Source organism: Bombyx mandarina, chromosome 22 (genome assembly GCF_030267445.1).
Source record: "Bombyx mandarina strain Sakado chromosome 22, ASM3026744v2".
NCBI classification, from domain to species: Eukaryota; Metazoa; Arthropoda; class Insecta; order Lepidoptera; family Bombycidae; genus Bombyx; species Bombyx mandarina.
The window spans coordinates 17,631,362-17,775,540 of record NC_143228.1 but is presented as its reverse complement, the minus strand read 5'-3'; the positions used below and the strand labels follow the sequence as shown (position 1 = coordinate 17,775,540).

General features: G+C 37.1%; 2 long non-coding RNA genes across 3 annotated transcripts; one reads left to right on the top strand and one right to left on the bottom strand.

The window, feature by feature from the left end:
• Positions 1 to 41,617: 41,617 nt before the first annotated feature.
• LOC149500410 (uncharacterized) lies at positions 41,618 to 99,575 on the bottom strand. 2 transcript variants are annotated; one of them, XR_016324996.1, is made up of 4 exons: positions 99,249 to 99,575; positions 73,217 to 73,351; positions 43,238 to 43,400; positions 41,618 to 41,684 (listed from the first exon to the last, which is right to left on the bottom strand). It is a non-coding gene; the product is annotated as an uncharacterized LOC149500410 (long non-coding RNA). The 2 variants fall into 2 exon arrangements; XR_016324997.1 differs by lacking the exon at positions 43,238 to 43,400 and having other exon boundaries at positions 99,249 to 99,572.
• Positions 47,201 to 101,982, top strand: LOC149500409 (uncharacterized). Its single transcript, XR_016324998.1, has 2 exons — positions 47,201 to 47,465; positions 101,476 to 101,982. It is a non-coding gene; the product is annotated as an uncharacterized LOC149500409 (long non-coding RNA).
• The last annotated feature ends 42,197 nt before the right edge of the window (positions 101,983 to 144,179 follow it).

Sequence of the window (144,179 nt, the reverse complement as noted above, 5' to 3'; positions counted from 1 at the left end):
CCATAGACATCTACAACGTAAATGCTGCCACCCACCTTGAGATATGAGTTCTAAGGTCTCAGTATAGTTACAAAGGCTGCCCCACCCTTCAAACCGAAACTCATTACTGCTTCACGGCAGAAATAGGCAGGGTGGGGTACCTACCCGTGTGGACTCACAAGACGTCCTACCACCAGTAATTACGCAAATGAAATTATTCGGGTTTGATTTTTATTACATGATGCATATTGACTAAATAGCAATGAAAAATTTGTTTTAAATGGTTTTATTTTTGAATTGTTCAGCCACGTATACTTTTTCCATTGATTATTTGTTCCCTTTCTTTGACCCCATTTATACAATTGAGAGTGAGATCTATACTGAACTATTCTTAAAAACGTTCATATTACATTCCTACCGATTGATAGGATTCCCACCAATGGAATTCCTACAAATGGGTAGGAATAGATGCGATTTTTTTTATTGCCTTTGTAGGCAGACGAGCGAACATACGGCCGACCTGATGGTAAGTGGTCACCGTCGCTCATGGACGTCAGCAATGCCAGGCGCAGAGCCAAGCCGCTGCCTAGTACTCTCCACAAGCCTCGTTTGAAGAAGGACATGTCATAGCGCTCGGGAAACACCGTGGAGGGGAGTTCATTCCAAAGCCGGATCATACGTGGCAAAAAAGATCTTTGGAAACGCACTGTCGATGAACGCAGCGGTTCCAGATAATATGGATGAACTTTGCTCCGATGGCGGGAGGTGCGAAGATAAAAAGGAGATGAGGGGATCATCTCGAATAATCTCAAACATTGATCACATCAAGAATAATATTCCCAAGGCTAAAAAGGAAAATTATAGTAGAGTATCACTTTTGTTTACCTAAATTACCTGCATTAGCTTGAGAATTCAGGTTTGCAAGTCTGATTAGATGTTAATCTGTTGACAGAATATCAAAAGTAAACTGTATAGCCAAATAGCAAATTAAGTTACAAACATAAATGCTGTACCCGTAATTTGTAACATTTTGTCATATGACTACAATAAGATAAAGAATAAAAAAGATAAAAACAAAGTAATATTAACAACATTTTTAGCAAACAAATAAATAATACTAAAATGTATTAATTAGCCGGAGAGTTTTCATTTGAATTCATCATTATTTTTTTAGAATATTCGTCATTGATAACGCACGACGAGGATGATTAAGCTGCTGTTTGTCCGTAAGAATTCAAATAATTTTCTTTCGGAAAAATCCAAAACCTCAAAGGAATTAAATTCTAATGCACATTCTCCTATAAATACGAAATGTTCATACTAAAATACTATTAAACACGAGAAGAAAATTTCGCAATATAATTCACCACTCTCGAAACTTTTATGGCGTGAGAAAAAAACTGAGGTGAGCTTTCGAGTGCGATATTAAAATGTTTCATGTAAATTGAGATCTTTCTTTGAACCATATCCGACGAAGTTGAAGATTTATTCATGACAGCTTTTAGTTTTAATATCTGGCTAGCTTAAAAAAAAACTTTTTATAGAAAGAGTTCTAAATTTAAAAATAAAGGCTAAATTTAAGCCGGCTATGAAAATCTGCATAAAATAAGTAGTTATTGCGGATCTTAGATTATGGCACATTGAATTGTTAACAACAATAGCAAATAGCAATCGCAGAGAGCGAGACTTTTAAGCGGTTTCAACGTGGTATTTTTTGAGTATCCAACTCTACATGTGATTCAAAAAATCTAATAGCACTTTAATAAGCTTTTTGAACATCAGAATTAAATGATCAATCAATAATGATTCATTCATCATCAAACAATGATTATAAATGAATCAGGATTTAATAAGATGACTTCTTTGTTAATTTGAACTGTACAAAATCAATGGCTCCAAGCTAAAAAGAATTGTATTCTGTGTAATGGAAAAAGTAATCATACAAGACAAGAACTAGTGAGCTAGCTCAGAACCTAAATATTTTTGGTCATGAGCAAAGTTGGCTTTGGCTAGGAATTTAAGACTTGCCTTCTGATATAGTGGTCAGCCTAGTTTGAAGTCGTCGTGGCCTAAGGGATAAGAAAGACATCCAGTGCATTCGTGTTGAGCGATGCACCGGTTTTCGAATTTCAGGCGGGTACCAATTTTTCTAATGAAATACGTACTCAACAAATGTTCACAATTGAATTCCACGGTGAAGAAAAAACATCGTGTAATAAAAATCAAACCCGCAAAATTATAATTTGCGTAATTACTGGTGGTAGGACCTCTTGTGAGTCCGCACGGGCAGGTACCACCACCCTGCCTATTTCTGCCGTGAAGCAGTACTGCGTTTCGGTTTGAAGGGTGGGGCAGCCGTTGTAACTGTACTTGAGACCTTAGAACGTATATCTCAAGGTGGGTGGCGCATTTACGTTGTAGATGTCTATGGACTCCAGTAACCACTTAACACCAGGTGGTCTGTGAACTCGTCCACCCATTTAAGCAATAAAAAAAAGCCTCACTGGCCAATAATACTCGTATGATGTAACAATTATTGTAACTAAATTACTAGTCTCATAGTTTATCTACTAAATGATTAATTTATTTATTAAAAGAGAAATAACAGGATTAAAATAAATGTCTGAGATATTCCCGGTGTTGAAATATCTCAATTTTAGTTGGTATTTTCGGGTAAGTTAACAGCTGTCCAAGGGAACGGGTTCAGTATGAAAATGAGAGCCGGGGATTAATAGGTAAGGTTTTTAATAAAACTCAACCGCTCATGAAACACTCAAGGGTCGATTGCAGGGCTGTAATCAAGTGCTTTAAATAAAAGACCACAAAATAAAGTAAATTACGATTTTGACACACTTTAGGACTTCGGTTTAATTAAAAGAGCTGCGATAGATTTAGGCTATATATTTATCGGTCGTTGTGATAGTGAACACGAGGAATATATATGGCGCAGCCCATTCTCAGTAATGCTTGTTTTGTGGCTAATAAGTCAGATATAATTTCAAGTAAAATAAAATTTACAGATTGATTATAATGTAATTCTGAAAATTTGTTAGGTGATCTGAGATTTTTTTATTTACACTACTGAAAAATTAGTAATTTGTGAGGGTCAAGAAATGTCCTGTGGAATTGTTCACAATTATTCTGACATGTTTTTTCCTTAATGGATACAGTTCTTAACTAACTCATATTTTTAATAAAGTCCTTCTTTAGGTATGCAGTACAGTAAATACTTATTACTCCTGTTGTATCCTAGTACTATTATTTTGTTCGCGGACACCATGATGAGTTAATATGCCCCACGTGACCCTACCGTCATGAATAATATGAAAACTCTTATTATTATCTTGGTATCAAAAGTTTAAGCTGTTAGGCGTGCTGTGGAAATATACGTACATAAATATAAGCATTAAGAGAAGGACATATTATGACTACAGTTATGAAAAGGAAACTGAATTTACGGGTTGACTAAATTCGGCCCACTGTACATAAGCCGTCTCGTCGGCTGTTTGTTTTGATTGTATTAATTAAAAGAGATTCCCTCAAACTTTAACTAAGATTAACACCTCTTCTTTTCTTTCATTAACGGGACGTTCCATATTCATGTCTCCGGCCTCACCCCAACAGGTATTTACATATTTTTGATTTAGTCTTCTGTCTAAGCTGTGATCTTGTTCTTTTCTAACAACTTTTATTAAGTTCAGTAATTTTAAGAGCTTCCTAAACCGTCAAATAATTTTATAAATTCTGCACGAAATATGGTAATTAAGAGAAGAACATAATATTCTACTGTTATTTGATCTAAAAAACATTAACTTAGTGCGCGAATTCTCGGTAGGTATGTAGTTTCCTAGGAGCAATGACGTTTAGTAATCGCCAAGGTTCTTTAAGCCGAATTCAAATAAAAGCATTTTTGTGATACTCCATCAGTGAGGTGATATTATGAACATAGAGTATTAGAGAATATAGAGGTGAATATAAGGTCCACAACTAAGTGCTAGTTCTTTTTTATGAAAATGCAGCTTTATAGTGAAAAAATACTTCCAAATGCCAAAGTATTGCCCATTACTAGCTAAAGCTCCGTCCTATCTTTCTAGAAGAGGTCCGATACCTTGACGGTAGAAGATTACGATTTTTGAGGCTATCCACGAGTTAGGCCATGCTCTGATGTCAGTGTGTGAGCGGAACTGCTGATCGGTCAGACCTTGAGTCATAGAACTGAACAAATAATAATCGGACCGCGGAAAATATGGGCGGTAAAGTAAAACGTCCCAATTGAGCGTCTCCAAGTAGGTTTTAACGGGTTTGACAACATGAGGCCGAGCGCAGTCCTGCAGGAGATTCACTAGACCGTACCTCTGATTGTATTATGAGTGATTTTCGCACAGTGCTCGGCTTAATCGTATTAAGTTCGATACCGTTCCCCAGTGATGGTTTTCGTTCTGTTCCAAGAGCTCATAACAAATAAGGCCAATCTGGTCCCACAAAATACACAGTCTAAGCCTCGCAGTGTGAATATCCGGCCGAACTGACGGGATTATATTTAACTTTCGGGATTTCAGATTTTTTAAATCTAGGACCACTCAGCGTTTCCAGATATCTTTTTTATCACGTACCGTCCGGCTCTGAAGGATTCCCTCCACAGTATTTCCTGAGCGCTATGTCTTTCTTCAAACGAGGTTTGTGGAGGGTACTCAACGGTAGTCAGCGGCTTGACTGTATTCCTGGTGTTGCTGACGTCCATGAGTGAGCCACCATCCGGCGAGCCGTACGCTCGTCTGTCTATAAGAGCAAAAGAAAATCATAAAAAAGTCTCCAAGATTGTTTTCTTGAGGTTGCTCTATTGAATAAAAAATTTTTATCACCTGTCATGATGCGATGAAGAGAGCTTATCACTTCGTACCACTGGAGTAGTTGATCACTGGCAAAAATCGACGAAAAAAGAATCACTAACTAATAGTCCTTTATATTACAACAAAAGAGCGTAAAATAACGAAGCGAATAAAATGAATTCAGTAAAGTTTTTCACAGCGAATAAGGAAGACATAAAAAATAATATTATTTTCATTTGAGCCAGACTTGCGGGTTGATACATAAGATATTCCGCTCGGTTTCGCCCCCGACATGATCAAGTCATAAACGCGTTTCGACCCACAATAAAACCTTATTATACGTCTTTTGTATGCAATTAAATTGAATACGCACCGAGAACGCACGTGGAACTCAGCATATACTAGGTTAACTATGATTTGTGTGCAATTGGGACAATCTCAAATTGTTTCTTGGCTCAGTTTTCACGTTTCGCCACACTTCGGGAGGGATTCTTGTCTTTGCTTTTTTCAAGGCCACATCATGATGTTCTACCTACTATATTTGAAGAGAAGTATGTGTTTATGTGTAAGCTTCCTGGAATCATTTATAGCTGAAGGTGAAGGTCATCACTCACTTCACTGCCAGATTGGTGCCTGACGGATAAATGAGTGGATATAATAATATATCTGATGTTGAGTGGTAGCTGTCAAGGACGTTAGCAATGCCAGAAGCACATCAAGTCTCAGCCTACCGCAAACCTTAAGATAAAGTTTCAATTGGCATAGTAAAATTATGGAAAGTTTGATGTTTAGTAGGGGGGACACGAGTACGTTATGCTGCCACCAATTCTGACTTGACTTCGTCAGTAAAACGTATGTCCATTTTTTTAAAATTATCACGGTCGACCTACCACCCACACAGTTCACACTCGTGTGTTTGTTAGAGGTCTTCAACTGAAGATATCCTCAGTTGTTTGTACGTGCGCAGACCTGGGAATCTTAGGTCCGTTTATACTACACCGTCTATTGAATTATTTATGAAATACACTTGACTACTATCCCTCGGTTATTGTTCATATTTTGAAAACTAATCGATTTTAAGAGGTACTCGATTATATTGAAATAACGCTTCATTTCTAAAACAAAAAAAACTGTTTTATCTCAAAATTCATAACAACTAACCAGTCATCTTTGACTACGAAACTATTTCTTGGAAATTGTAAATGAAATGTTACTGGTGGTAGGACTTCTTGTGAGTCCGCGCGGGTAGGTACCACCAGCCTGCCTATTTCTGCCGTGCAGCAGTAATGCGTTTCGGTTTGAAGGGTAGGGCAGCCGTTGTAACTATACTTGAGACCTTAGAACTTATATCTCAAGGTGGGTGGCGCATTTACGCTGTAGATGTCTATGGGCTCCAGTAACCACTTAACACCAGGTGGGCTGTGAGCTCGTCCAACCAACTAAGTAATAAAAAAAAATAAAAAAATTTAAAGTATTAATCAACTTTACGACTCGCGAATACCTAAGAGATAAATTATAAGAATGCTAAAATAAATTGTTAGTTTCTTTTTAACTTTGAAATTATTTTATTTTATATGAAATTATTTAAGCGACAGTTATGTTTCTAACGAATCTCTGTCATGGGATCATCACGATTAATAGTGAAATTAATAATAATTTTACGGCTTAACCTCGTTCGGTTGTTACAGACCACTGACACAGACGATGTCATTCGTCAACATTTTCGAATATTGTGCTAAATTATTGTAGTTAAATAAATTAGTAATAGTAGCTAAATTATTATTTAAGTCGTCGTGGCCTAAAGGATAAGACGTTCGGTGTATTCTTATACACATAGCGATGCAACGGTGTTCGAATCCCGCAGGCGGCGGGATACCAATTTTTCTAATGAAATACGTACTTAACAATTGTTCACGATTGACTTCTCCTGTCCTGGTGAAACTGGAAAGGCCTCCGGGCCACCAGTAATCCCTCAATCATAAAAAAAAGATTAACTTCCACGGTGAAGGAATAACATCGTGTAATAAAAATCAAACCCGCAAAATTATAATTTGCGTAATTACTGATGGTAATACCTCTTGTGAGTCCGCACGGGTGGGTACCACCGCCCCGCCTATTTCTGCCGTGAAGCAGTAATGCGTTTCGGTTTGAATGGTGGGGCAGCCGTTGTAACTATACTGAGACCTTATAACTTATATCTCAAGGTGTGTGGCAAATTTACGTTGTAGATGTCTATGGGTTCCAGTAACCACTTAACACCAGGTGGCCTGTGAGCTCGTCCACACATCTCGGCAAAAAAAAAAGTTGGAGATCTAAAATGCAAAATAACTTAAATATAAATATGTCAGGGAATCGAAGCTGGATCTCGTAGTGCAATAGTCATAGCCACTAACCACTATATCTAGCAAAGGTCTATCTACAGAATCTGAAACTAACATAAGTTAAGTAAATAATGAAAATATACTTGGGAATAAATTAATTGAAAGCCTATCGAAATCAATCTGCCGCAAGAAACGAAAATAAAAATTACAATCCAACACGGGGTAAAATTAATTCCATCTCAAAACGATCGAAAACAAAGCGAAGACTTTCTGAAATCAAATAAAAAAAAAAGAAAGAAAAAATAAGCGAGTCTGGGAAGCTCTCTCTCGATTCCCGTTTTATCCTACTTGACTCCTAATGTGTTGAATTCATACATGAACAATCGTCTCCGACATGGGGAGGGTCGGTAAATGGGAGGGGCGTGGATCTTAAGGTTTGTGTCAGCATTCTTCGTAAAGATTTCAGGATTTTTCTAAAAGCTAGGAATAGTTTGGATTTTTTTTATTGAACAACGTTGCTACTTAGGGTTTTTTTTTTAAATATTTAAAGTGATATTCAAACAATAATGATCTGGAACTCTATGGTAGGGTCACCGTGTTGTGTCTCCACTTGTGATGTCTGTGTAGCTGATAAGACCAGTAGAACCTAATATCAGCCTGATATAATTAAAGCGTTTCGATTATAATTTATGAAACCTGATCATGACCAAATTTTTCATTGATACACTTTACGGTACGATCTTAATTTTTAATTCTAACTAGCTGACCCGGCAGACTTCGTAGTGCCTTAATCGATAAATAAAAGACCTAAACTTTTGTATAAAATAAACTTAAAACAAACAAAAGGAAACCGTCCGACGGGGGGGGACATCATAGGGAAAACATAATTGTTATTTTTATTTAATTCCTTTATTTTTTATTTTATTTAATATCTTTATATACCTATATATACCTTTTAAGCCTTCTCTCGACTTCCAAAAATAATTCAAGATCAAAATTAGCCAAATCGGTCCAGCCGTTCTCGAGTTTTAGCGAGACTAACGAACAGCAATTCATTTTTATATATATTGATAGATAGCTACAGTGCAGGCAATGGATCACAATATGATCTTGTAATATTTTTTTTACGTATCCTGATAAAAAATGCCACGTACTAATAATAAGAATAATTGAAGTCGTCGTGGCCTAAAGGATAAGACGTCCGGTGCATTCGTATGTAGCGATGCACCGGTGTTCGAATCCCGCAGGCGGGTACCAATTTTTCTAATGAAATACGTACTCAACAAATGTTCACAATTGACTTCCACGGCGAAGGAATAACATCGTGTAATAAAAACCAAACCCGCAAAATTATAATTTGCGTAATCACTGGTGGTAGGACTTCTTGTGAGTCCGCGCGGGTAGGTACCACCACCCCGCCTATTTCCGCCGTGAAGCAGTAATGCGTTTCGGTTCGAAGGGTGGGGTAGCCGTTGTAACTATACTGAGACCTTAGAACTTATATCTCGAGGTGGGTGGCGCATTTACGTTGTAGATGTCTATGGGCTCCAGTAAGCACTTAACACCAGGTGGGCTGTGAGCTCGTCCATCCATCTAAGCAATAAAAAAAATAAAAAAAAAATAAAAAAAATAACTTAAATATTTATGTAATTCGTTGCAGATCTTTTATCATTGAAATAAACACGTATTTTATATTTTGGCATGTTGCGTCAACAGATTCCTCAGCATATGTACTTGTCTTATTTTATGTTTACCTATTATGTATCAAACATGGATGAGAACAATACTCGGGTCCTCAATCGCCTTTGAGACAGCTGGCTGCATACGCTCCTAAGTATATACTATCACATTTTACTTTTGTCTTGCTTGTATGTATATATTGTTACATTTCTTTTCATGCCATATCAGAAGAATTATGAATTCAAAATATTGGCGGAGCTTAGTATATGAATATGTTTAATGCACCTGGAACAGAAAATCCTTCGGTTTGTTTCGATTGCATTTTTATGTACTTTATTAAATTGAAAGTAGCTCTGACTTCATTATCGCATTTTATTTTTTACTAACGATCCGCCCTCGCTTCGCTTCGGATACTGTAATTTATTATTGATTTCTCGTTATTATACATATAAACCTTCCTATACAATCACACTATTTATTAAAAAAAACCGCATCAAAATCCGTTGAAAAGTTTTAAAGATTTAAGCATACATAGGGACATAGGGACAGAGAAAGCGACTTTGTTTTATACTATGTAGTGATGTGTCGGAGTTTTATTTTCAGTTTGCAGCTACGAATAAATAATAAGTCTTTATTCGTAGGTTTGCAGGTAGTTCTTAAAACAGTACATAAAGTACAATGAATAGCTCTCTATGAATATTCATGGATGCGGTCTCTTCTAGCGGCAACAACATGATTCGAGGATACAACTCCGGAAAATATATAGAACTTTGGCTAGGAAACTGTGTGTAGCAATACAGCTCACCTACTTCGACCTGGAAGCAACTATTCGCAGACGTAGACTAACAGTGATACTAAGCAATAGAAAGCGTCGAACTTTTGCCTCAAGATGAGCATCGACATTAATGTTTTTGTTGTAGCTCTCAGAACCACTTAACATCAGTAAGGCTGAAAGGTACCTCTGTTATTTAATAAAAATATAAATGGTGATCTACTTCTGCAGCTACAGATTTTGACAAAGTAACTATAAATTACACATTAAAACACAACTATTAGCAACATATTGACACGCCTTATGAATAGTGTTGAAAACAATTATTATTTGTTTTATGATTGAAATATCTAAATAATTGAGCAATAGTGATAGGATCATCAACTTTATTGTACACTCCTTATCTTTAATTACTTTTGTAGACCGTTTGAATGATAGCGACCGCTAGAACATTGTTGATCTGTTGTCATAATTGAAAAAGAAAATCAAACAAACTGCTGAATGTCTCATACACTCTCCCGATTCACAGAGGCTGAGACTCATTGAGATACGGTGACCTCACGAAAATCAGTCTCCACCCCATTATCATTTCACTTTTATGCCGTACTCAACGTTTAATGTAATTGCCCGACAAGTGGGCATGTGGGGAATCCGCACCCGCCACAGCTAATTAATTTGATGGTCGCGGTCCCGCTGCTTTTATGGGAATTAAAGATTTTATGTGGTATGTTGAATTAACGTAACTATTCCTGCAAGTATATACGTGCTTGCTTTTAGATTTTAAATAAAGCAGCACATACTGAAATATAAAATAGTACTTTATTTGATTGGAATATCTTTGAAGGTTTATCCGATAGTCATAAATAATAAATACGCAACTTATGAAGTATCTTGAGGATTGACTATCAGTACGGTTTCCAAGACGGTCGCTCAGCTAATGATCTTTTTGTATACTGTTACTCATGGGTAGGCTGAAGCCTAGGAGAGCAAGGGCGAGGTTCTCGCCGTGAACCCTCACCCTCATGGCGAAGACTTTCGAGAGGATCTGGCACAGGGTACTTCTGTCGAAGTTACCATCTTACAGAATACCCGTAGAACACTGCAAGTGAATCCTTAGCTTATTGGATTAGCGGAGAATCACAGCCGTGATACTGTTGCTCCGATTTCATTATTATTTCATATATCAAGTTATCAAATCCCATATAAGACAGTACCTAAAATTTTGTTGAAATAATATAATTATTGATACAAGATTATTGATAGAAGAGTGATTTTACCCTATTTTTGGTGTATAAAATAGCAACACACGACTTTTGCTAAATAGTAAAATCAACAGCATCGAACCTTAACAATAGTAGTCGCTTCTATCCAGGCCAGAAGTGAAAAAGTTATCTGAAATAGACACACGTAAATCAGTCAAAAGTTTTAGTTAAAACTAAAACTAAGTCAAACTACAAACTAGTGTGTATTCTATTGGCAACATCGGTGATATTCAAATCGAGCGGAATGAGGGATGAGAGTGGCAAAAACCCTGTGCCCTCACCTCATTACCATAGTCTGTGTCAACTTTGCTTCAGCACATTATGCAATGAAATTTTTGGATGTGGCATCCTTAATACATTGTAAATAGTTCTAATTATTGATTTTACATTTTCTCACTACTGCCTTAGGAGCCGGTTTATACTAAAGCAGATAGCTATGGGTATTGAAGTTTCGCGTAGTCGTCGTTCCAAAATGTTTGTGACTTGGCCGGTGGCAGTTCGGTTTTTTTTTTATTTTCTTAAACGTAGAAAAACTTCAGCTGATCGGCCTTGATTATCATGTAGCTTTTAAAGATCCCCCGAAATAACTTTTTTTTTGTGGCAGTATTATGTACTTGGCTGCGAAAATGGCACATCAACATCTTTCATACGTTCTGCAACAAAAGCTCGCGTAACTTAGGTGCGTAGTAAAAAGCATCTTCTCAGCATCGTGCGGCGGACAGGCCACTCGTCATAAGTGACTCGGTGATAAACGACCTCCCCGGCACTCCCTATGTACGGGGGATCTTCGCAACATTCTGACGCGAATAAATAACACAAGAAAATGGTCGTTACAAATAATTTGTGGTTTTTTTTTATATCTTTGTTTTCGGAAAATAATAACAACGTTATTTCGTTTATATTATTGATTGATGATAGTGGTTAGTGACTGCGTGTAGTGAATTCGCTGGTTTTACGATTGGGCACCAACTATACTTTTAGGCAAAACTAGACAGACGAGCTCATAAAACAGCCGATATGAAGCTGTTAGTGGAGACCTTAAATGTAAATACCACCGGACAACTTGAGGCGAAATTCGTACACTGATGTATTTGTAATTGTAGAGGAAACTAAAATATTTCAACATAATGACCAAAAAATTTATTGATTTTTTGATGTTCAAATAATCAATATAAGATTTTTTTGTTCGTTTTTATTTTTATTTTTGTTGTTTAGGTGGGTGGACGAAGCTCACGACCCACCTGGTGTTAAGTGGTTACTGGAGCCCATAGACATCTACAGCGTAAATGCGCCACCCACCTTGAGATATAAGTTCTAAGGTCTCAGTATAGTTACAACGGCTGCCCCACCCTTCAAACCGAAACGCATTACTGCTTCATGGCTGAAATAGGCAAGGAGGTGGTACCTACCCGTGCGCACTCACAAGAGTCCTACCACCAGTAAAAAGTGGTAGCCGGAGCTCATAGACATCTACAAAGTAAATGCCGCCACCTACCTTGAGATATGAGTTCTAAGGTCTCAGTTTCAAAAGTACAACGGCTGCCCCACCCTTCAAACCGAAACGCATTACACCTATCCGTGCGAACTCAGAAGTCCTGCCACCTGTAATTACGCAAATTATAATTTTACGGATTTTATTTTTATTACACGATTTTATTCCTTCACCGTGGAAGTCAATCGTGAACATTTGTTGAGTACGTATTTCATTAGAAAAAGTGGTACCCGCCTGCGGGATTCGAACACCGCATTGCATGCGCATTGCTAAATACGAATGCACCGGACGCCTTATCCTTTAGGCCACGACGACTTACATAGTGATGAACCGATGACGCTCCGCCTTAACTATTGCTTATTGGATTATAAGGATTGATTTCCTGTGATTACTCACGAGCCACCTATCACTCGGTAATATAACGGTAATACATATATCGGTAATATCACAGAAGCCAACTTGGGAGCGCCAATAACCGTAGTACCATCACAATCGGATGGACAGGTTAGGGATGCATTCAACTTTATTTTAACAAAGAGCTGATTATAAGTCATGAATTGCTGTCACACAGAAATGTGCTGATTGGGCGTGATCAAGAAAGAATTAACCAAACAAAAGACCTAACTACGAAATAACATTTGAATAGGCGTCAAGTGAAATACGAATACAAAGCTCCTTCAAACTTGCTTTCACCGTGACGTCGTAGATTCGCGGAAAGCTTAGAGAATACATTATCACAATAATATTTCTGGTAAACAAAGATAAAAACATATTAATTACAACACAGTAAATCAAATACAGGAGAGCAATCGTTCACAGCGGTCGGCGATCTATCTTCCCACTTCGCCGTAATTTCGTTCGTAACCCCGATACTAGATGGCGCGCAACTAATTTATTATGCATACTGATGACCCCCCTTAATGAGCGAAGGTTTATTTCCTCCGTGGTTTTCTTAAGATTTTTGGCAACAGTTTCCGAGATTGCACAAAATGGGTTGATAACGGAGCCAGCTGGCTATGGTTTCTTCGTTTTAATTTGTGATGGGGAGCAGGAAATTTACCGGGCGGGAAATATAACCATACCATTTTGTATGTATGTGTTGAAACAATAAGTATTTTTACGGTTTATTAGTATTTGGCAGAATATTGAAATATCGAGCTTAGTTCTCGGTGAGGTCAGATGACCCACGTGGACACCTATTTCATGGATAGAACAATGTTTTATTTTAACCGATTTTAACCGTAAGCAAAAAATCACGGTTGTGTCGTATCAGTATTGGTGCGGAGTTAGCAGAAGAGCATCTGTGAGTGCCTTGAGCATAATTCGTACGTTAACGCCTGAGAGAAACAAATTATTTTCAGAGCAATAAAAATGTAAAATAAAACATAGTTGTTCGATGAAGCGTTAACATTCCCTTTGAGGATATTTCTTATTGAGGGGTATCAAACGGCGATCCGAGGGTATACGGGGGCACCTGTTTACTCGGTGCTGAGGGGTATATTTGCTCGGATGAATGGTCAAAGAGAGCTTGTATTTTAGATAACCTTCTGTTTTTATTTTACCTTTGAAGATAAATAGAAATATCGTTGTGATTATACAAGTTGTAGGTGGAAATTTGTGACTAATCTTACGGAGGCACAGGATAAATATTTATGGGATCATTCAGGATCAATACCTTTTTTTTTTTTTTTAAATGAATAGAATATTTTAACAAAAAACTTTAGGCTCATGATAAAGTAAGATCTATTTTAAATGGTCAATCTTATTTTTGTTGACGTACAAAAGTTAACCAGGTCGGTATCTTACAGCCTTCATCAAGAGTATGGTTGTCTGTTGTGGAGTTCTCGGGGTGGCATTAGCTTGAAAACCATTCAGACGATACAATAAAAATCGGTAAAAAAACTTTTAAGTTAAACGGTTTTATTTTATGTGCACTGAAAACTACAAAATAAATAAATAGTTACTTACCTATCAACCTACGTAGGTGATCTCGGTCATTAATATCTTTGATGGTAGTGGTTGTCATAACATGAACCATGTCAGCGGCCGAAAGGCAGTTCATGAAAGAACGCTAACACCAGGGTTTGCTTGGTAGGTAAACTAAGCAGCCCACACTATAACAAGTAGGTATTTTGACCTTTTAGTTCAGAAATATTTTAGTACTAGGCAGAATAGCTTTTAGGCATATTAGACTAAAATAAAAACGTGGGGCCCATTATTATTTCTGTATTACTTTCTACTATACTAAGTGTGGATTGTATCGACTTATTATAATCGTCATCATCATCATCCTAGCGGTTTATCCCGGTCGCATCCGAAACCTCATAGCTCCGGAGTCCAGGGTCCGCTGAATCGACTTACTATAATCGTAACTGGAGGTTTTGACCATCAATAACCAGCCATGGCGGCTTCACCAGCGAACGCCGAGCTCATGATCTACCAAAGTATAAGATATGCTCTGCCATAGATATGATTTCAGAGGGGCCCCACGTTTTTATTTTAGTCTAATATGCCTAAAAGCTATTCTGCCTAGTACTAAAATATTTCTGAACTAAAAGGTCAAAATACCTACTTGTTATAGTGTGGGCTGCTTAGTTTACCTACCAAGCAAACCCTGGTGTTAGCGTTCTTTCATGAACTGCCTTTCGGCCGCTGACATGGTTCATGTTATGACAACCACTACCATCAAAGATATTAATGACCGAGATCACCTACGTAGGTTGATAGGTAAGTAACTATTTATTTATTTTGTAGTTTTCAGTGCACATAAAATAAAACCGTTTAACTTAAAAGTTTTTTTACCGATTTTTATTTTCTTGTTTTTAGTATTTAGTGAAATTGTCTACCGAATATTCCTCATTCTATTTAATTCATTCAGTGCATCATTATTACATGGTTTCTTACCTGATAATTTAGTACAATCTAATTCCTCAATACATAGATAGCCCTTCCAGAGACTTGACTCGACTTAGAGCCACGTATGCTTGTCCTTCCTCAAACAATTTTGAGCCCAAATATACTACTGCATGGTCGACGGTGCTGCCCTGCATTTTATGGACGGTGGATGCCCATGACAAAACTAAGGGCAACATCCTTCTTTCAGCCGTACCATAATTGAATTTTGCTGGAAACTGTATGGCTTTAGGGTAAATAACGTGCATGCCATTACATTGCACGCCGGCAAATCCCGAAGTGAAAACGCTGTGGTCACCTTGATGCCATGGAGCCCGAATAATTCTAGCAACGTCATTAATACTAATGAATACATTTGGAATTTCAATTCTTTCAGGTTCACCGTTTTCAGGTATATCTGGCACACTAAGTCGTATTAAGTCTTGTTCACTAATCTGGACATTTTCGTCAATGCGTACATCTCTATAAAGTGGGTTATTTCTAGTTAACCATCTTAAAGCGCTGTAGAATTTTTCGCGAGATATTGTGAACTCTCTTGTGATGTTCAAATTCTCCAAACGTTCTGTAACTACAACGATACCCACCTGGCTGGAAGATCTTGGAAGCATATTAGGTAATCTTTCACTGACCTCAAAGATATCTTGGGCAAACAACACTGCTTGTCCGCGGAAACCGTACTGCCCTTATAGCCCAGTAAATTTTACGATTTTAACAAGCGGGATGATTCTACACAGCAATCGCTGCTCTGCTTGCGTCAGCGCTTGAATCTCATCTGGTATTGAACCTGGATCCAAATTATTCCAGTACGCCTTTGATGGTGCTATTGTTTTATTACTGGTCACATGTGTTTGGCAGCGCGAACATAAAAGTAATGTTGTTTTTGAAGACAGTTCTGCAGGTAGATATCCTAATACAGCTGTGTTGTAACGTACAGTATGAATTTGGTTAGGATATCAATGCTTCGTGCAAATGTCACAAACGTGTATACACGATGTGTTAATGGCATTTTCAAATGCTTGTACATGATTTTCAGCTCTGCGTTGCTGTGCACGCTCACGTTGGTTATTTAACCTGTCGTGGCGTTGCTCAGGTGTTTCTGAAGCTTCTAACTCCTTTCGTCTCTCACGCCGTCCTGTTAACCTGGCCTCATGTTGCTCAGGTGTTTCTGACGCTAATAGCTCTATTTGTCTGTTACGTTGTAATCTTAGCCTGGACTCATGACGCTCAAGTGTTTCTGACGCTATTAGCTCTCTTCGTCTGTCACGTTGTGGTGCTAGCCTAGACTCATGACGCTCAGATGCTTCTGATGCTAACAACTCTCTTTGTCTGTCACGTTGTGATGCTAGCCTGGACTCATGACGCTCGGGTGTTTCTGACGCTATTAGCTCTCTTCGTCTGTCACGTTGTGATGCTAGCCTGCACTCATGACGCTCAGGTGTTTCTGACTCTACCAGCTGCCTTTGTCTCTCACGTTGTGCTATTAACCTGGTATAATGTTGCTCAGGTGTTTCTGTTGCTAACCGTTCTCTTCGTTTCTGTAGTCAACTGTGGGTTTCATTTTCACTTTCCTTTGCACGTTTCGTTCTATACTTTTCTTTTGCCTTTTCGAGCCTTCTTTTTCGTTGTGTAGCAGTTTCGTTTTTATTTTTGTTTGCTTTTTTTTTTATTGTTACCATGTTGTTCCCACGATTAAGGGGCATTTTGACGGTCGACCCCGCCAGAAGTCCAGCAAAGGGGTAAGGCTTAATATACAACAAGATGCGCCCAATCTTGAGGGGGAAGCGCTGACGACATTACATTTTTACCCACCCTAATGCCATACAGTCCTCGGCACGTTTTAACCTATTACCTTAACTTGGGTGGTATAGCTACCGCTTACTAACGAGGTATCTAATTACCTATTTTTTTTATCTGCCCCTCTAACGTCACACAATCTTGGACGCAACTGTTCTCGACACGACTAATCATGCCCCCACCTAATACGCCATTTTGTAACTTGTAACACCTAATACGAAATTTTGACACAATGACAGTATTCTGCTAGTGTAGTCCTATTATTTGATACCCATATTGAGGGGTTTAAGGAAAAATATGTAATCCGCCATTTTGTATCGGCGGCCATCTTAGATTTATAATGTCATTGATTTTATTATATTGTATTGTCATCTAAATTAAATGTGTGTACCAAATTTCAGATCAATCTGACAACGGGAAGGTGCTTAAATTTCAATTTCTAATTTTGACCCAAATAAATAAAAAACAAATTCCGTACAGGTCGAGCTAAATAAAACCGTTTAAAAAATGATAGGTTTTCATAAGTCAAGTCAAGTCATGCAAGAAAACAGTTGCAGCTTGATCACACTGCAGTGGGTTCAATTGGTATTCCACGAACATTTAGTTAAATATGTCTGCTTCCATCAAATAGGCATCATATGTAAGAATGGCGAAAACTGTGGCTCCTGTAATGCAGTTTGATAACTGTCTCTATGCATAGGATGATGGCTCTCTCTGGGATACTACACCTTTTTAGGTAGGTAATGGTGATTTGGACATCATTCCTTTAGGTCAATGACTTGTGTTTATACGCCTACCATTAGATGTTTACAAGCTCGTCCAAGCATGCCTTCATACTATTAAAAAAGCATCGTTACCTTGCGATAGTCAAATTTCATGCAAACATTCCACACATCCTTTCTTATAGCCAACACATGGTACCGAACGGAAAGCAAACAAAGTCAATAGCTGATTTATTGCCTCTGCAGATCTGATCAATCTTGTTGCCATATTAGAAATACACTTACATATTCACCCCAACGGACCGTGGCCAGTTCGAATAATGAAATGAGAATTTATTGAAAGCGTAACAAGAAAAGCATCGTTATGTTTTATTGTTATTACGATATACGAGTGCGTTTTTATATTTTTATAAATTGCGTCAGTTTCTCTATTGATTATATTATTTACAGTCTTTTATTTTTATTTGTATAATTTCTTTATTGATAAAAAGGATTTTTGGAGTTCATTAGTATTGTTATTAGTTGACAAATTTTTTTTTTAATATAATATTAAAATAATCGTATAAAAATAATGTTCAATATTTCAGAGTCTTCGATACAAACATAAAAGTAACTGTAACCAAACGCCAAGCGCTTGCATTACACGATGAGGTGGAAATTATGGAATTTTCAAATTTAGTTTTCACTGACTCCACACGTATTGACGCCGCTGCCCGCTACTCACAGAGACTAGGCCGAAGACTCCATACGGGCATCCTACTCTTCAGAACAGAACTGACAAAGTTTTGCGGTTACAATCCGGGTCATAAACAATATGGATCAGGGAAATACTTGCTCATACGATAATAGTACATCATGCTATGTACCTATTTCATATAGGTAGTATTTTCCTTTCACTCTCAGTAAAAGTTGTAGGAATTTAGGGTTGAAGACAGCTACAGTTGGAAGTAGTAGGTAATTAAGGAGATGATAGGGCTACCACGAATGAACTAAGGTGTGTAGTAGCAGTAGCAAGAGGTGACCAGGGCTACGTACACTTAACATTCCCGGGCCAGGTTATGGCAAAATTTTTTTAGATCTACTGACCAAGAACTGATGAGTAGCATATAGCGTATGGCGAGGGTAACAGTTGCGTTCCAGTGACGTTCAGCATTAGTTTCCGTGACATCAAGCATAAAAATGTTTCAGTACGAACAGCAAACAGCGTCCGCTTGCCTTCTCTAATTACTCGCTCAATTAACATGCTGCTTCCCCCCTACTAATCCTCCGCGTTATCAGTAAGCGCTAATGTCTTCGTATTTGCATTTCAGTGGGAGGATCGCATAATTTAAATATGTTCAAGTAAAAAAAGTATTGTTATTGTTAGACATATTATTTTAATACTACAAAAGAAGGGCCAGGGTGTATGTTTGGGAGATAACGACAAAGGGAAGATTTTTGACCGAGCGGGTGTAATTGCTCGGTAGACCGACGCTCCGAATGTTGTTATTCGGAACTTTTATAAATGTAAGCTTATGTTGTACTCTATGATAGTAACCGCCACAGATGCAATAGTCACTACTATTATCAAAAGAAGCTCCAATTGGCTTAGTGTATTTGCTCAGTCAAACGTTACAAATAATAAAAGCTGTGAAAATAACATCCTTGAAGCTGAAACGGAAAGCATTGCTAAATTACTACACCAAGCATAGATACTCATTGTTTTAGTTAGTGTAAGCTTAGTGAGCTCTCAATGGATGATAGCTTATAGATGTCCGTGCCAACCCGCAAGACGATAAATTTTGTGTTATGCCAATCTGAGAAATGTAAGTTTTACAGCGCGAATGTCTTCTTAGCACGTTGACTGCGGGACCATATTTGAAGGTCTTTCAACCAATGCATATGAGGTATTTTCGAGACAAGAAGCCTATAAGCAATAAACCACACAAAGGACCCACCCACACCCATAGAACTTTGGACATAGTCGCCTCCCGTACGGAGCGAAAGAACACGGGTATAACTCCCGCTTTAGAGGACAGTCGCGCATGGGGCTTTTTAAACCGTAAAAGTGGGCACCGGGTAGTCAAAATTCGACTATAATTAACTGAAATTATAAGTTTGTTCACTATTATAATTCTATTGTCAAAGGCTTCTATTATATAATAACAAATTTCGCTAAGACTATACTTTAGGCAAACAATATTAATCTATTCTCAATTTTACCACAGACTATAAGCAATAAGAAAAGTTCATAGACTTATATAGTATACTTCAGTGGAAAAGTTTGATAATAAACAAATAGTATGAATGCGTGTAGGTATGTGTCAAATACATGGTAGTGTGTGTAATGTTTTTTTTATTGATGTAATGTATTTTTTATGCATAATAAAAAAAATTATTAACATTCTGCACTCCTTCTCTATATTCTTTATAAGTGTGAGAAATTCCATACTCCTCCGTCCGCGTAATTTTCGTGGAAAGGGGTACAAAGTTTTTTCTTCACGTATTAATAAACCGTATAACGCTGTCAACGTATTAGGTCACACACGGTAAGGTTTCTTAAAACCCTTATCATTCCATCAATTGCGCATTTCTCGTCAAATCCGTATTTACTGGTTCAATTAAACTCTCCTTCGTTTATTCTGTAAATCCGTGTCGTTATCTGTAGGCGTTAATGTCTTTTGATTTACATATTGGAATCAAAAACTCACAGAGCTGAGATTGGCTTCGATCAAGTGTAGATGTGAATTTTGAAAGCATGTTTAAGATAAGAATTAAATAAACACTGCAATTCCATGTACAAGATTTTGGTTAGTTCTGTTACATTTCTTATTTTATTTTAATACTAGCTGACCCGACAGACTTCGTAATGCCTCAATCGATAAATAAAAGACCTAAACTTTTGTTTAGAATAAACTTAAAACAAATAAAAGGAATCCGTCCGACGTGGGACATATCAAAGGAAAAACAAAATTGTTATTTTTATTTAATTCTGAGCATTTTCATACTTATTTACCTTTTAAACCTTCTCTGGACTTTCACAAATAATTCAAGATCAAAATTAGCCAAATCGGTTCAGCCGTTCTCGAGTTTTAGCGAGACTAACGAACAGCAATTCATTTTTATATATAGAGATAATGCAACTTTTTGGTCGGTTTTTTTGTTTTCTTAAATGCTATTGAGGGTCGTTTTCAAATTTGGAGCCAAAAGCGAGTTATTTGATTTAATTCTCATAACCTTAATGTTACCGTAATTATGAATACAGTAAATTTGTTGTCATGACAACAGGCACGCGGTCCTATAACTACATATTCGTAAGCACTGTTAAATTAGGAGTTGTACATTAAAAGCTACCCCAAATCTCATTCGTATCACTGGTTCGAAATTCAAATTCTAACTTGTTTGCTATTTTTCCAGTAATACGAGTTGAAATTCGGCAATTTTATTTAATCAGTATATAATACAATAATAAAGGAAAACTAGCTGGATATTAGAACATTATTAAAAACAAAAGAAGTAGGTATGACTTCTAAGCTTTAAAAAAAAGTTCCTATTCAAATTGTCATTCGTGTTGGCGTTATAAATATAAAGGAATATTATATAATATTATCAAAAAATGTGTTATTGACTTGATTGTGATGAAGCATTTTTTATTCTGAATATGCCTAAATACAAAAAAATTGAAAATTAAAGAAAGTTTAAATTCATGAAATCGGAACTTTTTTGGCCGCAAAATGGAAAACAACCCTTGAAATCAAAGATGATTAGCTCTGTTTATCTCCGTGTGATTTCAAGAATTGTCCTAAATTACATAGTGACAATTAGATAGTAAATATCATAATGTTTTACTGAGTGTTATTATTTTATTTAAATTCATTATTTTATTTTTATTTTTGATAGATAGTAGCTGAGCTGGTAGACTTGGCTCTGTCTCTAGCATTGCTGTAGTCTATGAGCGACGGTATCCACCCATCATCAGTTAGGTCATATGCTCGTCTGTCTAAAAGGACGTTAAAAAAAATCTCCAAGCATAAAGTTAAATCACATCGAATGACATCTTTTTAAAAATGTACTCCAAGCAGCTTAGAAACTATGGATCTCTGAATAAAATGTCTCATTAAACGTAATATATAATTTTGTAGTATATTGCTTAGTAAAAGAATCTTAGTGATTATGTAGGCAGCGGCTTGGCTCTGCCCCTGGCATTGGTGAAGTCCATGGGCGACGGTAACCACTCACCATCAGGTGGGCCGTATGCCCGTCTGCCTACACGGGCAATAAAAAAAAAATGTAATTAGTCTATTCTGTTATAAATTGAACTTCCTAAGCTCACTGTTTTTTTTCTCGCCGGATCTTCTCAGTGGGTCGCGATTCCGATCCGGTAGTAGATTCATTCGCGAAGCAATTGCTCTTGAGTTGTTAGGTCTCCATCGGAGGCGCTCGGGCAGTTGTTAGCAAACCCCACCTCTCCTGACTGAGCCTTTGCTCGCCCACCTGTCCTGGTGAAGCTGTAAAAAAAAAAACTGTTTTTTCAAGTCGGGAGACAAAATTGATAAAGGCCAGCGCTAGTCACCCTAACCGCTTCTATTAGATCCCTGATATCTATACCCCTCTTTAGTTATTGTAGCTTTACGTATTCTCTTATCTAGTTTTCTTTTTCAACAAAATAAATACGACATCAAGTTAGATTCCAGGTGTCACTAAAAAAAAAACAGACGTCTAATTGTTAAATTTTATATTACTATATAGATAAAGTTATTTTGGTAATGCATTTTATACCAACATCACTGTGATCATAACATAATATAAATTTATAACTTCGGAAATCTTAAAAGTGTCTACAATTTATTTCGACAAATCACCGACGGCTTACAAAAATATCAAAAAATAAATAAAGGCTTACTTAGTAGGACTTTTTCATTGAAAACTCGCTTCTCTAGTAGTGAAAGACATGCAATACAAACTAAACAATTTCGTTAATGAGATTTGTTCAAAACCTCAACTAAATAGAAATCTAACAGTTACAGTATTCTATGGAAATTAGAGCCCTCTATTGCCGAGTAGATAAACTACTGCTTACAGACATTAAAGAATTCCACATTATGTCTGAGTAATAGCATTCATGTTATGATGATGTCCAATGATATCCAATGAACAGCAGGAAAGTCGAGAGGTTTTCCACGCGTCTCTACAATAAATATTCAAAATACTTAGTAAGCTTAGTGATTAGTTATGACATATAGTTATTTATATGATGTAATAGAAAAATGGGTATTTAAAAAAAAACCAAATAAGTCTTCAATTGGCAGATTTAAAGACAAAGGAGAGACAATTATATTTTATATTCCATTTTCTTTATAACTGACTGTTTCGTTGTCCCGCCGGACGACGCACTCGTATAGCAACATCAAGTAGGATTGTATTCTTGTTTTTACAAACAAAATTAAAAATATCCACGTGCGATAACTTTTCCATTAAAAATATTTTTTTTAGAAACTTTGTTAATTGACTGTCCGACAGGCGCCGAGTTCCGAGCATATTTTTAATTTTGAATATATTACCGTAATTTTAAAAAGTTACTTTTTCCCCCCATTCCCGGACACAGAGAGAGGAGCCGTTTTAATTTTTTTCCATTTATTAATATCTTCAGTCAGTTTAATGTATGCGGAATGGACTGAACCTTAATTGAAAAGTTTTGCAGTATTTCGACATGCAGGTAGACTTTGATTAACGAGAGTGCCAAAATATCATTGGAGGGTCGGTTTCTGGAATGTATATTAGAATTAATTTGGAATTTTTTTGGGGCTGCCTATGGTTTTGAGCAACGCAGATATTGTTTGAAACGTATCTGTTTTTACTCGACCGCGACAAACCCAAAAGAGGCCTACAATTTAAGCTATGTGCGCTTAAGTAACAAGTATCTATGTTTAGGTGTTGTTGTGTTACTAAATTGACCCGAAATTTACACCAGCGTTCCGAAGCGTAAATTTACGGTGAAGACGCAACCAAAAACAGGTTGATTTGTATTCACAGAGCGAAGGAGGTGACTACCAGTGTCCCCGGCAGTATGTTAGGTGTAGTTAAATGTATCGCAATCGTTTTAGATCGTGAATGTGTCCGAATAACTAAGGCTTTAATATGTTTTTGGGGTTTTCGTGAGTTCTAACTTTTTAACGAAGGCAACAACAACTTAGATTTTAACAAGGAAACTGTACAGAGTCAATTTTTCAATATTACATTTTAAGGCAAGGAGCTGTAGCCACGTTGTGCTTGTAATGTGGCTCCTACCCTCTTGAAGTGGGCTGTGGGATTTCTTTTATTATTGCCTGGATGGTTGGAAGAGCTTATAGCACATCTGGTGTAAAATGGCTGTCGTAGCTCACATCTCAACCTGAATACAACCACCATGAGACAATAGAATTAAGTCTTAATTGTGTTTTACTTTATATCGGATAAGTCAGGCGGTGCATGGTGAGGGAAGCATGTTACATGTCCGTAAGAACTCACATTAAAGCCTATTGTGAGTTCACCGATTAAGGTCAATTGGCAATCCCAGCTACTTGTTAAGTACTCAGAGATACAGTACTCAGGTCGTCATGGCCTAAAAGATAATTAAGACGTCCGGTGTATTTGTATCGAGCGATGCACCGGTGTTCGAATCCCGCAGGGTACCAATTTTTCTAATGAAATATGTATTCAATAAATGTTCACGATTGGCTTTCACGATGAAGGAATAATATCGTGTAGTAAAAATCAAAGCCGCGAAATTATAAGTTACTTAATTACTGATGGTAGGACGTCTTGTGAGTCCAAACGGGTAGGTGCTACCACCCCGTTATTTCTGCCGTGAAGCAGTAATACATTTCGGTTCGAAGGGTCGGGCAACTGTTGTACTTCAAAACCTTTATATTGTAGATGTCTATGGGTTCGGCTAATAATTTAACATCGGGTGGACCATGAGCTCATCCACACATCAGAGCAAATAAAGAGTGCTGCTGCCCATTGACCGTCAATGATTTGTAATTATAAGTTCCCGATTTCGAGCAAAGCTAGAGCTTAATGCGTAATATTAAGTCTGATGCAGTATTTCCAGCTCAGAAACAATAGAAGAAGGAATTTGTAGGTTCTATTGCATCCCATTCATGGCTATGTAGGTACACCGAAATACCAAAATACCAAATGTACCTATTCTAACCGATTTTATGAGCATGGCGCTTAGTCTAGTCGCAACTCACTGGTGACGTAGCCCATTAAATCGACAGTAATCTATTAAAATAAAACAACCTTACACAATTAAGTTCAAAAATGTTCCTAATTTAAACTAGATCCGTATTATACAGGTTTTCTTTTGAAGGAAATACGGTGCAGCTACGCAAAGTTTGCCAAACAATTTTATCTAAGACTAACCAAGAACGTCTCAATAATCATCGACGTTCGAAAACGTAAGTTAAGAAAAATAAACGGTGACTAAAAATCAGTTGTTATTTTATTTATTTATTTTTTATTGCATTGATGCGTGGATGAGCTCACAGCCCACCTGGTTTTAAGTGGTTATCGGAGCCCATAGATATATAAAACGTAAATGTCGCCCCCCACCTTGTGATAAGATCTCAGTATAGTTACAACGGCTGCCCCGTCCTTCAAACCGAAACGCATTACTGCTTCACGGTAGAAATAGGCAGGGTGGTGGTACCTACCCGTGCGGACTGTCAAGAGGTCCTACCACCAGCTAACTCATAAAACGTTGACCGAAAAATAATAGCGTAGCGTTATAAAGAACGTGCCCCTTTCAAACATTTCTGCTCAGTGAATATGAAATTAATGCAAATGTAAATTATATGTAGCCCCACGTGTGGGACTTTTAGGTTGGGCTTTCCGACGCGACTCCACACACAAACCAACGGTTTGTTTATATCAGAACAGCTGGTTTTTCTTAGATAAGCCTATTATTTTTAATTTATACGATATCTTTTTCGAAAGTAGTCAGCTCTGAAAGTAATACTGTAGAAAAAATATTTTCAACTTTTTTGTTTTTGACATGAAGAATATCTAAAATTATAACATTTTCTAAAATTGCTCAAAGAAATAACATATGCTTAAAATTCACAAAACAAATATGAACATAGTACCTACTTGTTATCCTATTCGTAATATTGACAAAGCCTGGAACTATTGGAAGTAGAACATCCAAGCTCATATTTTTATACGTTAGTGCGCCAAGAAAGAGTCTTCCAACTGATAAATAAGAGTAACTACGAGTAACTTTATTAAGTGTGTGACTCTTTATAATTTATGTGTCAAAAATAAGTTTCCAAATATAACAAACAGATGACGCCACACGTACGAACAATAAAATGTAGTTGTAATAATTTAATATAAGTAAAACTAATAAATTTTATAGTATATCATAGTATATAGTCAGTCAGTAGTTTGTATTATTATATTAATTAAAAATATCGACAAGTGTTTATGTGTTATTGCTATTAAAAATGCCCCTCATTAGAGATTAAATTTATCATTTTAGTAATAAAATCACAATAAATAAAGCTTATGATAATCATGAATGAAGTTTTATATAAATAAAAAATCTGGAAAATAAATTTAAGTGCGGCTACTCGACAAGAGATGGCGCTGTAAGTAGTGAACTTTGCATCCTAAGATTTTCGAAGTGAGAGATCAACATTGTGAATTTTTGAAAAGTAAGCACGATTCAGTAATGAAAATTTATGACTTCTAAGTACGTAACATATCTTTAATAGGTGTTGATTTATTATATTTTAATCATTGTGTGGAAATTATTATAATGATAATATTTAATTAGTTTAAATGACTGCAGAAATCTGAGATTGCTGATGTAGGTAGTAAAACAAAAGTGCAAACTAAATATTTCATTATGTCGAAAAATAATCCAAAACGGTTACTTAATAATTCATCAATGAACACGTAATGAACTACAAACGATTAAGCATTAAATGTTACAAGCATTTTAACGCTTCGAGCAAATGGAGGCAAATTTATTCGTCACAGTAATGCCACGAATGAATAATTAATCCTGAGAATTTCTTGTGGGCCACGCGACTTGCATGTCTGTGCGTTTTGTGGCACTGATCTTGGAACTTATTGTTACGGTCAATATTATGGTTAGACGTTCACACGATTTATTTGTTACGTGATTTTTAGGTTGTGTTAATTTTGAGGTTAGAATTTATGTAATTATTGAAGTAATGTGACGTTTATTTCTATTGTATTCTATCGGATGCAACACAGTAATAGTCCCGTACTTTTTAAATTTACAAACACTGCCTTTATGTACTTACTTTGATTTATTATTAACCAAGCCATTGAAAATTGTGGTTTGAGACTTTTCAGTGGATTGCTAGTTTATTTTTTACACCAATTCATGGCGTAACGTATCGAAGGTAAAGCTTAATTTGCTGGTAAATGTATTTTTATTAGAGAGCACCCCTGATAGCAACTAGCCCGCGCTAATTACGGCCTATTTCTACCACGAGAGAAATGATTTCTGATTGAGCGATACATTAACTGATGTATCGATTGCAATTAAGATTTATACATTTTTTCAAGGCAAGTTGGGATAATCGCACTGGTTAGAAGACATTCATCATTGAATAATTTTATTTTTATATTTTCTTACTGTTATTTTATTAGTCAATTAAAAGCCATGAAGATGACGTCGTTGTCTCATTATACTCGGTTTGAACACACTTTCTCAGCCTTGTCTATTGTTTGATGTTTAATGTCAAATTGTTTTTTTGTTTGTTTTGAAGTTCAAGGGTTTGCCATGATCGTAATTGTTGGAAGCGGGCGCACACAATTTAGCTAGGAAGAAAACAGTGCTTTTCAACTTCTCTTGTACATTATTTATTTATAGTAACTCTAAATATTTATATGAAATTTTAATTTTGTTTCGAAATATTCGGTTTTCTACATTTTAATATGACATGACACGACGCCAATGATAAATAAGCCGACATTAAGTCATAAAGTGATTATTTTACTTTTATTTTGGACTTCAGGCTTTTATAATGAACACCACCACCCTGCCTATTTCTGCCGTGAAGCAGTAATGCGTTTCGGTTTGAAGGGTGGGGCAGCCGTTGTAACTATACTGAGAACTTAGAACTTATATCTCAAGGTGGGTGGTGCATTTACGTTATGGATGACTATGGGCTCCAGTAACCACTTAACACCAGGTGGGCTGTGAGATCGTCCACCCATCTAAGGAATAAAAAAAAACTAATTTTGATCACACAACTTCGATTCTTAACTTTGTTTGTCTTTTTCTTCTTCACTACTTGCTCTTTATTGCTTAATTTATGAACTTACTCCCTTAGCGATAAACTCAGAATCAGTGAGGCGTCCACGATGTCATTCCGAGATTGCGTTCCCGAAAGAGCTTTCTCGCATTACCACCGCGCCAATAGACTTAGATCCAGATAACAGCGTCTCTAGTAAACTGCGGTTGGCGAGTCATGCGGTCGACATATGGACATTTCGTTGGTTCATGCATATTTATAACTCTGCCGACCCCTCGAGCGGTGTGTCCGCGTAACGAACGAACAAATGAACTGGCTGGTTTTGTTAGCTGATACCATCGATAGCTTGTGGCATCTGGGATTCTGTTTTATCGGCAAGATTCCTGCGAAGCTCCCGTAATTGTGATGAATATTTCACGTACCTAGACGAATGTGCGCGGTTTTCATTTTGAATTATATTATGGATAGTCGATTTCGTTTGGAGCTTTACTGACCAACTGGGTCTAACAGCCTTGATGATCAGAATTTTAGGCATTATTAGTATATCATCAAAAAATAGTGAACACGGTCAAGATACTTTCATTGTAACCTGCTGTACTTAACAAGATTGGAACAACATATTCATATTTCGATGATATTCACATCATGGGTCGTCACCAGAGTCTCGCCTCCGTACCGCGAAGCGATCATACACTCAAACATTATTTTGTGTTCGTGTTATTAACAGCACCAATCACGGTTTGGTGTGTGTGTCCATACAGTCCAGTAATTGTTTCGTAAGAATATAAAACACCTAGAACTGCTACTTAAAGCCCGTTTGATACTCACTAAGGAACTCTCCTTTGCCGGATAGAACAATATTAACATTGTTTCATCTCCGTATATACAGGTTCGTTATAATACTAAGCTACAGGTTTGTATAATTTGAAATGTTCCTTCCGACCGTGAAGCAGTCGCGAGTTTGGTTTGAAGGAAAAAATTAATAAAATTCGAGACTTCAACTTCAAGTTGGACAGAGACATTTTCTTATCAACCTATCGAATGGAATAAAAAATGATTTTTAATAATAAAAAAAAATATTTCCCTTGTAGGCATACGAGCATACGGCCCACCTGATTTAATTATGTATTACCAATGTTTCCTATAAACCCTCGAAAAAATCAAAGATACATTCCAAATATTGTTACTAGTAAGTAGCTACCTGAAAAAGCGAACTTCACGCGTGTATTGAATTCATATTAGTAATTTTATTACAGTTTACGAAACAATTCCAAAATGTATTTAAAAACACTTTTGTTTAGCCTCTCCGCTGACGGTCATCTGTGAAATATGTTATCTATTTGGCAATATCTGAAATTAAATCATGTTGACCTCCATCTGATAGATGTAAATGCTTTTTGGTGACAAAAACAACTTCTCAATGATGTACATGTCTGTTCTATAAAGGCCAGCACTCCGTTAGAGAATCTATCCCGAAGGCCGCTTGATTAAATAGTGATTTTTACAATTAATTTTCTAAGTAAAATATAAAATACTCCAATTACTTACCGTGACGGTGCTGTGTTAAATATCAAGTAACGCTGTTTTTATTTAACTGCCACTTGCTATATCTTAATGGTTCATAATTACACTCTACGTTTCGGACAAAATGGTCGGTGAAAATTTTTAGTACGTTTGTTTTTAGTGGTGAAATTTTGAATTTGAAAGGATTGATACTTTTTTGTGAGGTTGGAATAATAATTGCCTTTAGTGTAGCTCTCTAAGAATCTAGATCATAATACAAGTGAAGAGAGATATGATTATTTGGATGAATATAGAATCGCAAATTTAATTATGACGTCTTCGTTTGAATCAAACATAATCTTTGGTTCTGGCTATCAATGGAAACCAACAAACCAAATTTGACAGCTGTCAATTATCATTATTTAAAACCCATACGATGCTGTCACCAATATCATCCGTACCAAGTCACGTACAACCACCCTGACTAATCTTTAGTGCAACAGTAATGAGAACCAGTTTGAAGGGTGGGAAAATCGTTGTTAAACACAATGGTGACTTTGAGCTTTCCTTATCAGGTGGGTGGTGGTATATTGAACTTCTGGTGTACAGGAGCTCCCGTAACCATTTTTTTTACCTATTCTAGTAACCTCGACGGGTTATTCTAGATTCACCGAATTAATAGGTGAGCTTACTTGACGACGTTGCTAACATTGACCCTAGCAAGAGCAGTGTTTCGCAGAATCTACCACCGGATCAGAAACGCCACCCACTGAGATTATCCGGCGAGAAACTCAGTGGGAACCATTTAATAACCGTGAAATCTATTTATATAAAAAAAATAAGGTCACAACATATTTTTTTAAGTTTTATTTTTAAAGTTAATTGTGGAATTCTGATTGGATTATTCATTGGATGATCGTCTTGTTGTCTGAGATGTCATTCGCCTACGTCCGCAAATTAAAAACAAATCAAATTGAATAAGACGCATATAATCCTAAATTCTCAGCGAAAATAAGTGTGTAACAAGTCGGTTGTCGGTTAATGACAGGCGTCGCCGTACGTAATTAGCCGCGGAAGGAAGTGCGCCGAGATCCGAACCGATACATGAATTTGCATAACATTTGCCACGGTGCAGTGGGTCCGTGAGCCCGCGGCGCGGGTCCGACGGGGTTATGAGTGAACTGTTTTTTTAAAAACGTTGGTACGTATTTCGGGAATTAAAAAATATTTAAAAGGTTGTCTGGAAAATACATCGAAATACTGCTGTTGCTGTATCTGCTGTTATAAAAGTCTTTATTAACAGACGTGGGTATCTATGTGTCTACGTTATAAGTAAATATACATACAACTTTTAAATAAAATAATTCAGTGCGATATTCCTTCATTCGACTCTACATTCTCACGATGATTTTTTAAGTTTTCAACACGGAACTGAAACGCGGACGCTCAGGAGAGAACCGAAGTCCCTATGTAGATACAGAAGTCTCCAACGATCGATGAGAACAGGATTATTGACAATCCTAAATGCCTTCTTGTATACACCGGCTTATGAGGAGTCAAATGAAAGTACATGTCGTTTGTGAGCTCCTGCCCTATGAGAGCAGCTCTCTGTTCGAAGCCAGACTTGTATTTTGTAAAGCATAAACCAAAAATACTTAGAAATTTTCAGATTGTTCCGCATGATGTTATTCCTAGTTAGTGGAGTATCTTCTTCTTCTTCTTCTTCTTAGTCGCATACTTCATTGCTGAAAGTCGTGTCCCTGAAAGCACTTCGTGGCTCTTTGTACCATCAGCTTCCATTTCCTTCGGTTTTCGGCTTCTCTCAGGGCGGTCGCAACAGAGAGTCCAGTGAGCGCAGGTACCCGATCTGACGAATGGTTTGATGGCCGGCCGGCGGGTCTTTTCCCTTCTATCTTGCCCATCACAGTCAGTTTTTCAAGGTTGTCTGGTGAAAGCAAGCAATGAAACGAGAGTGGAGTAATCAATAATTTCCTATTCTATACTACGGTGTATGTGCAACAAAATTAATTTTACTTCATCGCCCTAAAACTTGTATATTTTCACCCCAAACTTAAATAAAGGTGGTAGATAGCAGTAATTACTGCAACAGGATGTGCGGTCGGGCGCTCCGACCAATCGGACGTCGTGTTGACAACCAGCGTAGGGACTGGTATTGTAAGGAGAATTTTATGTATATACGATATACCTATTGGATCTTGTGAAAATGTTTAAGGCATTTGTGGGTAGCGGCTGTGTGTAGCTGTGTTCCTCTCATTACTGACAGAGTGATGGTAATCTCTCACTATCAGGTGGACTGTATGCAGTCTCTCTAGAAAAACAATAAAAACCTGTTTATATTTATGGTGGTAGGACCTTTTGTAAGTCCGCACGGGTAGGTACCACTACCCTGCCTATTTCTGCCGTGAAGCAGTAATGCGTTTCGGTTTGAAGGGTGGGGCACCCGTTGTAACTATACTGAGAACTATTCCACGCGGACGGAGTCGCAGGCAAAAGCTAGTGTATATATAATCCTAGATACAGGAAATTTGGCAATATGCTACATAACTGCGCCCTGGCAATTATTACTTTTGACTTTGCCTTTTATGGCACTTTTTTCAACTATTATTACCTATTGCTTTTTTTGGGATGTCACATGATCTATTTTCCTGTTTCTGTACAATCCAGGTAAGGTGTGATTTTTTTCTATCACTAAACTGTATCATTATGCCGGAAATTAGTCTATGAATTCCTTTCAAATACGGAAGGAGCAGGAAGCCTAAAGGAGAAATATCCCAGGTAAAAGGTAGCTTAAGTTTCTTTCTGTATCCCTGAAATGCATTCGACAAAATTTCATAATTAGTTAGGGAGTAGTTGCTTAAGCAATTAAGACTTCAAAGCATAGCAAAGAAACTCGTTTTTGCGTTTATAACGTTAGTATGGAAATTTATGTAGCTATTGTTACAGTGGCCAAATGAAATAGTTAATTCATTACTGGCTGCGAACAGAAAATCTATTCCGTATGAAAATAAAGTAAACGAGTTTTGGAAACGTTAATGTCCGGCGCGTCGTGGCCGCGCGGGTCGCTTCATATCTCCCCGTTGTTATTTCACATCGCGCCGCCTGTACAAATACTGCGCTACCCGAAATTATATCTACCGAATGTCTATTACTGAAGAGTATTTGGGAACTAGACGTGACTCGCGCATGTATCCACTAATCGTTGCCTGAATACGCCGTAGTCTAATAACGAAATCGGATATGGTTTAAATTGGGGTGGGAACTAAAGATTTCAGTGAAAAAATCGCTGTCGTATACTTATACAACAACGCATCGGTCTGCGACAGATAATGCTGAAAATTGGATGTATTTATTCAAGCCCGTAACATGTGTTAAAAATTAGGAGGTCACCAATTAGATGAGGTTAGTACTAGGGGAAGCGTTGGCGCGGACGGAGAGGCGAAGTTGCGGGTTATATCTCCTGATACCTAATAAGTTAAGATCTTTTGATGATACTTTGGATCAATATAACACCAATAACGCGGGTGCTAATAACTTGAATGGCTGAGGCTTTAGTTGTTGGCTTTTCTATAAACAAATGACATAAGAATGCCCCGTCTAGATCTATCCGTATTGCTCTGTGGAGTCAGTCGCAGGTTGGCCGGGTATGATTCGGCAGGCTTCATGCGATTACCTCACACCTGTCGCGTTCCCAGGGAATTTATAATTCGTGCGCAAACCCGGATCGTTTTAATTGTATTCACGGTACACCCGGATTTATTGCATATATACTTTGGTAATTTACATAAAACTACGCTTCAGATAATAGCGGTTTGAATGCAGTTTTTGACAATGTTTGAACTTTGAATTATGTAGGGGCTTTTGTATGGGTGTTTTATTGTGAGCTTAAAGAGGAGACGAGATTTAATTAAAATAACAATTAATTGACCATGTAGCCTCTCGCTTTAGAGACGGTCCAAAACTGCAGCTTATTATCTTCGAGTCGCTGTCTCAACAATTTGAAAACGCAAAAAAATTGGACTTCAGTAAATGACTGAACTAACAATCATGTCATATAGGGTCACAAGACGTTTTAGTATCTATTATTATTTACTAAGTATGTAAATTATAACTTCTGGGGGTTTATTCATATTGCGTGATGCTGTTCTCGTGCTTCGGAAGATTCTAATCATCTGGGAGGCCAGTCACGGACAAATGTAAATTACTGTAGCGGTAGCTATCGTAGAGTAGAAGAAACTCTGAAAAACTTGACGCGCGCTAACGACATGTACAGTCTGCCGAGTAATGACACTGACAATCGGTGGAGGATCTTGTCTCTGTCGTTTCCCTCAAAATACATTTTATTTAAATAAAAGTGGTAACCGCCCGCCGTATAGTCATCGCTCGATTTGAATACCCCGGGCGTCTTATTCTTTAGCAATCAGACGCTTTTAAATAGTTTAACAAAACCTTCATTTTTTTGGAAGCCCGCTTACTCAAAGCTGCTGTCTTTTAAAGTTAAAGTCTTTGGACTAAGCGCGCTTATTGTCAATTCTCTACACTACATGTTCAAAGGATATATCGTACTTTATCTGAGTTACATAAGTGTTTCAAAACAATACCATGAATCTGCCGCTGTGGCTCATAGCACATCATTATGTGCGGCTACTTATTCGCCGTAAGACTGGAAGGTGTGTTGCAACGATTTACCGGTGGGCCGGTGCGTGAAATGAAACGTCGCGGACCAACAGTCGCGCGCGTGCCCTGTTATATGAAACGCTAGATTATAAGTTAACAAACAATTCTTTGAGGAGAAGATCATTTAGTATTGAAACTATCTAACTACTAGCCCGATGTTCGAATGTCGACAAATAACGCTTTAGTCCTCCGCGACCAGGGAAACCGTCAAGTACTCAAAACGTCGAAAATTAAAAAAAAATATTAAAATAATCAAAGCGAGAATAAGCCGTAAATTAGTTTTAATTGCAAATTAAATTTTTGGCAAACGAAACTAATATTCTCTGGTCTTATCTTACAGGTGCTAGGACGTATAGTGAGCCCGCATAGATAGCCCGTAAGGCTTTGTACATTTCTTCTGCAAACCGAACGTGTGGTTCGGTTGATATGATGGATACCTAGCGTCGTACCCCACAGGGATAGCCTACTGAGTTTCTCGTCGGATCTTCTCAGTGGGTCGAGTTTCCCATCCGGTGATAGATTCTGCGAAGCACTGCTCTTGCTAGAGCCAGTGTTAGCAACACCTTCGGTTTGAGCCCCGAGAGCCTAACTACTAGTTAAGGTTACGCTGAAATAGCCTCTCAAGGCTATCAGCATGGGTAGGAAAAAAAAGCGTCTTACTGACAGCATTCACGGCTTGACGTAAACTCGTCGTCTACCTATGGAACCATTCGATACATGAAATCTTTTATGAACATTTTAAGAACTTCGCTTTCATATTATTAATGTGAAATGTGTAAATAGCTCACGCGCTAAACCAGTACACACAGACCCCGTACACAGTATGTATTGTACCCCTCTAGCGCGAACAACGACAAGTCACTCACGCATGACCCCAGGTGTCTGTAAGCGGTCATTTCTGTTTATTTCACGGGTCGACGAACGCCGCGACGTGGAATATGTAAATGCACATAACCTATTTATGTTCGTAAGAGAGGCCTCGGAACGTTAAAAGGGGACATTTTGATAGAAATTCAGATCTCCGATACAGGAAGCAATTTTTTTTATTGCTTAGTTGGGTGGACGAGCTCACAGCCCACCTGGTGTTAAGAGTGGTTACTGGAGCCCATAGACATCTACGAAGTAAATGCGCCACCCACCTTGAGAAATAAGTTCTAAGGTCTCAAGTATAGTTACAACGGCTGCCCCACCCTTCAAACCGAAACGCATTACTGCTTCACGGCAGAAATAGGTGGGGTGGTGATACCTACCCGCGCGGACTCACAAGAGGTCCTACCACCAGTAACAGCATTATAAAGAATTTTAAAAAAAGTTCGATAATTTGAACAGATTTCATTGCTCACAGCATTTGGTTTTTTAATGATAATCTCATAATGATCGGAATAATATTTGTGTGAAAATGTATTAATATAATCCGTATATATAATAATAAAGTGTATTGGTCGTATGTACCGGTATCGGGCGGGCGCGCTCTGTGGAAACAAAAAATACCGATTTGAGCGCCTCAACTCGGACTCATGTTTAATTTATAAACTTTTAATGAAGCAAGGTCATCTGAATTCATTTCCTTCGCTAATACGTACGGACTTTAACACACATTGTGTTACGTAAGTTATGCTTAATTAAGTTTGTGTGTGTGTACCTATACATTTTTTAGCCCGTTATTTTGAATTAGCATTTTCAACGACGAAATAAATGTACCGCACTGTTTGTAGTTCTGCTATTCGATAATAGATGGCGCTAAACGTTGTAAAATCTGTTTCCTATTTTTTGTAACGTTATTAATTGATATAATATTTTTTATATTTAATGAAAGTTACACAAAGTGTAGGATGTTGTCTTAATTTTTTTTTCTTTGGTAAAAATAGAATCACAAGATATTAATAAACTCGTACCACGTTAAAAATATTTGGAATTTTGAAGAGAGCATTTTACGAAAAGCAATGAGAGAGGTGTTACCATAATCGCTCTGTCAAGGAAATAGTTTACCCAAGCTATCTTTGGTGTTGAAATCATCATCGCCTACTGACAATGACTAAATTATTGACCCACTTGGAAAATAGTACAAAACTACAAATTCTGTACTCTAATAATTAAACTGGCATTTAACATTCCTATAAGCACAGTGTTTTTTTGCCCCTGTAGGCAGACCGGTATACTTGACGGTGAGTGGTTACTGTCGTTCATAGATTTTGTCCATGCCAGGGGTAGAACCAACCTGCTGCCTTCTTTTAAAATATTATTTCGTTTTTTCACCCCTAACAATCCGACTCACACATAACTGCCTTAGATATGAACAACTGCTATTCTAGCCTAAAGCCGGATCAAATTAAACTCAACGTACTAATATCTCAAAGTGCGTCAAATGTCTCAAAGAAACCTGTGTTAACAACTTCAAAATACTACAAAATGCACACACACATTCACAAGCACACAGCTTGTGTGCGACGCCGTGGAAATTGACTCGTCTTTGTGCGAGTTTTCCCTCGCGTCTGTGTGTGTGCTTGCGCGCCATCCTTCTCGCACGAGTTGCCACGCGACGGCGTCCTTTCAATATAATTACCTATACGATGGAGATTTCATAAATTTAGAACATCAGCTTCAATCACAGGAGTGCAGGTCAACGAACTCCAGCAATGCACTAGCGGTAATTAAGATTAACGCTAAATTTTTAAGTGCATCAACATTTTTGTTTTTGAATAAATTAAGTTGAAAACTTTATCGAGCTGATTAAATATTTTACAGCGCTACCTGTGGCTAGTGAAGCAATTATATGATTCTCGAGAAACCTGATCGCACTCCGTCAAACGCTTCGGCTAATGAGCATAAACGGTGCTAATTAAAACGTCATTTATCAGACAAGTTATAAATTTAAATTAAGGAAGAATATTAGAAGTGAACAACTTAAAAGTCAATATCATCACGAATGTTTTTTTTGGAATTGCAAACTCGCAAAACTAGTTAGTCGGTAGTTACTATTCACATTGACTAAGTTATTGACAAGACTAATTAACTGTCGATTGTAAGTATTCACGGATACGTCTCACGTTACAGTTTTAAAAGAAAAATATCATGATCCTGGTATATGTTCAAAATTCTTCTGTTAATTATTACATTAACTGTTAAATATTTAAAGTAGGACGCCATGATGCACGTTACACGTCATATTTTTCTCGATGCCGCGTAAAATAAGCTGCCATTGAAAATTACAATCCGAATTATGTTCATAAAACAATAGTGTACTTCAAATCGGTACGCATTACTATCATGATAACGTTCGCTCTGTGCAAGTTAGACCAATAGTAGTGAATAACTTTGGTTTGGTACGTGGGGGGTGGTGGGGGGCGTTGGGCGGCGCCGCGCATGCGTCTCGTTGTCAAGACAACCGCACGTAACGGTCCGTGTGTGCGTAATCGTGCTTATAGTCCATACCCTGTAACCTGGTGCGGGTTTTTAGTTGGGGCGGCTTTATTTTCTTAGAAATTGAAACTTTTGCTGAGGTTATGAGTTATAGATATTAGAGAGAGAGAGAGGGAGAAAGTATTCTATATTGTACACCAAAAAAAAAACCAATACGATACATTAAATACAAAAGGTACAATTGGCTGTCTTATCGCTAAGACTAGTAAGTAGACTGGATGCTAAGATATTAGTGAATTTTTTACGGTTTATTATGTAGTCTAATGGCACGTGATGATTTGAAAGGCAAGTTATCCGTCAGCTTACTGCAATTGCTTTTAAATATTTACGAGTTTCACACACAGTTTGATCAATTCTACTGTTAGATTTTGCGTCTATTTATACAATATGTGTTTACGAACGGCTATGAAAAATGTGGTAAAAAGTTCTCTTCACTTGTTATATTTCAAAATTGCATGTAAAATTAAATCACCGAAAAAAATTCAAACCGAAAACAATGGATGACGTCACAGACGCTCAGCCATCCACAGCGTATAGACTATACAGTGTGTGTGTGTATAGAGCTACGCACACAGCAACAGAGACACGTGTTGGTGTCACGTCTCACGCACACACGCCAATCGCTACGCCCAGCCGTAATATGTACGTAGGAAAACTCCTCGGAGACTAGAGTTTTACAATGCGATTTTCTTCAGAAAGCTTCGGCTGTAAAGCGTTCTTAAAGGGCGTCGATAGGCCGTAGAGGCCCTTTGTGCTAAGCTCAAGGGACAGCTTGAAATCGTAAAAAAAGAAATCTATAATGATTGATTTTTATACTATTTTTAATAGTCGATTTTAATATACTTTGCATAGTTTGAATTAAAATTGAATTGTGCTTAGTGGTTTAAGGTCAACTCGGTTTAAGAATTGTATATACTCATGTGCGACGTGTCTACAATGAAAAACGTCTTAATGAAAATTAATTAGTGGAAAAACCAAATAAAAAAGTTCAACATGTTTTAATACTAGTTAAAGTTCCATTTTAAATATTTTTCTTAGTAATACTATAATAAACAGAATTACACTTATTTAATTGCGATCTAACTTAACTTCTTTTATTTATGAGCGAATGTATCAGACTCTATTGGAAGTGCGCTTCAAAATATAAGCTTGACTCTTTTTGTATGAATTTGTTCTGTGGTATTTGCACATTGTTTTAAATTTCCTATTAAACATATGGTTTAAGGTGGTTTAATTTGTTTTAAATAAAACATTTATCTTGTCTTAATCAATAAGATATGAACTGATATCTAATAAAACTCTGACTCTAATGCAGCTCTTGGTCTTCATACACAAAGTCCTTTAACACAAACCGGCGGCCATGTTAGCTCGGAGACTTAAATGAAAATTATCATGCTGCGTCCGGACGCAGTTATTTGGGGCAAAAAGCCCAAAAAAGCCTTAAAAAATCAATGCAGGAGCCAAATAAGCATCGGGAAGGTCACGGCCTCATCGATCCGACGTAGAAAGTGAGAACAGCAGCCACTACTAACACCGTCCCGCTGGCTATGCAGCCTGAATTAATCGCGCATATATTTGAATACATTTGAACGCGCGGTTCGGCACGGTGTCGTCGCCCTTTTAAGATTTAGAGCCTTTTGTTGACTGCGTTTTTCGAGGAAACTTTGTGTGTTATGCTGTATGAAGTAAGACTCATAATAATAGCATATTTTTCAAGTTCAACCTGGCGCAGCATCGAACAGACACGCACTTATCAGTTCCTGTATATGGGGTGAGGACAGATCTCACACAACAATATTTGCCAGACTTCAAATCAGAAGAAACAGGTATTACATCCTTATCTACTCATGTAATATACTCGTTTTACTGGTGGTAGGACCTCTTGTGAGACCGCGCGGGTGGGTACCACCACCCTGCCTATTTCTGCCGTGAAGCAGTAATGCATTTCGGTTCGAAGGGTGGGGTAGCCGTTGTAACTATACTTGAGACCTTAGAACTTGTATCTCGATTTTGGCGCATTGTGGCGCATTTACGTTGTAGATGTCTATGGGCTCCAGTAACCACTTAACACCAGGTGGGCTGTGAGCTCGTCCACCCATCTAAAGAATAAAAAAAATTAAACATTCAGCATCTAAAGCAGTAATTAGTAGTAAATAATCTCAACTACCTATTAAGCGTCCTTCTATTTCCAATCCTGCAAATCAGGAGCGCTGAGATCTTCTTAAGTAAAATAAATTCAACCAAATATCAACTATTAAATCAAGCGAGGATGATGTAACATAACAAGTTTAGATTAATGATTGTAAAACATATTTATTTGAGAATTATACTGAAGTTGAAGTAGGTACTTAGAATTCTTCCTGAATAAATTATCCTTAAATAAACAAATTTCCCTTCATCGTACCACAGAGTGTGGAGCAAAGTTTAGTCTCCAAGACATTTGACCTAGAAGTATATTTAAGAGGGGCCCTCGAGCGCTTACCTTAACAAATCTATGTGTCTCCGAATTTGATGAAAATGAACATGACTTTAATCAATTTTAAATGTTCTATAATTAATAAATATACAGATGATGTCATAGCTCATCTTAGATCATAAACTATAGATCTCGATAGTATTGATACAAAAGCTGTATTAATTAGGAAGAAATTTCGCGGGTGATATGGAGGTAGTAACGACCCGTGCTTGCTTGCACCGCGCTACACAGTCATGCTTCAGATAAGAACTGGTCAGTTTGGAGTTAGGGGGCTAAGTAGGAACATAATAGGGGTACTTAAAACTACATGAACCATAGTTCAAACATATACGCAACTAAATGAAATAAATATTGTTAACATTATCGTTCGTCCTCCTCAAGTCCTTATCTTCACATTCCATCGTGCCTGACGGAAAGCCTGAGATATTGGTATTTTGAGTTCTTCGGCCATTTGGTCTGACTAACTTCTTCTCCGAGGGCTTTTACCTTTTTCGTTCCCAGTAAGCCCTTTTCAAGATCATTTGTATTTCGTCGGGTTATGTGGCCGATGTACCCTAGTGCCCCGTAGAATCATATTATAGAGAAGGGTTGGTGATTTACGATCTTGAGTTGCTTCCAAATGAAGTAGGTAGGTAGTACTAGGAAAGGAATGCAGAGTATTCTTCGCCAGCACCACGTCTCTAAGCCGTCTATTCGTTCCAAGCCGCGTCTAGCCGTTTGTGTGAAGCCCTAGGACACCTTACAATATTATGGGGAAGACTAATGTACGGATATTGTGAATTTTAGGGTTTCTTTGAATGTTGTGGGCATTATATATCTAGGCAAATTTAGTCGTGACGGTCTTGTCCATTTCAATGCGTCGACGAATTTCTTGTTCACAGCCTCTTGTCTTGCCGATCACTAAGCTAAGGTTTTGAAATTCCTGTCCTGTCCTGGACTTCCATTCCTGGACTGTCTGATACTCGTCTAAAAGCCAGTAAGCTGTGTTATGTCAAATCTGGCATCCACCATCAGTTTGGTATTCTTTTATGTACAGTGAGACCAAGGACTTGGCATTAGGCATCAGCTTGGCTATGACCCTAATATAAATGACATGCATGAGCGTCGATGACCAATAATAAAGTGTACTTGTCTAATGGCGACCTTCGAAGGGACAGCTATAAAAAGGAACTTATTAATATCATTACTTGAAAACATTAAATGATGGTATTCTTATTTTTTTAAATATATCCTATCCATCTAATCGATACATATGAATGTGTCGCGATAGAACGGCCGAGATATATAATATGTACTTTATCCGTAATATTACATATTCAGGTTCTAGCGGAGTAAGCTTTTGCAATATATGTATATGTTTATGTACCACTCAACATACGAACTAAGCCTGAATCACGTTTATTCGTCTCTAATATGGGCTCGACGTGACTACTCCAACACCATCACGGATTAAAAGCAATCTAGTTTTATTAAGGATGAAAATGTTCAAAATAAAACACAATATGACACGAAGAATCTCGTATATTTATCATAAAGTGTCCGTACGTCTCCTCCGGTCGGTGTCGACAGCCTGCGAACAAAAAAGCCTCCTTTTAATAAAAACCGAAGACAATTGACGTCGCCTCCGTGTCCAGTGAAGGACCCGAAGCGGGTTAGACTTGTGCTGTAGACATATGAAGCTATGGCTTGCTATATTGTAAAATATTTAGCTATATTACACAGTACACGTATAGTGGTATCACGTGTGCCTCCCATACGAGGTGGCAGGCTTGAGACTGCGCAACCATTTTTCAGTTTTTAAATCATGATTATGTAACGTGTCTTAATTGTTATTTTTTTAGTAAATGGGCAAACGAGATCGTAGGTCTCTTGGTGGTAAGCGACGAAAAAAAGTCAATGATGCAACACCAAAGCACCCGATGCATGCATATCGAGTGATGTCACTAAGGTGTTCCATTTCCTCAGGCAGGTTACCAATTTTTCTAATCAAATACATATTTGACTCGTGTTCAAGAATGACTTCTACGATGAAGGAAGAAGGTCGTGCAATTAAGTCAAATCTGCATAATTCATAATTTTCGTAATTACTATATAATTGAGGCACAAACCTCAGGCTCTGGAACCATTTAACTTTGCGTGAATAGGAGCTCCTTAATCAGGCCCTGCAAAAAAAAATAGACCACAACGCGGATACCATGGGTCATATTGAATATAGGGTCGTGGTCTTCATTGTGTTAAAATAATGAGTATTTATTTCTCTTAATACAGAATGGTCGAGTTGATCAAGTCACGTGGACAGAAAAAAACCAGTTTCGGCGCTACCACCATAATTTCCAAGTATTCAAATATACAAAATATTTTCGCCAAAACTAGTAGGACACAATCCTAGTCCTCATATCGTCTTCGGAATACGTAACGAATGTTGGAAACTATGGAAAGTCGAGCGATTGTCACAACAATCTTATTACTATTCGAGCCGCGTCACACACGCGCAGACTCTCGTACACGGCTGTACACGCATTACTGAAAGTACACTCTCCGGTACTGTCGGTCGAGGTTGCGTACGCAGACTGGACGAATTAACCAGCAAAGAAACGCTTCAAAAACTTTGTGTGAGACGGAAAATATTTAAATGAAATATAATTTTTATTCGAACCGTTATGGACATTCCGGACTTACCCTTAATTAAAAAGGAATTTCACAAAAAAAAGGATGTGTGACTTACCTACTGTCGGTTTAATATTAAATATTTTAGTATACAAAATTTCGAGATTATCCAACAAACGTGTTGTCGCGACGGGGATTAAAAATGGACTGAGCCTACTAGGAACTATAATTACTGGTTGTCCCTGAAAACACTGACTGAGTGGAAAAATAGGGATGCTTCAGCAGTAAAGGATCCAGGGACGTCTTTAATCATAACGGTGCCTAAAGCATCCTATAAGTAGAGAGTAACAAAAGCAGAAGCGTCGGTCTTAGACAACGACAATAACGAGGACTGTTTTGTGGGGTATTTCGAATTGCGTACTAGATAAGTATCTACTATACATCTACTATGCCTTCACAAATGATTTCCGCGATGGACGATTCCTGCAAAATTTTATGAAATTTTTATGAGCCCACCTTAAGAAATCAGGTCTCATCCAAAGAATGACTAATGGAAGATGGTTTCTTCGTATATGCAGCGAATATTGGCCTCCGCTGTGTAAGAAGAGACGAAGTGGAAGAGTAATGGCATCGTGCAAAGTGCGGGAAACTTGTAGCTTAGATTTGCACAAGAATCAACCTGATATAAATATCACCACTTTAGGCACAAAAACTGACCATTACACCTAAAAGTACTACTAAAATATGTCACAAAACTAAAAACTAAAATGTATAACTTAAGTAAGGGACAAATAAAGTTTTTCACAAGTATTGTGATAGTACCGACTAGCTTTCTACCGCAAAGTAGTCATGCGTTCTAGGCTTGAACGATGGAGTGTTCTATGGTACATTACGCTTGAGGTCTGGAATTTATGAACAAAAATTAGTCGTAAAATTTTGTATACCGGGAAAGCTGTAACGATTAATATCGCATGTCAACGATTTTTGTATATTGTTTGTTTTTGTATATTGTTGTTTCATATCTAATCTGTGACAAACAAAATCGACAAAGTATCGGAGTGTGTACGCGCTCCGTCATTACCCGCGCGGCCATTCCGGCCTAGTTGTTGTCTGCCGATGCCATCTCCAGATATTGGAGTTTAGCATCCATCCGATACGGTGGCACTTTAGCACTTTATTCCAGATTAAAGCTATCCCTGGATCTTCAGGGATTACTCAAAGATTATCAGGTTCTAAAAGCTTAAAAGTAATGTCGTTTTGAGATAGCTCGGCCTACATGAGCTTTTTGGTTTGTTAAATATTTTTGAGATAATCAAAAATAGTTTAGCAATAGAAAATTATAACTTTTTTATCACTGACTCGCGACAAGCGTGTTGAATCTAAATTTGATTGATTCTTTTTCGGTCGTTCTGTGAATTTTCGAATACATATTTCGGAAAACCCGATCCTTAACATCCCTATTACGGTTTATTACGAACTACTTTTGCCCGCGACTCCGTCCGCGTGGAATAGTTACTTTGGCATAATGCTAAATTTTACTCCCACTTCATTTACGTAGAAAGTGAAAATATTTTTCCATTATAGAATGTTAAAGAGCTATTTAAACCCCTATTTTGAAACATTCTTTATTGGTGCTCCACTTGTATTGGCTTTACCGTGATGTTATATAGCCCATAGCCTTCCTCAATAAAAGGGTTATCTAACACTGAAATCACTTTTTAAATCGGACCAGTAGCTCCTGAGATTAGCGCGTTCAAACAAACAAACTCTTCAGCTGTATAATATTAGTATAGATAATTGACCAACAAAAAATTGCCAAACGGTTCAGTTGTTCTCAAGTGACCCGTATATCAATAAACAACATTACATATATATATATTTTTAATATTAGATTATTTCCTGTCGCACATACATATATTGTGTAGTCAGCTGAGTTCAGAAGCTACCTAGACTATAGTACGGTAAACTTTATCGGCAGCTTGGAACTCATCAACGTATCGACGTGAATGTCGCTAAGCTAAGCTATCTTACATTATAATTCACAACACTTCCTATAGGTTTTTTGCGATTCCGAAATAGACTCAATATGTACAAATTTCAAAATTGAAACATATTGATATGAATACTCATGTTATTCAATACTAATGAATGTAGAATAAAATCTACTTTTTATTACATTATTATTTGCGGTTATATAGTTTCTGTCATTGAATATTTTGATATCTGAGTAATAGTATTAGTCTGAACTACTAATATTTTGTGTTAGAACAGTGAGAACAGTATTTCAGATTGCTTTAAAACCGACCAGAAAATACTATTCTCTCACTCTCTCCATGATAGTGTGTAACTCTATGATAGACAAAAACATTAGGCAGAATTTGATTTGACTAACACGAATCCTTTGACGGTTGAAGTTAATGCATGAAATATTGAAAACTTTTTAAATATTTAAAAGACATCTACGCTGTTGTGACTGCTGAAGACTACAATGTACCCCCCGCCGCCCCACCTCCCGCCTCCTAGGGCGTTGACCTTGCTATTGCTATGCGAAACACGCGCTATACTTTTCTCGCTAGAATAAGGTCACAGTCACTGCTTTCCGGGAGGTTACGTGGCTTATCTCTGGTTTAAGAAAATAAAATATTTATTTGTGAAATACTAAAGTATTTTCAAAACATTTTAGTATACCGTACCAAATTTTTCCTTAACAAGCTAATAAAAAAAATATATATCAAAAGTTGGTTTCTGGAATAGTTTATCGTGTATCAGCGTAAACTAGGCCTTATGAATAAACATAGAGCAGGAATAACTGTGCCGCGATATGCCTTTTAAATTGACAACTTGATATACACTATGAATACCGCGCTTATTATTTCAGACTTTAAAACCCTATCAAATGCATAAAAGTAGTGCTATAGCAGCTATAGTTCTAGTTAGACCAGATGAATTAATCGACGTCTAAACGTAATCAGGTATATTAAAGAACCATTCAGAAGAGCTGTGATCCGTCCGTGACCCGTACTCGTGCGAGTTAACATAACAGATATTTTCCAAGTTTCACGGCCACAGAAGTCGGTTTTCTCCTCACATCTGTGCGTAGCGAGACAGTCGCGAGACGCGAGTCCACAGAATCCGAGCCTTATGCATTTTACATGAGCCCCCTCAGCCCGTCGGTGAGAGCGAAACAAAACACCCACACAGCCTAATTACTTGTTTGTAAACACGTGCTCGTGTGTGTGTGTTTGCTTATCGAGGATTCCTCTTGTCTTGAAGATTACAGCTCTTTACCCGTGAAAATTAGATAATTTGCGAAGCGGTCTGTATTCAAAAGATTCAGAATACAGACCAAGATACGAACGCGTGGGAGGCCCATCACCATTTCCGTCACAAGGATTACTCGGGACTCTCCTATCGAGTAATGCGACTCTATGCCGACGTTCAAATTCTTTGTACCTACTCATTTCTAAGTACCTAAACAGCATTATTCCAATATTCCATAATGTTTTGATTAAATGTCTCGTCCAAAAAATAATAACATAATAGTGTAATAAAATCATCATGATCATTATTTCCTATGGGGTGTAGGGCTCGAATCAAATCCTTCCATTTACATCGGTCTTGGGCAATCTGTTCCAGCTCCTCCCGCGTCATGCCCAAGACGCCTAGCTCCTGCTCCACCGAGCGACGCCAAGCTGTTGTTGTGAATTGGCGGTAGTTCTTTTGACGTTCAACAAGTATGTACTTTCATTTATGTTGAATAAAAATTTTTTGATTTGATTTGATTTGTGTAATAAAATAAAACGCGCAATTATTTTACTTCATTATCATATAAACTAGACCATATAAACCTATAGATGATCAGCAGTGGACAATTTAAAGTTGAAATCACAACGAAGATGAGTTGTGAGCCTCTAGACGCCTTCTTAATTATTTCAAATGGAGGAGTTTTTAAAGAGTTACGTATCATACAGCTATTTGAATCTTTGTATCGTTACAAATACAGACATACAAAAAGAGATTAATACAGACAGAAAACAAAGTGAACCTAGTCTGGTGTAAAACGGTTCTAAACTTTGCACTCAATAATCATGCAACATAAATAATGTCAATCGAATAATGACTCAAATTTAGAAGCCAGACATTCGTATTATCGAAAAACAAAAGAGTTAGTTATTGGTGGTAGGACCTCTTGTGAGTCCGCACGGGTAGGTGGTACCACCGCCTTACCTATTTTTGCCGCGAAGCAGTAAGGCGTTTCGGTTTGAAGGGTGGGGCAGCCGTTGTAACTATACTGAGACCTTAAAACATATATCTCAAGGTGGGTGGCGCATTTACTTTGTAGATGTCTATGGGCTCCAGTAACCACTTAACACCAGGTGGGCTGTGAGCTCGTCACCCATCTAAGCAATAAATAAAAAAGTTTATTATCGTTTCGTCGCGTCTAAAGAACAAGCAGGATGCTGAGGTCCGACAGTAAGTTCGTAATAAAATTGCATTCGTAACTAGAGTATTTCTGTTGAAAACAAAGTCTCGGTTCGCTCGATGTCAAGGGCCTCTCGTTTTGCATACTACGTTTGGGTGAGAGAGGGTTCATTAGCATTTTGGCGTGGTGCGACGAAAAACAGGCGCCCGAGAGTACGACTCGAGTGTTCAGGGTATAATGACGTTCCTCTGTCCATGTTCTCAACAAGATCTCATTCATTCTTAGAGAAAAAAGGAAGCTTTCGACTGCGGGACTAGTTAGGTGAGTCGTCTGCGATTTATTTGATTTTTTAGCTATTGGTAGAACCGCTATCTGTAATACCTATATTTTAAAAAAAAGTTTTACCGTAACTACCTGGAAACATACAGCAGTTAAATTGCATTAAATTCTTAGTTAATCTACACCAACCATTTTTTTCATTGATGGGTAGATGCTGTAATGGTTTCCTAAACCTTAGGACTTCACAACACAATGCTTCAATCACTGCCCGACTAGATAAATCAACTTAAAATAACGATTTTTCTTAATTTCGGAATACCTGATTGTTTTTAATGCAGGTATAGACGACATAGTTGAATTATCACAATCTTACGTACAAGCGTTAGATCTTATGCAGGAGTGTCAAGTGCACAGCTAAATGTACCGCGTGTGGATGAATTTATACATATATGCATTTATGATTAAGGCTGTCTTTATCAAGTCAATAGACTAATCTATTTTACTAACTATCTTCTTAAATTAGCATAGAAAAAGGCGTCGATTTTCTATAAACTATAAATATACTAAAATCTGGTTGTAAAATGCAGTTATATTTTATCAAATAATGATAACTGGCAATAAAATTATTGTGGATAACGATGTATTAAACAATAAATCTAATAAACTAACGTAAAAATCAAAGTATTAAAAAATTTATGATAAAAAACAAATGATTGATCCATTAAAGCAACTAACGATGCAGCTCGGTGAGAATCACGTATCGATTAAGAAAATCCAATTACAATAAAACCGTAGTCAATAAAATGTCTCCTAAATCCCAACATGGCCTATAACCGTGTCTCACTGTACTGAAAGTATTGCTACTAATTATAGCACGGTACAGTTTTAATGTTCTTTCACAGGCTTAAATAAATTTCGTAGTGGCTGCTTCACATAACTCCTAAACTAAAATTTGTATACTACGTAATAATTTCATTCGCCATACTGTTTTATACTCCGAATATTTTAATTACAGTAATGGTTGTTATTAACTGACGCTTTTAATTGAATAGTCATAGCATTAACACCGATTTGGAATCCAAATTTACATCCATCACAAAATAATACGAATAAACATATTATTATATAATACAATAGATACAAATGTATTAAAATTTGTATTATTTATGTCGAACACTAATTTATGATAATAAAAATCCCTGTTTAGATTTCTAATCATTTGATCACATATAGGTTTCTACATATCTTGGACCTACTAAGAAGCATACTTTTTTGATGCGCAACTTCTGTACCGCTTCACAGTTCAGGGCAAAGAATTCGCGCACGGAATGTAAATTGTGATTAATCAGGTACTATGTGAGTTTGGGTAGCATCAAATAGTTAACACTAATCGTTACGATTAGCTTGTACTGACTCAGGGGTAATTCGTGAATACCTTCGGGAAATCCTGAAGTCGGCTGTAGATGGCCAAGCAGCGCATTTATAGCGATACGTTTTTCTTCCTCAAGGTTCCTGTCGTGCTTATACATATCGCTGGTCCATTCTTCAAACTGAAATTACAGTATGGAAGTTACTGTTACTGTAAACAACTGTTAACACGATTAATATCTTCTAACTAGGAGTGGATGATTTGAAATGCGAAAAGGTACAAATTGCCCTATGGTCAATATTTCTTACTAAACAATAAATCAAAAGCAAAAACAATTTTAAAGGGCTATCATCTTAAAAATGCTCTGTATCTAACCCCATAAAAATGGCGTGAGTAATGGTTTTATCGGTACTCCACTTTGTTCAACTTGAATATTTATTTAGATAGCACCGAATTATTTTTTGCCGGCACGACCACAGCCATCGAAAATCAATAAATCCCAAAAGAGTCTTTCCTTGAATACCAATAATACCATCAGCTTCCATCGAACGGCTCGACCGCACAATGCGCGGCTCCTGACGTATGAATGGCCATATCGGAAATTTGTTTGTCTGCAAGTACTCGTTTTGTCAATACGTCTGATAGTGGTACGTTGGATTCAAATACAAAAGTACCGCCGCTGATGAGTAATTGAGTACGATTGAAACGTTATTTGGTCAGATGTTGATGTCCTTCGAAGTGCTTTTATTATGTAAAGCGTGTTATAGTCGTTTGGCTCGAAGGATCATATTATATAGCAATTAAAAACGTAACATCGTTATATAATAAACATAACGTCATAATTAATAACAAACTTCAAAACGATTGAGACTATCAAAATTCGAAATTGTAAATAAGTGAGTACGTATTAGTCTGTAACTGTCGTTGCTCAGCATGGTGAGTGATCATAGCATTGGCGAATTTTTATAAACGAGATGAAAAAATACTTCAAAAAGATTATAGGGACGCGCAAGTTGTTCTAATCGGTCTCTATGAAAATAAGTGTAAATTCAGCGAAAGATTTTAATTTTCTTTCGGTCTTCTGTCCTTCACAGGCATTCTTATCGAACTGCCACTATCTTCCCCCATTAAACATAATTGATTTATTTGGTTAGAATTTAGGTTGCGAATGATATTCACTTGAAAACACTTTACGTACCGTACTTTATTTGTTTTCTCAACCTAAAGCTTTGGCTATGAAAACCCGAATGAGAAACAAAAGCAATCACCTAATATTATTTTGTGTTATAGCCCAGCCAGTAATCACAACATACACATGAACCGTGAAGGCTGCCCCGTATTCGTAATTACAACACGAACCTCATATCGAAGTCCTAGTAACGTTAAAATCACATTGAACAAAAGCACTTCAGCACCTCAATCAACAAAACGGAGTTCCGCAAAAACATAGACGGCAATTAAACCGAAAATAATATCTGGAACCCGCTGGACAATAACGAATCTAACCATTAAAATAAGAGCGGAATAATAAATGAAGAACGGTTCGAATTCAAAAAAATCAGACTCGAGGGTGCTTTTTTGTAGTTGCACTGAGTTCCGCAGATCCCTAGAAAAATGTTTTTTTTTTAATTACTGGCATGTCACGTAATTGAGAATCAGTTGTTCTTCGGCTGTATGATGTATAGTCTGCTACTTATTAATGGGGACTTAATTCGTACTAAGTTTTCAGTAGGAAATTCTCAACTTTTTTTTCCGGCATTTTCTGTTTCTAGATAGAGGCTGTCATTGGCTCCCTGTCAGATATGCCTGTTTATAGCAGGTCTCTTGTCACAGGCAGCAGGCAGCAAGCACATATGAATAAATATTTTTATGCTTATCTAAAGTCAAATATATAGATGCTCTGAAAAGTATGTTTAAAATTGCTTGGTCGATCCGGAAATGAATAAGTTAAAAATGTTCTTAGAGTTCCAATATCCGTCTATTGAAGTTTTATTGTCTGGCTGCGTTAAAAAAATCAGCAACAGCAAATTTAATTACGGATCTCTAAATTGAAAGAAAAAAAAAACCATCTCGCTGGATGCATAGAAATATGGCGTCTAGGTACCGGCGACCAATCAAAATTCCTCGTCAATTAAGTGAGTGGAGATCGTGGCAAAAGGAAAATTGAAGGAAAAACTTAGGGTGCCTTCGGACGGTAGGGACGTTCCCAAGGATTCGCATATGTCGATGGTTCGGTATAGCGTGCCAGTCTTGTGCTAAAATTAGTCGGAGTAAGTTGTAGGTTTATCTGTTTCTGTTATTATGGAAATACTTTACGTTATAGTTGCTAATAATTAACAGCACGGTTCAGAACGCAGAAATAAAATATTCAAAGACGACTTGTTCTTTCCCCCTACCTTTTTCCTGGTAGCCTAGGGGGCTATTACGGCTACACCTGGACTGGTAGGTGAATAGTGAATACTGACAGCCTGTAACTCATCTAAACGCAGAAACCCTGATGAGTATGAAACTCTATATACCTTGTTTGTTTGTTGTAGTTTGATATTGTAATAATTCTTTTTATTTATTTATTGCTTAGATAGGTGGACGAGCTCACAGCCCACCTGATGTTAAGTGGTTACTGGGACCCATAGACATCTAAAACGTAAATGCGCCACCCACCTTGAGATATAAGTTCTAAGGTCTCAGTATAGTTACAACGGCTGCCCCACCTTTCAAGCCGAAACGCATTACTGCTTCACGGCAGAAATAGGCGGGGTGGTGGTACCTACCCGTGCGGACTCACATGAGGTCCTACCACCAGTAAAAAATCATAAAATTTGTTTAAATAAATTACATTTCCAATCTAATAAAACGTTATTTAAATTGAATGTATTTAAATTAAACGAGATAATGTTCTTTATAATATTACACGATCTCCCCTTTTACGACAGATCTCTAGTATCGATAGATCTCTGATACGTTTATCGACGTTGGTCCCCGCTCTACATTCCCCCGGCTCTCTAGATATGAAAGCTATGGAAATAAAGTTTGTACGTCCCGCATTGTACGGGACTCGTCGTAAATGGATTTTATCACTACGTACATAAATATTCCGTTATTTTTACGTTACGTCGCGCAACGTCACGTAACTGCGGATTCACTCGTTTAAACGAGATTATATGGGGTGGAGATAGTGCTGGGTTCTTGTTAAGAAAAGAACTTTAAAAGTTACATGTCGATGGATTGCAATTCTCCATGCTTTTGACGACAGTATACTATGCTATTAGATATCATTTACATAATACTCGTGCACTAATGGAGGGCTCGACGGATTGGCTGTTGAATTAATTGAGTAAGTCCATAATAAATGCATCTTGTAACTGAAATCAAATCGTCAAATTTTAATATTGTTTAAAAGAAAATCGAAGAAGTTTTCTTTTATTTAAGTTTCGTAAAATCTGTCCTGGATGCATTGCACATCATTTTAAGTAACATCTCCAAAATAGATTTGTATTATAGTTAAATAATGGCAACAATGGAAAAGACGAATAGTAAAATAGAATTTTTTTTTCTTCTGAATGTATACACACAATAAAAATATAATTTTACAAGAAAACTTAATGCTTCTAAGATACTAGTGCTTTTTTGTTGGGTTTGTTATTTTAGTTTCATCTTTTTTGTAGATAACATAAGAGCTACACCTTATTTTAAACAGTTACTGTAGTCCATAGACCGCACTGCGTGAATGCTATTTGTTCAATAAAAAGGGAAAGACATAAGATTGTATTCTTTATTAAAATGTACGACGTCTGTCATCTTTAAGAAAGTAGGTAGAATATTAATGAGATTCATTATCAAGAAATTAGGATTGAAATGAGGTGAGAAAACTTTTTCTATCAACGACCGAGAAGTAAGTTCTAAGGAGCGGTAGGTAGCGGCTTGGCTCTGCCCCTGGCATTGCTGAAGTCCATGGGCGACGGTAACCACTCACCATCAGGTGGGCCATGTGCTGCTCGTCTGCCTACAAGGGCAATAAAAAAAAAAAACAGTATTTCGAGAATACTCATATTAATTTTTTATTCTTTCGAGGCAGACGAGCATATGGTGCATCTGATGGTGAATGATGATGCCCGTCAGCATCAGCATTGCCAGGAACATAATATCCTAGTCGTTGCTTAACGCAAATTTATACTTCCATATTCGTCTACTCCGTATATAATTGCATGATTTATAGTTCGGTAAATACTACACTTAAAAATAAACTACATTTAAAAATATTGGAAGCTAGTTAATGTAATAGAGGAGTTAATAAACCAAGATTAAGCAACTAACCAAGTATAACTTAAAATACTGCAAGATAATGAAACGTTAGGGCCAATATTCCACATATTGTTTAAATAATTGCAACTTGTAAAAACTCAGTTCAATTTCAGAGCTCTCAAAAAAAGAATAAAAAATCGGTTCAGGCGAGAAGGGCACAAAATCAACACAGGAAACATAAAATCAGGATAGCCATCCGTTTAGGCTGACCGCTCCAAGGACCTCCGAGGGACACCTCGTGAAATTACTCGCAAAATACCCCACGGGTCATTTACCGTAAATGGTGCTTACCTCCTTGACCGATGGGGTGAAAATGTTAATATCTAATAAGGTAATTTGGAGGATATCGGTTTTCGTATCGGAAGGGGGCTATTGGAATAAGTTTTCTTCAAGGTCATAAGCTGTTCTTGCTTCACGTTACTGGGGTATTTAGATGTTGCTCTGTAAAATAGAATTATCATTAGGACGTAGGTCAGTGGGTGTTATAGATAATTAGTCTTCAGCCAGTATACCTTGTACATTACCATCTTGCTGTTAATCTGAACAAACAGACTACTCTTTCTAGTGCATGTAGTATTGACCTTAATTAATTTTCTGACTTAATTTTTAACAGTTATCTCCTTTTCACCCCAATTTTTATCTTAAGTAACAGTGATAAGACATGGATTATTTTAGGCTCACATGACCTTCATTATCCTTCCTAATTCTACCGCGAAAAAGAAATCATGCTCTGTACTCGAAACTTCCATTTTATGTTTCGTCCTGGAAAACAGAACACACTTTAGGATTTCCAAGGGCTGAACATTATGCGGCTGAGCTCATCTGAGTGTCTGACTATCTCAGCATATAAAAACATTGAGTAATTGATAATTTATTCCTTATGATAAGTATTCCATATTTTCGATAAAGAACAAAACAATGAAATGAGCTGAATACGAAAATAATAAATTGATAAATGATATTATAGTATTTAGGTGCATTGTTTGTCTTGTATACCTAATTGAAAATAAGGTCGATTCGGGCCAGTCTAAGCTAGCTCAATGCAAAAAAATCATAATATAGTATTAAATCCATACTCGAAGAAACAAAAACATGTCGATGAATAAACTCAGCGGCGTCTTCAGAGCTCAGGTATACCCCTTCAGCATAAACATAAGGCACCTGACACAGCTCCGTGACCTGACGTATTTAGGCTGCATCGCTGCAGCTAACAACCTCATACTAAAGCAGAATATCGATTACTTTCGCTACTATAATGTAATCCCCCGCCCACTTTTCGTTTTTTTATCAGGATGATAGTATAGTGGTCTCTGTCTGGTTCGCGGGAGTACCGTCCGGAGGTCCCTGGAGTGGTGCTCCCTCTCGCTCGCCCGCGCCCCGTATGTAAATTATCGTCTGAGTGCTAGTGTGTGCCACCCCGTCGACGCGGCACCCCTACGCCGACGTTTGAGGTTTACTGGCCGACACGACACCGTCCTATTTTAAATACGCATCCCGAATTTGATAGGACGTGACGACCGTGACGTTTTTCGTGTTGCTTTTCAAAATTGTAAACAGTAGTTTCGATGCGGACATGCGAGCCGATTGTAAAGATACACATTCTTTTTTTTATTTTGTTCTTTAGTTCGTTGATACTAAAGCTGTTTGTTCGTTGTCGTCGTCAACGCGATGACGTCACTATGACAATTTTATGAGCGATAATTTACATTACTCGGGTGTAGGTTCGCGTGCCCGATTGATTTTATGTCGGTCTCATCTCGAATTTACGTTGAGTTAAATCGAATCATTCGGTACACGAATCGCTTATTTTGTAATGGTTGTATCGCGTGACAGATTTATAGTTTGAAGTTTTTTTTCATATTCGTATCTGTAGCTAAGTTTATCGACTAGACAGATCTCAGAACAAATACGTAAAGAAAATGAAGTGCAAATTATTAGTTGAATGACCTGCTGATTTTATACACAGCTTCAAAATTATTTTAGTTTGATTTAAACTTTTAGGTTTTATTCCCTCAATATAGCAATCTTGAAATATAAAATAGCTATTGCCTGTAAGTCGTTAGTAAAATAAAACAAGATGACAAGTATGGACTCCCGGGCGACACCCAATTAAGATGTTCATTAGTCGCCTTCTCAGAAAAATGCGAAATTTATTGAGGTTTATTTTGAGAACGCTTAAAAGTAACCAATTCTAACAAGTTGACTGTCAGTTGAAAATGCATCGACATTGTTATCAATCGGGATAACGCTAGCTGCTTATTTGTATATTTTGTATTGAATTGTGATGGTTCCTGGATTTTTGGGTATTTTGGCAAAAGGATCTGGTCGCTTGGCACTGGACCTCCTACTTCGATAGTCTAGACGGGTGATAGTGTATCTTATGTGAATACAGTATATATGCGGTAGACAACGATTTGGTGACGCATCTGGCATTGCCGATGTCCTTAACGACACGGGGGCTATAAGCTCAATAAAAAAATGTATTTGTTAATGGATTTTTTGTAGTAAATTAAATTCACGCTTCCTATCGGAACATTTGGGAACATGAACGTTATGCAAATCGTTTTGTCTGGAATACTTGCTCGCGAACACGGCACGCCTGACACGGAAACCAAATCAGAAATCCTGAACTCTGTAAGATAATTTCATGTTAGTCGATATTTTTATTATTTTCAATTAATCTCCGAATTCGTGGTCTATTTGATAATAAGTAGCTCAAAACCCATACGTTCATCCAGTGTTCGCCGCTGTCCTATTAGGTAATATAAATGAGATTAATATTTGTTTTAGCGGTCACTTTCTGGTGCAAACTATTAAATTAATAAACGACTAAATAATTATGTAATCTATCTCAATTTTATTGATACCAGTGCCCTTTCAACTCGATTGCATGATGGCAATGCGACAGAAAGAGACAATATGATAGTACCGACCCGTGCGGGATTCCAATACATGCAACCCGTCTCAAAATTGAGACGACTGTCTTTAATAGCTTAAAAAGATTTTGTTGTAGATTAGATATTTACTGCTGAATTTTACATTATAAATAAAACTTACCATTCTGTCGTTTCTAAAGCTTTTAAATCGTTTTTTTAAACACGGTTTTCAGCTATCATAGCATTACTAAGTTTAAAGTGAGTGCATATAGTGCATGTAGACTGTAAGTAGTAGTGAACACAGTAAAGTAAACAAGCCAGATACCGTAGTTTCTCGCTGAATGCACGGAACTTCTGCAGATATGCGCAGTGCTTAGCGGGCTGTATCGTCAAGTCCAAAAGCGTTAGTGTCTTATTTTATAATTCTATTAATTCTGCTTTTTATTGCCACTATATATATTTGACGGCGCTTGGGGTGGCTGAGTGGCAGTTCCGTCATCATTCGTATTCGATGGAACTGAGTTTATTGCAATAGTTAATAAAGCCTTTTGAATAATAATTATTGAAACTCTCAACAAATAATTTTCACAATGACAGGGTAAACCGACAATTTCCTTCTGACTGACCTGACTCTGTAATTCTACAGTTGTAATCATTTGATAATATTCTAAACTTAAGAATTTATTTTTATAGTACTTTTCCACCCGACATTACAAGTATCGACTGATTTATCATATTCCACGGTGCGGGTTGAAGCGACGATTGTGATGTAAGCCGGGAGTCGGAGCGCTGCTGTGTTTGGCAGAGTACCCGACCCGACTCTGGCTGCATATATTATTTGACTTCAACACGTATGTGTCAGAGGAAAATGATTTTACATATTTATTTATTTTGACGGTTTGTCACAATTTATTTTGAGTTGTTCAGTCACAATATTCTCGGTGTGCGGTGATTGCAGCTGTACTTCATTGCAGTTCTCAAGGGTCGTTTGGAACCTCTGGGTTTGCGGAAGGACTTCGGTTCCCTCTGTATTTTGTACCGTATGTTCCATGGGACGTGATCAGAATGTTTGAGACCATACCATCATCTCGTTTTTACCATCATACCGCCCGCCACCGGAGTGGAGTTCATCTATACTACCTGGAGCCACTGCGGTCATCCACAGTGCGTTTCCAGAGATCTTTTTTGCACGTACCATCCGGCTTTGGAATGAGCTCCCCTCCACGGTGTTTCCCGAGCGCTATGACATTTTCTTCTTCAAACGAGGCTTGTGGAGCGCAATTAACGGTAGGCAGCGACTTGGCTCTGCCCCAGGTATTGCTGAAATCCATGGGCGACGGTAACCACACACCATCAGGTGGGCCGTACGCTCGTCTGCCTACAAGGGCAATAAAGAAAAGTTATTTGCGTTGAATTCAATAGTAAAATTACGTTTGATTCGTAAAATTAAAATGTTAACTTAAGTGATATATTATGCTCAATTCTTTTTTGGGAATAAGGAGAAATAAACCATATTTGCAATCGATTTTTTAATTCTAATTTAAAAATTTGGTACTCAACTAAATAAAAATGTGGTATCTTGTAGTACAAAGGGAACCACAAAGGTTTCGCCAACAATGATGTCCGCGCTCGACCTTACGGCAAACAGAAGGGCTTACAAAGAGTCACTAAAATTTTGAATATGACCAATATTTTGTATTATAGTTTTTATTTAACTTTAATAATGAAGTATTAATTACGCATACTCTCATGATATATTATATTATTAAATTACATCTTATGAGACATGCAATTCGATAAACAATTCAGTTGCTACAAGGAAGTATATTATAATATATGCGCAGATACAATATATAAAATACGTACTACATGGTTTTCTCATCAGAAGGGATAAGCACAGATTTAAGCTATTTTAAATATATTAATCATAAATCATAAAATAATTTATACAAATTAGCATAAACAAGTGACTGTCAGCAATAAATCAAACTTTTATAGATGCGGCAAAAGGATCCACGCCAAACAGTTCGCCGATTTTAGCGCCACGCTAATTTACATTCAGTGACAGAATTGAACCACCTTTGAAGGCTGATCGCCTTTTGTGGGACAATAAAATAATGAGTGACTAATTTTTTTCACGAGCGTGATTCGCGAACATGCCGTCCATATAGAGGTTTCCGCTATCGTAAGGTTGGCAACAATGCGTAATCTTTGCTTTGGTTTCTCCGCAACATGTAAACTCAAACACTGCTAATTGACACTGCATTTAATAAATATTTATTAAATAGATATTATGTTTATAAAGTTTGGAGATTTAGATAAAATGTATGTATGTGTATATTCAATTTTGAATATTCATAATCCTTCAAGTTGTACTAAAATCTAGTTTGTTTAGTCTAGTTTAATTACTTGGTTTCAATAATTTAATTTTATGTTTTTTTTTATCTTGGCTTTATAAGCAGACGAGGCTGTGACCGACCGATGGTGAATGATCACCGATAATCGTTGTTACCAATAATAAAAGGGGCACATCTGAGATGCTGCATACCGCCCAGTACTCTTTATAACCTTCGTATGTCATAGCGGTCAGGAAGAACTTTGCCACGGAGTTAATTCCAGACATGAATGGTAAGTGGCAAAAAAATATCTGAAGGAACGTAGTCCTTCCAGGTATAAATAATCTTTGCTTTAATGGCAAATATTACGATAGTAAAATGTAGATGATTGAATTACCTCAAACAATTCCTCAAAGAAATCTCCATAAAAGATACGGTGCAAGTCTCCGTAGAATCGGAGGTTCCAATAGATTCGTGAGAATGGAAATTATTGACAATCACAACCGTCCTCTTCTGCGCTGTAGCTAATATTATCGTGGGTTCTCTATCACTACGCATACTACTATCTTTTGTCGTACCACTCTTGTCAGAGCGGTCTTGGTTGTCATTCAGTATCATTGCTGTGGGCAGATGTTATCGCAAGCCTTTAAATGCCTTAAATTAAAAACAAGTAAAACAAAATCGACAGTAACTTTTTAATCAAGACACAATTTATTTAAACTGCCACATCCAAATTTTCTCAACTCGTGGACACCAAAAGACAATGAGCAGAGGCCACACCGCGTCACTCGGTACGTTTTCGCCTTATTTCGCTTTTGTTTCGAGAGCATTTCTTTATTTTGTAGTGAGCTCTTATTATTTCGCTACCGTAGGGCCGGTCGTGTTAGTCTTTTTGCTGCGTGGAAGCGACGCGGCCGAGAGGAATGAAGTAATGCGGACCAGGGTTGTTTGGTATTGTGTACCTTTCGTTTTTTGTTTCTTTGCTGACCGTATTGGCTTGGCCGTAGTGAGTGAAAATTCAATCCGTTTGATTATTTGATAAATGTATGTAACTCTTCTGCAATAATTCTGCCTAGCATTGGGAACTGACCTTAACCACTCAGTTACACTATTAATCAAGGATACAATAAATATTTCTTTTAAATGTTCTTATTTATAGAATCTTCAATCTAAAATAAAATACATACTCCCTTTTCAAGTTCGAGGTAACCTCGCACGTCAGCAAATTATATTTTTTCTCATTTCGCACGAATGAAAATACAAACATTTGTAAAATGCAATTTTTCAATCACAACAATTTTAGGACATAATGGGACACATTATTACTCAAACTTGTCTTTGTCATAGGTCACCGTTTTTCTGTCGGTCAGTGTCTATCGTACAAAGTGCCTTTTTTTTGAGAAAACCAATTTACGATTACCCGGCCGGTGGAGGATCAGGGCGGGCCATGTCGGATGCAACCCACTGAGCTTCTCACCGGATCTTCTTAGTGGGTCACGATTCCGATCCGGTAGTAGATTCCACGAAGCACTGCTCTTGCTAGGGCTAGTGTTAGCAAATTCTCTCAGCTTGAGCCCGTGAGCTCACCTACCCGTCCGGGCGTAGCTTGGAAAAGCCTATTAGGCTACCAGAGAATAGGAATTAAAAAAAAAAGTCGGACGAATATAAGAGAGCCTAGAGATATGTGATTGTATGCCAGTATGATTTTAATTATCTGAAGTTCAGAATTTGCATGCTATGCAGCTATCAGGACTGGTAACATCTTTAAAATTAACACATTATGGTCCAGTAGTCAGTGACACCGTCTATTTTATAACAGGGTTCGGTTTTAATTCTTGGTCGAATTTAGCATCTTTGTTAAATATGTTTTAAATTCGGGCTTATCTTACTATTGTCTAATTTAGGATGATTGACTGTTCGTTTATATGGAGTAGAAGTAAAACATTCAGGAGTATTCATTCTCTCGCAGGCTACATTGAAAAGATGTATATTTTTCTTCAATCATCACAAAGTTCCAAATCACAACGATGCCCAACCTATATAGATAGTTTTACCTTCAAAATCCACCCGATCATATAAAAGATATGCATATTGGGCTGCATGAGTGCAATTCAACAGGTTTTTCCGAACCACATGCATACCGTGCGTGTTATGTAATGCTGTGTGATACAGATCTTCGGACGTAATTGTCTCAACAATTATTATTGGAATGACTTAAAAGACGGATGTTCAGATGTTTTCATTTGATTATTCGTTAGTAAATGTGGGAGGGTAGGATAGCCTTTATGGTCTGATGGGGTATTTCAATATGAAATATGTTTTGATTAAGGCCGTCGTGGTCTACAGGATAAGATGTCCAGTGCATTTGTATGTAGCGATGCACTGGTGTTCGAATCAATTCAATTTTTCTAATGAAATACGTACTAACATGAGCATGTCTCACGACCGATTTCCACGGTGAAGGAATAACATCGTGTAATAAAAATCAAACCCGCAAAATTATAATTTGCGTAATTACTGGTGGTAAGACGTTTTGTGAGTCCGCCCAGATAGGTACTACCATCCTGCCTATTTCTGCTGTGAAACAGTAATGCGTTGCGGTTTGAATTTGTTTAATTAGCAATTCCAGGTCGCAACATACCTTGGTACCATGCCGCCTATGTTGAGACACGAGTTCAAAATCTTATAGGAAAAGTTCTGGGTCGCTTAACGACATATAATAAAATATGTATATATAAATAAACGCCGATGCCGCCCCGTGAATAACAGCGTCTTGTACATAACAGTGATACGAATAACGGCTCCGAATAAATTAACACTATTGCTTTTAAAACTAGAAATAACAAAGACACAAGAATAATATAAATGTAATTAATTGAAATTCCGGAGACGACGCAACAGGGCCGCTAAAAGCTACTTTGTGTTCTCAGGGGCGCCACCTCCGAGTGTGATTAACGCCCAGCGCGAGCGCATGTTCCCTTTAATTAGCCCAAACACCACGGCGGCCCTAAAAAGGAGATATCAACAGCCACTGTACACAAGTCCCTTTCGAACATTGTACTCTGCCTTGTGTTTACACGTACAGAAAATTGTTTCGGAAATACTTCGATGTACCTTAATGATGCTACTTGGCACTTCATTTTGTTGAGAAAGCTTTTTGTAAGTCTTTTACTTGGATGGTCGTTTTGTTAAGCGTAATTGTATGAAGTAGCATAGCTTAGATGCACGTACTATGTGTACCGAGCCATGCTCCTTGCATATATCTGTCACTGGACTCCATCGAGTGCCAGATAGTTTTTTTGGAACGGAGTTCTTTATGGGACGATGCGGAGGGGTACCCTAACCGGGAAAAAACGTCCGTAACGTAAGATTTTAATTTTTTTTCTAGGATGCTTGGACGAGCTCACAACCCACCTGGTATTAAGTAGTCACTGGAGCCCATAGACATCTACAACGTAAATGCCGCCACCCACCTCGAGATATGAGTTCTAAGGTCTCAGTATAGTTATAACGGTTGCACCGCCCTTCAAATCGAAACGCCTTACTGCTTCACGGCAGAAATAGACAGGGTGGTGGTACCTACCCGTACGGACTCACAAGAGGTCCTACCATCAGTAATTGACGAGTCGTTGAGGGTTTTTAAATGAGAGCGGTGGAAAAGTGGGATAGTATTGTGAGATCGACCCGTCTAATCAAATGATTGAATTGAATCAAAAGATTGAATGATATTAAACATTCTTAGACAGTGTGAAGTAAACAACACGTAACTTGAACTGGAAATAATTATACAAAAGAGGTATAGCTATAGTACTAACAAGAAGAGATGAAATAAGCTTCACGAATTGTAAACGTTAGATTTTGAATCTATCACGTCACGATTCTTTGTGTAAGTTGATTACGATTGGACGACCGTTTTCTACGTTGATTTTAACTTAGGATTTGAACAGCACAGTGACAGTGTAAGAGCGATTCAGGCTAATATACTGAAGCGTCAACTAAACAATGAATAAGCACTAGTGTAGACGTATAGATGTATCGTTGAGAGATCTAGAAGTTGTCCCGTCCGCAGCCGGATGTGTTAGTTATACTCGCGAGATACCATTTAACTGGCATCGCGTGCTCCCGTGCTCCCTACAGCGTGTTCTTGTACAATTACGAGAAAAAAAAAGGCTCGTATAAAAGACTTAATTACTTTTAAATGTTAATATATTGGAGTATTTAAGTCTTTAATAAATTTCGGTCTAACTAAATTAAAACATTATGGATTTTACTTGTTTTACCTTAAAATATTGAGATTAAATAAATTAAGTGAGACTTTTAAGTTAAAACATCGTTTTTCTTTTAAGAAACTAACCCTTTGAATTTATTATTTTTGATCTGTACAAATGTTTTCATTGAAAGATCACAAGCTAACAAATGTTCGAAACATAAAAGTTTGTATGTTTGTAACTGAAGTATGCTCAAAAAATCATATGGACAGTTAAATTGAGCAGTTTTAATTTTAGAGATTTTAAAATAGTTCATAGTCTTGACAATTCATAGAATATTTTTTTAAATAAAGAAATAAATTAATATTTACTAACAAAAACGCCACGTTAACTGGTCCCGTGCTAAGTTCGTAAAGAACTTGTGTAACAGGTACCAGCTAACGGAAATAAATGTAAGATTTTTAATATACATATACATATATTTAATATACATCTATAACGCTGGAAAAATAATTTTTATATTTATCATACAAATATCCTCCCTTGGCGGGATTCGAGCCCGCGACCCCCTTGTGTAGTGACCATGTACACCACTACACGAAACGGCCGTTTTGACGGTAAATACCATTTTTTAGGCAACGTTTTGCATATCCGATATAATAAATACGATAATCTGTTCCCTGGTTTGCGATTTTGCGTGAAAATGGTTTTACAAAACGGCTGTTAATTTATCGGTGGCTAAAGTGCGATAATCTTTTATTCATTATACTGGGAAAATGCAACGTGTTTCATTCTTTCTGTATCACAAATAATGCGGTTGAAACTACGGCCCAGGACTGGCCTCAAAATCAAAATTAAATTAGGGAAAACTTGACCTTAAACCTACGCCTATCTGGAGATTTTAAATAGTTCTTAACCATACGCATCATTAGGTGAGTGATTTGACTGAATATTTATTAAGAGATGTCCTTTATATCATTAAAAGGAAAAACAGTATTGCTTAGTTTTATCAGTCCCAAATATTTGAAAAGAAGTTCCATTATCAAGTATGTGAAATTCATAATAAATTACAAACGTACAGATATTTGGAGGATTCGAAACACTCTGTACGTAGTTGGAGACAGACAGACAGCTGATGTCTGAGATCAATCCTCGGCTACCGGCGCGACGAGTTCGTGTCCCCTGCATGCACTACGCTATATATTGGCTAGGGTTCCTTTTGGATGCAGCCATCAATTTTATTAATGAAACCTTAGAATGGATCTCCAATGATAACGATTGAAGGATATTTGGTTATGCTTTTATTGGTCATACCACCGCATTTATAATTTTTTTTATTAATTTCCAAACTTTTTTGCTTTTATCTACAAGTCCTTTTTCCTAAAGGATAAGACGTACGGTGCATTCGTCTTGAGCGATGCACCGGTGTTCGAATCCCAGTCGGGTACCAATTTTTCTAATGAAATACGTACTCAACAAATGTTCGCGATTGACTTCCACGGTGAAGGAATAACATCGTGTAATAAAAAATCAAACCCGCAAAGTTATAATTTGCGTAATTACTGGTGGTAGGACCTCTTGTGAGTCCGCACGGGTAGATACCACCACCCCGCCTATTTCTGCCGTGAAGCAGTAATGCGTTTCGGTTTGAAGCATAGGGCAGCCGTTGTAACTATACTTGAGACCTTAGAACTTATATCTCAAGGTGGATGGCGCATTTACGTTGTAAATGTCTATGGGCTTCAGTAACCACTTAACACCAGGTGGGCTGTGAGCTCGTTCACCCATCTGAGCAAAAAAAAAAATTATTTTTTTATGCTCTTTGCCTGGAAAAAAATATCGTAACTATGCTGTTTGTCTAGTTTTTATCAAGGGATGATAGATTAATTTGGGAAACATCTGAAGCCCAAATACTGTAACAAGTGCTTTATTCTTTTAGAGATATTTGTCTACGAAATACATATATGTATATACACATTATGTATGTCATTTCATTTTTGGGTTGGACGTTTCTAAAGAATGAATCAGAAACTTATAGCTATCCGAGATGAGATTTTTTAACAAGGTCAAGCGTGGAGCCATAATGTGCAATGGTTCTAGTGTGTTGGGAATTTTCAAATATATATTCGTTTTCCACTTGTTTCTCTCATTTAGTTAAAAGGAAAATTTACATTATAACAATTTACACCCAAGATTTTCTTAATATTATAATTACAAGAACTATCTAGTTACTTAATATTTCTGTACATTATTTTATTTTTTTAGTTTTAATTAACCTACTACCTAACTACCTAGTTGTTCCTCAAAATCGCTGACGGCCGCTGCATAAGTTTAGATGTATATTAAATACACCCCTCTATTTATATGATATCTATGGCACGTTCATGGAAATTTAAAAACTTAGGGAAGTGTCTGAAACAACTGAATTTATTATCTTAATCGTACAATACAAAAAACTTATAGAATACGAACACACTTTTTTTTTATTGCTTAGATGGATGGACGAGCTCACAACCCACCTGATGTTAAGTGGTTACTGGAACCCATAGACATCTACAACGTAAATGCGCCACCCACCTCGAGATATAAGTTCTAAGGTCTCAGTATAGTTATAACGGCTACCCCACCCTTCGAACCGAAACGCATTACTACTTCACCGCGGAAATAGGCGGGGTGGTGGTACCTACCCGCGTGGACTCCCAAGAAGTTCTACCACCAGTAATTACGAAAATTATAATTTTGCGGGTTTCATTTTTGTTACACGATGTTATTCCTTCACCGTGGAAGTCAATCGTGAACATTTGTTGAGTACGTATTTCATTAGAAATATTGCTACCCGCCTGCGGGATTCGAACACCGGTGCATCGCTTCATACGAATGCACCGGACGTCTTATCCTTTAGGCCACGACGACTTCAAACGAAGAATAAAATCATTTAGAATCATATTATGAAGATTAGTATGCGTACTGTTACGGTTAAGGAATCGTTAAACGCTAAACACTGTGAAAATAAAAAAGAAGTCGGATGGTTCTGGACTGATACGTCTATCCTGATAAGGTAAGATACTGGTCCCTGACCACTGCTAGTAACTGCCATCACATCTCCTTAATAGATCTGTAGTGGTAGTATCTTCTGCTTAATTACCTTCTCCTTTCAAATTTATTACTACTACAATATCCTCCTAGTTTTACTGGTGGGTGTTGACGTGGATTTTGGCCTGGAGGATAAAGTAGTTGTATTATGTGATACGATTTACGTTACCATTTTAAACTGGGCGGTAACACTCACTTTGTGATATTATTAGGACTGAATATATTGTTTTGAAGATCGCCTTATTTGAACATTAACAAGCTATTTCCTGCAGAACCCTCAGAATCGAAGGTGTTCGCTCTCGGGTCGATTCTATATTTATTTGCAATACGACTCAATAAATTCCTAACCCGGGATCGATTGTTCCGAGAGCAAGGCTATTGGAAAAAATGTAGCGACATTGTCTCAGTCGCAGCAACTTGGACATACTTTTTATATTATTTCTCTGCTCTGTCATACTAAATAAGAATTGAGTTTTTCTTGTGTTGATTTGAAACTAAGGTTATGTAGCCTAAAAGGAGAGATCGGCATATTTGAGTATTGAAGATAATATTATAGGCGTCGTAACTTTTTTGTATGTTTTCGCTTGGACAAAATCATATGACCACTTCAATATAATTTGTTAGAAGAGCCAAATGAAAATGCAATTTAATGCCATGTAATAGTATTCATATTTTAATAATCGCAGGAGAGTGAGTTTTTTACTCGTTATTGGCTGTTGGAAACTTGAAATTATTGTTCGTGCGATACAATATTTATCAGATTACCGGTCAAACAATTATTAGTGTAAGATTACTTTTATAATTATATCTTATATTTTTTTGTTAGTTTGTACCCATTTAAGGTATCAAAAGATGCAGATTAGGAATATTAATTTTCTACAGTTTTTTCACTAGAGTTCATGATTACTGGTCCTTTAGTATTTATGTGTAAATTTATGTGTGTTTAGTAATTATGTGTTGAGTTTCATGTAAACTGGTTAAATAAAACATTTTTTAGGGGAAAAGTTATTAAACCTATTTATGAAATTAATACAACAGTGGCAAGTAAGCTCAAAGCCACAAGTCAACCCTCGGCGCTCCATCAAAAATAGATAGACACGGATCAAACAGCCAATAAAATATTCCATTTGGCAGTTGAGATCTGTCCTTTGATCTGCTGGACCAATCACGGGCAGCGCTGTGATTGCTTGAGGGTCTGTTAATTACCCAGCTTTGGGGACATTCTCCGTCCGTTAAGGAAATTACCGCGTATGTTTGTTGTCCTATGTATACTTTTATTTCGTTATTAAAACTTCATGACACATTATGAGTTATTACAAGTTGAAGATTTTCAGTACAAGTATCCTTAAATGGAACATTACCGACTCGATTACCTGAAGTCGAAGTTTAAATAGCTTTAAAAGATTTAATCTTCTAGACATGAATAATAATAGCTTTGAGGAAGGAATATTCCTGTTAGTGGCTCAACAAGCACTTTTAGTGCAATTCTGCACATTATGTACTTTTTCCAAATTCAATGTCTTATTTAAAAACGAAAGCTGTCATTATAATATCTAAATTCGAACTACCTACCTACTGTACAAATGGAGTCGTGTATATTATTTATCGCACAACATTTTCCTTGAGAAAGTGCTAAGCTGCGTCCCTTCAGCAGGACAACCCTTTAAATAGTGTACCATTATCGGGGTGAGAGGGTGGAAGGGGGGGTGAGGAAGGCGAAATATCTTTTAGTATCTGCAAAACGTCTAATTTAGTAGCGAGGCTTTGACGTTGGAGCCCGGGTTTCATAGTGTGATGGAGCTGGTGTTTACTTGTGTGTTTTTACTGATCAGGGTTGACACGGTAGTTCGTTTCTGATCTTCTTTTCTACTGACATTTGGCATTTCTGACACTTGTGATGTAGGTTAGTTACGTTTATAAAAATGTTCAAGGGCATCCTCACACGCTAGTAATAGGTAGGTTAATGTAATTGTTTAATGTATTGTATTGTGAATTTAAAAAAATCCTTACATTATAAGTTAGATACGTTTTCGTTATCGTGTTGTTTTGTCGTATAGTTGTAAGGAACTTTGTGTACTATTTCAGCACTTTATCTTGTTTGGTCGTGCGCACATGGCCTATGTTGCAAGCCAGATTTTGTATCTTTTTACTTGTGTTTTTTATTTATCTTTTTAGCTTGTGATCTGTAGTGTGAGCCTAATAAATAAATAAATAAAATAAAAATAAATAAGTACGACGGTCTTGTCCAGAAACACTAAGAATATGTTCTTCATTAGATATCTCTATTACTGGTGTTAGGGTTAGTAATAAGCTCACAAGGATCTATGTTACAAATTTTCTACCAAACAGATTCTGAATAACAGATTCGACATATGTATTGTATTGTAATCAATTTAAAATCAATCGCGTTGCTTAATGAAAATTTAAATCCTTGTTAAAAATTGTCGAATCAAAAACGCTTTGATGTCTGCTGTACCGATATTACAAAGACATATACGCCCTGAGTTTCATGCCAATTCTTCTTAGTAGTGAAACTGCGGTTTAAAGTTAAAGATGACGGTAACGGGTTATAGATAATGGTAGTATATTAAAAATCAAAAGTCCACTCTACGGAATTATTGTTCTCAGACTACATAGAGTCGTTCTCTAGGGAGAGTCCTCTCGTTCACTTATCCTTCTCTATCTCGATCAACACGAGAGGAGATTTCAATGCTATTTACTTTGTTGTGTTTCATAACTGTAATCGGAAATTACAAGATGTTGTTTGAACGCGTCATGTCCTAGAGGAGAACACGCTTTGTGAACTCGCATCAAGCGATGAGACACTGCCAGAGCTCTAAACCCGTAGGCAAGTACTACATTTTTTATACAAATTCGTACTCAATACGTAGTCATGAACGACTGACAACGATGAAGGATATCATCTATATAAATATAAAAATGAATTGCTGTTCGTTAGTTTCGCTAAAACTCGAGAACGGATGGACTAATTTGGCTAATTTTGGTCTTGAATTATTCGAGGAAGTCCAGAAAAGGTTTAAAAGGTAGATAAATATGAAAATGCTCGGAATTAAATAAAAATAACAATTTTGTTTTTCCTTTGGTGTGTCCCCCATAGGACGGATTCCTTTTGTCTTTTATTTATCGATTGAGGCACTACGAAGTCTGCCAGAACAGCTAGTAGTCTAATAAAAATTGAACTGACAAAATACATAAAGTTACCTAATTACCGGTGGTTGGGTGTACTTAAAAGCTACTAATTTCTCAGATTTTTTGCTATAAAGCAGTATTGGGTTCTGGTAGTGGGAGTACTGAAACAGCGTTTTTAATCCGTGTCGATTTAAAAGCACCTATGAAGACCTACGTGGTAAAAAAAAACTTGAAAGAAAATCCACTGAATAAACACTGAGTTATAATTGAGTATAAATGAAATGTCTTAAGTACAAATTATAATTTTATGATTATTAGATTTGGTATCGTCACTAATAGAACGAATATAAACAGTAGAAAATAAATTGAACATTTAGTCGTTTAAGCATACGATGCCAAATAGATTTATTTATTTATTTAATAAGTTACACCAACAAAGTGATCATCAATACAAAACATTGACAAATTGACAAAAGTTCATGGCAGATGTCACCTCAATTATAGGTGCAATCGAGAGTGCATTAACATCAAAAATAAAAATAAAATATACAGCTAAGATTTGAATACATTTCATTCATTGCTTAAGATTAATTTAATTGGGAGATGATCCGCGACAGATTTTTCCTGTAAGTAGTGAGACAATTAGAAAAAACATCTATTTCACTTAAAATAAGTTCAGCGCAATCGGACAACTCAACTAGATAAATTCAAATTTTAAGTTAAATTGAACGCAGCTAAGGCCAGCCAAGATTATATGTTGTGGGTTAAGACCCTCGAATGAGGAGCTAAGGGGTAGTGAGGGTGATTCGCTGTTACATAGTTAACGAGAATAGTATGAGTATTAGGAGTTAATGAATATTGTTAATGATTGAAGTAAGGCTTTAGCCGTGCTGAGCTACGGATATGGATAAAATGGACTTTATTTGTAAAAAAAAGGCGAATTTAAGTCTTAATTATATTGCAGTAACGACTGTCTTCACCAAAACAGGTGAATCGTGCGGAATTACAATGGCCTTCCCAGAAGTAGGTGAGCAAATTAAGTAATTTTACGAGATTGCTTTTATTATTCGAGATCATTCTTGCATCGTGGAAGGTATTGGAGAGTAAGTTTAAGATGCTTATTTTTAAAGCGAAAACACATTAGACCACGCTTCAATATGAATGAATGCGCTGAATATTAAGATGCATAAAACGACGCCGTTCCACTGAGAATTAGAGAGCTGTGAAAAGGAGCGTCTTCCTTAACTAAAGCTGAAAATGAAGCCTTTAATTAAGCAGCAGCTTGCTGATAGCTTGACAGTACTGGCGCTGTCAGCTTCCGCAGCAGTAGTACGCGATAAATATACTTATAAACACTACGCTTCTTCAGTCGCTACGAGCGGTCTGAGGTCACGTCGCTTGCCCTTAGAAAACATGCTCTGCATTGATTGGCACATTTCTCGAAGACGAAAAAACGTGGTTAATTCCTTGAAGCACAAATTTAAAGATGTATAGTATCGAATAGATATATGAGATATATAAGATCGAAACAGTATACAATGTCCTAAGAAATTTTATCATAGTCATCCTGGTTAGGATATGGAGTCAAAAAAGGCTATATAGCCTTCTTAGCACTTTAAATGGACTACTTAGCGTTTGTACTAGAATATTTCCGAATAAGTATGACTATGTATGATAATAATTTGAATTATTTTTTTGAATATAATATAATAATTTGAATTGTTTTTTCCAATTCTGGTTAAGAAATTAACCAATTGTTAAAGCTTATAAACTCTTTACTCTCTTTTTTTATTAAAACATCGTCCCAAAAGATTGACAAACAGTTGTCGAAATCACGAAGAATTGAATTTTTATTATTCAAGAAGACTAATAATTCAATTCACCAAGTCAACTGCTAGGCGAGACTAATGTGAGTTTCGTAACAACCGCCCTCTTCCTTTAAGATGAAGAATTATACTTCTTATCAGTACTTCACGAGTCGTCTCGATACTTCACGAGGACTATCCAAACTTTTCATGTTACAGACCGAGTTGTGAAGAAGGATAATTTTGATGTTACGCGAAACAAATAAAATTTAGTCAATATTTAGAACTCAAATGCCGTTACAGTGTCTTTCATTAAACCGAGGTGTTTTTCACTGCACTTTTTTTCCTACCTATGCTGATAGCCTTGAGAGGCTATTTCAGCTTTTCCTTGACGTGTAGGTGAGCTCACGGGGCTCAAACCGGGACTGTTGCTAGCACTGGCCTTAGCAAGAGCAGTGCTTCGCAGAATCTACCATTGGATCAGAAATGCGACCCACTGAAAAGATCCGGCGAGAAACTCAGTGGGTTGTGTCTTTGGGTTAATTCACTCGTCGAGATCTTCGTCACAACTGACGGACTCGACGAGGGCGGTGACCCGTGCTTGTGGTACCCAAAAGCACTATTAATGGACCGGGTGGATCCGTAATGACGTGCTTTGGGCGACGTCGACTGTTTACCATTCGGTCTACAGGATCGGGTATGTCCACAGAATCGGGTGTGATGTCTGAGCCGTGTGCTTTGCTATTCACTCCAAAACATAAACTTAAGCATAATTTCACTGAATAACTATGAATGTATGATTGCTTTGTAGCAGCTGACATAACAAGATGGTATTAGCCATTCGAACCCAAAATATGTTTTATCATCATCGAAATAAATTATTTTAATCACACTCACAGGTGTTTACATTTATATTTGAGTAAACTGAACTGAATTATTTATACTTTTATGAAAATAATGTTATTAATACTTTTATGCCTACTAACTAGTTAATCGACAAAACTTAAAATGTAAACAAAATTTACTTACTTATTTAAGATAACCAAAAGTAAGCTTACATTAATTATACATTTAAAATGTTGAATATATAATAATTGTCAGAATTGTCGTTTTATACTAACGATTGTACAAAGCCCGCTTATAGTCATCAAAGAAAATAGTACTTAAACAATCAAGGCATAATGTTTACATTCGTATGACAACTGCGCATAAAAGACGGGCGATTAACGAAAAGCCGGGAAACAGGGAAATCATTTGCGAATACCCAGAAAGGGACGGTTGTTGTTATATGGTTGTTGTACGTGAGAGTGAAAGAGACAGCGTGACAGCAAAGTTCAGATAGACGTCTCAGATAAATACTCGGATGAAACGATTTATTACAAAAGCGCTGAGTACTGGAAATTAATTACATAAAGTTTAACGCTGCTTTGTGAGAGCTCGACGTCGGCTGCCTTGCAAATTTATTCAGTATTTACGATTTTTTTCAGGAACTTTGTGTGATATTTTACGGTATCTATCACGCTGGGCTGTGGGCTGATGCTGAATAATTTTACCCTAATGTAAGGCTTTGGCCTGCTTCGGTAGTGATTTGAATTGGAGGCTGTAACCACTCACCGTTACTTGGGTCGTATGCTTGTCTAATAACAGTGGTAGTAAAAAAGGAGCTTACGCTTGTAATAGACCCTACAGTAAAATTTACAACACTCCAACAAGAATTCAGATTTAATACAGACTTATTATTTTGAATTGTTTTTTTGATCACGATACCTTAATTCAGATGCTCAAAAATACTACACGTAGAAAACGTTTTCCGATAAACTATATTTTTCCATATTCGGTTATGGTATTCAGCGCAAGAATCACACATAAATAAAGATATAAATGTAGTTGGTGTGTAGGTAACGCATGATACGTGACGATTCCGTACAGATTAGTTAAATAATGTTACTGTTGCTGTTGGAATATGTCCACTGAGTTTCTCGCCGGATCTTCTCAGTGGGTCGCGTTTCCGATCCGGTGGTAGATTCTGCGAAGTACCGCTCTTGCTAGGGTTCGTGTTAGCAACGTCGTCAGGTTTGAGCCCCGTGAGCTCACCTACTAGTTAAGGTTACGCTGAAATAGCCTCTCAAGGCTATCAGGTTAGTTAGAAAAGAAAATTGGAAATATTGGTTGTGTTACGTGAACGAATAGGCTTTGTTATAGTTTCAATGAGCATACAGGGTGGCTGTAGGTCTGATGTTCAGGGATGCTGCCGTCTACACGGAAACTTGAGGTTAGAGTCGATGGTAGTGACGTCACTATCATACTCAGTTGGCCGGGAGAAATTGATTTTCACGAGTAAAAAGACTGGGCTATGACCTTTGCGTCTCCTAAGAAAAAAAATGCTAAATACCATTTTATTTTAAATAAAAATTTTAATAAAAGAAATCGTCGTTATTGTGATGCCAAATATTCTTTTTCTTGAAAATTTTAAGACGTCTGGATTTCATCGAGAAAGAAAAATGAAAAAATCCAGTACTGAAATTGTTTATTGTGCTTATTATTATGATTCATAATATCTATGTTCACATTAATAAAAGCGAATTAAACATTTCCAATTTTACTTTGATATCACCTTAATTAGATAAGGATATTCAAAATCACAGGTCGTTTACCTCAAGTAAATCCGTTGGTCAGATATCGTGCAATGCGGCGACATCCGGTTCCGGCAGGCGGCGCCACTGTCTACTTCCGGTGTCCGCCGTGACGTCACAGCCGGCACGCGCGTGATGAACTTCCGTCAATAGAATCTGCAATTTATGTCTCAAATCATATATCATAAATGAAATATATATTTTTTACAGTTTCTTTGACATAAAACGTTTGTTAATGAATGATTTGAAAGAAACTTGTTGTCCAAAGAGGCATTTTTTATTATTTGGGATTGGGATCTCGTTATTTCATATTATATAAGGATTTTATTTAACATACAAGAATTATTGAAAGAAAAATGTATTTTTTGAAGAAATGAATGTTTATAAATTTATGGAAATAAAAATTCTAATGTAGCAAATGTATAACCATACCCTCACAGCCAGGGACCACAGCCTATCTGATGTTAAGTGGGTCCTGGAAGCCATAGACATCATAACGTGAATGCCTTCACATTGGGATGTGAGGTCTAGGTCTCAACTACATATGTATATATCTAAGAAAAACCTTCTATAATTAACTACCTCCACCTAGATTCCCTGCTTTATGAACCCATATACACATACATATACCTACGAGACAACAAGAGAACATCCACTGGTAATGACTCATCTAAGATAATCAGTTAATCCCGCGATACTATATTCCAGGTCACTGAACTCTAGATGAAATACAGAGTGTCTATAACAATGACGTCATTATGTACGTAAACAACCAGACTACATTCATACATTAGGTTACATCGCATGTGCCCATTCCAAAAAAACCCGAGATCACTAATCCGAAAACCATAACAGTCCGCAAATATCGTTGGAAACGTAACGGAGAAAGTGCGGGGGTGCATCCATGAATATGTATGAAGGGGTGGCCTCCGTGTAAATGGAAATTTCGAATACAAAAAAAAAATACGTAAAATATTAACACGGTACCGAATCGGTGGGTTTTTTTTCTGCTAACCGTACACGTGTGATAACGCCGGACCAAAACGATGGTTTTTTTGTTTGAGAACTCAGATTCGCTGGACGGCTCGAACGCGAGGTTTTGTTGTCGCGTAACTTGGTTTGATTGGTTGCTGCCCGCTGGTTCATTGTGGTTGTTCGGCATTTAATGGGCGGTTTGAAGTTGATAGCACTCAGGGCTTAATCAGGATTTTTGTAAGGTCTATTTAAAACCATTATTTTTGGAATTGAGATTATTGAAAGCTGTGCTTTTTGGAACTTTGAAGAAATATGTAATCTCTGTCGCAAATGTGTCTTTCGTTCTAGTTCAAAGTGAAACATTTAGAATTCTATCTCATTCTATTGCTAATGAAATGCTAACAATAAATGTGTCATATATTTACGTCATCTTCATTTCACAGAGACTTAAATAGCATCGGATTATAGATGTTTTCAGTTCGGATCCCATGCTTACGTATTGCATCAAATTTTACATACATTGACAAAATACGTTGAATAATAAGATATGAGATACCTACGTACTTAAGTATATTTTTTGACCTTTTTCACTTGGTTGTGGTTGGGTAAAAAGCACTCACTGTTTTTTTTTAAGTCGTCCTTGTAGGCAGAGATACGGCCCACCTAATGGTGAGTGGTTACCGTCACTCATGGACACTAGCAATGCCAGAGGCAAAGCCAAGCTACTGCCCATTTAAAAAAGAATACGTTCAGGAAATCTATGCAGTGAGTGTCAACCTTACCTATCTTGCTAGCAATGAAGCTTAATAATCACATTTTTATAGAAAACATTTATTACATTGGAAACTTAGAGTATACATACTATATGTATACTCTAAGTTTCCAACCGATACTATAACAATATGTAACGATTTAAGTTAGTCGATTAACAAAAACACGTCGTTTCACAGTAAATTGTTTCATTACAAACTGTTCGAAAGTGTGTTTAGTTTCAGTGATTGTTATATTACCATTTAATTATCGTCATGCTTGAATTGCGTTGTTTCGTGTACCGAGTCTATTAGTCATACCTTCGGCGCGTGGGTTCCGTTATTTTTCTTAATAGTTCAGTTTTAATCACACTACGTGTATGAAATGACTGCAGGGACTGAAAAATTGGATTTGTAGACGAAATGCGCAAATCAAATACGGGTTTTTACATGATACCGTAACTGTATTGTTCGGTGGAGTGATGACTCGACTGACTTTGGGGGTTTTAGCGGAATCTCCCGAAAACGGAGAGCTAAACAGATTTGTCTACTTCTAACTTCTTACCCGCAGTCGTCAGTTTACCCGATGATGGCGCTTGCGACAGCACCAAAACATTCGGAGTTCATGGATTGTGAAAATCGTCGTATGAAGATTTACGGAACAAAGGGCTGAATATTTTGTTGATATTCATTCGATTTTTTTGTTGGAAATTTAAAATTTCCACGTCAACAACTAAGCAAACACAACATCCTAAGAAACGAAAATTGAAATGACAAAAATAATGAAGTCTAGTAATATATAAATAAAAGCAGGATGCTTCAAAGAAACCTCAAAAGTTGTCGGCATTAGTCACACTACGCATGTCATTAAAAGTGCTCTTGAGTATATCTGGCTTGCCACTTGAGCCTCTGCTAATAAAACGCAGACGGGCTAAAAAACTGATAGTTTCTGTGTTTGAGTGTGGAACTAATTGTAGTCCAATAGGGGAAAGACAACATAGAACAGTTAATTATTTATAAAAAAAACCTAGATAATTTTATACATTCTGCTAGAATAGGGTCTCCTGTATTTCTTACCCTCAGTAGCCAGTTGCATTGGGGCTTCGGAGAAAACTGATCATATGCATCTGTAGTTGGTGACTTGCAGCCTGAAGCAATGCTGGAAACCTGCCTGTTTGCATGTGACCTTTCCCAGCGACTTCCTACACTACTCTCCATTTTCCAAATGTAGATTTTTTTATTACAGAAATAATTTTCCGCTTTGTTAGCATGCAGGTTTATAAAACCGAAAACTAAACTCATAGGGAATATATTTTGTTATTAAAATCGATTTCAAGATTATTGGCAAATAATCAGACAGAAAAGAAGGAACATTAATTTAAACGACTTGATGTTCTTATTGAAATCCCAGTAAACTTGATGAAAACGGTGATTGATGTGGCCAAAACAATGTTTGCAGAACAACAGATTACATTACAACAACGGCCGTTTCCACTACAAACTACTGAGAGTATTGAACTTCGAAGTAAGGAAGATGCACCTGTCGATCCCTAAAGGACTTTGGAGTAAATTTTAATCACACGTCTGCCTGTAGAGATGAGCAAGGGTTTGTCCCGACAAATTGCAAAATTAAAAGTCCCATGATAATATCTGAAACTGCATCAAAAAGGGGAGAGTGTGAAACGAATAAAGTCGTCATGCATATGCATTATACATTCACGACGTGTCCCTTAAGGGGTGAGAGGAGGCTGGATGAGTGACACTTTCTATTGACGAATTTGCTTACGGAATTTGGTTGTAAATTCGTTAGATATTTCTTAAGCTATATGCGCCTTTTTAAGAAAGTAATAAATGCCACTACTATTACTACTAATGTGGATGTTGGTTTAAAAAAATAAAAAGAATGGTTAATTTCTGCATTTCAGTTGGCAGAGATATTGGTGGTTTTAATTGTATATTGTAATTAGGTACATTCCTAGCTTGTGATGACACTTTGTGTCTTACATGACTTAGGTAACGAAAGATTTAGAAAGACTTATTTCAGTTGTGTCCAGTTTTGAATTTGAGAATTCTCGAATAAGCAACGCCACGTTAGTGACGCGAAGTAGACCGCTGTTATTGGTCCTCGCTCACTGACGCTACCAGATAAAAAGTTCTGGTGTTTTTTGGTCCTATGTTTAAATAAGAATATCTCAATTTTGTGTTCACTTTATCCTATGAATAACACGACCAAAATGAACAAAATCCAATCAATACTCCGTCCCCGGAGCAACAAACTTATCTTTTTATCTACAATTAGGATTTCGTCGCCTCCCCTGCCGGCATCAAAGGCCGTCCTCTGTTACTGCGTTATTGAGTTATAAAACACTGCGAGGGAGATTAGTTCATACTTCCATACACAAATCCTATCATGCAAGCTGACGCCTTTCACCGTAAATACTCGCGTTTTGGTCTACCGCAGAAACCAGAGCAAAGTCCATGCGAAAATCAGCCGTACTGCGGTAGGTTAAAGGCGAAGGTTCATTGATGGGTGTGATTGTGGATCCCCTTGATTCTCTAACAAGGAAGTCGCCAGGGCGTTATTTGTCAATGCAAAGGGATAATTCAGTCCCTTTTAATTTAAAACGACCGATAATGAGATGCACATTAGATTATGTTTTCGTTTTCGTTGGACGTCTATAGTGGGTTGCTGATTAAGTTTTTTGGGATGGCTTCGTGGCTTTGTTGGGTGATGAGCGAAATTACGAGGCTAATAAACAGTGCGGAATACAGTGCTTACGATTATTATTTACTGGAACTTTTTTTGCACCAAGCGTTATGCTTTGTAAGTATTAGATTTTATAATTTACTAATAGTATAATAATATATAAAACTTAGAGCTTGTTGTGACTATTTATAGATTTATTTATATATAGACTATTTACAGCTTTAGCACGTGCTTATTTTTATTTATGTTAATAGGTTGGAGAATGCAATAAGTTTCCTTTTATTAAGGGAAAATCTAAAATTTGATTTCATAAATGCCTTTAAATTACTATATTGAAAAACCAACAAGACTAAAGGCATCAATGTAATTAAAATCAATAATACAAAAAGTAAACTCGATAGCAAAATTAATCACGAAAAATATACTTTTTAATTCGGCCTCGTTAAATCAATTGTCAGTATTTGTAAAGTACCAAATGAAACGTGAATCATAACCCAATGCGACGACAAGATCGTAATTAACACCGGTACAGCCTCTCCCCTTTCGTTTTCCAATTGGACGCAAGCGGGGCCCAACAGACCCGACGAATTTGAAATTGGAATCTTGTGCATATCTCTAAATATTCGCTACGTATAGCTAATACCTGCAGGTCGGTATCTAGTCGGTAAACATAGAGGGCGAGCGATTCGTTAAGAGTCAGTCAAGCGTTCAATCGTGAACGGGGTCGGGGCTATGTGCCTACCTGCTATGTGCTCTCTACTCTGTGCTCTCATAGTAAATATTTGCATACATATCAAACTTGAAGTGCTTGGGGTTGTAATTCGTTGCTGATTTAGCATTTTTCTCGAACTTTCTATCAGACTTGATGTTTTAACCCCATGCTTTAAATTGGTAAAACCATATCTGTATAAATTAATGCAAGTCCAAATATTGGATTTTTTCATTCTTTCGGTAGATAAATGCGATTAAATTTCGTAATACATAGAAATTTAAATAATTGGTTCAAACTTTTTTAAACAAGTATCCATGTTGAAACAATGGATTCGGATGCTGGAATGCTGTCTCTCACCTTAAAACATGAGGTCTGCCTGTCAATTGCTTAGTATAATTTTCGTCTTTTTGAATTAGAACACATGACTAGAAACATGCAGAATAATGGTATATTATAAAAATAGAGGCGTAAATTATTTTGAATGCGATTTGCTTTATGTACATAGGTCATTAGAAAAATTGGTATCTGCCTTTGTCTGCAATTATCTGTAATATTGGTATTTGAACACTATATTCGTATTGTTTAGGCCACAACCCCCCCGGTAACCGTACTCGTCGAACTCGGCAAAGAGTTCGACGTGCAACCTAACCTAAGCATCAGCCCGTTGAGTTTCTCGCCGGATCTTTTCAGTGGGTCGCGATTCTGATCCGGTAGTAGATTCATTCGCGAAGCAGCTACTCTTGAGTTGTTAGGTCTCCCTTGGAGGCGCTCGGGTAGCTGTTAGCAAATCCCGCCTCTTCTGGCTGAGCCCTTGCTCGCCCACCTGTCCTTGTGAAACTGGAAAGGCCTCAGGGCCACCAGTAAAGCCTCAATCATAAGAAAAAAAAACAGTCCTATTGAATATCTTGCTCGGTATGAAATTTGTATTTTCGCACTCGCCCTATTTCGTTTCGGGCCCTACTGAAATCCGATCCGCGAGGTCTCTTGGTAATTAACTACCGATTTCATTTCTTGATGCATTTTTAAAAGCGTCCGACGGCTTTTTAATGGTTATTTTATGGTGACGGATCGCTTATTAAGTTTTTATGGCGGCGCGAGCAGTGACAGATGGGATGTAGTTTGACACCAGATTTGAGGGTTCCGTTGCATCGATACAAACGATGCGGCACTCGGTGTTGCCAAATTCAAGGAATCATTCGTATTTCATTCTGCGTAATAATACACCGGAAGTCTAAACAATTATTATCCTGACGCCATAAAAAAATTCCAGTTGTTTTGCTCTAGACGCATAGAGTCAATAATAATGCTTTAATAGCTTTCTATAATTTCGGTTCTCCTATTAATACCGCAAGACATTATGACTTTTTGCCATACATAAGTAGGCAGGATATCAGCATCACACGTGAGGACTTTCAGTACGGCTTACTAACCAGTATTTACGCAATTTCGTTAATTAGGTTTCAACGCTCTTTAGGTACATTTTTTACTATCTGATACTATTCAAGAGAATTAAAAAAAAAACATAGATTACCAGTAGCTAGTTAATGTTCACTGACTGGCATTAAAAAGGAATAAATTCACACAAACGCTACTACGATTTAAATAAATTATAAAGGCAATAAAACACAAGTAAAACGACACATTATTACAACTCCTGGTCCTGACACACAAACGTACGCACAACTTTATCGCGCTCCCAACGGACGCAGAGAAAATTAAAACAGATGATCTAACGGAACGGTCGTTCTGCCATAATTAAAAAGATAAAGAATATTTTCCTTTCACAGCCGAGGAAAACCCCTTCTGAACCGGACGGGGGATCCGGTACGAATCGGCTAGAGGGCCCACGAGACCGCACGAATAGCTCGCGTTCTGCTGATTAAGTAAACTAAGATAACATAGCCAATATATTGAAACGTCAAAAGTCAACAAGGGCTGGAATGAAATGGTAACGCGATTTAGTATTCTCAAGGGTTGAACGTTATATCTGATAGTTACTGTTTGTGGTGATTGCATCGGCTGTTAAGAGACTGTTTGCTCAGACGATTCCGAGTCTGAGAGAACTTAAAGTGTAATTGCAGTTAAACATAATATAACTGGATAAAGAGATTATTCGTCTTTTAAAGATCTAAGTTGGCAGATTGCTAAGTAATTTAAACACATAAATACTTAGTTTTGAATTATCAATACACTGTTAATGGCACTCAAGATCGATGTAGGTACTTACTCCACGTTTCGGAGATATTGATTTTGGAGAATGGATGCAAATGTACTACATTGTCAGTCATTGGTAGACCCTATGTGAGATTTTTAATAATCATAATGTGTTTTTATAATTTATTTTTTATTTTTTTAGATGGGTGGACGAGCTCACAGTCCACCTGGTTTTAAGTGGTTAGTGGAACCCATAGAAATATACAACGTAAATCCGCCAGTCACCTTGAGATATAAGTTCTAAGGTCTCGATATAGTTACAACGGCTGCGCCACCCTTCAAACCGAAACGCATTACTGCTTCACGGCAGAAATAGGCAGGGTGGTGGTACCTACCCGTGCGGACTCACAAGAGGTCCTACCACCAGTTCATAAGGGCATAGATGTGGCAAAATCGCAATAGTGCAGGCCTTTTCAAATCAGCTACTTTGGCAATACATATTCGATGTTTACCAGTCTCTCGACTACTGCGGTGATGACGATAATGTAATTATGTTTATGTAGAATTTTAGGGCAAGCGCATTCCGAATTCACATGTGGTGTTTCGTAGCACGCTATTGATCCGGCTGCAGTGATTTACGTTTAAGTAAACAACCACAGTTCGTGACTGATAATTGGAATTCGCGTTTTGTATCTGTTTCGCTGGCGGTTAGATTGTATTTATATGTAAATTAAATCTTTTTAAGGTGCGAAATTCAAGGATTGTTAGTAACTGATTTTTCTTGAATTCATTAATGATGACAGACTTGTGAGCTGAACGCAGTTTTACCCACAAGCAGCTAACGCAAGCACTGACGAACATAATGTGACTTAAATATTATCCACTTTTGGATACGCCATTATCCTTATTATTAACCTTAACATCTGCCAACAGACCATTGTGATCACGAACACTATGTAGTATATAAAAAAGTTATGAAAAATGTGAACAAATTCTTTGTAAAATTCTCGAAAAGTGCGATCGGTATCTATGAAAATATTCCATGAACCCAGCAAAATTACAGGAGTACCTACTACGCAAACTAAAAAGAAATGAACGAAAACATAGCAAAGTATAGATTGGAGCCATCAGTTGCAACAGACGCAGAAGCAGGTAGTGCCTGTTTAGTATGCGAGGAGAGTGCGGCCGCGTATTGATTGCGACCCTCCCTCGGTCCCTCTCCGCGGACTTTTTCAAAACAATCCCAGGAAGTTATGGTTTTTATGAATTCCGCTGCTTGGAGATGAACGAACACCCATATTTTGGTTGATAGTTGACGTCAACGATGATGGTGTATTATTGCATTTGTCTATTGATTTTCTTGTTTTTTGGATGGGGTGGGGTACCCTAACCGGGAAAAAACGTCCGTAACGTAAGATTTTTATTAGTAATGCACACAGTGTACGACTTAACTTCGTACAAATTAGTAATGCACACAGTGTACGACTTAGCTTTGTAATAACGTACAAAAAATAACATATTTTTTTATCATTGATTGACCACGATCTCAGAGCGTTCGTTTGCGCAATACACTAACTCTTATGCAAACAACCGTGAATGAAATGTACCACAATAAGTTCGCACGTTACCGAATGACCGTGGGTTGTTGCAAAACCTTCAGTTTTATTTTCTTTATACCTCGAATAGTACTTAAAATTAATATTTTTATAATAAGGAGCTTCGTTCCTATCCGGTGTCCCACGACACCACACATCTTTTTATTTAATGAACGCCTCCGCTTTCCTTGGGAAATGAAAAAGGTTTTAATTGCATTTGTATAGCAGCTGCCCATGTCTTCACTGCTGCATTATGTTCACCGTTACAAAGAAAGAGTAATGTGGAAGTTGCAGAATTAGCTGGAGGATATTTTGCGATTCATTGCTGGAAAGACTAGATATTTAAAGATCAATTTGCATGTTCGGACGACCAAATACGTTCATGTCTTTACTTTAATACTTTTTTGTATGCTTGTGATTTTATGGTATTTGGTATAAATTACTTTTAAAATATTTCAGATGAATTCTTTTGTTTTTGAAAATAGATCTTTTAGACATCAGAATAACATAGAAACGTAGATGTCAAGATATTTAATGAAAAAGAAAATTTTACATTAGTTGCACCAGTGGAGCAGAATATTCAAATGATAAAAATTGTATAGTATTCCAAAAGTTGGAAATAATAAACTGATAATACAATAGTAAACTCGATAATATACCATATAATTAGTTTCAATCATCAGTAGATTAACTTCATAATTACTACTAGTCAATAGTGCGTGCTATTATCCAAATTCAAAACCTCCGGTGTAATAATATCAGCAATAACAATGGACCGGCATCCAATCTCCATTCTTAGAACATTTTCAAGTAATAAAACGTCGATGTCACCATCCGAAGTCACTTTAACACAATTCCCTGAGACATTCCTCTATCTGATGTAGTTTACGAAGGGGCCTGCCTGACCCCCGGCCATTTAAGGGTTGAACACTAGAGCGAGTTAAACTCGTGTTTTATCGAGATGCTTACTTTACAATAAGAGGTGTTGTGCTTCTGTTTTCACTTCTGAACTTTTTTTTCTTTTTTTTATAGCTTAGATGGGTGGATGAGCTTACGGCCCACCTAGTGTTAAGTGGTTACCGGAGCCCATAAGCATCTACAACGTAAATGCTGCCACCCACCTTGAGATATGAGTTGTAAGGTCTCACTTTAAATGGTACAACGGCTGTCCCGCCTTTCAAACCGAAACGCATTACTGCTTCACGGCAAAAATAGGCAAGGTGGTGGTACCGACCCGTGCAGACTCACAAGACGTCCTAGCACCAGTCATTACGTAAACTATGATTTTGCGGGTTAGATTTTTATTACACGATGTTATTCCTTCACCGTGGAAGTCAATCGTAAACATTTCCGAAGTGCGTATTTCATTAGAAAAATTGGTCTGCGGGATTCGAACAGCGGTGTATCGATAGATCGATAACTTAGAGCGCATGATACAGTCATTACATGAAGCTAGCAGACAAGTCGGATTAGAAATTAACCTGAAAAAAACAAACATCATGACAAACAGTTGTAGAAGAACCATCTCACTAGAACACAAAGCAATACTGTACTTGGAACAGTATATCTACTTAGGAAAGCAGATAGCACTGAACAACAATAGCAATGAGCTAGAGGTGGAGCGCAGAACAAGAATTACGTGGAATAAGTTCTGGAGTTACAGAGAAGTAATGAAAAGTAACATGCCAACAGAAGTGAAAAAGAAAATCATGGTCACTTGTATATTGCCGTGTCTTGCATACGGTTGCCAGACGTGGAAATTTACGCGTAACATTAAAAATAAATTAATAACGTGCCAGAGGGGAATGGAACGCAGCATGCTCAACATAAAAAAGACACAGAGAGTGCGTCATACAAAGATAAGAAGCAAAACCAAAACAATGGAGGCTCTCAAATATGCTCAAAGACTGAAGTTTAAGTGGGCTGGCCACGTAGCACGACTCGGGGATGGGAGATGGACATCGAAAGTAACTGCATGGGACGGTCCACAGGGCAAGCGGCGTGTCGGCAGACCGTACACGCGTTGGGAGGATGATATTAGAAACGTTGCTGGACCACACTGGATTTATGTCGCCAGAGACAAAGCAGAGTGGAAATCTTTGGAGGAGGCCTTTACCTGAGAGGGGTCCATACATATATTATATAAACTAAATGTACAAAAAAAAATATTTAATTGCATGGAATAAAAGGCTTAATTAATTAATTAATTAATTCCTTCACCGTGGCAGTCAATCGTGAACATTTGTTAAGTACGTATTTCATTAGAAAAATTGGTACCCGCCTGCGGGATTCGAACACCGGTGCATCGCTAGATACGAATGCACCGGACGTCTTATACTTTAGGCCACGACGACTTCAACTCATTATAAATCTCGCTTAAGCTGATGCGATGTCAATCATTAACGGTTTTTGTACGAGTATATTGTTAATATACTGTTGATTATTGAGTGAGTTGATATATTGCGTTTGCTTCAAAATATGTTGTGAAATAGTACAGTTTCTGTTTAATGTGATGGAACCTCTATGCTGCTATAACACAATTGAAATTTTAACTTTATGCCGGTATGTGATGACCATGGACTCTGGTAGGTAGCGTTTCACCCAACTGGTGCACTAATATTATACTGAAACACAAGACTAGTAGTGTGAGCTAGTAGCTGAGCTAGTAGGGTGTGCTAGCCACTGTCCTTTCGTATGATGTACTCGATAGCTGATTGAACACAGACATTCCATAACGTGCTTCGCAAATCGATCAGCGGCATATTTTAAAAATATATTAAAATAAATATTGATACATCGCTTCGCTTTGCTTAGCTAGGACTGCAGGTGAAGCGTGAGGTAAAGCTTGCCAAAATCGAACTTTAAAGTTATGACACAGTGCTTACCCAGTAGCAATCGAATTAGAGTAAGCTAAGTCCATTAGTTGAATTAGGTTCTGTAGATATAAATATAGTTTTCAATTATAGTAAAGATTTAAGAACCTTGATAACGGTACGAGATTTCATTGACTTATGTTGGTTTATGGTCAAGTGTTATCCATGACATTAACAACGTGTAGATATACATTTTGACATGCTTGTAATTGCGAATTGTGAGGACACATCACAGGTACATTCTAAACGGGAGTTTTTAACAATTTGAGAAAGTTGTGGATATTAATATCTACCTAAATAAAATGGTTTTTTTTATTGCCGTATAGGCAGACGAGCATACGGCCCACCTGATGTGAGTGGTTACCATCGCTCACGGACGTCAGCAATGCCAGGGGCAGAGCCAAGCCGCTGCCTAAAAATGTAACGTCAATATGCCAAATCGTAGTTGTCTAAGAATAAGGCGCTGGTTTTATTGTCTCAAGATATGGAATTTTGTAGTGTTAACGTCCCACATACTAATCTATTTCTTCTAAAGAAATACGTACTCAACATGTATTCACAGATGATTTCTCGATGCGAATATCATCGTGTTGTAAAAATCCAACCTACAAAGCTAAATAATTTGGATAAATACTCATGGTAGGATGTATTGTAAGCACGTACGGGTAAGTAACACCATCTTGTCCTCTTCTGCTACGACGAAGTCTCGCACTTGGGTGTGGAGTATGGAACAACTTCATTCAGCCTCATTCTAGTAGTAAGGTCTATCGGCTTCGATAACTACTTAACACCAGGTGAACACATGGCTTGTACAAACTACAAACGCTCGATTTAAGGTTTGCTACAAACTCCTACTGGTGGTAGGACCTCTTGTGAGTCCGCGCGGGTAGGTGCCACCACCCTGCCTATTTCTGCCGTGAAGCAGTTATGCGTTTCGGTTTGAAGGGCATTGCAGCCGTTGTAACTGTACTGAGACCTTAGAACTTATGTCTCAAGGTGGGTGGCGCATTTACGTTATAGATGTCTATGGGCTCCAGTAACCACTTAACACCAGGTGGGCTGTGACCTCGTCCACCCATCTAAGCAATAATAAAAAATTTTTTTTTTTTTTTAAATAACAATTTTTTGTTTAGAAAGAAAAATCGATAGAGGAAATACAATTTCGGACACAAAAACGAGATTAAGCCGACCTTATCCCCGATTCGATCTAAATACCTTCTATACAATAGTTCGGGTAATAATAAATATGTGTTGTTCCCGCCCACTGGCACAATCGCGTGACACGTTGTTTTGTGTCGTATTAATGAGGGGAATAAAACAAACTAGGGTGCAAATGTTAGTGATATTGCACAAAAATATTATATGTTATGTTTGTTACTGACCGCGTGTATTGTGTCGAATTTCTGCTAATGATCTGCGTTCACTGAATCATTGTTGGTGCTATAATAAGCTTGGCATTCGACACCAAGTATGTTGGTTCTAGAATAGTCTCTGAAGATGGTTTAGTGCAATTGTGTGTTAGATACTGGTTATTGCATTGGATGGGTGTTCGACTTCAAAGCGCATCTGTTGTTAATTAATGTGAAGTTGTCGTGGCTTGAAGGATAAGACGCTCGATACATGAAGCCGTCGTGGCCTAAAAGATAAGACGTCCGGTGCATTCGTGTTGAGCGATGCATCGGTATTCGAATCCCAGGCGGGTACCAATTTTATTGATGAAATATGTATTTGACAAACGTACGTGATTGACTTCCACGGTGAAGGAATGATAAGGTGTTATAAAAATCAAACCCACATAATTATAATTTGCGTAATCAATGGTGGTAGAAAGTCTTGTCAGTCCGTACGCATAGGTACCACGACCCTGCCTGTTTTTGCAGTGAATCAGTAAAGCGCTTTGGTGTGAAGGTTGGAGCAGACGTTGTAGAGTAGAAACTGAAACCCTGGAACTCAAGTCTCAAGTGGAGGGCAGTACATTGTAGATGTTTATTTGCTATGGTAATTACCAAACACGAGGAAAACCGTGAACTCTTTCACCCATCTAAGCAAAAAAAAAATACTGGAGTCCATGGACCACCACCCACTATGAGCATAAAACCAAACCCGCAAAATTGTAATTTGCGTAATCACTGGTGGTAGGACCTCTTGTGAGTCCGCACGGGTAAGTACCACCACCCCGCCTATTTCCGCCGTGAAGCAGTAATGCGTTTCGGTTCGAAGGGTGGGGTAGCCGTTGTAACTATACTGAGACCTTAGAACTTATATCTCGAGGTGGGTAGCGCATTTACGTTGTAGATGTCTATGGCCTCCAGTAACCACTTAACACCAGGTGGGCTGTGAGCTCGTCCATCCAACTAAGCAATAAAAAATAAAAAAACCGAAGTTCCATTGTATAATGTCCATTCTATTGTATCATGACTGCCAATGTTCTCCTGGGGCACACGACTGCTTCGCGGGACAGTAGTGGACAGGGTGGTGCTACTTAAAAGTGTGGACTCACAATAATACCCACCCACGAACCCACTCCCGCTATATTTCACCCCTGCCCAGCGTAGCAGGGAGCCCATATGCCCGAAAAAGGGGTACCACGACCCTTGATTCAATATTATTAGTAGTATTCGCAAACTAATGTTGCGGTTTTTTATTTTTATTACACAACGTTCTTTTCCCTTGTCGTGGAAGTCATTTGTGAATACGTATTCTGCTAGATCCAACGTACATTCAGTGCCTTTGTTCTCTACTAATTCTGATGATAACAGTAGCCCAAATACCGGCTACTCTACTCGTGGAAGAGTTCGATGTGAAATTTAGCACATGAGCATGTTAATTTCCTTAGTAAATTGGGTACCTGCTGGGATATTATCGACATAGACACATCGATTCCTACAAGTGCACGGGCCGTTTTATCTTCTAGGCCTCGATGATTTAATTTTTCGTCCTATATGAGCAGATCTGTACGACACATGCATAGTCGCCTCAATTGATGCGAGTACACGGGCGTGACATAAATTAGGCCATGAACGTTTTTAAAAATAGTAGTAATGGCACGACCGTCACCCCAGACTCACGCCTAATCCGCAGACAAAACATTTCGGCACCAACCATAATGAACAGCACGCGGCCAGCGCCATGGTAAGCGGCCCCGGACAAAAGGGCCACGCGTCGATCGCTATCGATGAAACGAAATGACGGAAAACAAAATGCTCGTAACGTACATAAAACATCGGATCAATTGTATTAATGGTAGGAGCGGAGGATTCTCACGTTTCCTATGGGACGCTATTACGGGATTTTTATTGGGGCAATTTACGCCAAGACGACGATTCAATTTACGGCAAAAAAATCGGCCATATCTTTTGGCCAATGTGACCTAGCTGGTGGGCCAAGGATTCCTCTGCCTATTTATGGAGGAAGATAAGAAAAATACATATTAAACGACTAGTCACAATAATGTGACTTCCCGTCCGACTAGTAGGTATAAGCACTTCCTCATCACCTGATGCTATATTATTCTCATTTTATTTCTTGGTTTTTATATTTCAGTTAGAAACTGTTGATATTACTTACAAGCTAATATCAGTCCTCTTTATTTCACCTGCGAAGTAATCGTGAATTTCGGTCTATTTTCTCAAGCTGATCACAGTAGTCCACTCAATATGTATTTTAGGTTTTTTTTATTGCCCGTGTAGGCAGACGAGCATACGGCCCACCTGATGGTGAGTGGTTACCGTCGCCCATGGACATCAGCAATGCCTGGGGCAGAGCCAAGCCGCTGCCTACCGTATGTCTTCAGAGATCGGACATTTGTCGGGTTGCAACGAGTACACGTGAGTTTCTATTGTATTTAAGATAATCGATGAGATGATTGCATTCACTGCCGGAAAGTAATGTATTCTATTGTTGCTGTGCTCAGTATATTTTACAATTCAGAGCTTAACCCTTTAACAATAAGTGTAAAATGTTAAAATGTATCGTAAAATTGACAACAAATCAAAACCAACGCAGAGTACGCTCGTGCACACAAATCCTACATATAAACATTTATATTTCACTTGTTTTAATTCATTGATGATTTAGGTATATTTTTAATTTTTATCAGAGATACCAATTGGATTATTGATTGTGCTTCCCTTGCGTCGTTAGCGTTTTGTATTATTTAGCATGTACTATGATTGCCTAATTTAAATTTTATCCTATATTTATTTACTGATTGTTATCCCTAATGAGTAATAAAAAAGTGATTCCGTAAATGTAGAACAATATGGGAGACACAAAGTTCCTCCTTCTTAACCTTTCCACAAATTGCTTCTTTACGAGCTAGTGATACAGTGCGATGTAAGAGTCTCACTATGTCTGACTCATAAAAATAATGCGTTCGATTGAGAAAACTATTGTAAAGTTGTATTTCTTTGATTTCTTTGACGCCTTGCTGAATTTTTTTTTGGGAGAGGTGAGTAGAGATTAAATCTTGTTTATTACTAGCAGGAAATGATTGCTGATTGACGCTAGTAAGTAAACAAGTTATCTATATTAAATAATTATTGTTTGTGGATCTACAGATGAGAACATTTTTATAGGTTCTATAACATTTACATTTTTTGGTATAAACGATTTTGTAACAGGTATACACTTTTGTACACCGCTTACAAGAATATGGATATAGAAGAGAAACAGTATTTACAAGTGAGAAATTCATGTAACGTTAAAGTAATTGAACCAATGAAAAACGAAGTCTGTGGAACGGAACAAAAATTCAGTACATTTTTGTCATTCACTGTACATACATCCCACGCGTCTCAAGACAATGAGACGGCGATGAAAAGTAAAAACTAAAGCAAAAAGTCACGCACATAATACACCCAATATTAAACATGACTTGCACACACACACTGCAATAAAATAACAATTATAAATTTTTAAATACATTTATTATGTATTCAAGCGAATATCATCCTTGCGTCTATCCGGATAGAAGTATAGTTGCTATAAAATAATTCAGGTTTATGTGATCTTTTCAATTTATAATTTTGAGCAATAAACATAAATAGATAAACCCTGTTTTGCGATTCCTGACTTTATTACAATAAAGGTTACAACTATTGTTATCTGAACAAATTGTTGTAGTTAAGGCGTTTTTAGTTTTTGGTAAGTGATAGTGGAATAACAAAAGATTGAACTGTGCTTGTATCATTTGTAAAATGTCCATTTTGACGGCGACTGACTATTATTTTATGAATGATGCTTTTTGTATGGGAGTATACGCAGTTTGGCGTATTTCAAAAGGTTTATTGGCGTGTTGGATGCGAGTGGGTGCTTTGGTAACATAAGTTTTAGGTACGATTCTTCTCTAGAAAGGAGAGTCCCGCAAATATAACATGTACCCCAAACGGTAGATTGGGAAGTAGTAGGAAGTGACGGTGACCTGGCTTAGAAATGTACTGCTAATGCTAAAATTATTGATTAGTATTTAATTTTAATAAGAAAATTCTTTAAAATTAAATATATTAAAAGTAAATTTTAATGTTGAAAATTTAAATCTTAAATTCTATTTGATTCTTTGATTAGTTAATGACGCTCTAAGCCAGTAGAAAATGGAAAAGGATTATGAACCTTGCGAATGCGTAAGAAATATGGACTTAGTACATTTACATAAGGTCTAAAATTAACTGAAAATAATTCGAGTTATATGACCTGACTGATAGACTAAAATTGTGAATTGACTAACGACAGCTTAATACAGTGTATTTAGCTGAGGGCGGAATGGTTGCATTGTAAACGAGCAATGTATCGTAAACTTTTAATTTTGGTTTATGTTTGTCGTTTCGACCCCTTCGCTAGATCCTGTTTATTCGTTTTTTAGGTTCCGTAGGTTTCGTGGTGGGAACGCTAGGAACGAAATTGTCAGACTTGTTTTGTTTTGTTCATTCAGTGTTTTTTCAGGTTTAAATGTTTAGTAATGATGGTTTGTTAGCTGTTTAGTATTTGTGAAAGTGCAGAAATGTGGGAAAATGAAAACCGCTGGTAGTAGCTCTTCTCGCTAGTTTTTTTCAAAAAGCCTCAGCAAGTAACTACCAAATGGTAGGAAAATTAATTTTAATAAATTTGAATTAAAAATAGTGTAAGAAAAAATGATTTTAATGTAAAAAAAGCGTGGGATGCATGGTATCAGTAGTTATAAATATTTTATGAACAGATATGAGTAGAAAGGTTATTTTGATAATATCCTGAAAAGCACCCCGCGCTTTTGTAGAATAATATCATTTTTTCTTACACTATTTTTAATTCAAATTAAAAAAAATTATAATTTTTAGTCGGATTTTCTATAATGCGTATTTTGTTAGTTTTTTTAAACTATTATTTCGTTTTAATTTTTTAGTTGATTGTTTTAAATATTGAATTGTCATCGGTCCTTAATAAGTATACCAAATTTCAAATTAATCCGACGTTTTCAACGGGGTCAAAATCATGTTCAAAGATTCCGTTACATACATACGTCTGAAGCTAATAAAAGCGTATTAAAAATGAAGAGAACTTTCCATGTTCTTGCTGCAGGTGAAAGATTCGCTTTCGGCCCCCTAATGTCACACTGGAACTCACCATGTGAATGTCAAAGTCTCAATTCTATTGTATGACGGCTGTCCTACCCTCAAAATGCTTCGCGGCAGAAAGCAGCAGGTCGTTGGTACCTACCCGTACGGAAGTAAAGCTTTGGCTGAGACTGCCAGTAAATCTAACGCAGTTCGAGTGATATCTGTTTAGCGTTTTAGACAGACAAAAAAATAATTTAGTAAATATATTTTATTATAAAAAAATTATATTTAAAAAATAATAATTTAGTAAATATATTAACATTTTGGACAACAATAATGAAAACTTCTGTTTTTACGATGCTCATGAATGACTGACAGTTGTGCGTGACCACGAAAACTGTAAAGTATTGGAAAGTTCGAAAAAAATACGATATTAGCACGAAACTGGTGGTAGGACCTCTTGTGAGCCCGCGCGGGTGGGTACCACCACCACCCTACCTATTTCTGCCGTGAAGCAGTAATGCGTTTCGGTTTGAAGGGTGGGGTAGCCGTTGTAACTAAAACATGAGACCTTAGAACTTATATCTCAAGGTGGGTGGCGCATTTACGTTGTGTATGTCTATGGGCTCCAGTAACCACTTAACACCAGGTGGGCTGTGAGCTCGTCCACCCATCTAAGCAATAAAAAAAAAAGAAACAGAGATTGAACCGTAAAAACATTTTAATTATAACTGCGACATACGAAAACCGAAGAAGATATTTTCGCACATGTAATCTTTGGAAATAATCATAATCTAAGGCTCGGTCCATTCCTCAATTTACCATGGGCTTAAAAAAAGCTAATAAAGCTACCCCTGGACAGGATTAACCGTTCTACCGGGATGGTTACAGGCTCGCTGCAGGGCGTCTTTGTACCGTTTTATTGGTCCCGGGAACCCCGGGGATAAGGGAATCGTTGCTAGCACGATCATTGGCACTCACTTACTAGTGACGGGATTATGTCAGTCAGCTTAACGCGACAATCACCCTTTTGGTAAAATTAAAAAATATTTTTGTTTACGACCGATTGAATTGCTTGCGAACTATTTTTAAATAAGCTAGCTGTCATTCTACTGCAATTAGAGCTTCGATTAGATTTGTGATTGAGTTCAAAAAGACAATTCAAAATAGTAAGTCTGGCCTAAAGTCGTCTGAAGTCGTCGTGGCCTAAAGGATAAGACGTTCGGTGCATTCGTATCGAGCGATGCACTGGTGTTCGAATCTCGCTGGCGGGTACCAATTTTTCTAATGAAATACGTACTCAACAAATGTTCACGATTGACTTTCACGGTAAAGGAATAACATCGTGCAATAAAAATTAAACCCGCAAAATTATCATTTGCGTAATTGCTGGTGGTAGGACCTCTTGTGAGTCCGCACGGGTAGGTACCACCGCCCCGCTTATTTCTGCCGTGAAGCAGTAATGCGTTTCGGTTTGAAGGGTGGGGTAGCCGTTGTGACTATACTGAGACCTTAGAACTATATCTCAAGGTGTGTGGCGCATTTACGTTGTAGATGTCTATGAGCTCCAGTAACCACTTAACACCAGGTGGGCTGTGAGCTCGTCCACAAACCTAAGCAATAAAAATAAAAAAAAAGTAAGAATTACACAATTTCTGATGCGTTTAGTCACAACTCTAGTCCAAAATGTCGAGTTAACCATTTCAAATATATCTGTACTGTGTCTTTGTAGTGTTCATTTATGAATAGTGCGATATTATGGCGTATTAGTTAAAACGGGGGTCGTTTGCAGCTAATATTAATGGGGCAGTGCTAAAAATATCCCTTGAGCATTATATATTATTATGGGTATAAACTAAAACGGGCATGGGATGTCCTTGGCTAAGAATTTAACATTGTGGTACTTTTGACAATATTCAAAGCTCAATAAAACCTGTTAATTAGATTGATTGAGTCTTCATTAGAACATATTTCTAGACACGTGGAGTCTTAAAATGTATTTAATCATATTCTAGTTATGTACGCATTGTTAGAAAATAAACTGTGAGGGCGAATTTACTCACTAATCTATACTAATATTATAAAGCTGAAGAGTTTGTTTGTTTGAACGCGCTAATCTCAGGAACTACTGGTCCGATTTGAAAAATTCTTTCAATGTCAGATAGCTCATTTATTGAGGAAGGCTATAGGCATATAACATGACGCTAAGACCAATACAAGCGGAGCACCATTAAAAAAATATGGTCGAATATTACTTCCTCTTTTGGAGTCGATTAAAAAGCGTGACTTTGGTACCTTAAATAGCTCCTTAACATTCTATAATTCAAAAATATTTTCACTTTCTACGTAAATAAAGAGGTGGGTAAAATTTAGCGTTATGCCAAAGTAACTATTCCACGCGGACGAAGTCGAGAGGAAAAGCTATTATTTAACAAATTGCATTAATTACATTTTACATCGTTCATATTACTTTGACGGTAGTCCTACCATTTTTTTTTTTTTTTTATTGCTTAGCTGTGTGGACGAGCTCACAGCCCACCTGATGTTAAGTGGTTACTGGAGCTCATAGACATCTACAACGTAAATGCGCCACACACCTTGTCGTTACGTGTGATGAGTCCATACAAGCTTACGTTTTGATCACAACATCATCCTGCCTGTTTCTAATGTAGCAAAAATTCGTTCAAACTATCTGAGTCTTAAAGGTAAAACAGCTACTAATATAATGCATATGGATAATTTCTAAGCTGGGCGCAACACTCCAGCCGTAATGTCCACAAGACCATGAAAAAGCAAATATATTTCGCATCCACTTAATTTTTTAACGAATCCTTAAATACACTTACCTACCCCGCTTGACTATTGAAGGCAACTCGTCTGTGTATAAGTGTAGCCTGGGGGTATCGATGCCAGCCCTTACACATAACAAGGGCCCTTCTTATATTTTATAACAAATTTAAAGTATTTTAAGTGCACTCGAAGTGAGTACGTATTTGGGAAGTTAATTTTTACTTTCGTAAATTGAAAACTATAATAATGCTGGATTTTCTTTTACGGGTATTATTTATATACCTATAATACATAGTTATATAAATTACTTTAAAGCCTGAAGTAGTGATTTGTTCTTGCATTATATGTAAAAACACGGTTTTAAATAGTCACGCTGAAAATCAATCCGCTTGTGGTGAGCTTTATTTTTAAGCATTTTGTAATGTTGTGTTTGTTTATTCAAACTGAATCAGTTGTTTTCAGATAATGCGAGCGATTCCAATTCGACCATCCTAAGATTTGCTTACCGCTACGACGGTCCTTAGATAAGGCCTGGAAGTCGGTAAGTTGTGCGAAGTTTGGTCTAACATCTACTTGTTTCAAATCTTCATGTCTTTAGTTAGAAATGTCTAAGGAGTTTTCGTAATAGCTGGAAAAACCAGTCAACGCAGCACCTTGCAAGAAGGATCTGGTCAAATCAAATGCAAACAGAAAATGGAGGCAAGCTTTTCAATAGTGAGATCATAATTTTTCTCAAGCGATATTAAAATTTATAACATTTTATCATGCTATTTTGCATATTTCATCATTTACCTTGAGTCAAATCTTTTAATCCAAATGATTGCTTCGCAGTATATATGTATTATACTAGTAATAAAATATATTTAATAAAGTTGTTCTGATTAGTGATAATAAATAAATAACAAATTTTGATTTTGCTAGCTGATTGTATTGCTTAATTTAGTCACTGCCATCAATAAGCAGAGTGGCGCAGTGGAAGCGTGCTGGGCCCATAACCCAGAGGTCCGTGGATCGAAACCACGCTCTGCTAGAATCGTTTTTGTTTTCTTTATTAAACAAAATTTTACAGCATGAAGCAAATCGTGAATTGAAATATATAATTGTATTTTGACATTGTTTTTTTATTCGTTGTTTTTCTGGAACGCGCATGTTGAAACGGCAACTCGCTCGGCAACCGAATTTTGTTAGTAAACAAGCCAAACCAACAACATTCAGAGGAACCATCGTTTGTTTTATCATGGGATATTGATAATTTGCAGCACGTGCGCACATTCGGTTGAATGTTTTGTATTTACGAGAACGCCGGCGGCGCTAGTGACGTGTTTGTAGAAATAAATTTTTTAGTTGGTCTATTGCATTTACTGTGTATAAATGAATGGTTTTAGTACATTTTATGGTTCCACAAAGTTTTTGCACCTGTTTTTGTTTTTTATTCGTTTAGTGTTTTTTTTTATTAATAGCGCCATCTATTGATCCCTACAAGAAGTTACTAGTTGATTTCTTTTCGGAAATTGTGTTTTTAACCGACTGCTGATGGAAGCATAGAAATAAAACATATTATTTGTCTGGAATATAAAGCAATTTTTTTTTTTTTTTGTTTACTGACAATCACGCCACGTTAACTGGTCCTGTGGTAAGTTCGTAAAGAACTTGTGTTACAGGTACCAGATAACGGAAATAAATGTAAGATTTTGATTAAACACATACATAAATTTAATATACATCCATAACCCTGGAAAAGAGATTTTATATTATTCATACAAATATCTTCCCTTGGCGGGATTCGAACCCGCGACCGCCTTGTGTAGTGACCATGTCACTTACCACTACACCAGACGGCCGTCTAAAAGCAATACCTTTAGAAAAATAATTTTATATTTAATTTATAGTATGTAAGGTTTACAGCTAGGTTTGTATTATAGATTTTTACTTAATTAGTAAGGAATGGTGTCAGAATTTTTTACTGCTTAGACTGGTGAACAATTTTAGGATCTCTCTGGTTAAAATTTGAAACTGACATATAACTCGAAATATATCCGATTTTTATAATTTACTTAGTCATTCTTTTATTATGTGTACATGTGTTTTTCTAAAGAAAATTATGAAATCGAATGTAATGGAATATGTATGTATATAAATGTTGTGAAACTTTTAATAGAATAATGCTTGCTGGTTGGTAGTAGGTGTTAAGCATGAGCAAATCCTATAGCCAAATTTGTTTCTTAAGCAGATTAGATTAGGTTAAGTTCGAACTCTTGTGCCAAGCTAGACAGCCGTCTAGTTAGAGACCATCAGGGCTACAAGATCGTATGCCTACCTAACTATCTAAAGCAACTGAATCATACAGCTCATTAAAATTATTGTAATAGTACATACATTGGCAGTAAAGGGCGCTATTCATTCTGTGTATAGTTCAGAAAAATAATTTAAAAACTTTATTTACGGTAACACCGGTCAGTTTTACGTCAGACATAGGTAATTCCGGCGAGGTTGGCGAATAAAATAAAATAAAAACTATAACTATCTCTTAGGTTTATGGCGTTTCCTTTTAGATTTCGCCAATGTCAAGTGTATATAATACTCTGCTTTCTATAGCGGGCTTCGTGAACGTGAGCAAGGTCACAGATATTCACTAAGAATTAAGTGAGTAGCTAAGAATGTTTGATGACAAATAAAAACTATTTGCGTTTTCTTTTCCAAATACTTTATTGTACGTTTTATTCACAAAATAAAATCGCACCTACCCGCACTCCGGGAATTTCATCGTCCTGCCGCCCCTCAGTTCATTACCGGCCCCCCAACGCAACGCATTATTATGTAAATTACAATTTAAAACCTCTTGTTATCTAGTTAGCCCCGAAAAATACCTAACCTACGAGATTAGCCTTAGGCTGGTAACTCCAATGGAAATAATCAATTGTCAAACGAAGCGTTCGCGCAATTTTCGAGTAAGTGTATCACAAATTTAGTTTTGCTGATGCTTATATTACATTCTCAGTATCAAAAGGTAACATGTAAATGTTTCCTTATAAACCAAATCTATGTTAGTGTAGTCAGAAATTAAGGCCATTTTTCTTTGAGGCATTAGACAAACATAAGCCTTTTTGGTAATCATAACAAGAAATGTCATTCATAGTTAGTGTACAGAGCGGCCTATTTGGATGGTATGGTAGGCTTGTGGGGCCTGTGGATGCGTAATGGGGGTCTTGTTATGGTAATCTATGCCTCAGGCGATGGAGTCTTTAGTGAATCGATGTTGGAGAGGTCATCGATTGGCGAGAGAATCGATTCAATTAGAGTTATCGTTTGATAAGAGCTCTCATAGTTATTGTATTGTGGGTTGAAATAGCTTGTAATACTACATATGCTTTTCTAAACGCAAAAAAATGGTAATCAGCATAAAATATACTAACAAATATAAATGTCGCTGCCGCTTCTTAATGAACAAACAGCAAAACAAACATTATTATATTAAGACAAAGGATATTCCTCGCGCATTCCCAGGATGGATTTTAAGAACTAGTGGCCACCCAATCTTTTGGTCTTCAAATCTAACAAAAGTGTTATCTATTTGTCAATAGACCAGTGTCTATCAAAGACCATGGTCGGTCTAGACTACTGATAATCTTTTGGAGACGCGACAAATCTTACAAAAGTGTTAACCATCTCTCTGTCAATAGACCACTGTTTATTTGATCTTCGGTCCAAACTAACGATTGACCTTTGACCTCATTGACCTTTATTACAATAATCGGGTGCAATTTGTGATTGTAGCCAGCATCCTTGTTAAAGATACCCCGATCTATATTGCTAGAGCACTAAGAAATATTCAAAAGAGGCTTAGGGAGAATGGTCAGTAATAGGCAACGGCATGACTGTGTTTCCGACAAGGAAAATCCATGAGTCGTCGTCGTGGTATAAGTAATATTACTATATACCTAACGTCGGACGTCTTATACCTAAAGTATAAGACGTCCGGTGCATTCGTGTTGAGCGATGCACCGGTGTTCGAATCCCGCAGGCGGGTACGAATTTTTCTAATGAAATACGTGCTCGACAAATGTTTATCTTTCACTTCCACGGTGAAGTAATAACATCGTATAATAAAAATGAAACCCGCAAAATTATAATTTGCGTAATTACTGGTGGTAGGACCTCTTGTGAATCCGCGCGGGTAGGTACCACCACCCTGCTTATTTCTGCCGTGACGCAGTAATGCGTTTCGGTTTGAAGGGTGGGGCAGTCGTCGTAACTAGGTATACTTGAGACCTTAGAACCTTAGACCTTATATCTCAAGGTGGGTGGCGCATTCACGTCGTAGATGTCTATGGGCTCCAGTAACCACTTAACACCAGGTGGGCTGTAAGCTCGATCCCATCTAAGCAATAAATAAATAAATAAAGGGAGCGGAGGGACTGCTCACCAAGTGGACCGCAAACTTTGTGCCTACAGTAGAAAATATTGATACCTACAAGCTTTGAATTAATTTTGTTGCTTATATTATTAGGCGCTCGCGATACGACTGCACCGCGCGAACAATACGCTAAGAGACAATAAAACACAGACTAGACGTTTTAATAAAATGGCGCGTAACGTCACGTATTGGGCCGCATACCATGTGTCATGGCGGCCACGCGATGAATTCCGCCAATGAGTTATGGCGTTTTACGAAGAATGTCGTCAAAGACAATTGGTATTTTTTTATGTGGAACGAAAATTAAATTGTGGTCAGTTATTTTTGTTATTTGAGCGCTGAATTTTTTATTATACATCTTGCATTGTTTTGTAAATTATTTACGAAGCGAACAATACCTATCTATATACCTACTCATAGATTATAAAATAATTCAAACTATTAATTTACTATTGCTTCACAACGTCCACATTCTTTTGAAAAAATACGATAACGATATAAATCTAAAGTATTATTAATATTAGACTTAAATGTCGTTTTATTTAAGTACCTACCTTTGACATTTCTTGTCTCTTTCGGACGACCTTCCATCTCTCTCACTTTTGACAGTTGATAATCACGTGACACTTGACTGACGTCATTGATAATTTTACATATCATTTGACAGTTCAATAACACGTGACATTTAACGTCAATTTGAATAAAATTACCGAGTTCTTTTACCGTTTGCCTAAAAGTGCACAGATAATTATTAAAATTGTTTAAGTTAGAAAACTGTAATGGTTTTCGTTTAGAGTTTTCGCGGGCAGAAGCGGGTTGGCTGAAAGACGTGCCAGTACTGGCTGAATGTCGGTTACTCTCGCCTCGTTCGACTAAATTTTCAATTCAAACAGGGCCTTTATAAGGGTAGTGACGCTGCACATTTACATATCGACGTAATAAACCAGCCGGGTGTCTGATTTGTATTCGTAAAACGTTTTGTTTTTACATTACCTACACCTATCTGATTCAGTCTTTTTGTAATATTGTCATGTTTTGATATTTATAACTTTGATCACTTAGTAATCGAAGGAAGGTAATTTATTAGATAAATTGAAACGTGTTTTTTTTTATTGCCCTGGTAGGCAGTCTAGTATTCGGCCCACTTGATGGGCTGTGGTTACCGTCGTTCATGGTCTTCAGCAATGCCAGGGGCAGAGTCAAGCCGCTGCCTACCAAATTCGATTTGATTTTAAAGAATAGGATAAGCTTTTTCCTGTAGAATTAAGACTTCGTGCTATTATTTCAAGCTGGGCGACGTTATTTACGATATATGGTCTATGGGTCTATTAGCAGCCTAAATCCAGGTGAATTCTTTACTCTTCTAGACTGATGTAACATGTGATGTAACAATTGTAGAGCCTTTCGATGTGTTCGTCGTTTGTTTTTTCTATAATTTTCCAAACAACGGCCGTTTTTTGCATTACGTTTTTTGCATTGTAATCTATATTTTCAATGACATATAAGTGAAAACTCAAAGCCACGTTGATCGATAAGTACATAAGTGTGAAGCGCACCTCGAACGCTAAAAAAAAATAGTTATATGTACGTAAGTAAACAGACCAACCACCAAATTTATTATTGTATTATGTGAACCACATTAAAATAAACGATCTTTTAATTCGTCGTTTTTTGGCACTGCTTGTTGTATCGTGGTGACTTTTTGCACAATGCCCAGTTAGATTATATAATTGGCTTGATTAGAACGTGTTACTAGTGATGTGAAGGTATATCGATGAGCTGTTGTTGTCTGCTGACCTTGGAGATATATTAAACATTCGGTTATTGAATACGTAGTTTATCTAGTATAATTATAGTTGAATGTATGTACACTTGTTGAAAAGTGGTTACTTTCGCCCATAAATATCGTCAAAGTTAGTGGTACAGTGAAGATCTCAGAACGCGTGACTGCCTTATGGCAGAAATAGGCGGGACGGTGGTACCTACTCGTGTGGGCTAATAATAATTTGACTTGAGAAATTACGATTTGTTGTTTCTCACACTTTGTTACTCCATTATTTTGACATTGAATGTCACTTGGCAGTTAAAAAAAAAACATTGTTAGTCGCTCTCACCAATTTGATAAATGTCAAATATACATTGGAAGCAGCCAACTCTCTTCTCATCCACAGAATTTAGTAAGTTTCAATGCATACGTATGTTAATAATTGTATATTATAGCCGGCTCATAAATCTATACACTATTTCACACTTTAATATTTAATAATACCAGACTAGCTAATTGTGTAACAATTACAGATTTAGGATTTGAATATATTAGATTTTTTACTTGGTGCTAATGCCGCCCTAATGGATTTAAGTCTCGAGTGCATTCTAATAACAGCTTTCCTATCTTTTGAACCGGGACGAATGCTTACAGAGTTGATACAGTACCACAATTCACAGCAGACACCACGGCAAGGTCGTTGACTTGTCTCAGTATTGAAATTTAAAAATTTAAATGAAACACAAATGATCGAAGACAAGCAAGCGATGATAGGAGTCCTGTCGTCCGTGGCCACTATCGATTTTTCCGTCCGCCCCCAACTTTGTTGACAAAGGCTGGTTCTTAAGCCAAATGAGATGCACCCCAAAGAATATTATGGGCAGACATCGCTCCACTATCGCTAGATATATTGTTGTACGTGTAGATATCACTGAGACTCATATCGGGTCTTTATTGATCTTTTAACCGTTCCGACTCCGCGTCGGCTTTATTAAAACGTTTTGTGTTTGTTGCAGATCCAATGAGTTTAGCGGGAAATTCAATTATTTGTTATAGCTTCGAAGATGCTTTTTTGACAATTAAGGTGTGGTTTCTCTAATTGCTTTAGATAGTAGAAGAACTAATAGATAATCCTGAGCTCAGTGGTTACTGGAGTTGATATAAATTGTCAAGTGAATACCGCCACACACACTGAGACGAGAGGTGAAAGTTTCGATGTAAGGCATACTAACAGCTGTCACATGATTGAGATCGCAAAATGCACGATGATGAGTGATAAAGTACGGACTAAAAATGCTACTAGTAAAATCAACTATTTGAAAGTTAAGATCAGAAGGCATGAAGTAGACAATAAGCGACGTGAGAATGCAAAATTACATTCATCAGGATAACGAATGAGAATACCCTGATGGACAGCCGAGCAGATGATTGTAGGTATCTTCTAACCCCACTCTCTACTTCTAAACTCCAAGAGAAACTAGGGTTTTAAAACATTGGTGTTAAAATATAAATCATTAGATATTGATGGTCTTTTGATTTGTCCATGTACAGACATGTAATGAATGTTTCCAATCACCTAAATCAAATCGATGATCAAACTCTCATTGAAATCCCTACACATGAATATATAAATAACAAATAATCGCTCAGTTCAAAAAGTTAAAGATATTGAATTTCTGATAGTTAAAGTGAAAATGATAAGTATAAGTTGCGTTATTAATAACAGTTTCCAAAACGCCACCCATGAAAATACGGACGATAACAAATCCTAAAATGAAATGATATGGATTGAGTCGAGCCTTTATTCTCATATGATTTATACCGAGTGGGAATCCTCATATTCAATGTAAAAAAATCCCAAAATGTCCCGTCCCTCGGTAATGTTTATCTTTATTTATTTACGTGTTAGCGAATACATTGGCTATAATGCATCTCTTTGATCCGTTCGCATGCAAAACATTCCCACTGTTGCCGAATGCAAATTCGTTACATACAAAAACAAGGGTGTCAACGTAATGCTCTTAATGCCTAAAACTCCATTAATATTTCAAAATAAACTAGATAAAAAATATATTTAAATCAGAGTGTTCGAGATAAGCCTTGTTTTGTGTTTGGCGACGCGTGTCGTTATGTTTTCCTTAGGTTTGAGCTGTGTTTGTTTTTTTGAAATTTCAGTGTTACTATTAAAATCAAATGCTCCTTATTTAATATTACAAATCGATACATATCCACAAGGTGAATTTGAACGTCATCTCCGAATCGTCAATGAGCCGCACAGTAACAGATATTATAATCTAAACAACATGCAGATGATCGTTCTTTAAGCACTACAAGTTTGTAAACACCTTCCAACATATTTTTTATTAGCTCGTACGCTCTCCAATTAATTACACATTATTTTCTGACTTCCTCTATTATTGAGGTCACAAAGACCCTTCAAAAACAGGACCGTGAGTTTCTCGACGGAACCGAACCGTGAAATAATGAATTAACAGACAAGTCGCCCGAATGTCAGTGTCCACGGCCGATTAAAATCTATTAGTGGCCGCCACCAAAGGGGAGAACGAATTAATATTCACATCACGCACCATTCGAATACGCAAACGTGTAATCTTTTTATCGACGGGTCTCGAGTCACGGGCGTTGGTTGTACAAAGCGGTACATCGGTACATCGATAGTCGGTACAGAACCAGGCGCGTCACTATAAGCAGTGTCGTAGCGCATTAGCGACCTCTGAGTTTTTGCTGATTTTTTGTCACTAAATTGAAGTTTAATTTGAGTTCTAATGTTTTAATTTAAAACGTATCTTAAGTTTTTTTTAAATTTAATTTTAATATTTAAAATTCTATAATGTTAATAGGGTGTCTGTAGAGATAAGAGATTTAAAAGTATTGCGATACATAACTTTTATGATGTTATAATAACCCCCAAATAGCCGCATAATTATTTCTTCATTTGAGCTCGCAAAGCTGCTCTTTTGATGGAATTTTTTCTGACATAATACATATTTCTAATTAGACCAGTGGCGCTGCTGTTATGAGGTGCGGAGAGTAGTCGGCATAAGCTTGCGTTTCATGTTACTAATATACCATTTATTTAGTTTCAATTTCTATTGTGCACTTAGTTTCATCTTTAGTAAAAAATAAATTATACTAAAATCACTTTACTAAAGTATTTCTATTACTATAATTAATAATATATTTTAGGTGATTTCAGAGCATCTTACCGATGGATTTTACACCATAATAGATAGATTTGTAATCTAGAAGTTGGAATATGAATTTTACTTGCTTTGTTGGTCGGTTTCGATCGGCGTATTATCATTGAGTATTATCATTATCATTTGGGGCCTGATTATAGTTGACTTTATCTCGTATTCTGAGGAAAATATCATATTTTGGGGTCGTTCAGTGGACAACTTCGTTCGGTTTGGGGCTTCAATGGGCTCCTGTGATCGCTTAGGTGGGCAACAAGCTCCCATTAAATAAACAAATAAGCTTTTATTTTTTTATTGCTTATATGAGTGGACGAGCTCACAGCCCACCTGGTGTTAAGTGGTTATTGGAGCCTATAAACATCTACAACGTAAATGCGCCATTTACCTTGAGATATAAGTTCTAAGGTCTCAGTATAGTTACAACGGCTGCTCCAACCTTCAAACCGAAACGAATTACTGCTTCACGGCAGAAATAGGAAAAAGTGGTACCTACCCGTGCGGACTCACAAGAGGTCCTATCACCAGTAATTACGCAAATTATAACTTTGCGGGTTTGATTTTTATTACAGGATGTTGTTCCTTCACCGTTGAAGTCAATCGTGGACATTTGTTAAGTACGTATTTCATTAGAAAAATTGGTACCCGTCTGCAGGATTCGAACACCGGACATCTTATCTTTTAGGCCACGACGACTTCAAAAATCTTTCAAGTGAAATACTAAAGCATTGAGGCTGTGCCTCAACTTTAGTTATCTGTGATCTTTTCGATATCACATGAAATTGTTACGTTCAAGATATAAATAATCATATTCGATGCCCCTGTAGAGATTGCTTCCTAAAATTTAATTGTAGATTGTAGAAGTTTATCTGTTACCATTCTTGAAGGTAAACAAAGCAAAGTTGGCCAAACATCCTCACCTACCTGCTCGCACAATTGTCAAAGTTTAGAACAGTTCGTAAGTCCGGGATTAAACGGATGTGCGTCGTGTTTCTATTTACTGTATTTGTGTATATTATGTATTCTAACCACATAGCGTTCGTTTCAGATATTAAAATGAATTTGGATGATAAATAGTATTTGTTGCCCGTTCGGACTGGTTTCTTAAGGTGCTGTGGCATGAACGGAAAAAACAAAAATTACTTTTGCGTCAATTTTGGCCATTAACTGAAGAGCAGAAAATTGTATTTTCAGTGCTCATAAGTCCTCCACATAAAGCCCAGCTCACATCTCAAGGTCAAGTTCATGTGGGCTCCTTTATCCGCTTTTACCATAGGTCTATCATAAGGTATTGTTTACTAGATAGTAGTTTATTGGGTAGTGATACTGCATTGATGACCATCGAGAAATTTGCAACACAAGTATTTCTTAGATATATACAAATTACTAGTTCAATTTGATAATTATTCAAACGAATTTAAATAAATTGGTGTTTATAAATGTTCCATGTAAAAACACACGATGTAGACTAGTCTTTACACAAAAGAGAGTTTCCTAGGACTAAGAGGGTTTGTAGGATAGTTGTTCAGTACGTTTTAGTGTAGCCGACACGATTATTTATACTTGAAATATGATGATTGTAAATTTCAAAATTCTTTATTCTATAGGTAAATTGGGAGGCAAAACTACTTAAAGTTATATCGGATTACGATCGACAGACATAAGAAAATAGAAAGCCACTTTATCTCTAGACTTTTTTTTTATTGCCCTTGTAGGCAGACGAGCATACGGCCCACCTGATGGTGAGTGGTTACCGTCGCCCATGGACTTCAGCAATGCCAGGGGCAGAGGCAAGCCGCTGCCTACCGCTTAATACTCTCCACAAGCCTCGTTTGAAGAAGGACATGTCATAGCGCTCGGGAAATACCGTGGAGGGGAGCTCATTCCATATCCGGATGGTACGTGGCAAAAAAGATCTCTGTAAACGCACTGTGGATGACCGCAGTGGCTCCAGATAATATGAATGAACTCTACTTCGGTGGCGGGCGGTGCGATGGTAAAAACGAGATGCCGGTATCATCTCGAACAATTCCTCAGAGCACTCCCCATGGAACATACGGTACAAAATACAGAGGGAACCGAAGTCCCTCCGCAGACCCAGAGGTTCCAAAGGTTTAAGCATGCTGTTTATGGTTTGCATTATTATCATTAGCATTCTCGAATTATTTAGTTTGTGCAACAGATTAAATAATTGAAATTGGATAACATCTTTTACTTTTTGATTTCTTGACCTAAAAAATGTACAATAGATTTTTTGTAATAAAACAAAAAAAGACGTATCGCACAATGTGAACGAAACTTTGTAGATTCAGCAGAATAACTCTGAACTCAAAACTCGATTAATTCACAACTTGACGTATGCTGAACATACAATCTGCAGTCACCCTTGTCTTCACGCTACTCTGAATCAGGCATAGGCAGACTTATAACAAGAGTATAACGTGCAATCGTTGCAAACGAAACAAAATCAAAAGTTGAATGAGCATTACACAGCGCTGTACTACTTTCACAGTTTTTCCTAGCGCACTTCGGACTTCAATGTCGCAAGGTGGCATGATGATTTACTGGTGGTAGGACATCTTGTGAGTCCGCGCATGTGGGTACCACCACCCTGCCTATTTCTGCCGTGAAGCAGTAATGCGTTTCGGTTTGAAGGGTGGGGCAGCCGTTGTAACTATACTTGAGACCTTAGAACTTGTATCTCAAGGTGGGTGGCGCGTTTACGTTGTGGATGTTTATGGGCTCCAGTAACCACTTAACACCTGTTAGGCTGTGAGCTCGTCCACCCATCTAAGCAATAAAAAATAATAGAAATGAAATGAAAAAAATGTACTCTGGTCGTCACTTATTCTCTGATCGGATGATCTGTGCGTCTACTCTGTACAAATCCTTCTTCAAAGAGTCTTCAGTGGTAGAGAGCGACTTAGCTGCGTCTATTGCCGAAAATTCTTCTTCCCCTGAATACATTAAGAAATAATCATTGTAGAAAGTAAAGAAGAATTATCAAATTAAAGGATCAATACCACTAGATTTTCAAGAGCGTTTCTGATAATTATCGTGGTGCACTTGTTTGTTCAATCCGTAACAGAATCGGCAACTTTGCTATAGTTTCGATAACTTCGGTATCATTATTTTTTATTAGTGTAAAAGGGAAAAGAGATCAAAGCCCAGCCGATATTAAGTTTACAATGAGTTACTTGAACCGACGTAGAGCTTATCGTGGATGTCACCGCTTATAATTATCGCAACATGCATTTGATCATTATTTGTTCTGCTTTGTTCGATTGAAATATACATTGCCTTTCAAACGAGAATTCATTCGAGCTTATGTAAAAAAATATAATGTCTGAAAATTTATTGCGAATTAACGTAGTTTTCCAGCCCACACCCAGTTTGTCATGCTTATTCTTCCACTCACCGTCCACATTCATCCACCCAATACAACTTCAAACATACTCCTGTCTCGTGTATGTGAGATACATAAAACAATAAAGCAAATCGTCTAACAACCCAACTTCAGTCACAACATTGAAACACAAATAATGTTTTTTTTTTAAGTTCAAAATGAAAAAAAAAGCAATTACGTTAAGACCAAAAATATAAATTACTCATTTTATTATGTTCATTTCAATATAAGTTTCCGCATTTAAACAATAAGAAAATATCTAGACTTAATGGCTTTTATATGAAATGTTTATTTTGCGTGGCCATCGCAAATTTAATGAGCTTAATTGTCGTTCACATGAGAACTGTAACTTGATTATCATCGTTAGTACAATAGTTGTAGTTTTTGATGATTTTTAGCGTAACTTAAGGAGCTGTATTAGAAACCCTCGTAAAAACAGAGAAGTCTACTCGTTTTTTTTTTAGGATTACTGGTGGCCCGGAGGCCTTTCCAGTTACACCAGGACAGGTGTGCGAGCTAAGGCTCAGCCAGGAGGGGTGGGATTTGCTAACAGCTGCCCGAGCGCCTCCGAAGGAAACCTAGCAACTCAAGAGCAACTGCTTCGCGAATCTACTACCGGATCGGAATCGCGACCCACTGATAAGATCCGGCGAGAAACTCAGCGAGCTGATTCACGGGTTAGGTTCCACGTCGAACTCTTTGTCGAGTTCGACGAGTACGGTTACCGGTGTCCCTAAGCTTGCTCCTAGTGTTGGAGCTGAAGGCGTCTAATGCAAAAGTTATTGGATCTGATGGATCCGTAAGGACATGTCTAGGGCGTCGACGGTGACTGGCTCCTGCGTTATCAGGATTCGGGGAGTAGTCAGCGGCGGCAACGATAAGGCGCTTATCATGACGCATAGCCTTATCGAAGTTACTTCCAAGTGTTCGACTATAATAAGACTAAGAATAAGAATACTAAGACGCAGAAGAATAGGAAGGAAAGAAGACTATAAGAATAATTTTTCAATGTTATAACGTGCCTAGCATATGCTCACGAATGACTACCACGATGAACAAATTAGGTAGTGAAATAAAGACCATATACCTACATACCTTGATTTTCTATGGCAATAGAAATTAATGGTTTTTGTTTCCCATTTATTTTCTACTTCCGCTTAGTACTCAGATTTTTTTTTCAGAAAAATACCAGTTTTTGCAGTATTTTTGTCATGTCCTTTTAATTTAATTGATCAATCACATCAGCTTTCCTGTAGCACAAGTTCGAAAAGAGTTCCAAGAGATTGGTCTCCGTTGTGGTGTGACAAAAAACATCTCACTAAAGATGTTTATTACTAGCGGGAGGTCCTGAATGCCAAAAACGCTCCATACTGGACATTACAACTTAAAAAATAAAGAGCTTTAAGTTGACAATTACAAATTCCGAGCCAAAGGAAACTACAGAACTTGGAATTATTTCTGAAGCTCATCCTTGGCCGCCAGTTTAATACAAAAATAGCCGTTATGCTTAATGAATTTTAATGATTCCTAATATTTTATTGTTTTAATTATCCGTCTCCGGACTGAACACGTCTCGTTAACTTCAAGAAACACATTTTAGATTTTTTCAGTTAATTTTTTTTTGATGCGCAAAAAGTTTGGCTAAGATAATGTCTACGTAGTGTGTTAATGCATCGATGACATATCTGTTTTGTCATAATGCTCTCATAGCGTCTCGTTAGTGAAATCACAGCATTTCCCATGAATATATAGAGCCATTTGAGAAATTCTTAGGTTAAAAACAAAGAAATATATGAAAGCAATATCGGACATATGTGGGATAAGTACACAAGCAAATAGTTTAACAAATACCACCAAAAGCAAATGATCCCTTGTTGTAAGCGCCACCCCTGTGTGTATTTAGCAGTGGATAAGGATATCTGTTGATACATCGAGTCCAGTCGGCCATTTTTATCCTTTTATGGCCAGTTAAGTGGCCTTCACCTTCGCCCGAGTGTCTCCGGGATAATTTCGGAAGATTATCCGAATGTCGTTGATATCTGAACATTTAGAAGTGGCCTTTTCGTTAACTTTTATTCAGTAGGTCATTTACGTCGTCACAACACTGTATGACGAGATGGAACTTATTCTTATGCACGGAATAACAAATGGCCTTTTATGTATAGAAAGCTATCGTGAGGGAGGGTTTACAACTTTGAGTCTTTTATTTTATCTAAAATAATCGCAAAGCTTAAATTTTCAGTACTTGCAGTATAAAACATTTAGTAAGCAACAATATCTTGGTTTTAGTTAGATCATTAAGAGATACTGTAACTCAGGCCTCTCTCTCGTTTTGAGGCCTCTCAACTACGAGCACCGATGTAGACACATAGTTAATTTAAATTTCCATAGAACTCGTCGCTGCCGTATTTGTAAATCTATCAGAAATTTTTATTCACTTAAGATAATAAAAAAGTACCATGCTATGGAAGCCAAGAGTGAATCTGAAAATGTGTTATGGTGTACGGTACTAAAATTTGTCGAAATCGAACCCGCAATTCTAAATTTGAAATATTAAAAAGCTCTAAATGAAATTAGCCATATTAAACACAACGAAGCCAAATAAAAGCTCTTTAGATACACAGCTTGTTTTCTGTGCCATATTCGATTAATTTACTTAAATTTTTATTTCGACTGTTTTAAAAACTTCTTTTCTGTACTTATACAGCTCTTAATTGTTACCAAAGAGGGATTTTCGGCATCAGCTCGAAACTTAAGTAAGTGAGTTCAGAATCTCATTCCGGAGCGCTACGTATTTTTTATGACCAATTGCACAACATAGATACATCTATCAAGGACCTTAAAGATTTAGAAAGAATTATTTTCACTGGAATAACAATTATTCGTGGTTGTTTTCCGGCAAACAAAGAGAACGGTAAGGTAAGATCTCGGTGAGTACAGTGAAACAAAGGTTTGAGAGCTAGTATACCTTACATCGAACGGTAGTTCTAAGTATTTGCCGATTTCTTGGGTATCTTTAATAGCCCGACGAACGATTAGTCCGCCATGTATTCTACTTCATTATTTCAAAACACGAATTGGAAAACCTGCCTCCGATAAACAACCGCCAACGAAATAGACCGAAGCGATTATCAATCATCGCTCGGACAAAAACACGTTACAATGACATTATTAAAGTAATTATCGTGTGTAAAAGTGGTAATATACACAGGCACGTATTTAGACCTTGTGGGGGTCATTGATATTTGGTACACGTTAGACTATTTCTTTGGATATGGCCAACGTCACGCACAACCTTCCTACATATTTAGATTTACAAAACAGTATTAGCACGAGTATAAATCTAAGTCATGGCTTCCTTCTTGCTCGAGATAATTTAAACGATTGAAAGAACCTAATTTTTGACTACTCTAAATTGATAAACTAGTTCCCAACTCATCCAATGAGTATCATAGCCTATTGCCAATTGCCATCATAGCCAATTAGATAGCCCATTCATATTTTTAGTACACCATTGGATAATTTTCCCATGAATACATTTTTACTGTATAAACAGTCTGGATAATAGTACATATCTGTATGAGCTCATATTATGCCTAAACGTCGTATATATTAGCAACATATCGATAAAATGAAGCCGCTGACTTGTTCAAATCGCCTGTTAAAAACACTATTTCAGTATCAAGAGTAATATGTCTTTGTTAGAGACCTTGAGATGTCAGCATGTTGTGTGGTCCTGTGATGTTTGTTAGCCGTTTACTGGCTCATACTACGTTTACAGATTAACCACATTTATTACAGACTATGCATAAAATACAAATTTTATGTTAGTTTGATCATTTCACGTCCCTTTGTGTAATGACTGGTATGAAGTTTAAGAATAAATCAGATTTTTCCCATTTTATATTGACACGACGTGAATGCGACGAGTTCATTTTAGATAAATTTCATAAATTGACATCGAGCTATTTCTCAATAGCAGTGCATTCCAGATTTTTTTCTTTTATGTGTACTTTTCATGTCTTCGAGGTACAACCTACTTTATGGTGAGTGGTTCACTCTCTGCTATGTCAGCTGACGTTAGCAACGCCAAAGCCATAGAACTTCCAATAGAATAGAAGAAACCAATAGAATTTTCTTCCAAATTTTCTTATAAAAATAACATGTCAAAGCTTCCAGGAAACACCGAGAAAGGGAGCTCATCCCATGTGGCATTATCTCTCTGAACACTGGGGAAGAATGCAATGGTCCCAGATAATATGAGTAAATGTTGCAGTGATAGATGGGTTGGGTGTTGGAAAAAATAATAAGTCGGGTTATTCTCAAGCAAGTCCGTGGAGCACTACCTAACATTTGGAGCCGAATTAAATAAGTTTGTGTCACTGGATTTGACCGCGTTGTGGGCGCACAGCCATATTGGTTTTGTTTTTAATCCTTGAGTGCGTCCCTGCTACGAGTTCACGGTTCGACGTCCACAAATTGGGCCGGTGTAATTACGTTTCACGGTGATCATAAAAAATATATTAATTCCTAAATAAAGGAAGTCGTTGACAGCCGATTGTTGGTTTTTGACCCGAAAACTACCTTCATTTTACTAATAATATAGTTTATAAATTGTATTGATGGGTTAAAATTTTATATTACACTAGTAATGGGCGACGGTTATGCCCGTGAAGAATTATGAATATCTCTATGTATATTATTTTGTAAAAAGCCTTGGAATTGAGGTGTATCGTTGCTTTCCCTTGGTTAAAAAACAGTAATTTTATATCTATTTTTTATCGGTGATCGGACTGAGGTACACCGGCCTATGTAAGTGGATAATCAAACTTTGAGACATCTCAGTTTGAACATCTCTACTCAACTTGAAGGATGAGATTTCGGATCTCAGCAATTGTAGCCTCAGAACGAATTTGCGGTAAAAAAGGCAGAATTGTTGTGCCTACACTACGGGTTCAGAATGATAAGAGTAACAGATTTTGGTCATAGTCCTACGATATTAATTATGCTATCTTAAAACAACCGTATAATAATTCTATCGATATAAGCCGTGTTGTTTTCGCCACCTAATCTTTAAAATAATAAATTATTTAGGAGTTTTGTACAAACATAACACGTAAACATAAGCTCCTTAAATCACAGTCACCTAAAAACTTTGGTCGAACATTTCTAATGTAAGCAGGAGAATGAGAGACTTGCTGTCCCTGTGTTTTTTTATTTTTTTATTGCTTAGATGGGTGGACGAGCTCACAGCCCACCTGGTGTTAAGTGGTTACTGGAGTCCATAGACATCTACAACGTAAATGCGCCACTCACCTTGAGATATAAGTTCTAAGATCTCAGTATAGTTACAACGGCTGCCCCACCCTTCGAACCGAAACGCATTACTGTTTCACGGCGGAAATAGGCGGGGTGGTGGTACCTACCCGTGCGGACTCCCAAGAGGTCCTGCCACCAGTGTTGTATTATAGCTGACAATTAAATTTAGACGACCATTAAAACAAGTCCGAACTAAATATATTATTTACGTGAAGGGTATATTGCACATGCGGGGTCTTCATTGCGAAAAACAAAACACGACGGTTTCGCTTTCGTAGACGCCGATAACTCGAGGCTCTATACAGTTGAGGACAACAAAAAAGGGCCACTTTTGTTCGTGAGTCGCGGCGCGTTTCTTCATTATTCGTGGCACGTGGACTTGAATATATAATGTTTTATTATTAGAGGTTACGACTTCACGCCTTTAGCGGCGCGGACCGACTGATAATACTTGCATTCGTTCCGAGAAGCAGTTATCTGCTTGGTTCTGTTGCACACTTTATTTGTACTCTAGTGTATTGGCGCTGAAATGTGGAATGAATGTTGATATTAGAGTTTAATGTTGGTCATCTGCGAGTGGCTGCGTGACGTCACGGTCCCTAGATAACAGATCCAGCAAAGCTATTTAAGTTGTCGCAAGAAACTGGTGGTAGGACCTCTTGTGAGTCCGCGCGGGTGAGTACCACCACCCTGCCTATTTCTGCCGTGAAGCAGTAATGCGTTTCGGTGTAAAGGGTGGGGTAGCCGTTGTAATTATACTGAGATCTAGAACTTATATCTCAAGGTGGGTGGCGCATTTACGTCGTGGATGTCTATGGGCTCCAGTAATCACTTAACACCAGGTGGGCTATGAGCTCGACCACTCATCTAAGCAATAAAAATAAAATAAAACTATCTTGCTTAACTCGATCCTTAGATTGTTCTAACTTCTCAATATTTAGGTATGGAGGTAATTTTTCAGTTAGTATTTTGGTCTACATTCCTAGCCCACGGCTCTAACGACATGCATACACTGGGAGTCAAGAAAAGTGGTATATAGAATTATTTCATCCTCAAAATAGACATGACAGCGGTACGAACCAGTGCTAAGAACACATCCTGGTATTAGCAAAATGACAACAATGTTTTCTCTTTCTTTGTAGATAACATAAACAATATAGTAATATCGGTGTGTTTTAAAATACTCTTTAACAAACATGAATATATATTTATTTATTTATTTATGTACACACAGAAAACAAGACACAGTACAGAGTAATAGGAAAATTATGTACAAAGGCACTGCTTATTTCTTTGAGAAATCTCTTCCAGCAGACCTGCGAGAGGATAATGAGAATAATAATAAAAAGTGATAAGTGTGTGTAGAACAAATAACACATAACTAAAATAACAAATACAACATGAGAATTATAGCACATACACATGGCAAATATTATAAGTAACACAGTAACACTCGTAACATATTTTTTAGTGTTCAGTCTATTGAAATAAAATTAATTACTAATTCTCACCTAATAACTTCCGTGCAACGAAGTGACAAATAATATTAAAAAGTTCGCAATTATACAAAGAGTCGTCAGAGATTAGTGAGCACTTCTCAACAATCATTCAGTGGGCACAAGCGAACCGAGGCGCAAATCATAGTCCTCGCGTGTCACGCTGACACCGACTTCCCGCTGCGCTGCGTTTTCCAAAGAACAGTGTGTAGATGTGACACATGATTTTTTTTAATTCGGTGCAATATATCATTGCTATCTGCACCGAGTGTCGCGCAAAGCTATAAAAGGCTATTTTACATTGAAGAGCAGAAATTGATAGTTTGTCGTAGAAACAGCAATTAGAGGCCGGTGGCCTCGCCTTGAGTGCTGCGAAGACCCAGTCCATATCTTTTAATGACCCAGACCCAGGTGGCAACAGTCCAATTTCCATCGACGGTCAACTTGTAAACGTGCGCGATCATTACTAATGTCTAGGTGGTATGATGCACAGATCTGGGAACTTAAAATGCAACATTCAACACAGAAAAGCCGCCGCGTGGCTAAGTTGGCGAGAAGTAACTGGGCACGGGAAGTAAAGAACCTGTGGCAAGAAGGTGCCTGTCATACTCAAGAGTTTGGCTAATAAGATAATGATAAGGCCAGTTCTCATGTATGGCAGTGAAATATGAGCTACAACCCAAAAGAACGAGCATACCATCCAGGTTACTGAAACAAACATGCTGCGCTGGATGTGCGTTGTGGCCAAGCTCTATAAAATCCGCAACGAGTACATGCGAGGAAACCTCGGCATTCGCGATATTGGCGACAAGACGCAGGAGATCAAGCTGAAATGGTTTCGTCAAGTAAAAAAAAGGCCAACAAAATACACTGGAAATTTGGCGCTGCAGCTCGATCGCCGCGGTTGGACACCTAGGGAAAGACCCAAGACTAGATGGAAATATGTAGAGCTTAAAGGACAAGAGGAATGATACTGATGATGATGTCGAACGCAGAGCCAAGTACAGGAGAAAAATTAGAAAATCTGACCTTATCACCATGTGGGATGAATAGCTAGGAAGAGAGAGATAAAGATAGTTATAGATTAAACAACTAAGACATGTTGTTTAGTGGGATTCCGCAAACAACACAATGAAATGACAATGAAAATGACACTTCACCTTTCGACTTAAGACCGAAGTGTCAATTGTATGAACTGAGTGGTATGGAGTGAGTTTCGATGTTAATTCGTATAGCGAGTAGTACTAATAACGTGTGGTAGGTGGCGCTACTGCCTTTAATGGCATTGCGCTACTTGGATCATCCATGTTAGTAAAATCAGAATCGAACTCAATAGTGCGCGAACCCTGGGTCTACAGGTGTAAACTTTTTGATTCCCGTCTACATTCCGACAATCATATTCTGTGACTGACTGCGCCAGCGCGAGTTGTGGGACTCGTCGACAATGTACAGGAAGTGTCGACTAAATCGAATTACACGGACGGACATTCCGACAAATTCTATATATTTATAATCACTATTGTCTACATTGATGACTTTTAGGTTTTCGTGTGTGACTGATTTAATTATCGAGTAGTGATTTTTTCGGAGCTTCCAAGGGTGGGGTAGAGGGTGGTATTGTCAATACTTACAAACCTATCTTCTTTTATAACGTAGCTTTCATTAACAGAGATAAACGAGCTTGTTGCCTACCTGATCGGAAGCGATTAACGAATTCCATAGAGGAGAACATCGTCAACTTCTTCGAGCTTCTTGTACTGTATAAGGTTGTCTCATTGTATAACAAGTTGTTTTCAAGCTGCAAGCTTTCAAAGCTGCTTCACGGTAGATGTAACCGGAAATTGCATGTATTTCAACGCCTGCAAGGATAGGTAGGTACGCAAGCCACATTTGAAAGGCATCTCCATTATTATGAGTAACTTAACAATCCCTTTTTAAAACTTCACTTTCGATTGATCATTGACAACCTCCATATTATTATCTGAACAATGAACATAAAACAATAGAGGGACAGATCGTAAAACATAAGCGACGCCTACACGTCGTTCCCAACTAAAAGACAATAAATATATTTTGCATGAAGAATACGGGTTATGGTGCACTTATAATATTGTAAGAGTGATTTTGGATTTGATATATCAAGATTTAGGGCTAGTTGCATGAATTTAATTGATAATTTATAATATAACATGAAGTTTATTTGAGAATGTTTTTCAATTCCAATCAAAAGAGTTCAATATTTAAAATTGCCAAAAAAAATTTATTGGTATAACTATATCCAAATATGATTATAGTAGAAAAAATAAAGGTTACCTATCATCAAATCTGAAAATGGATCGAATCGATTTTTTAAAACACGAATCCTTTCAACAAAACGTCGTTCGAAAGCAATTTGAAATCGCATTGCAGACAAAGCACTCGCAATAGAACGTTCTGAGAAGGCAGCGGGCGCGCCCTTATCGCCGCTGTAAATCAATATATGATTACAAATTTAATGCTACTGTTGGACTATAAATCAGAGATTTTAAATTACGACCTACAAGGGACGTATCACTACGCGTGAGGCCCCCTAGTGATGCGTTGTGTTGTGTCGACACTCGATAAATCGAGATGAACTGGCGTGTACACGATGTTTATAAATAGAACGCTATAATTGTTTAAGATGTGTAAATCATATCAAAAAATTATTTCTGCATTGCAGTGTAAAAAGGTTGTCGTTGCTCTAAGAATTTATAGCCCATACATTTAACCCATATTATCAAATGTATTGGAGACTTATCCATAAGGTTATTACAATAGAATACAATATCATTCTACATTTCATATTATGTGTATAATTTGTGGTGCGATTAACGTGTTAGTCGTTGCGGAGCCATTAAAATAATCATCAAGATCAATATAGTGATTATTGAACGATTTTTTCTCGTATTTTTAATATGTAAATTTATAATAACCGCAATTTTGATAAGTACATCTGCATAGATGATCTTATAGTACGCCTATTTATGAGTAGTTTCCAAAACTACATGTACTGTAAAAGTTTTCATTGTAATATAACCCGGTCGCAATATGCCCTACCACCATAATAATGGAGAAGGAATGAAATAAGATAGGACATAAAAGGAGGATTAAGCAGGACGAGCCTGGCGTTAGGTACTATTTTTACCGACCCAAATGGCTTCTACAAATCTGTCAGAAAACTAGTTTTAAAAACTTTGACTTTCAAAAATAAAATCTAAATATTTTACTAAATTCTTGTAGTTGAATCAATACATCGAATGGCTTTTTCTAAGCTAACATTTCTAACGAAAACAACATAATTTCGACGATTTTCAACAATCATTCAATTTTTTTTGTATAAACTTAAAAAAATAATAGAGCGATATCGACAAAGGACGTCACTATTTCTGTCAGCACTATTCGCGATTCCTGTATGATGGAGTGCGGACAATATCCGAAGCACTCCGCGGTACTGGCTCGGTACAGTTTTATGTGTCACGAATATTTCTGTAGACTACTTGTTACGCTGTTTGTTACGATATAAATAAAGACATTTTGTTTGATGGATATTTGAATTCTGAGGTGGTTGGTGAGGTCGTTAATGCCAAAACAGTTATGAATTTCGGCCAAAGATAGGCCCCTATTGGATGGTTCCAATTAACATGACTTAAATGTAACTCTAAACAATTAAACGTAATGTGAACCACTTCTTAATTTTACCCTCTAAAGTATTCTAAATAGTCTGGCCATAAATACTGTTACAAAAAAACTTTTTTTTTTTTCAACTCTTCAGTTATTTTGAATTTGGAACACGTATATTATTTTAAAGATTTCTTCCTCGATTTTTCTCCATTTATAGGTATAGTATTTGCATAGTTGCGTTTTTTAATTTTATTTTTACCTTTATGTGAATCTTTCCAATCTTCATACTTTATATTTATTCAGTTTTCATCTAAAAAACTACCTTGTATATCTGAGTATATCTGAGTTTGGTTTTCCAGAAGATAGCTTTTGTCTGAGTTAAGCTCGCCTTTGGTACATACTATTTAAAATGTTTTTTTTTTCTGTTTACCATCTGTGTGAAAATAATAATGACACGAACAGCGTGAGTATATATTTTTGTAAAAAAATATGAAGAATCTCCAATCTTTCACCTTGTTAACACTTCAAGTCTGATTATCAAACAAGATAAATGGTAGGGAAAGCTCACTGATGACATTTCGTAAAAATCGTATGAGTTATACCGGATAATTGGATGAAACAATGGTTACGATTCAGTGTAAGATTTATTACGTACAATTTTCGCTTTTGAAGAACACAGTAAGTTAAGTCACCGATCGTCAGGTCAATTGTTATTGATTGCTGAATTTCACTGGTTCACATTTTTGGGATTTATGTTGAAAGTTTTTCGAGATTTTGTTTTTATAATAGTATGGGGTCATTGCAACAATGACCTATACACGCATACAATTTATGCCTTATCCTTTTACATTACAGTAAAGAATCGTACTGTTTGATGGTTTAATTTCCACTCTACACTTACATGATTTTGTTTAGGATACAATAAAAGTGAGTAGGATCAGTTAACGCGGTTGAGAGTTGCAAAGTTTGAAGGACTGCGATGTCTGTGTCGTCTACCAAGCGATGTGAGCTCGATCATTTTCAGATCACGTCAGTTCTTCGGATCCTTTTTGACCAATCAAACAGATATACACAGCAGTATCTTGTTCATAAAGGTGTTCATCAACATAAGAACTTATTGTTAGTAATCCCCGTCCAACGGGAGTTTTAAAAAGGCACTTCAATGTTGCGTTGTCAGCTGGCAAGTCATCTAAACTTGTTCAAAAGGCTTTGGCTACGATCAACAAGGGCTGTCAAACTGGAACAATAAGCATCAAAAGTGAGAAACAGGCCCAGCCACTAATGACTTGGCGAAACGCAACAAGCACCTTCCAAAATTAAACAAGGTAAAAAACGGGCAAACCATCGATCACCCACCGGCTCAAACAAAACACAGAAAAAACCACGTAAAGGATGCATCGAACAAATTAAATGCCCAGCATGAGGCTCTCCCGGCCTCGGAGCAGCGCAGGGCAAATATTAAACCTGTCAGTTTTGTGTAATTTGAAGGCTCGTTTTCGGCTTATAACTTATGTTATTGAATATTTTCGAACATCTCGTGTGAACTCGACTCGGACGCGTAATGAGCTTCCACTGGACACGTGAAAGTTTTTAAGAAAATTGAAATAATATTGATACAATCAATGTCTTTATGGACGTCGATTTACCGCTATAAATGCATGGTGGTATAGTCTTCTAAGCAGGCATATCGATATCCAAACAAGTATTAAAGTGTTTGTTTCGTTGGTTGATGCAATGCTTACAGTAAAATACCAATAAAATGTGTTGCCATATTGTAAAATAAAAGTCATGTTAAAAGTTTCCGAGTTGCCAATAAGCGTAAATGTTACTGTCGATGAAATGACAACTCCATTACTAGGAGCGCCGCTAATAGCAGATGTCAGGACACGGCCGCTTCGCCAAATTGAAAGCAATTATCCGAACGAATTTTGAAATAGGGGGAAAGATGTAACGATAAAGCCTACGTCAGGTGGTGCGCCGATGCACTTGTGTCGATACGGGCACTTTTTCAATACAAAGGTAATAAAAAGGTGCAAGTCATGCACTAAATGCCTTCTCGACTGCGCTCTCGAGGCGTCGACCAAAGAAACAAACAAAAGTGTTAGAAGTGCAACGTCATGCGCCCACGAAAACATTTTCGCTCCGTAACACGTGTCAAGTTTCAATTTTATTAACGTCGAAATTAACAGTGGGCGTAAACAGATTATTGATATTATAGACGATAAAAAAGTAATCGATGATCGTGCAGAGCGAGCTGGTATTGTGAACGAGGCCTCTCCTATTGTTAGGTGTTTAGACGGTGTTCTTTCTGAAATCGAAATTAAATAGCCGATCGAATTTTGACAAAAAACATGCTTCATCAATCAGGGAAGATTTTATTGGTCCGACAATGGATTTTCTCGTGATCGCCACGTGAAATCTGACCTGGTTCTGATATATTCCTAGAAGTAGAGTTAGATTTTTTGTACTACTTTGTGCTATTTTGATTAAATTAAGATTTAGCGATTTTTACGGATGAATTCGTTATCCGATGTAAATAATATAAAACAGATTTACTTAAATTACATTAATGTCTTTCTACTCCAATGTTTCTAAGTTTGATATCACAATCATATTAGCCAACTACTTCCGAACCTCCTATTTTTGTGTTGTAAATCTATACGGGTTAGCATCATCATCCTACCTATTTCTGCCATGAAGCAATCATTTGTTACGGATAGAAGGGATTTTTCTCTACTTAATCGTTAGTAGCCTCGATGGGCTATTCAGCTTCACCGATTTGGTTGAGCCCACGAGAATCAGCCTGAAAGAATTTGCCAATACCAGCCCTAGCAAGAGTAGTGGTTCGTTGAATCTACCACCAGATCGGAACAGCAACACGCTGAGAAGATCTGGCGAGAAATTCAGTGGATTGCGTTTATGGGTTAGGTTATAGCCAAGCTCTCAAGCGTCAAGCTCTTCGTCACATTCGACAAGAAAGAAGGTCGTTACTCCGATATGATATATACGAATAAATACCTTTTTGTCATAGCCCCGCATTGTTAAGGAGTATCTTGCAGCCTTTCGTGAGTATGGAGATTCATGGGGTCCATGCTTTGACCGGTGTTGAGTATTGGAGTAATTTGGACGTTAAAGCTCAATTGGCCTATAAAATATCTGGAGTCCTCACCAGAACAAAGCGGCATTTCATGACCTCCGGGCTTGTAAGGCTTATAGCTTTACAAAGAACAGATCCAGCCTAGCGTGAAATAAACCTCTGGGCCGGGGCTCCCAAGTATTAAAAACTTCCATTTGACTTCACAGAGAAAAGAGTCGTTTGGATAGTCGATAATCCCGTGTTCACGGATTCCTTGGCACCTTTGGGTCTACGGAGGGACTTCGGTTCTCTCTATGTTTTATACCATAAAATATGTTCCATTTTGAGTACTCTGAGTAATTTTACGAGATGATCCAATCTTATCTCCTTTCCCGTCACACCTCCCGCTACCGGAGCAAGGTTCTTCGATACTATTTAGAAATGCTGTATTCATGGAAAGTGCGTTATTTTCCACGTTTCCTCCGGCACTGGAATGAGCTCCTCTTCACGGTGTTTCCTGGGTGCTATCACATGTTCTTCCTCCAACGAGGCTGGTGGGCAGTAGACAGTGAATTAACTGTATCCCTAGAGTCCATGAGTGACGGCAATCACTCCACCATCTGGTGCGTCGTAAGCTCGTCTGCCTACAAAGGCAATAAAATAAATATAACTGTAATTTCGATCAAGTGTCTCAAGTTATCAGCATTTAAGTTCTCTACGAGCTCTAGCAACGGCTTAGCAATAGTTGGGCTCATTTACCAATGAACGCAATAACATAAAGTATAATAGAGTTTCTGTCAGGATTGTATAAATACTATATTCTGCAAAAGTGAAATGTTCCAGAAAATACTTTAAAATACCATAGTTAATATGATTTTTAAAAGCAATAATCCCAAGAAAAGGAAAAAACAAAATTGAAACAAATCAAAAACGTTTAATTGCGATTTTATCAGCAAGAACGGTTCATTAGAACACCAGTGAAACTGCAACGTTTTTTCGCCGCGTTGTTCTCTCTAATAACTCTCTAATCATATGTTTGACACCCAAATCCCCCCAACCTTGCATATTTTATTGAGATCATCGCCTCGTTTTTAATAGATTGCTGCTAATGTTAAGACTTTTCTACAAATTTCACTTTGGTATCGGCAATGGACTAAAAATTTGTCATATTATAGGGGATCGGGTAATATAGCCCCAGGGTCCGTACCGTCTAGGCTTGTTGAAAGGCGAGGTAGCTAATGCGAGGGATTGTGGCCACACAGGGGTAATTACAGCAAATGTTCCGTGTTTCTGTTGACAATAGGAATGGCTGCTGACTGTGTACTTTGGAATTTAAGTCACTAAATACGATAAACGTTACGGTTTCTTCTCTGTTCTTTTGTGTTCTTTTCATAGGCTTATACATTTAAATAAAGGTTTATTTAGAATTTTGTCAATCTGGAACAATGTCGTGAACACATTCAAGATTTACGTACCGTTTTGACTACTTGTTAGCATTTAATATTATCATTAAAAGAGTTCACAGTTCCTCTAAATTTGCAGAATACACTTATATAAAAAAACAGACTGCTATTGAAACCTGATCACTTTGTCTTATTCTGTTATTGCTACAAAGAAACGCCAAGATTAACCTCTTAATCCAAACCCTTATGCCTTATAGTTTTCACAGACTTATGAGATTCTTTACTTCCATTCAACTTACGACTACTCGAAATGGACCTGTATTCCAAGTGGCCGTACCTAATACTTTTAAGATATCAAACTCATTTCTCAATATTAGTAGTGTCAGAACTGACTTCTTAATATTAGATAAAGCTCTGTTGTATTGGTCACAGAAATATTAATAGTTTTATAATAGGTGTCATATGTGAACTGTTACACCGTACGTGCATACTTTCTAACCATATTACAAACATCAAAAACTTCTAAGATGACATCCAAATCCGAAAGCCAGAATCTTATCACATATCCATAAAAGTCACAGAGAAAGACAATAAATACCCCATTACATTACCATTTTATACCATTCACGGCCCACGGGATGTTGCGACATCGCCTACCCAAATGTCATAACAGCCATTGACAATTTTTTAAAGGTACAGGATGCTCGCCTACGTGTTAGGAGACAAAGCCTGGCATTAGCATACGGCTGGGCGTGGCTGGGTGTGTCTCGGGATTAATTGCATCCAGACTGGCATGACTTGAGAAAAATGGATGATCAATTCCTTTAACATATTGTACATATGTGTAAAGAAAATATGGCTTACCATTGAAATCAAAATTGGCATTGCCGATTTTCAATCATTAAAGACTTAAAATAATATTCATTAATTTATGTAGTATACTTTTCTTTTCTGTCAAGTAGTTACAATAAATTTTTGGATGCAGATTATGATTGTGTTGAATAAGCGTTCTATTTATTTGCGAAAATAATAATTCTAATCCTTTAAAAAATTGTAACTTCACAATCCGTTAGTGGATAAAATTGATAAAGCTAATTTGTTAGTAATAAGTAGTTGAACTGGATCAAATTACTAATAATTAAAACTGGCAAAATTCTTAAAAAAATACATTATTTGTTGAAGGCTAATTAACAGTTAAACATTTTGAAGTTCATTAAATATAACAAAACATCACACTTAATTATAATATTTTATTTAAAGTTTACGATAGATCAGAATACATTGAATCGTTCATTCAAACTTCAACTTCTCAATGATCTTCTTGAATGAGAGACATAAAAGGTTAATGTACAGCATACAAAACATCATGAATTAAATTGTTATGTCTAAGTGCTGAAGCTGTTCGTTTCGATTTTAAACCTTAACACGTTGACTTTAGATCTTTAAGAAACACTTTTTAAGATCTTAGCTGTATACGAACGTATACCGAATATGTAACCAATTGTTGTCTTTATTCTGTAAGCATTAAAGGTTAAAACGAAAGTTCGGTTCGAATTACTTAGAATGTTACTAGTCACGAAAACATGCGCGGAGGCAATGTTTCTGATTTTAAAGTAACATCATCAGTTATCATATTGTTATAAAATATATTGGTGATAACAGGATTATGTTCAACATTAATTTCTCCGATGGTACTGAAAACATTTAGAAAGAGGATTGACATTGGATTTAATGCGAAAAATCGAAGACAATTGCAAATTCCCAACTGAACCCTCACAAGAATGGTTAAATCAATTAAATTGAAAAACTAGCTATTCGGAGTTTATTTAATTTTAAAACATAAAAGATGTATTGCAAATATGTATAAATAAATAATAGTTTAAAAGAACTAACAAAATACGCTTTTATAGAAAATCCAAGTAAAAAATAGAAAATAATAGTTTAGTTGGATTTTCTATTAAAGCGTATTTTGTTAGTTTTTTAAACTATTATTTATTTTCATTTTTTAGTTGAATTTCAATTTTTTCAATTTTTATTAAAGATTGAATTGTCATCGGTCCTCAATCAGTGTACCAAATTTCGAGTTAATTCGACGTTTTGAAGGGGTCAAAATCATGTTCAAAGATTCTGTTACAAACATACATACGTCTGAAGCTAATAAAAGCGTATTAAAAAACAAACTCTTGACCTATAAGGATTCTCCATGGCCGACGAAGTGAATCGGTAACACCACAACCTCAATCTCTTGTCACGTTGTGTATCGTCGTTAATCGTTTAAGATTTTAATACGAGGGGGTCATGATCGATTCATTGTGGCTCGTGTCTGCTGACACACGTGACCTTACCTCGAGACAATACCAGACGTCTTGTGAGGGCCAAAGTTTTTGTATTCTCTCATTTTGTTTCCGACGAATCAACGCCCTAAGGATATGTTACGTGACGGATACACTCGGCCCTTTCTCGGAGATATGACTCATGGGACGATTTTGGATTTCTTCGACCTTAATGAGGCATTCGATCGTGATTGCACGATTGATTTTATTGATTTTTTTAGCTACTGTTGCGGTTTGGAGTCTGTGTTTTCGCGTCCGAAGTGATGTTTTTGTTGCTTTATTAATACACGTTTTTAATGATTTTGATAGCCTTAAGCTATTAGAGGTCTATTTTGCAACAAACTTTTTTTAAACTAGAAGGAGCGTTTTATAGGATACTCGATACTTTCAATAGAGTCTATGGCGCAGACAATGACTAATGCTTGAATGTTGCAAAGAATCTAAAACCCAGTTACATGAAACTTAATCAATTAGGTATATTGAAATATTAAATTATCCTTAAGTCAAATATCCTCTTGATACGCAAAGTCTTATGATTTATCGAACAACACCTTGGCTAAAAATCAAAGTATGAGCAATTAACAATGAGTCTATTTATTTATAGATATAACTTTGTCACGTACAGTAGAAAGTAATTAACTCAGTTTAGCTATCAACTGTCTACTTTTGTGCTTACATTGCTAAACTACCACCTTTTTATAGTTGACTATGATATTTTAGGTTAAATAAGATAGTAGCATCAACGTTAGCGATGATGTCGATGACGTTCGGCAGTAAAAGTGATCATTAAGCATTATTACGGATTGTATTACAACATGAAAATCAAAAAAAAATATTTAGTATTCTAACGCGCGATTTTTTATCAAAAAAAATCCGTTCGCAATAAATAGATTCATACATATTATGCAACTTAAAATGTATTAAAATGTTTGCTTCAACATTATGTGAGGTCGGTCGTGTGTCGTCGTCGCCTTACGAACAAAGACGTTTAATTGTTGGTTACCTTTCGATAAATCTACGTAACCACTCATTATTGGCTTTATCGAAGCATTGTTAATTGAAACTTTGAACTTATTTTTTGCTGTCGTGTGTTTATTAATTAATGTGGATCCAAGCCCCTGGCAGTCTTGAATATATTTCGAAGCATTTTCATAATCATTATTTTTACATGTAACAGTGGATGTAGGTTACCTACTAAATTATTCCAACATTGCTCTCAGTTTACCTTTGACTTCGCATAGTGGAGTTCTCTACAGGGTTACGTTGTTCAGACTACAAGCTCTAGTATCAATTTGGAATAAGCACGTGACTAAAAATAAAACTATAATATATACAGAGATTATATTATAAATCCAAGGACGACTAAGATCCAACAACACGTCAAAAAAATATCAAGTGGAAATAGAAGCATAATATATCTTTCGCACCTCGACTTCCAATCGGACATTGATTTATAGGTGCTTTATTTGATTCGATTGTATCATCAGAACGTCATAAATCGACTTCCCCCCGGCTTGGCGCGAGAGGAACTGCGTAACTTGAAATATTGAGGGTTTTGTTTTATAGTTGTTTTAGTGATATTGCGGTTTGGTTTGGTTGCATTGTTTACTGTTTGGATTGTTTATATTAGCTCAAAACTAATGAGCTGACGGCCCTGTTGTTTGCAACTTTAAGACCTCTGCTCATATTAAGACAAAAGGTTGCAAGTATGCTTTGACCATGTTCGGTTCTTCTTTTATTTTAAATAGGTCAATTTATTCTGAGTTTTGTATCTATATTTATAGTGAATAATTATCAAATGTTTTTAAAGTACATAAGTAGTACTTTGCGTATTCAATATTGGCAAAATATATTCAAGATCTACTAATGTATATAATTGCAGATACTCGAAAGAGAGACTCCTAACTTCTTAGCGTGGATTGGAAAGATCGTGTTGTTTCAAGGAAGATTCTTACAATCCACAAAATTGAAGAATCAACAGTGGATCGGGAGAACAGTGATAACTACTTATATCAATACGAGCTAATAACAAAACTTCAGCTGATATCGCTCACAACATCGTAAAATTTCGAGATGTGGTAAATTTTTGCTGCAACGTAATATATCGAATATTAGGGAGATATTTTTATCAGAAATGTACTGTTTTACTAAACAGTTTTAGTAGACGTAAATGACAGAATAAACTTATTTTTGTAAATCTGATCTTAGATCTGCGGTGTTCCAAAACATCGTGAAGTGAGTCCTATTTTTTTATTTTTTTTTATTTCCTAGATAGTTGGACGAGTTCACAGCCCATCTGATGTTAAGTGGTTACTGGAGCCCATAGACATCTGCAACGTACATGCGCCACCCACCTTGAGATATAAGTTCTAAGTTCTCAGTATAGTTACATGATACAGTTCGTTGTAATATAATGTATTATGTCACTTCAATATATTTTAATTTTCATACTTACCACATTCTGCCCCGTCTAGTTGCGTACCCTCACCATGGTATAATTCCTCGATACGACCCGACTTTTCCTGATGTCATTATGTCCATATATAGGTGATAACTGATGCTGGGGTCGGTTGTTTGTGCTCGTATTAGTAGGATCTTTGGGTTTTACTTATATTTTCCTGTTCCGGTATCTCGTTGATAGTACCTATAATTCAATCGATGGTGTAGTACTAAGATTAAAGTTAAGTTTTAATACCACAAGCTTCCTTCACATCTTTATCATTGAATACTTACTTGATTACAATAAATTATCTTTCGTTCTATGATTAGATTACATTATCTTTTTTCTTCCGCTTTCCATTTGCTTAATCATCTACTTAATCTAATAAAGGAGCATTTTTTGTTTATTTTTGTACCTTTTATACATATTTGTCTCTATTTATCCAATGGCATGTACGTTGTTTCAGTAAAGGGTCGTTTTAGACTTTTTGGTTTTAACTTAATTCTGCTGATCTACAGCGAAATATGGTAATATTTTATCACTAGTGTGTATTTTACCGTAAAAATTATAACACTTTCTGAACTTTACAAACTTATAGTTGAAACACAAACAAAATCCTTGCAAAAGATAGATAATTTTACTGAAATGGTACATATTACCAGAAAGAGAGGTAGCCTAATAAGATATAAAAAGAAAACGAATATTGAAATCCTTCTTTTGGTGTTCAGGTAGACGTCAGCAACTAGACTATTAATTATTCAACTGTTCTAATTGTATCACTAATTCTGTGGTGAAAATGTTAGTGGTAATATATTTTTTTTTTAATAAAATTAAAATGGCATACAACTATTTACTAAAAAGGAAATATTATTGATTTTAGTATTCCCAGATTGCAGCACAATTTGAAAATCCAATATCAGTTTTCAAAATACCCCGTAATGCGAGCAAATTTTGTAACGGTTCCGGTTTTAATGGTAGAGTTAAAGTTGAACCAACGGAGATGAGACTACAACCTATGTGCTATCTACCAGTTTTAGTAGCCTCTTAGCAGCGTGTGGTCTGTGGGTTCATTGAAATAGAAATAATCAAAAAATAAAGACACCATCACAAAATAGCTACTCCACTTCATAAGTTCTATTCCAGAAGCTATTACCCAATACCGTAAACTTACCAATTTACAAAAATGCACCGCCGATCACTCACAACGGCTGTTACCCTCGTACAGCAAACTTCTCCACTTCCCGGCCACATTTTTTCCCGTCCAAATAAATTAATACAGCCGTCCCGGGGCCAGTTTTGTACACTTGTCAAATTAATTTCGTTTCTCAAGACAATTTGTCTGCTTCTTGGAGGGAGTCGAAAAAACTTCGGTAATCGATTGCTTAGCGATTTGTCAGGGTCTCGTTCGAACTTTCAATATTTTCGGGACTAGTCGTTTAGGAATATTCATAGTTTTCTTCGGAGGATAGTCGTATTTTGTCTATTACTACTTCAGTTTGGACAGTTGACTAGTTAACGACTTGGAAATTAGACGCTACTGCCACTTCAGCTTAGGTATATCACAGTTATTTTCGGGACGAAATTGTGATAGTAACGTGCCACTTAATACTAGTGGACTATGTTCACTAGGTCCACTCAACACAAATCAAAGGCGTTTTGTTCCAAGCTCAGCATCTTTAATGTTATTATTATAATTTTTTTTTTTTTAAGCAATCACGCCACGTTAACTGGTCCCTTGATAAGTTCGTAAAGAACTTGTGTTACAGGTACCAGATAACGGAAATAAATGTAAGATTTTTATTATACACATACATATATTTCATATTTAAATTTACATCCATAACCCTGGAAAAGACATTTATATTTATCATACAAATATCTCCCCTTGGCGGGATTCGAACCCGCGACCCCCTTGTGTAGTGACTATATTACTTACCACTACACCAGACGGCCGCTTATTATACTCCCATTAGCAAAATCTTTTAGAATTAGAAGCTTAAAATATTATACAAGTTTTTAGTGACACATATGGTAGCGGAAATACATACGAGAAAAGATAAAGCACTCTTAAACTCTAAATTAGAAATACCTTTAACAAAGCTGCTGGCTTTGACCAGACCCGTCGCCAGTGAACAGGGTGACCTAGGCCTAGCTAGAGGAATACTTTACAACATCCTGATAAAGCTGTCAATCTAATAAAAACTGTACATTCCCTTAAATTCCTTTAAACTGTCCATTATTATTGTAACGTAGAAAAGATTACGCCAATCCCCCAAAACACCCCACTGCCAATAAAAGCAAAGATTTACTAAACCCAGTCAAAACTTTTAAAGGTAATGAAATAAATAGGCGACCGATATGCACGGATGCTCGGGCGCCATTAGCCGCGTCCGAAATTAAAGTGAGCTTTTTTGAAAGGCACCATCTTTCGGTTACACTCGATAAAACAGCTTCGTGCCGATTGCGGTCTCCCAGAGTTACGTGGATCGTCTGTTTAGGGTGTACATAAATTTGGGTGATAAAATCTGATTAAAATTATTGTACTTTTTATTCGTGTATCTGATTTTTGTTGAAGTAGATCCACTCAGATAATTTCACGATCACCTCAAGCTAAGTGATAATCGGAGTTCAAAGGCTTTAGACACGAGGTTGAAACTTTTGGATAGTAAAGTAGACGATTCTTAATTCAAGACGTATGTTCGTCTTTGCTAATGCCGAATTTGTCTAAAAAGGTCGATTCTTTATTTGAAAATCTATAATGAAATTGTAATACTGTCTTTTGCACTTCTTCTTGCGATCAAACTGCTATGTATGTGTCGAGCCTTACGCGACTTTTGGTATTGCGACTGACTCTAAGTACCTCAGAGGTTCACAATTTGACTCGCTAATAGTAGAAGAACTTTATTGTCTTACCTCAATTTCTTTTTAACGTAGTTTGGCTTCTAGTAAGCTTTGTAAACAATAGCGAAAGAATAAATGAGTTCTGATACAATAAATTATGTACATTTGATTTTTTTTATTATCTAGCGTATGGTACTACTGCATAAGTACAATTATCATGGAATTTATTCCGCAAAGTAATTGTTAAGAGTGCATTATGGTTGTTATTCCTATAAACTCCTAAATTAAATTTGTAAATAATGTTTTAAAGTCGACCCGAACCTAATAAAAATTCTGTATTTAAACGTGAATCTTCAAGAAGTCTAAATAATGTGGTATTTATTATATAGTATATAAGAACATTAATGTCCCTTCAATATGATTAGCGTCTCGTCACAGCGTGAGCGCCTGTTGGTTCTGACACCGCGATGACGCGCGTTGCGGTTGGGGGTTGGGGTTGAGAGGAACAATTGAATGAAACGATTCTGAATTTTTAAATTAGATTTACAGTTATGAGCTTGAGCTTGAGCTTGATACTAAATGTTGAATTGGATTTCATAAATGATCCGCAAAGAACTATGTTTGTAGGGTTTTTTTTTTAAACTTGCTGTAATTTGAAGTCGTCGTGGCCTAACGGATAAGACGTCCGTTGCATTCGTGTTGACCGATGCGCCGGTGTTCGAATCTCAGGCGGGTACCAATTTTTCTAATGAAATATGTACTCAACAAAAGTTCACGATTGACTTCCACGGTGAAGGAATAACATCATGTAATAAAAATGAAAGCCGCAAAAATTATAATTTGCGTAATTACTGGTGGTAGGACCTCTTGTGAGTCCGCGCGGGTAGGTACCACCACCCTGCCTATTTCTGCCGTGAAGCAATAATACGTTTCAGTTTGAAGGGTGGGGCAACCGTTGTAACTATACTTGAGACCTTAGAACTTATATCTCAAGGTGGGTGGCGCATTAAGTGGGTGGCGTCGTAAATGTCTATGGGCTCCAGTAACCACTTAACACCAGGTGAGCTGTGAGCTCGTCTACCCAACTAGCAATAAAAAAAAAATCTTTTAACACATCGCTTCATATAATTTTCACTATTTTATAAACATAGAATTGTAAAGCTTAATCGCTACTCATAGGCGTATTGGTTGGGTCGCGAGTCCATTTTTAGAATAATCAGCTTGTTTCATGGATCCACTTTTCAAACTGTTTCAAAATTTAGTGTGCAAAACATATCATATTGACAAATGTTTGAATTACGGTCGACATAAGAAAAAGCTTTCGTCGCGTAAAATTAATAATTACCTATTTTTTTAATATTGATGTCGATATACAGCTCATGACTCACAGTGTTAAGTTATTTATAGACTACATAAAACCACGCCACTACTAAAGCGACTATAGATAAAATGGGCAACTGAAGAAGAGGCCTTCCAACGAACACATGGATCGACGAAATATTTATTAGCAACAGCATGTAAATATGGAAAGCAAGGCAAAGAATAAAGAAAAATGGAGCAAGCTGGACGAGGCCTATACCCGGAGGGGGGTTGCAATAACAGAATAAGTTTTATATTTGTAATTTTAAGAAAAACTTGTTTTGCGAGGCTGTTGAATAATATGTAATTTCCAAATCTTATTTACCTTTATTAAAGTTAGGCATTTTTATCTTCAACAGTAGTTTCACTGATGAGATAGCATTAACTCAAGAACGCAGTTAAGAAAACATACAACAAGGATGCGCGTTTCTAAATGTATCGCGGTGAAGTTGAACTCGCGGTTTGTGGAGAGCGCGGGTCTGGCTCGTGTGCGGTGAGCTCTTTGCGGTTTCAACGCACTGTAGTTGTTTGCACTGCCACAATTGAGTTGTATGTGGTTAGTTGATGTGGGAACTTGCAGTCTAATTCAGTAATTGAGGTAATTTATAACATAAGATTGCAGGATAATCTCTGGCGTAATCTTCATCGTTTATTTAGTGTAAATGGGCTACAATAAATAACTATCGCAAATGTCATAGTTTTAAGTAATTTCATATTTCATTAGCTTTTATGGCGAGGAAAAGAATATAGTTTCATACTTACTAACCAAGCCCTCTTCAAGTACTACTTTCCATGAACCTTCCATAGTTTTTTTCTTTTTCTTTTCTTAGATGGGTGGACGAGCTCACAGCCCACCTGGTGTTACGTGGTTACTGGAGCCCATAGACATCTACGACGTAAATGCGCGACCCACCTTGAGATATCAGTTCTAAGGTCTCAGTATAGTTACAACGGCTACCCCGCCCTTCAAACCGAAACGCATTACTGCTTCACGGCAGAAATAGGCGGAGTGGTGGTACCTACCCGTGCGGACTCATAAGAGGTCCTACCACCAGTGCCACCTACCATAGTTTGTATTCCCAACTTGTTTCTGTCTTACTTAACGTGTGTGTTGTGAGTCCGACTTGCCTTTTTCTGCGGCAAGACAATAACATCAGATCAGACTCCAACCTAAAGAGCGCGAATATTTAAGGAAAAAGAGATTACAGCCTTTAAGTGCATCCATTTAAATCCAGTTATAATACCTACTGTGTAACTTTAATATCTGCAACAAGTCTTCATGTGATTATAATACAAGACTTTCGATATTTTAGAGCGACCTGTTCTACTTTAGGTCATAAATTATATTTTCACCAATATTTCTTCCGGCAATCGTCACATTCCTTAGCGTTCGTCAAACACGCGTCCCGACCATCCATCATACGGATCATCAGCTAAACTCCCCTGTACATCTTGCGGGGGTTGTTCCTCTGTAATTTCGCCAAACACAGGCAACTTTTTTTCTAATTTAGTTTTTTTATTCAAACTATAATCTGAACAGATGTAGTATTTTTATGTATTTAATTACAATCACACGCGGCGTCGATTGACTTAGTATTCCAATAAAAGTTTTTAAGACATGACAAGATGTAAACAATCTTTTAATTAGGAATCCAGTATTAAATTTTTTAAGTATAGTTTAGTTTATAGTAGTAGTATAGAAACGATAATAAACTGATAATATTCAAATATAAAAAAATAGATTATTGACTATTTCATTATTTTTTTGCTGTAGATAAACATATGAGTTTATGGCCCATCGGGTAATAAGTGGTTGTAAGCATGAACCCATGACTGCTTCGCTGCAGACATAAGCTGAATGGTGGTTCCGATCAGTACAGGCTTGCAACACTTAACCTAAAAAAATATGAAAAACTGTAGATGTAAAGTAAATTAAAACAAAGTGTAACAACAAAATGTAAATTATTCCCTATGATGTCATCATAGTGATTAATTTACATTTTGAAGTATTAGAAAAAAAAGGCTTCCTACCTTCAAAATATTGGCAAAACGAAGACCAACTTGAAACAATATCTGTTATTAAACTTGGTTTGGAGGGCCGCAATCACAGCTACCCTTGAAGCAGAGTAAGTTAATTAGACACGGCCCGAATCAAGGAAACAATAACTGCAAACAGAAGGGTTCCTGCAACATTTGTGTCAATACAAACCCTTATATTGTTGTCAACTGTGTGGAATTAGACTCGCCCTTATTGCGTTAAAGATATTGGCTCTGGCTGATTAATTGGATTTTACCTTGATGAACACGAAGCCAACATAATAACACAATATAATTGAGACTTTAAATTCATGTTTCTGGTAACCCCTTAACATAAGGTGAATCGTGAGCTACTTCACACAGGAATGCAAAAAATGTGGATAGATTAGATAAATTTAAGGTTATTTTTTCGAAGTGGGAAAATGAGATTGTGTACATTAAATTTCTTTGGAGCTATTAATCAACTAGCTTATTTTTACGAAACTAAAGATAAAATAAATATATTTACCAAAAGATAGTATACAAAACTATGAGTTTTACGGTTGTTAATATCCTGTAACAGGAAGTTGGTATCCGTAAATTTGAAACTGAGTTAAAAGCTTTGGGTTTTAATTAAAAATAAAACACATCATACAAAAGCTTCAGGAACTAATAGATATGTTGATTGAGGAGATCTCGCCTTTTCGCTGACGTCGGTGCTTACATTTCATGCACGATTGGTACGATCGCTACCAGAGTCGCCGGGAGGAAGTTGAAGACGGAGTGCCACCGTTGTCGCTGCGACTAGGTCATTGTGGACCATACGCTCGTAACCCTCCCCTCCCAGGCACGCATTGTCGTATTCTCGTCGCTCAATTGTAACCAGACCTGTGGCTGCCGACCGTCGTGGAAAAAAATACTAATAGGAATAGGAAAGTTATTCAATTTATGATGACGTGTTGGACGTATTTGTGAGTATGCGTATGATGGCGAGGGGTGTTTGCACGGGTGGGTTGGATGGGCCAGTCTGCTTGAGCCGCACGATTGCAAGCTACTTACTTTTTAATCGCCTAAGTTGCCAGATTTACTCCACCTAATGTTAAAGCGGAGTCAGTCTGGAAGTAATTTTGAGAAGGTCTATGAGATTAATCATAAACTGCGTTAGATTAGTTGAGTTGGCTCATTATACGAGTAATGAAGAGCCATTTATTAACAGATAATTTTTTTTACAAGTCACTGTATGCGTTTAATAGGGAATATGCGTAATTGCGCCTTACCATCAAGTATTTTCAGAAGAGCTATCTTGTAGATTTGTCTACACAACATTGCATCGTAGTTTGGTCGGACCTAAATACTTCTATAGATCTTAGTTGTTGCACTGACTAAGGACTGCCTAGCCCAAAGACCCTTCGTCTCCACGAAACTATATATTTTGAAAATATTTCGAATTTTTTCGTAACTAGCGTATCCTGTGAGTAGCATCTGACTCAAATGACCATGATTAACTTCTGGCACCCTTGTTGAAATTTTGTAAAATGTGCGCGCTATTATGGCGAGGATTACGGTTAATTCGACGCGTCGACTCGCACCAAAGTGGATATTGAGCACATATGGCACTATTGTACACCCCCATGGAACTACCGAGTTTGTTAAATCATTGCTGGATTAATACCTAATCTGACAGACGAGAAATAAATCAATTTAATCGATTTTTTAGCGTATAACAGTATTATCACAAAATTCATTTTGACTCTGTGGACAACTGAGCTAATCACTATATACGTACATTAGAATAAGCAGCGTGAATTCTTAATATCCATTGCTAAAGATTACACGGTTTTCTATTGTTCAAATATGTGAGCGTGCTCACGACCCGGGTGATCGGTTAGAGTGGTTACTAGAGTCCATAGACGACGCTGTGTGGAATGTATGTAGAATCTGAATTCCTGAAGCAAATTCCTCTACAACTCATACTTGTCCTCGATTATCTTCCTAATAATGAATATGTCATTGTGATAGATGAAGCACTCTAAATGTGTTTATGATATAGCCACCATCCACCAGTGGAGCAGAGTACCTACTTTTTCCTTTTTGGACCACTGCGTTCATCCACATGTGACACTTGAAGAGTCCTAAACGTTAAGAAGTGGCCCACCTCTGCCATTGGCATTACTGATTTACATCGATGTCTAGTCTGTCGTGGCATGCAACCTCTTTAACAGGACATAAGACCTACAACGACTAGACATAGACTAAGACAGAGACTTGACAAGAATTCGATAAGGAACAAAAGAAAGAAATGGAACGAAATGCCTTCCTAAAAGACGAACACGAACCATACGACAAGGAACGAATTCATGGTTCTCATATGTACATAAAATAGATGACAAACGAACGAACCGACAATTCACATTAATCATCATGTCTGGCGTCTTTTTTTTTTTATTTTTAGTTCCTACCTATGGTGATAGCCTTGAGAGGCTATTTCAGCTTCACCCTAGCATATGGATGAGCTCACGGGGCTCAAACCGGAGTGATGCTAACACTGCCCTTAGCAAAAGCAGTGCTTCGCAGAATCTACCACTGGATCGAAAACGGACCCACTGAGAAGATCCGGCGAGAAACTCAGTGGGCTGTGGCTGTGCGTTAATGCTTGATACTAATTGGCCCATGGGCTCGTCAGCTCATTTACTACAATAAATATATACAATCAGTAAATCCAGCTAATTCTAGAATAATTTTATATCTATTACATAGCACAGCATGTCTTTTCATTCATTCTAATCGAATGAATAAATCTAGAGTGTAGTACTTGTGTGTGCATACGCTTTCTGCAACTAAAACATCAAGCGAATCTAGCTCTTACGCCTTCAAACGAAAGCTCATTTAGCATTTTACTTTGTAAGCAAATCGCCAGAAATTGTGCTAAACTTGTCTTTTTTCAAAAATGTCACTTGACTCTGTCGAAAGCTCTTGTTGACGACAAAGGGAATGTTTTTGAGGGAACAGAATTCATCGTAATCAAATCCTTTTTTAGCCGTTTGTTTGTTAATAATGTTCGTTCTGACACTTAATAATTTTGATATTAGAAGCTTTGTGTTATTTTACCCACTAAAAGTTGAAAATTATTTTTTACCTAAAATTTTAATTCAACCAATTTTTTTTTTTAGTTATTAATCTATATATTAATACGTGAAGCAAAAACTTGGTACCCCTATTTACGAAAATTGCGCGAACGGAGGAGTATGAAATTTCCCACACTTGTAGAGAATATAGAGAAGGAGTGCAGAATGCTAACTTTTGACGTGACAACGTCTAATAATTCGACGGAGCCGGCTGCACGCACGAAAAAACATGACTCATGCGGCGTTACCTCGCTCTGAGGTACGCCGCATGGTAACGCTCGTCAATTGTTTATAGCAACGATAATTGCGGCGATAAAGGTAATGATTCTTTCGATATTAAATATATGTTCAGTGATATATTGTTGAATATTCGTGCTTTCATCATTAAAATTAATAGCATCGGTCCTTTAGTGCAGTGATTGTAGGTTATGCTATAGTTGACAAAGCTATAACAATAAGTGAACAGAACTATTTCACGATGAGTAAAAAATCATTCCATCAGTATTTTCTTATGACGTTGTCACGTTCAGCTATCGTCAGTAAACCGACTTTACAGACAACCTATTTTTTTTTTAATTTTCCATAGAAATACATTAAATCAAGAAAAAAAAACATGACACACACAGCCACGAATATACATATACTTTTGTTTGTTGTTAAAGTCTGCGATCGGCTCCCGGCGTTTACAGGTGGTAGGACGCATTATAAGCCCGCACGGGCAAGCACCACCGTCCGATTCATTTCTGCTGCAAAACAGTCTTGTGTTTCGCTTTAAATGATTAGCCTTTATACCGTACAATTGAGATTCATGTCTCAAAGCGGCGGCACTAACGTTGACTTGTCTCTATGACCCGGTACCTACTTTACATCGGGTGAGTCATGAGCCCGTTCATCATCTTTCTAACCAATTAATAAATAAAAGCACAGAAAGGAGTGAGCAGGAAACATTCGCGAAGAAAGAGAAAATTAACATTGTACATTTATAAAAAATACTGTGCAAAATCGGTCAGATTTTCACCACCCCTATGACTTGTTAGTGCAAAACAATTGAGATTTAGACGGACTGTGGTAATCACTCAGCTAGAGGTGATCGTAAATTCCTCTGATGATCTATGCTTTTAAGCTACATTAAAAATATTGCTTCGGAACAAAAAAAAGCAGTTTACAGTCTTAAAACGCAGTATGTACATACATATGCTTAGCCAACAAACATGACTATGAAGCAGAACCTAAACAAAAATACTATACTGAGATTAATATTTTTAGACTATATCTTGAATTTTGTTTTTAATTATAATTGAACATATTACTTTCAGGCTGTAGGGAAAAATATCCCTCGAATTATTTTTAAGATAATAAAATTATTTGTTTAGATAAAAGTGCTTTTATGCACAAAGAAACAAATTATTTACATTAGAATATAATTAGCCAAAAACTCACTGCACAAATAAAAAGTAAAATCGTAACAAAAGCAGACATTTCATCCCTGCGTAACACGGCCATAGACTAAGGACATCGAAGCAAAAAAGTTTTAGCTGCAACCGTGTTTGAAACAAAACAGGGCGATGAGTTTAGTCTGTGGCGTCGTTTGGGAGTATATGACTGCGGTGTGTAGGGGACAAGCGTGTCGAAATTGTATGTGCAGAGGGTAGTTTAGTGATGCAACCCTTCCGTACTCGTGCACCGCTATCTGCTCGCTCCGGGGATATTTGTACAACGACTGAATATCTTGATACTCGATAAAAGAACTGGTGTAAGTTTAAATATATTTTTTGTTTTGCCCTTGTAGGCAGCCGAGCATATGGCCTACTTGATGGTGAGTGGTTACGGTCGCCCATGGACTTCAGCAATGCCAGGGGCAGCGCGAAGCCACTGCCTAAAAAATTTAATCAAAGACAGCTGTAACATAACTGTTACCTATACCAGCAATACCAGTCAAATGACTGTCTGTGGTGTTTAGAATTTAATTTTACTTTTATATCGAAACCAGTAAATAATACGCTCTTCGCCTACTTTCACAACCATTCCAAAATTTATGTGGCAACGCAATCAGCTGTTTATCATCACTTTCACTGGAACATCAAGGCTTATACTCATCTATACATTTTGCTGGTGTTAATCGATTAGTAGCGAGGGTAGGCCTCCCACAAAATGGACCGACGATCTATTGAGGTTCTTGGGGATCCACTGGATGAAGGCAGCAATTGATCTTGGTGGCGAGGCTTGGAGGAGGCCTATGTCCAGCAGTGGACGTCTGTGGGCTGATAAGAAGAAGAATCGATTACCGAAACCAAACCAAACTTGAGGTAACTTGGCGTCAAGTATTTATACCAAAACAACATGATTATTATGAACAGAGTTAACTAGAGTCAATAACGTTGTTTTCTCGATTTTTAAATACGTAATAAAGTATCAAGCTACTGTTTCCAAGTATTATTCAACCCTAGCTTGGAAGCGTGAAATTCGTACAATAAATGCCTTTGTATTGCGGCGGTACCCTGTTGACTTTTGGACGAGAACAAACCGCCATTCAAAACTGCAACCAACACTTGCTTACGTGTAAATAAAACCGCGTTTTGCTGTATACGACTATACGACAGTCATTAGAACGTGTGAAACTTGATTATCTCTAGGTATTTTGATATGTATTCAATAATTGAAAAAGATAGAAGACGACCCTAATACGGAAATCACACGTCGAATTACTCTTAGTAGCTTCAATTGACGGAATCGTAAGCGATCGAGATGGGAAAATTTATTTTTGCATAAAATTTACTTTTTGAAAATTTATTTATGCTTTCATGGCGAGCTCACGGGCTTTTTTATGTTAAGTAGGTATCATGAGGTATTCGGCCCATTTCTGAGTTAATCTATACTAGATGATGACCGAGCTTTGCTTGTTTTTTTTTTGATAACGCCATCTTATTGTGTCTTTAAAGCGGTTAGTTGCCCTCAATTAAGAAAAAATAGTATTATTATTCGCCAATAGATGTCGGGAAGAGTTGATTATTGCAAACACGAATAAAACAGCATTTTCTGAAAATAAATCGTAGCTAGATCGATTTATCGCCCCCGAAATCCCCTGTATACTAAATTTTATGAAAATCGTTGGAGCCGTTTCCGAGATTCAGATTATATAGATTCTTCAGATATATACAACATGAGATTCAGATATATACAACAATTGCTCGTTCAAAGGTATAAGATTGGTTTTTCGAGATTTCACGAACATTATATTCTTTAAAAGATAATGCATAAACGCATGATCTACCAGGTGTTGGGTGGATACCAAAGCCTATATATGTATGGTATATATGCCTATGTACGTCACAGCTTGAGGATCGTGCAACCTAGAGATATAAGCTCCAAGACTGTAGGTGAGTTGAACTACGGCTATCCAACACTTCAAACCGGAACGAGTTGCTGCTTAACGGCAAAAATAAGCAGGATGGTGGTACCTCGCCATGCGGGCTTACAATATGCTCTACCCTTATGAAGCCGCAGCAGGTTTAATACCTACTATAATACAGTAAATGTTATGCTGTTAAAAATATTGGGAACGTGGAAAATATGGTCAGAGGAGCTTGTAGTAGCGCGAGACGAGGCACAAGACAAACAGCTTCGTTTTACATTTGATAGGTACATTAGGTAAAGCCTGATCTGAAAAAAATATTGACTTTAGTGAACGCTAAAGGTTGAAACCCGACATGTCATTTGAGCTAGGCAATCGTGGGTCAGATGAATGGACGAGCTCACGGCCCACCTGCTGTTAAATGGCTGCCGGAGCCCATAGACATCTACAACGCAAATACCGCTACCACCTTGAGACATCAGTTCTCCGGCCCCAGTTTTTTCAATACAATGGTCACCCCACCCTTCAAACCGAAACGCATTACTGCTTCACCACAGAAATAGGCAGGATGGTGGTACCTGCCCGTGCGGAGTCACGAGACGTCCTACCACTGGTAATTACTTCGGTCTGAAGGGTAGGGCAGCCGTTGTAACTATACTTGAGACCTTAGAATTTATATCTCAAGGTGGGTGGCGCATTTATATTGTGGATGTCTACGGGCTCCATTAACCACTTAACACCAGGTGGGCTGTGAGCTCGTTCACCTATCTAAGTAATAAAAAATATATACGAATATTATGATTTATAATTATAATTCTAATTTCATGTGTATTTCGTAGTACGTATTTCATTAGAAAAATTGATACTCGCCTGCGGGATTTAAACATTCTTACATCGGTACATAAGAATGCACCGGGCCTCTTATTCTTTAGGCCCTGACGACTTTTTTAAAACTTTTTATACTACGTTTAAACGGTAAATAGCTTATTTCTACGGTTTAATTAGCCATCAGGAAGCCTCCCTCTTTTTACTTAGGGCAATGAAAAATGAACAATTCTGCATGCAAAGTTAATAATGGGGTTTATGTACTTAAGTTATTTATAGCAGTGCTGCAGTGTTATTACGATATGCAGTGGAGGCGTCAATAAATCGTAGGTCTGTGGGTTCGGTGCGGGCGGTGGTTATGGCATGTCAACGCAGACTAGCGTTTTAAACGCTATATGTGTTGTTAACTAAGTCCAACAATACAGAGATCATTGGTGCGACCTCAAAACCGGCCGATATTATTGGCATTGCAAAGTCTGCGGAGTCCAATATTAGCTTTACATTAAATGTCTGCAAAACTAAACAGAATTTCAGTATCACGAATCATAACTATTAATCCTAGCTAATCCTAACTGGTGGTAGGACCTCTTGTGAGTCGGCGCGGGTAGGTACCACCACCCTGCCCATTTCTGCCGTGAAGCAGAAATGCGTTTCGGTTTGTAGGGCGGGGCAGCCGTTGTAACTATACTTGAGACCTTAGAAGGTGTGTGGCGTATTTACGTTGTAGATGTCTATGGGCTTATGGGCTCTAGTAACCACTTAACACCAGGTGGGTTGTGAGCTCGTCCATACATCTAAGCAATAAAAAAAAAAGAAATTACAGAATATATACGATTTCTTTTTTGCCATGCTTACTTATTGCTCGTCAGTAACAACCGCCCGTGTACGACTCAATACACAAAACATTCTCGCTGAGCTGAAGTTATCCTGCGCCACATAACGCAACGATAATTATCAGCGCGTTGTTAGTTATCGAGTTGATGTGACAGCCAGCCGCGATCGATTGATTTTATCGCAGGCCTGCATGTAGGGACACTGTGTTTTGTTAAAAACCTTTTAATTGTGTGACCGTACCACCTTTACCAGTGACGGTACTTAATTTAGTAAAATTAATTATTAAGATTTTTTTTTGTATTGCTTACGTGGGTGAACGAACTCACGGCCCATCTGGTGTTAAGCGATTACCGGAGCACATAGACATCTCCAACGTAAATTCCGCCACCTACCTTGAGATATGAGTTGTAAGGTCTTAGTATAGTTACAACGAGTGTTCCACCCTTCAAACCGAAACGCATTACTGCTTCACGGCAGAAATAGGCATGGTGGTGGGTACCTACCTGTGCGGACTCATAAGTGGTCCTACCAGGAGTAATTACGCAAATTATAGTTTACGGGTTTGATTTTTACTACACGATCTTATTCCTTCACCCTGGAACTCAATCGTGAACATTTATTAAGTACATATTTTTAAATTAGTACCCGCCTGGGATTCGAACACCGGTGCATCGCTAGATACGAATGTACCGACGTTTTAACCTTTAGGCCACGACGACTTCGAAATTTGCGGTAAAATTCCCTCAAAAACCTTCGATGTTGTAGTATCCATTAGGTATTTAGTTACTACACGTGTTATAGCATTTTTGAAATAACTAAATTACTTCTGAATCATAAGGTCGTACTTCGTGGCTGGGCAAAAATTCACCCATAACTTTTTGAATGGTTAAGAACAGCGGATTCAACTTGCAAATTAATAACAAAAAGTGTGGTCGTATCATTTTTGGTTGTAAGTTGAAATTGTTAATTGATGAAAACCGTCCCGAAAAATCCACATTATGTTGGTGATCCTACTATCCGAGCCTATGCAAGTGGAACCAGTAAGCAGGTGCGGCTGACGACGACATGGTCATCATTACTGTTAGCTAATTGAACGGAAAAATAACTGCAATTATTTCTTTAACTTATGTTTCATTGTAAAAACCATCTGACGAAAACTTCTCTTTGTCACGGTATTAAACGGGTCTTTACATTGTAGTGAAGTAATTTTTAAAGCGGTAGATACATTATAGAGATTGTTCGGAATATGGGGAATACAAAATGTTATTAATTTACTAATCTACGTAAATGATTTTCGTTGTAATACTAACTTGAACTTAATTTAGTAAATACCGAACATAATTTGAAAACAAAATAGAGGCCATTTCGTGCTTCTATCTTAAACTTCACGCGTGGGTTTATTTCTAACTATATACGTTACATACCGAATCGTTTGACTGTGTGGTGTCAGCCTAATATGGCACTACCCTACTGTAAGGTTTATTATAAAATAACTAGTATAAAATTTATCATGTTAAAATTAAGACAATTTTTTGATTGTCAAATAGCAACACTGTTGGTAGAAGCAATGGCAGTAGTGAGGTCGAGACATATTAAAAAAGGCGGTAGTCTGGAAAAAAGGAAGAAAAGCGGTGTATTCGTTATGGTATGTTATGTACATTCTGTAGAACATACATCTAGCACATATCTAAAGATTGTACAAGTGGAGTTACAAATTATGAAATACAGAATATAGTGAACTATTGTAACCTGTGTATTTATTTCCTGGATGTTGGAAGTCTACACTACCTTTTCCCGTAGGTATCGTTAAAGAGATAAACCGGAGAATACTAATGATCGTCAGCCGACTTATTTCTGCAGTGAAACAGTTGTGCTCCGGTTTGAAGAGTGGTGCAGAAGTTATACAAAACAATCTGACAACGAGTGTCTATGAACGCCAACCAACATCAGAGGGGCTGTGAGAACGGACATCCTTTTATGCAAAACATAAATATTAGGATTTAACCTCATGTCTCAAAGGGAATGTTGCAATGTCAGGCAAGCAAAAAAGCGATTTTGTAGTAATTAATTATCAACACATTTTAATAAAGTACAGACTATCGAGAATATTCACGAACATGATATTTTTTTTGCGGATGGCAAGTATGCCAAAAAGGAAAACTAAACCGGCACTGTGGCACTGCGATTAAACTACCATTGCATTGCTCACCCAACGAGTTCGAAACCGTGAATTCATTATTGATTTACGGTATATAATCAATTTAATATTTAATGTTAATAATAATAACAATAGTTAAATAGAACTCCTCGTTAAATGTAAGTAATTAATTTGTATTTCTACGCTTCTGTCTCATTTGACTGAAGCCATACAAATTATTGCAAACAGCATTAGCAATTGACAGAATTACGTTCAAGCTAAGATCCCGACTTACCTTGTACGCGCGCCGTCTCCATAATTTAGAACAATTCCCGAAATCGCGGGAAGATTTCGCGGCCATTAATCAAGCTGGCAACACTTCATCGCGCGATTATAAGCTTTTAAATATAGAGGGGGTGCACCGCTCAGGTCAATATAAATTAGCTCGCTATGAAAACGCTTGGATTGCTTTTAGTGCGGTACTGTAGGTATTGTGTCGATGTTTTTGTATAGATCAACAAATTATTACTTTTACCATTAGTACCCAAAATGTTAATCAAATTGTTGTACAACTTAAAAGTGATTAATAAATATACCTATATTGTAACAAATTGCTGGTATTCGTACTAGGCGGTAATATACCTTGAACATAGTCTATAAATTTCACATCACACTGTTTCTGGTACTTCTTTTCACTAAAAAAATCTAAACAATTGTAATTCATCGTGTTTGATTTATGATGCTCTTTCTTCTTTTATGACGATTACACACATGTGTGTAATAAATAAACATAACAACTTGTGATATGAGTTCTAAGGTCTCAGTATAGTTACAACGGCTGCCCTTTAAACCGAAACGCATTACTGCTCCACGGCAGAAATAGGCAGGGTGGTGGTACCTA